This window comes from Rhinoderma darwinii, chromosome 4 (assembly GCF_050947455.1).
Source record: "Rhinoderma darwinii isolate aRhiDar2 chromosome 4, aRhiDar2.hap1, whole genome shotgun sequence".
NCBI lineage: Eukaryota > Metazoa > Chordata > Amphibia > Anura > Rhinodermatidae > Rhinoderma > Rhinoderma darwinii.
Window position 1 is genome coordinate 315,971,620 of NC_134690.1, and position 134,589 is coordinate 316,106,208.

The window sequence follows — 134,589 nt, forward strand, 5'->3', positions numbered from 1 at the left end:
ATACTGTTACTGAATAATACATTTATACTGTTACTGAATAATACCCCCATACTGTTACTGAATAATACCTCCATACTGTTACTGAATAATACCCCCATACTGTTACTGAATAATACATTTATACTGTTACTGAATAATACATTTATACTGTTACTGAATAATACATTTATACTGTTACTGAATAATACCCTCATACTGTTACTGAATAATACCCGCATACTGTTACTGAATAATACCCTCATACTGTTACTGAATAATACCCCCATACTGTTACTGAATAATACCTCCATACTGTTACTGAATAATACCTCCATACTGTTACTGAATAATACCTCCATACTGTTACTGAATAATACCTCCATACTGTTACTGAATAATACCCCATACTGTTACTGAATAATACTCCCATACAGTTACTAATACCCCCATACTGTTACTGAATAATACATTTATACTGTTACTGAATAATACCTCCATACTGTTACTGAATAATACCCCCATACTGTTACTGAATAATACCTCCATACTGTTACTGAATAATACATTTATACTGTTACTGAATAATACACTCATACTGTTACTGAATAATACCCGCATACTGTTACTGAATAATACCCCCATACTGTTACTGAATAATACCTCCATACTGTTACTGAATAATACCCCCATACTGTTACTGAATAATACCTCCATACTGTTACTGAATAATACCCCCATACTGTTACTGAATAATACCCCCATACTGTTACTGAATAATACCTCCATACTGTTACTGAATAATACCCCCATACTGTTACTGAATAATACCCCCATACTGTTACTGAATAATACCCCCATACTGTTACTGAATAATACCTCCATACTGTTACTGAATAATACATTTATACTGTTAATGAATAATACCCCCATACTGTTACTGAATAATACCTCCATACTGTTACTGAATAATACCCCCATACTGTTACTGAATAATACCTCCATACTGTTACTGAATAATACATTTATACTGTTACTGAATAATACCCCCATACTGTTACTGAATAATACCTCCATACTGTTACTGAATAATACCCCCATACTGTTACTGAATAATAAATTTATACTGTTACTGAATAATACATTTATACTGTTACTGAATAATACATTTATACTGTTACTGAATAATACCCTCATACTGTTACTGAATAATACCCGCATACTGTTACTGAATAATACCTCCATACTGTTACTGAATCATACCTCCATACTGTTACTGAATAATACCTCCATACTGTTACTGAATAATACCTCCATACTGTTACTGAATAATACCTCCATACTGTTACTGAATAATACCTCCATACTGTTACTGAATAATACCCCCATACTGTTACTGAATAATACCTCCATACTGTTACTGAATAATACCCCCATACTGTTACTGAATAATACCTCCATACTGTTACTGAATAATACCCCCATACTGTTACTGAATAATACCTCCATACTGTTACTGAATAATACCCCCATACTGTTACTGAATAATACCTCCATACGGTTACTGAATAAAACTGCCAAACCATGATCACATATTACTACAACATTGTGTCAGAAAAAACCCACCATACTGTTAGTGAATAAATCACACTATATATAGACCAATATTACCACCATATAGTGACCTTATAGAGGTAGATGCCAGTTATACACAAGATATCTGCAAACCATATAAGTGATTACAGTATAGTTTATATCGAGTGACTATTGTGGCAAATTTACGTTTTTTACATTTTTATACTGCTTTTTTTTGGTAGGTTCCGCTGGAGCGTTTGGACTACGTCGTAGATACATTGGACTACTCCGATGATCTACTTTAAAAAAAAAAAACAATGGTGAAAGAGGGTTGCATGGGGGAGTTTAGATTACAATAAAAGTTTTTCTTGTGTTTTTTTTTAATACTTTATTATGGCCTTAGTAATGGCTGCTGTCTGATTGAAAGCGTTCAATTACTAAGAAGGGGCTTAGTGATAGCCAGTAAAAAGGCTATCACTAACCCCTATAATTACCCCGGTTCTCACTGCCGCGAGGGGAGTACGATCCAGTACCCGACCATCTGAAGCGACGGTAAGGCAGCAGGGCGGTCACAGGCTGGTTTTACCAGGCTGGGAAGGGATAAAAAACGTGGCCCTTCCCACCCTGGGGATGCTAGGCTGCAGCTGCTTTATTGTATCTGGCTGGTTGTGAAAAATAGCGGGAACCCCACGTCTTTTTAAAAAAAGAAATAGAAAAAAAATTACGTGAGATCCCCTCCATTTTTCATAACCAGCCAGATACAATAAAGCAGCAGCAGCCTAGCATTACCAGGGTGGGAAGGGCCATGATTTTAGGCCATTCCGAGCCTGATATTACCTGCCTGCGGCCACCCCAGTACCCGCCCTTCTCTTCAGACAGTCGGGTGCTGGATCGTACCCAGCTCTTCCCAGTACTCCTGGTGGCGGTGGGTACCGGGGTAATAATATGGGTTAGTGATAGCCTTATTACTGGCTAACACTAAGCCCCTTCTTAGTAATGGATGCTCTCAGACAGCTGCCATTACTAAGGCGGTAATGAAGTATTAAAAAACAGAGACATAAAGACATTTATTTTATTGAAATGACAACTCTTCCACACAATCCACTTTAACCATTTTATTTAAAAAAAAAAAAAAAGAAATAAAGCTTAAATCAGCGAAGTAGTCCAATGAATCTACGACGTAGTCCAAATGGTCCAGCGGAACCTGCAAAACAAAAATTAGCAGTATGAAAAATAAAAATAAAGCTGGCTGCCCCCACAGACGTACAAACATATGAATAAATAGCTACCTTCGGAAACATATTAAAATAATTAGAAAAATTAGGCCAATAAAAAAATAAAAAATTATAACACCTTTCTTTTAAAGAGAACCTTTCACCTCCCCATACATGTACAGCTGAGTGCAGCATGTAATGGTGGGCCGCACAAACTCTGGGGCACTTTACATTTTTTTCGTTATTTAGATATCAGTGCTGTAATATTTGGCGCCCGATATTTAAATAACCCCCTGAACTGTCAATGGGGAGGTAAATGGCAAGGGGGCGTGTAACATCGCTGTGACACTGTCCAATCAGCTACGGTCAGCGTTACAGCAAGAGCTGGAGAGAGAGCGCGTGCGCGCAGCTCCGCCACCACTAAGGAACACAAGAGGAGAAGAAGAGTGTGAATTCTTCTTCTTCTGTTTCATGGCATCGGAGCTGTGCGTGCACGCACGCTCTCACTCTTTAGCTCTCGGCAGACAAGGACGACAAGACTGATCTCTCACCTGAGATCACAGTCTTGTACTTGCCTGCCGAGAGCTGAAGAGTGAGAGCGTGCGTGTGCACATGATCTCCTCTCTCCAGCTCTTGCTGTTGACATTGTCCGCAGCGGATTGGGTAGTGTCACAGCGATGTTACACGTCCCCTTGCCAATTACCGCCCCATTGGCAGTTCATGGGGTTATTTAAATATCGGGCGCCAAATATTACAGCACCGATATCTAAGTATGGAAAGAGGGTAGAATTTTTTTTTTAAAGTGCCCCAGAGTTTGTGCAGCCCTCCCCATTACATGCTGCACTCAAATGCAAATCTGTGGGCAGGTGAAAGATTCTCTTTAAAGTGTAACAACTTTTTAAAAAAATGTTGACATGTCAGAAGTTTTGATCAGTGGGGGCCGAGCACTGAGACACCTCCACTAGTCGCTAAAACGAAGCAGCAGAAGTGCTCGGGTGAGCGGTGTGCCGCTTCAATTCTGTTTGGCTTTCCTTGGAGCAGTGTACAGGCTCAATAGAAAGTCTAGGAGTCCGTACACCGCTCACTCGGCTGAAAGTCGATCATAAATGAAGCGGCACAGCGCTCACCCGAGCACTTCTGCTGCTTCGTTTTAGCGATCGGTGGGGGCCTCAGTGCTCGATCCCCCACCGATGAAAACTTCGGACATGTCACTATGATATATAAAGATCTATTACTGCGATTGGTGCAAGTTTTAATTACTTTTTATTGAAAATGATTTGCACTTTTTGAGATACAGCTGCTTTGTATCCTGTATACAGAGCAGCTGTATATAGCGCTGAGACCTGAATCCATTAGGTCGCCTATTACCGATCACATCTAAGTTATGAACTTAGATGTGATCGGTAACAGCTCGATCCTGCAGGACTCGCTGACACTGAATCAGTCAGTCCCACTGACCTGACAGATACAGGATACAGCGCTATATACATTATATAATATATTTATTTTAATTAGCGGGGGCAGGTTTATGGGGAAGGATTAGGGCCTGTTCACATCAGCGTTGGCTTTCCGTTCCGGGGTTCCGTGGGAGGTTTCCGTCGGGTGAACCCCCTGCAACGGAAAGTCAAACTGAAACCACAGCTTCCGTTTCAGTCACCATTGAAATCAATGGTTTCCGTTCATCACCATTCCGGCAGGTTTCAGTTTTTGTGACGGAATCAAGAGCACAGTCGACTGCGCTAATGGTGACTGAAACGGAAGCTGTGGTTTCAGTTTGACTTTCCGTTGCGGGGTTACCTCCGACGGAACCCCAGAACGGAAAGCCAACGCTGATGTGAACAGGCCCTAAGGCTTCTTTCACACTAGCATTAATATACATTTACCTCTCTTCCGTCAGAGGAAGAGAGGATCAACACGTTAAACGGAAAGCAACGGCTCCATTAGAATTACCATTGCTTTCAATGGTAATTCTTTTGTATCAGTTGCTTTCCGTTTGTCTCCGTTCGCTAAGTTTCCGTTTTTTTTAAAGGAAACAAAAGTGAAGTCTGCAGAACTTTTATTTCCGTTCAAAAGAACGGAAACCTAGTGAACGGAGACAAACGGAAAGCAACTGATACAAAAGAATTACCATTGAAAGCAATGGTAATTCTAATGGAGCCGTTGCTTTCCGTTTAACGTATTGATCCTCTCTTCCTCTGACGGAAGAGAGGTAAACGTATATTAATGCTAGTGTGAACAAAGCCCAATACAAGTAAGATATTAATAAATAAATAAATAAAAAAAAAAAAACCCAACTGGGATTTGAACCAGCAAACTCCAAGTGTAAGGCAGACAAGCTAACCACTACACCAGGGGTCTCAAGCACGCGGCCCCTGGGGCTGTCATCTGCGGCCCGCGGGACACAGAGCCGCTAGTATCGGCTCTGCTCCGCGACTCTGGAATTCCCTGACATCGCTGTCCACATATGAACATTGATGTCTGGGGCTTCCCCAGAGCCTGAGTCCCGGGCAGAGCGCTGGTGTCGGCTCTGCTCCGAGACTCTGTGGAATTCCCTGACATCGCTGCCTATATATGGACAGTGTGTCAGGGTCTTGCGCAGAGCGGAGCAGAGCACTGGTGTCGGCTCTGCTCCTGGACTCTGTGGAATTCCCTGACATCGCTGTCCACATATGAACAGCGATGTCTGGGGCTTCCCCAGAGCCGGAGTCCCGAGCAGAGCGCTGGTGTCGGCTCTGCTCCGGGACTCTGTGGAATTCCCTGACATCGCTGTCCACATATGAACAGCGATGTCTGGGGCTTCCCCAGAGCCGGAGTCCCGGGCAGAGCGCTGGTGTCGGCTCTGCTCCGGGACTCTGTGGAATTCCCTGACATCGCTGCCCATATATGGACAGTGTGTCAGGGTCTTGCCCAGAGCGGAGCAGAGCGCTGGTGTCGGCTCTGCTCCTGGACTCTGTGGAATTCCCTGACATCGCTGTCCACATATGAGCAGCCGATGTCTGGGGCTTCCCCAGAGCCAGAGTCCCGAGCAGAGCGCTGGTGTCGGCTCTGCTCTGGGACTCCGTGGAATTCCCTGACATCGCTGTCCACATATGAACAGCGATGTCTGGGGCTTCCCCAGAGCCGGAGTCCCGGGCAGAGCGCTAGTACATGCTCTGCTCCGGGACTCTGTGGAATTCCCTGACATCGCTGCCCATATATGGACAGTGTGTCAGGGTCTTCCCCAGAGCGGAGTCCCGGGCAGAGCGCTATTATCGGCTCTGCTCCGGGACTCTGGGGAAGCCTCTGAGATCGCTGTCCATACATCGACAATGATGTCAGGGGCTTCCCCAGAGCAGGAGTCCCAGTGATGTCAGGAGCACAGCTGGAGTCCCAGGAAGAGCCTACTAGCGCTCTGCCTGGGACTCCAGCTCTGGGGTTGCCCCTGACATCTCTGTCCATATATGGACAGTGATGTCAGGAGCAGAGCTGGAATCCAAGGCAGAGTGCTCCGGAACTCCAGCTCTGGGCAAGCCCCTGACATCACTGGGGCAGCCTCTACAGAGGACACTGGGGCAGCCTCTACAGAGGGCAATGGGGCAGCCTCTACAGTGGGCACTGGGGCAGCCTCTACAGAGGGCACTGGGGCAGCCTCTACAGAGGGCACTGGGGCAGCCTCTACAGAGGGCACTGGGGCAGCCTCTACAGAGGGCACTTTGGCAGCCTCTACAGAGGGCACTGTGGCAGCCTCTACAGAGGGCACTGTGGCAGCCTCTACAGAGGGCACTGTGGCAGCCTCTACAGAGGGCACTGTGGCAGCCTCTACAGAGGGCACTTTGGCAGCCTCTACAGAGGGCACTGTGGCAGCCTCTACAGAGGGCACTGTGGCAGCCTCTACAGAGGGCACTGTGGCAGCCTCTACAGAGGGCACTTTGGCCTTATCTACAGAGGGCACTTTGGCCTTATCTACAGAGGGCACTGTGGCCTTATCTACAGAGGGCACTGTGGCCTTATCTACTGAGGGCACTGTGGCCTTATCTACAGAGGGCACTGTGGCCTTATCTACAGAGGGCACTGTGGCCTTATCTACAGAGGGCACTGTGGCCTTATCTACAGAGGGCACTGCGGGCTTATATACAGAGGGCACTGTGGCCTTATCTAGGGGTGTGTTGCATTATCCACAGAGGGCACTGCGGCAGCATCCACAGAGGGCACTGCGGCAGCATCCACAGAGGGCACTGCAGCACTATCTAAAAAGGGGCTGCCCAATCTTGACATCTGTGCTAACTGAGCCGCCGGACTGCATTTAGCGACACTTAAACTGGAAAGCTGGATTGTTGAAATAAGCACGTGGAAAAATATCTCAAATTTTAAACCTAGCGCTATTATTATAGTAATGTAGTATTAGTATTATAGTAATATAGTGTTATAGTCGTTCAAATAACTAATTGATTAACAATAATTTTGTATTGCATCAAATTTGAAAGTAATGCGGCCCGTCAACTTCCCATTTTTTCTATATGCGGCCCACTTACCCGGCCGAGTTTGAGACCCCTGCACTACACTATAGAAAGCTTCAGTCAATGCCTGTGAAACTGTAGTACTTGAGGGTTTATTGAATGACAGGCACTATTAGTCTCTCCTATCTGCTACGTGTGGGTGGTGACTGGTCAGAGACTCACAGTCAGACTGGCTGCCGCAGCTGCTGCATGCAGTGTGCACTGTGAGACTCACCAGTCAGCCCTATTTGTAGCTTTCCCACAGGAAAGCTACAAAGCCAGGAGTATACTGCAGGGGGGGGGTCGTTTTACTGACAGCAGAGGGCTCTATAGGGGGGAATCATCCCCCCACCATAGAGCCCTGACTAGTTACTATACTGGAATGTTAGGGGGGTCTGAGCATCTGACTGCTCTAAAGTGGGGGCAGAATCCCCCCTATAGAGCTCTCTGCAGTAAGTCAGACGCTCAGACCCTCCCCCACCCACACTAATCGTTCCATTATAGTGATGTGAGGGCTCTATGGGGTGGATTATTCCAGCCCCATAGAGCCCTCTGCTGTCGTTAAAATGCCCCCCTGCAGTATACTCACGTCCCGGTCCCATCAAGGCAGGCACTTACCTCGTGGTGCTGGTGCTGCTCGTCGCTCCTCCTGCAGACTTGCTCCTCTCTGGCTGTATGTACTGTGTACAGCGTCAGAGAGGAGGAGGAGTATTAGAGACGTTCGGCGCGTCTGCATGGCCCCTCCCCCCAGTCCAGTCCCGGGCTGAAAATGCCGCCCCCCCCCGTTTGGGTAGGTGGTGCCGCCTGAGGCCGTCGGCTCACCTGGCCTCATGGCAGGTTCGGCACTGTGTATTGGTGGTAGTAGAGGTAGCCAACGGACAGCAAGGGTGGTAGTAGTAGTAGCAGCACATTAAAAGACACTGGACAGTCACAGGACAAAGCCCTGTGGTGGGGCAGGCCTCAGGCCTGCTTGTAGCAGACGGCAGTGGAGGTGTATTGGTGGTAGTAGAGGTAGCCAACGGACAGCAAGGGTGGTGGTAGTAGTAGTAGTAGCAGCACATTGAAAGAGACTGGACAGTCACAGGACAAAGCCATGTGGTGGGGCAGGCCTCAGGCCTGCTTGTAGCAGACGGCAGTGGAGGTGTATTGGTGGTAGTAGAGGTAGCCAACGGACAGCAAGGGTGGTGGTAGTAGTAGTAGTAGTAGTAGCAGCAGCACATTAAAAGAGACTGGACAGTCACAGGACAAAGCCCTGTGGTGGGGCAGGCCTCAGGCCTGCTTGTAGCAGACGGCAGTGGAAGTGTATTGGTGGTAGTAGAGGTAGCCAACGGACAGCAAGGGTGGTAGTAGTAGTAGCAGCACATTAAAAGACACTGGACAGTCACAGGACAAAGCCCTGTGGTGGGGCAGGCCTCAGGCCTGCTTGTAGCAGACGGCAGTGGAGGTGTATTGCTGGTAGTAGAGGTAGCCAACGGACAGCAAGGGTGGTGGTGGTAGTAGTAGTAGCAGCACATTAAAAGACACTGGACAGTCACAGGACAAAGCTCTGTGGTGGGGCAGGCCTCAGGCCTGCTTGTAGCAGACGGCAGTGGAGGTGTATTGGTGGTAGTAGAGGTAGCCAACGGACAGCAAGGGTGGTAGTAGTAGTAGTAGTAGCAGCACATTGAAAGAGACTGGACAGTCACAGGACAAAGCCATGTGGTGGGGCAGGCCTCAGGCCTGCTTGTAGCAGACGGCAGTGGAGGTGTATTGGTGGTAGTAGAGGTAGCGAACGGACAGCAAGGGTGGTGGTAGTAGTAGTAGTAGTAGTAGCAGCAGCACATTAAAAGAGACTGGACAGTCACAGGACAAAGCCCTGTGGTGGGGCAGGCCTCAGGCCTGCTTGTAGCAGACGGCAGTGGAAGTGTATTGGTGGTAGTAGAGGTAGCCAACGGACAGCAAGGGTGGTAGTAGTAGTAGCAGCACATTAAAAGACACTGGACAGTCACAGGACAAAGCCCTGTGGTGGGGCAGGCCTCAGGCCTGCTTGTAGCAGACGGCAGTGGAGGTGTATTGCTGGTAGTAGAGGTAGCCAACGGACAGCAAGGGTGGTGGTAGTAGTAGTAGCAGCACATTGAAAGAGACTGGACAGTCACAGGACAAAGCCATGTGGTGGGGCAGGCCTCAGGCCTGCTTGTAGCAGACGGCAGTGGAGGTGTATTGGTGGTAGTAGAGGTAGCCAACGGACAGCAAGGGTGGTGGTAATAGTAGTAGTAGTAGCAGCAGCACATTAAAAGAGACTGGACAGTCACAGGACAAAGCCCTGTGGTGGGGCAGGCCTCAGGCCTGCTTGTAGCAGACGGCAGTGGAGGTGTATTGGTGGTAGTAGAGGTAGCCAACGGACAGCAAGGGTGGTGGTAGTAGTAGTAGTAGAAATAGCAGCAGCAGCACATTAAAAGAGACTGGACAGTCACAGGACAAAGCCCTGTGGTGGGGCAGGCCTCAGGCCTGCTTGTAGCAGACGGCAGTGGAAGTGTATTGGTGGTAGTAGAGGTAGCCAACGGACAGCAAGGGTGGTAGTAGTAGTAGCAGCACATTAAAAGACACTGGACAGTCACAGGACAAAGCCCTGTGGTGGGGCAGGCCTCAGGCCTGCTTGTAGCAGACGGCAGTGGAGGTGTATTGCTGGTAGTAGAGGTAGCCAACGGACAGCAAGGGTGGTGGTAGTAGTAGTAGCAGCACATTAAAAGACACTGGACAGTCACAGGACAAAGCCCTGTGGTGGGGCAGGCATCAGGCCTGCTTGTAGCAGACGGCAGTAGAGGTGTATTGGTGGTAGTAGAGGTAGCCAACCAGGGGCGTAGCTAGAGGCTCATGGGCCCCGATGCAAAAATAAAAAATTCTTACTGGCCCCCCCCCCCCCGCAAACTTCTCATGGCCGACGGTCCGCTTTCAGCTGCATCGCCGGGTCTCCTAAGTGACCCAACAATGCAGCACTAGCAGCCGGGGCGTCACTAAGGCTGGGTTCACACACACTATTTACGGACGTAATTCGGGCGTTTTAGCATTGAATTACGTCCGAAAATGCGGCTCAAAAGCGTCGGCAAACATCTGCCCATTCATTTGAATGGGTCTTACGATGTTCTGTGCCGACGGTCATTTTTTTTTACGCGCCGCTGTCAAAAGGCGGCGCGTAAAAAAGTGCCTGTCACTTCTTCAGACGTAAATGGAGCCGTTTTCCATTGACTCCATGGAAAACCAGCTTCAATTACTTCCGTAATGGACGCAGCAAAAGACGCCTGCACATGCCATTACGGCTGAAATTACGGTGCTGTTTTCTTCTGAAAACAGCACAGTAATTTTAGCCGTAACGGACGCTGCCGTGTGAACATACCCTCAGGGCTTAAAATGTCAGGGGAAATAGCCCCAATACATAGGTGTCCGCCCAAAAAAAAGTGTGTATATGAAACAGCATAGCATATCTATAGCACTACGACCCTATAAACTATGGATAGGATTAGATACAGTGGCTCAGAAGGCAGTATCACACATGATAGGATTAGATACAGTGGCCCAGCAGACCGTATCACACATGATAGGATTAGATACAGTGGCTCAGAAGGCAGTATCACACATGATAGGATTAGATACACAGCTCAGCACAGTATCACACATGATAGGATTAGATACAGTGGCCCAGCAGACAGTATCACACATGATAGGATTAGATACAGTGGCTCAGCAGACAGTATCACACATGATAGGATTAGATACAGTGGCTCAGCAGACAGTACCACACATGATAGGATTAGATACAGTGGCTCAGCAGACAGTATCACACATGATAGGATTAGATACAGTGGCTCAGCACAGTATCACACATGATAGGATTAGATACAGTGGCTCAGCAGACAGTATCACACATGATCGGATTAGATATAGGGCCCAGCAGACAGTATCATACATGATTGGATTAGATACACAGCTCAGCAGACCGTATCAAACATGATTGGATTGGACCCAGGATAGGTAAGAATAATAATTTTGCTTCTTTATGTGTTACTGATTATTTTTGTGTGTTTGTGTTTTTTTTACAGGTTCGGTTGTTGGACTTCGGATACGAGGACTTCAATGACGGCGTTTTTTTATTCTCAATAAAATGGTTAATGAGGGTTGTGTTTTTTTATTTCAATAAAATATTTTTTCTATGTGCTTGTATCTTTTTAAACTTTATTATCACCGCCTTAATAATGGCCGCTGGCTGATTGACAACCTCCATTACTAAGGCGGGGCTTAATGTTAGCCGGTGCAGAGGCTACACTAACCCCCATTATTACCCCGGTACCCACCGCCACCAGGGGTACTGGGAAGAGCCGGGTACAAACCAGTACCCGACTATCTGTAGTGACGGGCAGGCACCGGGGTGGCCGCAGGCTGGTAGTATTAGGCTGGGGAAGGCCAAAAACAGTGGCCCTTCCCACCCTTGTAATGCTGCCTGCCGCTGCTGTGTTGTATCTGGCTGGTTATGAAAATTGGGGGGGACCCCACATCGTTCTTTCCAATTATTTTTTATTTATTTATTTTTTAAATGACGTGGGGTCCCCCCCATTTTCATAACCAGCCAGATCCAATAAAGCAGCAGCAGCCTAGCATTACCAGGGTGGGAAGGGCCACTGTTTTTGGCCTTTCCCCTCCTGATAATACCAGCCTGCGGCCACCCCGGTGGCCGACCATCACTACAGATGGTCAGGTACTGGATCGTACCCGGCTCTTCCCAGCACCCCTGGTGGCGGTGGGTACCGGGGTAATAAAGGGGGTTAGTGTTGGCCTCTGCAGCAGCTAACACTAAGTCCCGCCTTAGTAATGGATGCTGTCAATCAGCCGGCGGCCATTACTAAGGCGGTAGTAATATAGTTTAAAAAAAAACACAAAGACATAGAAAAAATATTTTATTGAAATAAAAAAAAAAACCCACACAGCCCTCATTAACCATTTTATTAATAAAAAAAAAGCTGTCATCGAAGTAGTCCTGGAATCCGCAGTAGTCCAACGACCGAACCTGCAAGAAAACACACAAAAAATGATTAGTAACACATGTGTTAGGGTATGTGCACACACACTAATTACGTCCGTAAGTGACGGACCGAACACAGTGCAGGGAGCCGGGCTCCTAGCGTCGTACTTATGTACGATGCTAGGAGTCCCTGCCTCTCCGTGGAACTACTGTCCCGTACTGAAAACATGTTTACAGTATGGGACAGTTGTCCTGCAGCGAGGCAGGGACTCCTAGCATCGTACATAACTATAATGCTAGGAGCCCGGCTCCCTGCACTGTGTTCGGTCCGGGACTTGCGGCCGAAATACGTTCGTCAATTACGGACGTAATTAGTGTGTGTGCACATACCCTAAGGCTTAGATACAGGGCCCATGTGTGATACTGTCTGTGGGACCCTGTATCTAAGCCTACCACAAGGTAGGCTTAGATACAGGGTCCAGCAGACAGTAATCTTATACAGTATAAGATTACTGTGTGCTGGGGCCCTGTATCTAAACCTACAGTGTGGTAGGCTTAGATACAGGGCCCAGCAGACAGGATCACGCATGGGCCATGTATCTAAGCCTACCATGTGATTGGCTTAGATACAGGGCCCAGCAGACAGGATCACACAATCTGTGATCCTGTCTCATGGGCCCCCTAAGCCTGATACATCGTAGGCTTCGGGGTTGTGCAGTCCCTAAACATTGATGGCCTATCCTCAGGATAGGCCATCAATAGCTGATGTGTCGCCCGGGACCCGCAAATCAGCTGTTTTGAAGGGGCCGCAGCACTCGTACGAGAGCTGCTTCCCCTTCATTTCACTACTCGCCCACACTGTGAATCGCCGACACCGATTCACAGTGTGACTGGAATGAAGTGACAGGAATGAAGGGGAGCAGCTCTCGTACGAGTGCTGCGGCCCCTTCAAAACAGCTGATTGGCGGGTCCCGGGAGTCAGACCCCGCCAGTCAGGGCTAAGCTTACCTTCCTCTTCGGCCGCAGCGGGAGTTCTGTCGTCTCGATGCTGTGCGCGGCGGCATAGCGTGGTGACGTCATGCGCTGCGCACAGCGCTTGACGTCAGGACCTCCGCTGCCATCCGGAACCAGGAAGGTAAGTAAAGTCTGTTACTATAGTAACAGGGGCCCGCGGCCCGAGTTACTATAGTAACTTTTTATTGATGTGGTGCGGGGGGCCGTGGGCCCCCCTGGCTTCGGGGCCCGGTCGCAATTGCGACCGCTGCGACCCCTATAGCTACGCCAGTGTAGCCAACGGACAGCAAGGGTGGTGGTAGTAGTAGTAGTAGTAGCAGCACATTAAAAGACACTGGACAGTCACAGGACAAAGCCCTGTGGTGGGGCAGGCCTCAGGCCTGCTTGCAGCAGACGGCAGTGGAGGTGTATTGGTGGTAGTAGAGGTAGCCAACGGACAGCAAGGGTGGTAATAGTAGTAGTAGTAGTAGTAGTAGCAGCACATTAAAAGAGACTGGACAGTCACAGGACAAAGCCCTGTGGTGGGGCAGGCCTCAGGCCTGCTTGTAGCAGACGGCAGTGCAGGTGTATTGGTGGTAGTAGAGGTAGCCAACGGACAGCAAGGGTGGTGGTAGTAGTAGTAGCAGCACATTAAAAGACACTGGACAGTCACAGGACAAAGCACAGTGGTGGGGCAGGCCTGCTTGTAGCAGACGGCACTGGGGGTGGATTGGTGGTAGAAGTAATAGCAGCACCAACAGCGGCACATTAAAAAAAGAGTGGACAGGACAGAATCCCGTAGTAGCAGGCGGCAGTAGCAGGCGGCAGCGGCAGCAGCAGCAATGTCAGATCTAATCAGTGGCATCAGGCACAGGGGTTTTAAAATCCTCACCGATCCACGCTTGATTCATTTTCAGAAACGTGAGATTTTTCAAGCTGTTGGCGGACAATCTTGTTCGCTTAGGGGTGACGAAGCCCCCTGCCGCGCTGAATACCCTCTCTGATGCTACACTGGAGGGTGGACAAGACAGTACACCCATGGCACACTGGGCCAGTTCTTGCCAATGATCCAATCTGCTGACCCAGAAGTCCATGGGGTATGGGATCAGGATTTCTGACGGAGAAAGGGCACAGTCCAGGTACGAGTAAACCTGGTTGTTTAGGTGCTGGACCTGGTGATGGTGAACATCCCTTTGGTGACTACGATGTGTGTCAGGTCGAGGTATTGGATGTAAAAATGTTGTCATCATATTTTCCAAACTGAATTGGCTGCTGCTGCTGCTGCCGCCTATTGCAGAGGTAGCTCTGCCAGAGGCGGTGGAACGATGAGACAGTGAGACATGCTTGCAGCAGGTGTTTGCCGTTTGAAAGCTGTGAAAAGCTGGCTGCATAGCTTCTCTCGATAATAAGTCAATTTTGCCTCCCTCTCGGAAGGTGCAAAAAACTCCCCCATTCTGGCTTTATACCGAGGGTCTAAAAGTGTGGCTATCCAGTACTCATCTCTTTGCTTCATGCTAACAATACGACAGTCAGCGCACAAGTAACAAAGCATACAGCTCGCCAACCTGGCCAGCGTTTCAGAGGGCCCGGTTGGTTCCATCTCCGCCCCATACTGCCATGGTTGTCCATCATCAACGTCGTCATCAGACTCGTCATCACCATCACTGTCATGTTGTGCGGCTGCCTCGTCCCCTATCCCTTCCTGTGATTAGATCTCCAAATACAGCTCCTCTACAGGTCCTGTTTCCTCATCCTCATCCTCCTCCTCCTCCTCCTCCTCAACATCCATAGCCAGATGTTATCCTTCCTCCATCCTTTGCTGAATCATCGCTGTGAGTGTTTGCTCCATAATGAATATCAGCGGCACAACATCATTCATTCCGCTAGCGTCACGGCTCACAAATCGTGTGGCCTCTTCAAAGGGCCTCAAAATGCGACATGCGTCTCTAACCAGCTGCCAGTGCCTGAGCTCGAAATTACACTGGCACCAAACGCTGCCCGTCTGCTGCATCAGGAAATCATTCACGGCTTTCCGCAGTTCGTACAGACGGTCCAACATGTGCAGGGTGGAATTCCAGCGTGTTGGAACGTCGCAAATCAGGCTGTGTTGTGGGAGATTGTTTTGAGGCTGCAATTCCAGGAGGGCGTGTTTAAATGCATACGAACGTCTAAAGCGAACGCAAACCCTCCTGGACATGGCCAGTACACCCTTCAAACCAACATATGACTTTAAGAAGCGTGTTATGACCAGATTGATCACATGTGCCATGCAAGGAGCGTGTGTCAGGTGACCTAGACGCAGTGCAGCCACAACGTTCCTTCCATTATCAGAAACAACATTGCCCAGTGTGAATTTCAGAGGAGACAGCCGGCGTGCGATTTCCTCCTTGATGCACAGCAGCAGCTCCTGCCCTGTGTGGCTTTTCTCGCCCAGGCTCAGCAGGTGTAAGAGAGCGTTGTGGCGCTTCACCTTGCACCTATGAAAAGAGGAGGGAGGAGGAGTGGAAGATACGCTGTGTCCTGTCGGGGATGGGATGACCTCCATTGAGAAGGGCAAGGAGGAGGAGAAGGAGTAGGAGGAGGAGGATGGTAGGCGCCTGGTGTCCGGAGTTGAACCAGAAAGATACAAGCGTGGAGGTGATAATGCCTGGCATTGCTGCGGTGGTGCATCGGACTGCAAAATATTGACCCAGTGGGCCGTGAAAGACATGTACTGTCCCTGCCCATAGTTGCTGCTCCACGTGTCGACGGTGGCATGTACCCTGCTGCACACGGATAATTGCAAGGACTGGCCCACCTTTTCCTCCACGTGCTTGTGCAAGGCAGGGACAGCTGTTTTGGAGAAGTAATGGCGGCTAGGTATTCGCCACCTAGGCTGAGCGCACGCCATCAATTGCTTGAAGCCGGCGGAGTCGACCAGGTGGTACGGCAGCGACTGCACCACCAACAACTTAGCCAGGTGTGAATTAAGCCGCACGACAAGTGGATGACTGGGTATATATTGTTGCTTATTGGACAACGATTCCGTAATGGATAACTGACGGGACGTAGGAGGAGCACTAGATGACAGTGATGATGATGAAGACAACGACATGGTGGATAAGGCCTGGCTACTACTTAGATGACAGGGACTCGGAGCAGCAGCAGCAGCGGCAGAGGGGTCTTCATTAGATGTACATGATGGTGGGGCATGTCGATTGTCCCACATGGCCTTGTGATGCCGCTCCATTTGTTTACGTAGAGCGGTAGTTCATACATTGCTGCCCTGCCCACGCCTTACTTTCTGCTTGCAGATACGGCACTGTGCCGTCCTCCGGGAAGGTACAGAAAAATTGCCACACGGCAGAGTACCGTAAAGAGGTAGTACCACGTCGTCCACCACCACCACCACCACCACTCGAGCTTGCCCCTTGTCTGGCAGGCTTTTTTCGGGAGCCTACACCAGTAGCATCAGTGTCGCCATCACCGGCTCCTAAGCTGACCCTACCGCTGCAAGGTTTTGCAGATTGACTTCTGCCCATACCTCGGCTTGGCTGTTTATCACTGCCAGTGCCGCCACTACTACCCTCCTCCTCTGACGCCGTCATCACCTCGTCACCTGGTTCCCACGTCTTGTCTAAAACAACATCATCATAGCCCTCCTCATCATCCCTGACACTTCTGTCACTGTGTTGTGAATGTGATGGGACAACATGGCGGGCTCCATGCCTCCCTTCATTACTGCGTCTGCCACCACGGCTACCACCAACACCCCCACTACCACAGCTATGCGTCTCGGACACCGCTTCCACCTCCACCACCGCCGCAACACACTCCGTTGGCTGACTCGCGGAAAACAAATCATCATCACTATGTTGTTCAGTATCTTCCTTCGCACCCGAGGAGATGTCTCTTAGGACTTTCAGGAAAGATGGCTTCCCACTGGGAAGGGGGAGTGAAGACATAGATGATGGACAGGAAACGCTAGAAATACCCATATTACTACTGTCACTGTGCCAAGGAACTGTAGAGGATCTGGAATCCAATGAAACCTGGCTTGAAGCCAGATCGTCAGAGTCTTCCTCCTGAGATGACCGCGAGCCAGCCAACCAGTCCACAATGGCCGTATTGTCTAAAGTATCCCGCCCACCGGAGGAGATGGACAAGTCTGGCTTGCTGATACTGCTACTACTACCAGCAGGCACATGGCTGCTGCTACTAGTGGAACTAGGCACATGTCTTGTGCCACAAATGCTTGTACTGGGTCTGGCGCCAACAGATCCAACATTTGGACTGGAAGAGGACATGGCATGGGTGTTTTTTCCTCTACCCCGTCTTTTCACAACCTTTTTTTTACCAGACATTTTACTGCTGTGCTGGAGTGCAGCAAGTTGAATCAAAACCCCGGGGATGAGCCCCTTCTAAAAGCGTATTCACACACTGGCTTGGCAAATGGCAATGAGAATTTCTATCAGCCACTGTGCACTGACTCAGGGAATGCTGGCCCTGGGCGAACTTGTAGTACTACAAAGGCTGCCTCAGCTGCCTGTATTGCAAGTTGGATGCAACGGGGATGAGCCCCTTCTAAAAGCGTATTCACACACTGGCTTGGCAAATGGCAATGAATGAGAATTTCTATCAGCCACACCGCGGTGCACTCAGGGAATGCTGGGCATTGTAGTACTACAAATGGCTGCCTGTATTGCAAGTTGGATTGTTATGTTAACCCATGCAACTGGGATGAGCCCCTTCTAAAAGCTTATTCACACACTGGCTTGGCAAATGGCAATGAATGAGAATTTCTATCAGCCACGCCGCGGTACACTCAGGGAATGCTGGGCGTTGTAGTACTACAAAGGCTGCCTGTATTGCAAGTTGGATTGTTATGTTAACCCATGCAACGGGGATGAGCCCCTTCTAAATGCTTATTCACACACTGGCTTGGCAAATGGCAATGAATGAGAATTTCTATCAGCCACGCCGCGGTGCACTCAGGGAATGCTGGGCATTGTAGTACTACAAAAGGCTGCCTGTATTGCAAGTTGGATTGTTATGTTAACCCATGCAACTGGGATGAGCCCCTTCTAAAAGCTTATTCACACACTGGCTTGGCAAATGGCAATGAATGAGAATTTCTATCAGCCACGCCGCGGTGCATTCAGGGAATGCTGGGCGTTGTAGTACTACAAAGGCTGCCTGTATTGCAAGTTGGATTGTTATGTTAACCCATGCAACGGGGATGAGCCCCTTCTAAAAGCTTATTCACACACTGGCTTGGCAAAGGGCAATGAATGAGAATTTCTATCAGCCACGCCGCGGTGCACTCAGGGAATGCTGGGCGTTGTAGTACTACAAAGGCTGCCTGTATTGCAAGTTGGATTGTTATGTTAACGGGGATGAGCCCCTTCTAAAAGCTTATTCACAAACTGGCTTGGCAAATGGCAATGAATGAGAATTTCTATCAGCCACGCCGCGGTGCACTCAGGGAATGCTGGGTGTTGTAGTACTACAAAGGCTGCCTGTATTGCAAGTTGGATTGTTATGTTAACCCATGCAACGGGGATGAGCCACTTCTAAAAGCTTATTCACACACTGGCTTGGCAAAGGGTAATGAATGAGAATTTCTATCAGCCACGCCGCGGTGCACTCAGGGAATGCTGGGCGTTGTAGTACTACAAAGGCTGCCTCTATTGCAAGTTGGTTTGTTATGTCAACGGGGATGAGCCCCTTCTAAAAGCTTATTCACACACTGGCTTGGCAAATGGCAATGAATGAGAATTTCTATCAGCCGCGGTGCACTCAGGGAATGCTGGGCGTTGTAGAACTACAAAGGCTGCCTGTATTGCAAGTTGGATTGTTATGTTAACCCATGCAACGGGGATGAGCCCCTTCTAAAAGCTTATTCACACACTGGCTTGGCAAATGGCAATGAATGATAATTTCTATCAGCCACACCGCGGTGCACTCAGGGAATGCTGGGCGTTGTAGTACTACAAAGGCTGCCTGTATTGCAAGTTGGATTGTTATGTAAACCCATGCAACGGGGATGAGCCCCTTCTAAAAGCTTATTCACACACTGGCTTGGCAAATGGCAATGAATGAGAATTTCTATCAGCCACGCCGCGGTACACTCAGGGAATGCTGGGCGTTGTAGTACTACAAAGGCTGCCTGTATTGCAAGTTGGATTGTTATGTTAACCCATGCAACGGGGATGAGCCCCTTCTAAAAGCTTATTCACACACTGGCTTGGCAAAGGGCAATGAATGAGAATTTCTATCAGCCACGCCGCGGTGCACTCAGGGAATGCTGGGCATTGTAGTACTACAAAGGCTGCCTGTATTGCAAGTTGGATTGTTATGTTAACGGGGATGAGCCCCTTCTAAAAGCTTATTCACACACTGGCTTGGCAAATGGCAATGAATGAGGATTTCTATCAGCCACGCCACGGTGCACTCAGGGAATGCTGGGCATTGTAGTACTACAAAGGCTGCCTGTATTGCAAGTTGGATTGTTATGTTAACCCATGCAACGGGGATGAGCCCCTTCTAAAAGCTTATTCACACACTGGCTTGGCAAAGGGCAATGAATGAGAATTTCTATCAGCCACGCCGCGGTGCACTCAGGGAATGCTGGGCATTGTAGTACTACAAAAGGCTGCCTGTATTGCAAGTTGGATTGTTATGTTAACCCATGCAACGGGGATGAGCCCCTTCTAAAAGCTTATTCACACACTGGCTTGGCAAAGGGCAATGAATGAGAATTTCTATCAGCCACGCCGCGGTGCACTCAGGGAATGCTGGGCATTGTAGTACTACAAAGGCTGCCTGTATTGCAAGTTGGATTGTTATGTTACCGGGGATGAGCCCATTCTTAAAGCTTATTCACACACTGGCTTGGCAAATGGCAATGAATGAGAATTTCTATCAGCCGCGGTGCACTCAGGGAATGCTGGGCGTTGTAGTACTACAAAGGCTGCCTGTATTGCAAGTTGGATTGTTATGTTAACACATGCAACGGGGATGAGCCCCTTCTCAAAGCTTATTCACACACTGGCTTGGCAAATGGCAATGAATGAGAATTTCTATCAGCCACGCCGCGGTGCAATCAGGGAATGCTGGGCGTTGTAGTACTACAAAGGCTGCCTGTATTGCAAGTTGGATTGTTATGTTAACCCATGCAACTGGGATGAGCCCCTTCTAAAAGCTTATTCACACACTGGCTTGGCAAAGGGCAATGAATGAGAATTTCTATCAGCCACGCCGCGGTGCACTCAGGGAATGCTGGGCATTGTAGTACTACAAAGGCTGCCTGTATTGCAAGTTGGATTGTTATGTTAACGGGGATGAGCCCCTTCTAAAAGCTTATTCACACACTGGCTTGGCAAATTGCAATGAATGAGAATTTCTATCAGCCACGGTGCATTTAGGGAATGCTGGGCGTTGTAGTACTACAAAGGCTGCCTGTATTGCAAGTTGGATTGTTATGTTAACGGGGATGAGCCCCTTCTAAAAGCTTATTCACACACTGGCTTGGCAAATGGCAATGAATGAGAATTTCTATCAGCCACTGTGCACTCAAGTACTACAAAGTACTACAAAGGCTGCCTGTATTGCAAGTTGGATTGTTACGTTAACCCATGCAACGGGGATGAGCCCCTTATAAAAGCTTATTCACACACTGGCTTGGCAAATGGAGAATTTGTATTACAATTTGGATGTTGATTGTTGAGAGTAGAGTAGACTCCCGCTGTAGTGCATGAGCCCCTTCGATTGCTGGATTCCTGGCTTTTAGATTCCTAAAGCTTTCCCTAACTGCACAAGATGCTATCCCTACAGCTCCTGTCTGTAAAATGGCCGCTGAGCTCCGTGCATAGACTTTTATTGCAGGCTTGAGCCCGCCCCTATGCTGCCTCCCGATTGGCTGGGAGAGCCGTTTGCAAGTCATTATGGGGTAGCCTGATGTCAGGTGATATTGTAAAATCCTCCATTTTACATCTAACATGTGGCAGGAGCCAAAATGTAGCCAGGTTCGGTCAAAACGAGTTTGGCCGAACCCGGTGAAGTTCGGATTCGCTGCGAACTGAACTTTTCCCGATGTTCGGACCGAAACCGGGTTCGGTTGTCCCGGTTCGCTCAACTCTAGTCCTGTTCAACCACTCCTGATTCACAAGAAGCTCTTCCAATGAAATAATATATTTTCATGTGTGGCTTCTAAGGTTAATAACAGTAAATTGCTCATAATTAAGAAATTTCTTAGCATCTCATTTTTGTAAGGCACTATCTGGGTAATTCCTTATAATATCAAAGATTTGTCATGGCTTAACCCCTTTACCGCCACAGTCATTTTTTTTCTGTCGACATAGAAGAGTTGTAGTTTTTAATGGCACCATTTAATGTATAATATAATGTACTGGGACACTTTAAAAAATTACTTTGTGAAGTGGAATGGGAAAAAAACAGCAATTCCTCCAATGTTCAAACCTCCTACACTGTGTGCCGCCATTTCTTGAGCGAATGGACAGTGTAGTAGGCTTACATACAGTGGTAATCACACAGTAAAACACGAATATACACAAACATAACTTACCTGCACCTGCCGCCGCTCCCTCCGCTCCGTCCGCTCCTAGTCCTTGCTTCTGAACACATGTCCGGAAGCCGCGACCGGAAGTAGTCATCTTACTGTCCAGCCGTGGCTTCCGGTCCACAAGAAAATGGCGCCGGTTGTCGCTCGGCCGAAGACCTTCCTTTTGGACTGTGTGGGAGCGGCGCTTGCGCCGTTCCCACACAGACGGCGTACACCACAGTGAATGGAACGGCTCCCGTTCGCATTCTCTATAAGGATGTATGTGCCATATTCCATCTCTGTATGTGTCGTTAATCGACACATACAGAGATAAAAAAAAAAATGGCAGCCCCCATAGTGAAGTAAAAGTTAGAAAAAAGAAAAAAGTAAAACACAAACACACAAATAAATAAAATTTACTTTAATAACACACTAAAAGCAAATTGATATTAAAAAAAAAAAAATTCGCGAACACCTATCCTTTAAAGTTAAGAAATGACATGTTAACTTTATTCTGTGGGTCAATACGATTTTTTCATGCTTTTTTACTTTTACAAAATAAAAACAATTTGTTAAAAAAAATAAATTTGTTTTGTGTCACCATATTTTGGGAGTCAAAACTTCTAGATTTTTCCATAGATGGAGCTGTGTGAAGACTTGATTTTTGCAGGGACGAGCTGTAGTTTTTGTTGGTATTAATATAAGATATTTATGGCTTTTGATCACTTTATATTCCATTGTTTTAGGATGTAAGGTGGCGTTTTTTATATTTTGCTTTTTACGATATACACCCTGCGGGTTAAATAATGTTATGTTGTAATAGTTCTGACTTTCACGGATGCAGCGAAACTATATATATATATATACACTACCGTTCAAAAGTTTAGGGTCACTTAGAAATGTCCTTATTTTTTAAAGAAAGGCACAGTTTTTTTCCATGAAGATAACATTAAATTAATCAGAAATACATTGTTAATGTGCTAAATGACTATTCTAGTTGCAAACGTCTGGTTTTTAATGCAATATCTACATAGGTGTATAGAGGCCCATTTCCAGCAACCATCACTCCAGTGTTCTAATTGTACATTGTGTTTGCTAATTGTGTTAGAAGGCTAATGGATGATTAGAAAACACTTGAAAACCCTTGTGCAATTATGTTAGCACCGCTGTAAACAGTTTTGCGGTTTAGAGGAGCTATAAAACTGACCTTCCTTTGAGCTAGTTGAGAATCTGGAGCATTACATTTGTGGGTTCGATTAAACTCTCAAAATGGCTAGAAAAAGAGAGCTTTCATGTGAAACTCGATAGTCTATCCTTGTTCTTAGAAATGAAGGCTATTCCATGCAAGAAATTGCCAAGAAACTGAAGATTTCCTACAACGGTGTGTACTACTCCCTTCAGAGGACAGCACACACAGGCTCTAACCAGAGTAGAAAGAGAAGTGGGAGGCCCCCTTGCACAACTGAGCAACAAGACAAGTACATTAGAGTCTCTAGTTTGAGAAATAGACGCCTCACAGGTCCTCAACTGGCAGCTTCATTAAATAGTACCGGCAAAACGCCAGTGTCAACGTCTACAGTGAAGAGGCGACTCCGGGATGCTGGCGTTTAGGGCAGAGTGGCAAAGAAAAAGCCATATCTGAAACTGGCTAATAAAAGGAAAAGATTCATATGGGCAAAAGCACACAGACATTGGACAGAGGAAGATTGGTAAAAAGTGTTATGGACAGACGTATCGAAGTTTGAGGTGTTTGGATCACACAGAAGAACATTTGTGAGATGCAGAACAACTGAAAAGATGCTGGAAGAGTGCCTGACGCCATCTGTCAAGCATGGTGGAGGTAATGTGATGGTCTGGGGTTGCTTTGGTGCTGGTAAAGTGGGAGATTTGTACAAGGTAAAAGGGATTTTGAATGAGGAAGGCTATCACTCCATTTTGCAACGCCATTCCATAACCTGTGTACAGCGCTTGATTGGAGCCAATTTCATCCTACAACAGGACAATGACCCAAAGCAGACCTCCAAATGATGCAAGAACTATTTAGGGAAGAAGCAGGCAGCTGGTATTCTATCTGTAATGGAGTGGCCAGCGCAGTCACCAGATCTCAACCCCATAGAGCTGTTGTGGGAGCAGCTTGACCGTATGGTACGCAAGAAGTGCCCATCAAGCCAATCCAACTTGTGGGAGGGGCTTCTGGAAGCATGGGGTGAAATTTCTCCCGATTACCTCAGCAAATTAACAGCTAGAATGCCAAAGGTCTGCAATGCTGTAATTGCTGAAAATGGAGCATTCTTTGACGAAAGCAAAGTTTGAAGGAGAAAATTATTATTTCAAATAAAAATCATTATTTCTAACCTTGTCAATGTCTTGACTATATTTTCTAGTCATTTTGCAACTCATTTGATAAATATAAGTGTGAGTTTTCATGGAAAGCACAAAATTGTCAGGGTGACACCAAACTTTTGACCGGTAATGTATATATATATATTTGTGTATATACAAGGCCGTCTCCAGGTTTATGTGAGCCCTTAGGCAATACAGACTTAGTGGGCCCCTTTGTGGGGGAACTCACGGCAGAGGTAAAATGCCAAAAATCGTCACTTTGTGCCCCCATATAGAAGTTAGGCACCCAGTTTGTACCCCCATAAATTTAGTGCCCTCTGTAGATAGTGGCACACAGCCCCCCCTCCTGGGTAGTGCCGCACAGCCCCCTCCTCCCAGTAATGCCCCCCATACCTGCCCCATACCATACAATGCCCCCCATAGCTGCCCCATACAGTATAATGCCCCCATAGCTGCACCATACAGTATAATGCCCCCCATAGCTGCACCATACAGTATAATGCCCCCCATAGCTGCACCATACAATATAATGGCCCCCATAGCTGCACCATACAGTATAATGCCCCCATAGCTGCACCATACAGTATAATGCCCCCCATAGCTGCACCATACAGTATAATGCCCCCCATAGCTGCACCATACAATATAATGGCCCCCATAGCTGCACCATACAGTATAATGCCCCCCATAGCTGCACCATACAGTATAATGCCCAACATAGCTGCACCATACAGTATGATGCCCCCCATAGCTGCCTCATACCATATAATGCCCCCATAGCTGCACCATACAGTATAATTCCCCCATAGCTGCACCATACAGTATAATGCCCCCCATAGCTGCACCATACTGTATAATGCCCCCCATAGCTGCACCATACAGTATAATGCCCCTATAGCTGCACCATACAGTATAATGCCCCCCATAGCTGCACCATACTGTATAATGCCCCCCATAGCTGCACCATACAGTATAATGCCCCATATAGCTGCACCATACAGTATAATGACCCCATAGCTGCACTATACCGTATAATGCCCCCATAGCTGCACCATACAGTATAATGCCCCCCATAGCTGCACCATACAGTATAATTCCCCCATAGCTGCACCATACAATATAATGCCCCCCATAGCTGCACCATACTGTATAATGCCCCCCATAGCTGCACCATACAGTATAATGCCCCTATAGCTGCACCATACAGTATAATGCCCCCCATAGCTGCACCATACTTTATAATGCCCCCCATAGCTGCACCATACAGTATAATGCCCCTATAGCTGCACCATACAGTATAATGCCCAACATAGCTGCACCATACAGTATAATGACCCCCATAGCTGCACTATACCGTATAATGCCCCCATAGCTGCACGATACAGTATAATGCCCCCCATAGCTGCACCATACAGTATAATTCCCCCATAGCTGCACCATACAATATAATGCCCCCCATAGCTGCACCATACTGTATAATGCCCCCCATAGCTGCACCATACAGTATAATGCCCCTATAGCTGCACCATACAGTATAATGCCCAACATAGCTGCACCATACAGTATAATGACCCCCATAGCTGCACTATACCGTATAATACCCCCATAGCTGCACCATACAGTATAATGCCCCCATAGCTGCACCATACAGTATAATGCCCCTCATAGCTGCACCATACAGTATAATGCATCCATACAGTATAATGCCCTCCACAGCTGTCCCATACAGTATAAAGCCCCCCATACAGTATAATGCCCTCTCAGTAGCTACAATAGGATCCCCTCCCATACCCAGTATAATGCCCCCATATGTACCTAATAGAAAAATAATAACATAATTACTTACCTACCCCCGTTCCCACGATGTGTGGAGGATCCTCCTCCTCCTGTGCACTGTGCTGTGAGTGACTCGTCGCACACAGGTGCGATGTATAATGCCCCATGACCTGCCTCCTCAAATGGATTAGATGTCATGGTTGCTATTGACTGTGGCATAAGTAGTTAAACACCCAAAATTGGAGTTATCTCCAAACCTGGCTGTTAGAGAAGGGTGTCTGCTGTAATGACCTCAGTTCATACTTCCCCTTCCGGCTTCGACCGTACATATATGGCGGATGTCGGGAAGGGATTAAAGCCTAAGGTCATTGATAAAACAATATGTGACTTAAGTAACATATAATATACCATGTACCTGGGAAAGTCCCGGGCTCACTACCCTTGGGCCACCGGGTGCTGACTCTGCAATTATGGCTCCTCCAGGAGTGAAATCCCCAGCCAGAGTCTTGCCGGGAAATCTGCTGCTAGACGTAGCCCTGTCTTATCTACGTAGTGGCTGCCACAGAGCCCGCGGCATGAGGGGGCTTGTGCCGCTCGCTGTCACAGCCCCCCCTATGCTCAGTGGCCCCGCTATCAGCCGCTATAGCTGCTACAGCGGTAGCGACCCCGCTCTGCCATTTACTACGCTACAGACTCCCAGGCAGTGCAAGTAGCTAATACCGCTGGGCCGGGACTCCGGCTCTGGGGAAGCCCCAGACATCACTGTCCATATATGGACAGTGATGTCAGGGACTTCCCCAGAGACACTCTGCCCGGGACTTCAGCTCTGCTCCAAACATCACCATCTATATATGGACAGTGAAGTCAGGAGCCGAGCAGGACTCCCAGGCAGAGTGCTAGTAATGCTCTGCCCAGGACTATAGCTCTGTGGTTGCCCCTGACAACACTGTCCATATAGGGACAGTGTAGCGAAATTATATATGGGATGCACACCTATGATATTAGCGTGGTGCAAATAGGGTTGGCACTCACAAAAAGGCAAGTAGATATATTGCAAGTTAAATTGATTGATTTTCACAAAGCTGTATATCATATTTTACTTCATATATAATCAGCGTTTTTATATAAATGCATGAATTAAGGCGACTTAATTGATGTTTCATCCAATCCACGGCCTTTATCACTGTCGCTGTGGAAAAGAAAGGATTACGTTTTAATACGGCATACATGTATTAGATCAGAAATAATCATTATAATGCTCGTATAAAGGTAGACGTCTATAATGTAGAAATCCATAGGAGTTATATTACATAATGTGTCATTGAGCCATAAAGAAGGAACATCCGATGTACATAGAGATAAAGAAAGAAGTCTTAGTGTTTGGAATATCAAACAGCTTATCCAATGATATAACTCGTAACATTGACAGTTTATAACAAGATTCAAATGTAAAATATGGACCACAGATGTACGATTGCAGGGGGCTACAGAACCCTCCAGATGGAAGACCATACCATAAAATACAGGCAAAATAGAAGATGTAGATAGAATAGAGATTACCTAGAGATGTAGTGAAAATTATTAAGTGGACGTCTGTCAGACTAGCCATTGTGAAATACATGTGAGCGGTCTGTGCTCTTATGTCAGCCCAGAACTGGATGTACGTGAGTTCCAAGAACCGGAAGTGACGTAACGGGCGCATGATAACGCAAGTATATATTAGCTGTTCTTATAAGGTCTTTGGGGAGTAATATGGGTAGTGGCCTCCGCTAGGATAGGATGTTATGCAAACCTTTCTAGGCAAGCATATACGAGAAGGTTCCGAAAACAGGAATTTACGTTTTAGGAATACAGGGTGTAGGGAGTACAAAGATGGAGACAAATCAACTTGTATGTCAAATAGCACTTGTGGATGATTGTCTTGGCAACAACCACTGTAAATAAACTCCAACAGCGTTTCCTGATGATATAAAAATTACTAAAGAAATACTTTATGTATACTTTATATGGAGAAAGAAGATAAGAATAAAAGGTAAAGAAAAACAGCTATTCTGTTCTATGAAAAACAGCTCCGGCACTTCTTTTTCGCGGCCCATCGGAACAGAACGCCATATTTCCCATTGCAATCAATGGGAAGATGTTTGGAGGCGTTCTGCTCCTGATTTTTCGGCTGTTTTTCAGCCGTTTACGGCCCGAAAAACGGTTGAAAATAGGCTGTGTGAACATTCCCTTAATAATGTTCGAACAACTGGAGCAGTGAAGACATGGGAAAGTACCATTACGTCTAGATTTAAAAAATATCTGTATTGGTAATTTACTGTAACTACCAATATCTGCTCTGATAAATCTGTCCTTGTTTTTACTTTAGACCAAGTGGGAGTTGTACAGGGGAGTGTATGATGCTGACTAATTAGCGTCATACACTTCTCTCCATTAATTTACTCAGCGCATAGTGACACTGCGTTGTTCACTATGTGCTATCTTATACTGACACATTAACTTTACTGAAGTGTTTAGACAGTGAATAGACATTCCTTCCAGCCAGGACGGGATGTCTATTCACAAACCCAACACTTCGGTAACGTTTCTGTGGTACTTACAGCAGAGCAAGCGTAATCTCGCGAGATCACGCTGTAAATGACAGGTTACAGCGAGATTACGCTTGCTCTGCTGTAAGTACCACAGAAACATTACCGAAGTGTCGGGATTGTGAATAGACATCCTGTCCTAGCTGGAAGGAATGTCTATTCACTGTCTAAACACTTCAGTAACGTTAATGTGTCAGTATAAGACAGCACATACAGATCTAGCAGGATCCCTATGCGCTGAGTAAATGAATGGAGAGAAGTGTATGATTGGTCAGCATCATACACTCCCCCGTACAACGCCCACTTGGTCTAAAGAAAAAACATGCCCAGTTTGGCATTAAGAAAGTCATTTGCATAAAGCTAAAATTGCTAATAACGTGGTAAAAATAGATTGTTTTTCTAACTAAAAAGCACTGCTGTCATCTACATTATAGTGCCGATCTTATGTAGGAGATAGGGCACTTATAATGGGGTGACAGAGCCTCTTTAAGTCTGTTGTCAGGTGTCTGCGACTATTCCAGAAACCCGTTTATATTGTGATTTAGGTAAAGATGTTTTGCTTTTTTTGGGATGATTACTATGACAGTGAAGAAGGCCATTCCTATCCGTTGGTTTAGTTTATAAATCTATGGACAAAAGACCCCTTTCATTCTTTTTGACAAGAGTATTTAAAAAGCAGATTTAGTGGAAGTCAGTATTAAATATAAACTGGAGTCCCACCCGTATGTGGTTAATTTCAGTGAGAAATTCAATCAGGGAGTTTTCTGTTCCCTTCCATATACAAAAAATGTCGTCTATATAGCGGAACCAACACAATACATGCTCCCTAAATTTGGAATTGGGATACACAAAATCGTCTTCAAATGTTGCCATGTAGTCATTAGTGTAGGGCGGGGCTACGTTTGAACCCATTGCTGTGACGCATATTTGTTTGTAATAGTCATCCCCAAATAGAAAAATATTCTTGTTAAGTATGAATTCTAACATTTCTAAACAAAGATTTTTGGAATTGATGGTCATGTCCAGTAATCTCTTGGTAGCTGCAATGCCATCATGATGTTGAATGGATGTGTAGAGACTATTAAAATCAAGTGTGGTAAGGATGCATTGTGGTTCTACACTTGCTAAATTTCGTATATTTTGAAAAAATGACCAATATCTAGAAGAAAAGGTGTTCTTTTTATGAGTGGTGTACAAATATTCCTTGGATCTCATTATTCTCCCTATCGATAATTTACAAACACGAATTCAAGAATCTGATACTAAAATCAGAGCACTCGAGCAACAACTCTCTGCTACCCTCAGTCGTGGTGACTGGGTGTCAAGATCTGTAGGTATGTGGACCCACTGGGCCGTACCGCCGTAGCAGGATAGCAGCTGGCCAAACGGTACAAAGTCAAAGTCTATAGTTCGGATAAAGGTACCTGTGGCAATGCAGACAGTAGTAATGGTTTAGGCCTGGATGGAACTCAGGCAGCAGGCAGACAACAGGTGCGGTGAAACACAGCGTGTGAAGTAGGCGACAAAACACAACTCCAACTTTGTACAGCACAGGAACATGGTAGCACAAGAAACAGGATACAGGTAGCAGGAACGGGAACACTGGGAACTGGAAAACACTCAAGGGACCATTTGCAAAGACTAACACGGGTAGGTACAAACAACGCTCAGGCAATGAAGGAAGGGACAGGGCCCTTCTTATAGTCCGGGGTGATCTGGGAGCAATCAGCTCAATCTCATACACATGTGTGTGCTCTGGCTCTTTAAGACTGGACTGAGCTCGCTCACGCATGCGCACCCTAGTGGTCACTGCGGGACAGGACGGCTGTATGTGCTGGCATCTCTGGAAAGAAAGGCGTCGGCCGGATGAGAGGAGTTCGTGGTCAGTGACCGCGGACGTTACAGTATCCCCCCTCTTACTTCCACTCTTCTTAGGACCAGAACGAGAGAGAAACTTCCTAATGAGGGTAGGAGCATTGAGATTCTCTTCTGGCTCCCAGGACCTCTCCTCTGGACCAAACCCCCTCCAATCTATTACATAAAAGGTTATTCCTCTTACTTTTTTGGTGTCCAGGATCTCCTTAACCTCAAATATCTCGGCAGAACCGCTGGGGGTAGCTGCAGGGCTAAGAGTGTTAGGCTGGGTTCACACGAGCATGTTCCGTCCGTAATGGACGGAACGTATTTCGGCCGCAAGTCCCGGATCGAACACACTGCAGGGAGCCGGGCTCCTAGCATTATAGTTATGTACGATGCTAAGAGTCCCTGCCTCGCTGCAGGACAACTGTCCCGTACTGTAATCATGTTTTCAGTACTGGACAGTAGTTCCACGGAGAGGCAGGGACTCCTACCGTGTTTCCCCGAAAGTAAGACAGTGTCTTACTTTCTTTTTATCCCCAAAAGCCCCACTATGTCTTACTTTCGGGGTATGTCTTATATTGGAAAAAAATTGTCGAATTATAATTTTTTTTTTTTTCACAAACTTTATTTAACTGTTTTACATTTTTTTTTTTAGTCCCACCAGGGGACTTCACTATGCGATGTGCCGATCGCATATATAATGCTTTGGTATACTTAGTATACCGAAGCATTATTGCCTGTCAGTGTAAAACTGACAGGCAGCCTATTAGGTCATGCCTCCGGCATCGCCTAACAGGCAGATGCTGAAGGCAGACCTGGGGGTCTTTGTTAGACCCCCGGCTGTCATGGAAACCCGACGGCGACCCGCGATTTGTTTGTGGGGGCGCCGATCGGGTGACAGAGGGAGCTCCCCCCTCTGTCAAACACATTAAATGCCGCTGTCACTATTGACAGCGGCATTTAATGGGTTAAACTGCCGGAATCGGCGCGCGCTTCGATTCCGGCAGTTGCAGCAGGAGCCAGGCTGTGTATAACAGCCGTGCTCCTGCCGCTGATCGCGTGGGTACAGTCTCAGTACCCGCGCCATCACAGGACGGCGCGGTGACGTATGGAGAGGGGGGCGGCGCGGAAGTGGGCAGGAGGCGGCAATACCCCCGTGTTTCCCCGAAAGTAAGACATATGTCTTACTTTCGGGGTACGGCTTATATTAGCCGACCCCCCTGAAACCCCCGATACGTCTTACAATCGGGGGTGTCTTACTATCGGGGAAACACGGTAGCATCGTACATAACTATGATGCTAGGAGCCCGGCTCCCTGCAGTGTGTTCGGTCCGGGACTTGCGGCCGAAATACGTTCCGTCCATTACAGACGGAACATGCTCGTGTGAATCCAGCCTTAGAGTAGCGGTTGAGGACCACAGGTTTCAGAAGAGACACATGAAAGGAATTTAGGGATCAGGAGGGTAGCGGACAGCCAAAGCTTATAAGAGACATGGTTGATCCACTGCAGGATCTCAAAAGGTCAGAGGAAACTGGGAGCGAATTTGCATGACGGCACCCTCAGCCGTATATTTCTTGAGGACAGCCAGACCTTGGTACACGGACGAAACTGAGGCGGCTCTCTTCACTTTGTGTCTGCCTTCCGCTTCATGCGGTCGACCACCAGCAGAATAGAGGATCGGGTTTTCTGCCAGATTTGCAAGAAGTCCCTGAAAGCAGAGTCAGCTGTGGGCACCTGGGACGTAACTGACACCGGGAGAGGAATTCGAGAGTGTTGTCCATAAACTATGGCGAATGGTGTGGTCTTTGTGGACTCGCTAGTATGGTTGTTATATGAGAATGCTGCTTGGAGATAAAGTGTCGTAAATAGTTCTCCATGATCTGATTGATCCTCTCAACTTGGCTATTGGACTGGGAGTGGTAAGCTGAGGAAAAGTCCAACTTTACATCGAGGAGTTTACAGAGGGCCCTCCAGAACTTTGAGGTGAACTGAACCCCCTGATCAGACACGATATGCAGAGGTAAGCCATGCAGACGGAAGATGTATTGGATGAATAGGTTGGTCAGTCGAGAAGCAGAAGGTAGGCCGATCAGCGGAACAAAATGATCCATCTTAGAGAATCGGTCCACCACCACCCAGACCGTACTGCATCCAGCAGAGGGAGGCAGATCCGTGACGAAGTCCATTGCAATATGCTGCCAGGGAGCACTGGGGGCAGGCAGTGGCTGGAGCAGGCCAGCTGGTTTGGAGTGAGCAACTTTGTTTGCTGCGCACACCGTGCAGGAGGAGACAAAGTTAATGATGTCTTTGGGCAACGTGGGCTACCAGAACTAACGGGCAATAGGGTTTTATGGTCACTCGCGTGACCTGCCAGTTTGGTGCTGTGTCCATAATGGAGGATTCTTCTTCTTCTGGGTCAATGATATTTTGTGGAAACTCCATGGTGTCCTCTATCTCGAATGACCTGGACAAGGCATCGGCCCTCACATTCTTGTCGGCAGGGCGGTACTGGAGCTCAAACCGGAACCGGGCAAAGAACAGTGACTACCTGGCCAGATGGGGGTTCAGCCGTTTGGCTGTCTGGAGATAGGTGAGTTTCTTGGGGTCAGTGAATATCAGGATGGGATGAGCTGCGCCCTCTAGTAGGTGTCTCCACTCCTCCAGGGCCAGTTTGATGGCCAGTAACTCCCAATCCCCAATCGAGTAGTTGCATTCTGCAGAATAGAAGAGCTTGGAGTAATAGCCACATACCACTGTCTTGCCTTTGGGACCTCTCTGGAACAGAAGTGTGCCAGCACCAACAGTGGAGGCGTCCACCTCCAAGAAAACTGTAGAGATACATCAGGATGATGGAGGGTTAAGGCTGACGTGAAGGCACTCTTCAAGCTATTAAATGCGGCCTCTGCCTCTGGGGTCCACACCTTGACGTTCATGCCTTTTTTGGTGAGGGTAGAGATGGGAGCTGTCAGTGAGCAGAAGTTTGGGATGAACTGCCGGTAAAAGTTGTCGAATCCCAAGAAACGCTGTATGGCCCTTAAGCCTTAATCCTCCAGGACGGCCTTTAACTTCTCAGGATCCATCTTGAGACCTTGATTTGAGATAATGTAGCCCAGGAAGGGTAGAGACTTTCTCTCGAACACGCACTTCCTCAGCTTGGCATATAAGCGATTCTCCCTTAATCGCAGTAGAACTTGACGGACATGCCTCCAATGAGTCATCAGATCTGGGGAGAAAATCAAAATATCATAGAGATAAACTACATCTCAGGTGTTGAATGCCATCTTCCACTTGTTCCCTTTGATGGATTCGGATTAAATTATAAGTCCCATGCAAGTCTCATTTTGAAAAAATCCTGACTCCTCGTATACAGTCAAACAGTTCAGATATAAGTGGCAATGGGTATTTGTTCTTGACCGTGATCTGGTTGAGACCACGGTAGTCAATGCAGGGTTGAAGAGATCCGGCAAGGGAGGAAGACTTTCGTATGAAACCCCTCTCCAAATTCTCCTTGATATAGGCCGACATGGATAGAGACTCTGCTAAGGAGAGAGGATATACCCGTCCACGGGGGAGAGAGGCATTTGGAAGCAGTTCAATAGGGCAGTCATAAGTCCGATGTGGAGGCATCGTCTTAGCCTCCCTCTTGCTGAAGACATCTGCAAACTGAGCAAAATGGGCGGGGCTGTCCCGCCACTGATAGAGGCAGAGGAGGCTGGACAGGATGGATCTGCAACAGACAGCGACCAGGGCACTTGGAGCCCCATTGGAGAACTTCTCCGGAATTCCAGTCCAGGACTGGGACATACAGTCAAAGCCAAGGCAGGCCCAGAAGAACAGGATTGATGGTTTTGGGCAAAACAAGAAATGAAATTAGTTCGGAATGAAGGGCTCCAACTTAGAGCTTCAGCGGCTTGGTCTTAGACACGATCGGATCAGGCAGATGCAGTCCATTCACTGAGGCAACAGCCAAAGATGCCTCCAGGAAAACAGTGGGCAACTGGAGATGATCCACTAGCTCCTTTTGGAAGAAGATTGCAGCGGACCCGGAGTCCAGACAGGCAGGAACCCCATGCGTCCTCTCGCCAGATACTAAGGTCACAGGAATAGTCAATATGATACCGTACCACCTAGGGTTGTCTCTCCAAGCAATCCTAGGAACTAGGGTTTCTCTGGCCTCTGGGGAGAGTAACGCACAATATGGCCTCCGAGGCCGCAATACAGACAGAGTCCCGAAGTGCGTCTGCGTTGTCTCTCCTGGATAGAGAGTTTGAGATGGTCCATCTTCAGAGACTCCTTAGGTGGAACCGCTTATGAGGACAGCAGAGGTTGCTGAAATGTGGGAGACAGACTTTGACTAGGGAGTGCTCCCTCACGACGAGCCTCGATCCGGGTGGCCAGAAGAATGAGACCGTCCAGGGTAGATGGCAGATCTCATGTGGCAAGCTCGTCCTTAATCTCGGGGGACAGTTCCTGCCAAAATGTTGCCACCATGGCCTCGTTGTTCCATAACAACTCTCCCACTAGGGTGCGGAAGTGAATGGCGTACTCGCTCACGGAAGTGTCTCCCAGGCGAAGGTTCAGCAAGGAGGCGGCTGCCGACGAGACTCGTTCAGGTTCCTCAAATACCATACGAAATGACCGTAGGAACCCATGGAAATCACGGGTCTCTGGTCCTTGTTGTTCCCAGATAGGGCTCGCCCATGCTAAGGGACCTGCCAGTGAGGAGAGAGATGATGAAAGCGACCCTTTCGCCGTCAGTAGAAAATGCACTTGCATACAGACTGAAGTGGATCTGACACTGGTTCAAAAATCCCCTGCAGTTCCTTGCATCTCCATCATAGTTATGAGGTAGTGGCAGAGAAGACCATGAGTCAGCTCTGACAGGAGGTGTAGTCGGAGGATCCGTATTGCGAGGAGGTGTAGTAGGAGGAACGGCAGCTTGTATATTCAGCCGATGTTAAAAAATGTTCAATGCCTGGAGGGGTTGGTCCTGTAGAGACCGGAGATCTAGCATATCCGCCAGCATCACCTGTGACGTCGTCATGGTCTTGGATTGACCAGAGGAGTCCATGGCCTGAGCGTGCTGTCACGTTCTGTGGGTAAGTGGACCCACTGGGTCGTACCGCCATAGCAAGATAGCAGCTGTCCAAACAGGGTACAAAGACAATGTCTATAATTCGGATAAAGGTACCTGTGTAGTAAGTGTCACGTTGGGTTTGTGGACCCACTGAGCCGTACCACCTTGGCGGTATGGTAGCTGCCCAGGTCATAGTCTATAGTTCATATAGGGTACCTGTGGAAGCTCGGACAGTAGCAAAGCAGGCTTGGCTGGGACTAGGCAGCGGGTAGACGTCAGGCGTGGAACAGCAGGACAGGCATAGGTACAGAACAGCACGACTACAGCTCAGCACGGCACTAGAACAGGATAGCACGGGATACAGGATACGGGAACAATGTAATTGGAAAACACTAGGAGACCATTTGCTAGACAAACTAGGATATGACAAACAATGCTCAGGCATGGGGATGGGACTGGGACCTTCTGATAGCCCAGGGTGCTCTGGGAGCAATCAGCTCAATCTCCCACATGCGTGCACTTTGGCTTCTTAAGCCTGGACTGAGCTCGCGAGCGCACCCTGGTGGTCACTATGGAACAGGACGGCCGTATGTGCAGACATCTCTGGAGAGAAGGGCGTCGACTGAATGGAAGGAGTTTGTGGTCAGCGACCACGGACGTTACAGTAGGCGACACAACACGACTCCAACTCTGTACAGCACAGGAACACAGTAGCATGGGATACAGAATACAGGTAGCAGGAACGGGAACACTTGGAACTGGAAAACACTCAAGGGACCATTTGCAAAGACTAACATAGGTAGGAACAAACAACGCTCAGGCAATGAGTCCAGGGTGATCTGGAAGCAATCAGCTCAATCTCTCTGGCTCTTAAAGACTGGACTGAGTTTGGGCACGAACCCTAGTGGTCACTGTGGGACAGGACGGCCGCATGTGCTGGCATCTCTGTGGAGAGAGTTTGTGGTTAGCGACCGCGGACGTTACACTGGGAGAATCTCAAGAATCGTACAGACAATTCGATTAAGGAATTTTCAAAGACCATTGAACTAAGAAAACATGACAAGTTCCAAAGAGACGCTAACGATTACGCTACCAACAGAGTATACCAATGGAATAACTCTTTCAACTCTGGAAACATGGAACGTCAACAAAGACAACAAGCTGGTGGAAATTATTCCAGTTCAGGTAGCGATACATCTACAGGTAGATATTCACTGCAACGTTTTTTAGCCAATCGCAGAGGAAGAAAGAACCACCATGCGGGCGGGGAGTAGATGGTCGAGGACGCGAGACGAATGTACAGACAAAATCCCAGGTAAGGACAACAACCTGGTGGTCAAACTCTCCTCCCACACTCTCACACCAACAGAACTTTCCGTATTACAACGAGGACTATCTTTCCGCCCCACTGCCCCCTGTAATACCTTCAACCTTCAACTGAAACTCAATTATTTCTACAGGACATTATGTTTAAAAACACATGTTGGGTTATCCCCATCCCCCCATTCCCCAACAACCTGATGATAATCTTTCACACCTTGCCATTACTACCTTAGACTTATGCAACAAAAGCCATTTTGCCCCCCCCCCCCCCCCCCCCCGAAAACACACCACGCAACAGAGACGGCCATAGAGCTCATACAAAGAGATATCAATACTATCTTACACAAGTATAGTTTGGGATACTATCCCCATCAAAAGAACTTATCGATCGAGGAAACTAATGCACTATCCACCCTAGATAACAACAATGAGATTATAATTAAACCAGCCATTAAGGGTGGGGCAATTGTTGTACTTCACCACAGAAACTATGTGATGGAAGTAGGACGCCAACTAGCAGATACCAATACTTACAAAAAAAAGTCTCACATGAGCGACCACAGATATACGAAGAAAAATCATTCTCATATTAGACTACCATCTTGAAAACCATACCATAGATCAGAAGATCTAAAAATTCTTACAAAACCCTTTCCCAATCACTCCTGTTTTTTACGTTCTTCCCAAAATCCACAAATCCATTATCAATCCACCAGGCTGGCCCATAGTAGCCTCTACCGACTCCATTCTATCACCATTTTCTATTTTTCGTGAAATAAATTTGACACCTCTCATAAAAAGAACACCTTCGTTCCTTCTAGATACTGGTCATTTTCTTCATAATATACAAAATTTATTGAGTGTAGAACCACAATGCATCCTTACCACACTTGATTTTAATAGTCTCTACACATCCATTCAACATCATGATGGCATAGTAGCTACCAAGAGATTACTGGACTCCACTGACATGACCATCAATTCTAAAAATCTTTGTTTGGAAATTTTAGAACTCATACTTAACGAGAATTTTTTTTCTATTGGGGTTCGATGGGGTTCTATTCGATGGGGATGACTATTACAAACAAAAATGCGGCACAGCAATGGGCTCAAATGTAGCCCCGCCCTACGCTAATCCCTACATGACGGCATTTGAAGACAATTACATGTATCCCAATTCCAAATTTAGGGAGCATGCATTGTGTTGGTTCCGCTATATAGACAACAATTTTTGTATATGGAAGGGAACAGAAAACGCCCTGATTGAATTTCTCACTGATATTAACAACATATGGGTGGGACTCCAGTTTAAACTCTAAGCTGTGTTCACACAGAGTTTTTTTGCAGGAGGAAAATTCCTGCAAAAACTGCTCCAGACGTTTTTTGCACAGTGGTTTGACAAAAACTCGTCAAAACACTTGTTGAGGCGTTTTTTTCCCATTTCTGACTGATTGAAATGGGGTTTTGGAGGTGGAAACCGTCTCAAGATGGGTCATGTCGCTTATTTTTACCGCGACGTGATTTTTCCTCTCGCGGTATAAAAACTCGTCTGCCTCCCATTGAAATCAATGGGAGGCATTTTCGGGCGGTTTTTGCCGAGTTTTTCAGAGCGGTTTCCACGTCAAAAAACTCGCCAAAAAAATCAGTGTTAACAGCGCTTAATACTAACTTCCACTACATCTTTTTTAGACACTTGTCAAAAAGAATGAAAGGGGTCTTTTGTACATAGATTTAAATACTAAACCAACGGATAGGAAAGGGGTTCTTCACTTTAATAACAATCTTCCCAAAAAAACAAAAACATCTTTACCTAAATCACAATATAAACGGGTTTCTAGAATAGTCACAGTGTCACACGTGAAACCAGACTTAAGGAGATGACTGATTAATTCCAACAAAGAGGCTATCCCATAATAGATCTTAGACAAGAACTTACCAAAATGCTACAGGAGGAGTCAACACCTCACACTGCGCTAAGGGGTGACAGGTTCCAACATCCACATACTAACAAAACCTTTCTAATTAAGGGCTTCTACACTTGCGAAACCAACTTTGTAATATATCTATTTAAATGTCAATGTGGCTTGGTTTACATTAGAGAAATGACGCAATGTATAAGATATCGCATAGCCAGCCACAATGCTACGATCCGGTGTAACAAAACCTGGTTACCCATTCCAGACCACTTTCATACGGCTAACCATAACCTGTCCCAGTTAAAATTTCAAGTTATAGAGTCCATCCCGAGACCACGTAGGGGCGGCAACCATATCCGTCGATTTAAAGAACGCAAATCCTACTGGATTCACACATTACAGACTCTGACCCCAAAGGGATTGAACAGAGAGTTTGATTTAATGACATGATTGTCTAAAATCAGATTAATATTAACCATTGTATCACAACTGTAATGTTACATGGCATCATTTAATTTTTCAATACCATCTGCGATTGCTAAGTGATTGTATACTAATTGTATACTAATTTATGCTGTTTCTTCCCTTTCTAGACACGCTAGCATGTTTCTCATCACTGGACCAGGTAATAATACCATGGTGTGCTCTTTGGTTCTTCTTTTTCCTTTTCCCCTTTTCTTTCTTTTTTCCTTACCTTTTATTCTTATCTTCTTTCTCCATATAAAGTATACATAAAGTATTTCTTTAGTAATTTTCATATCATCAGGAAACACTGTTGGAGATTATTTATAGTGGTTGTTGCCAAGACAACCATGCACAAGCGCTATTGGACATACAACAGAAGTTGGTACTCCCTACACCCTGTATTCCTAATACGTCACTTTCGGTTTTCGGAATCTTCACATATACGCATGTCTAGAAAGGTTTGCATAACAACCTATCCTAGCGGAGGCCACTACCCATATACTCTATTTCTCCCCACAGATCTTATTAGAACAGCTAATATATACTTATGTTGTCATGCGCCTGTTACGTCACTTCCGGTTCTTTGAATTGACGTACAACCGGTTCTAGGCTGACATGTGCACAGACCGCTCACATGTATTTCACATTGGCTAATCTGGCAGATGTCCACTTAATAATTTCCACTACATCTCCAGGTAATCTCTATTCTATCTACATCTTCTATTTTGCCTGTATTTTATGGTATGGTCTTCCATCTGGAGGGTTCTGTAGCCCCCCTGCAATTGTACATCTGTGGTCCATATTTTATTTGAATCCTGTTATAAACTGTCAATGTTACGAGTAATATCATTGGATAAGCTGTTTGATATTCCTTCTTTATGGCTCTATGACAGATTATGTAATATAACTCCTATGGATTTCTACATTATAGACGTCTACCTTTATACGAGCATTATAATGATTATTTCTGATCTAATACATGTATGCCGTTTTAAAACGTATTCCTATCTTTTCCACAGTGACAGTGATAAAGGCCATGGATTGGCCGAAATATCAATTAAGCCGCCTTAATTCATGCATTTATATAAAAACGCTGATTATATATGCAGCAATATATGATATACAGCTTTGTGAAAATAGATCAATCTAATATGCAATATATCTACTTGCCTTTTTGTGAGTGCTGAAGTATATCAAGACCATATACGGACAGTGACATCAGAGGATTCTACTAAAGCGGAATCCCCAGCTATAGTTTAGGCAATGCTCTGGCTGGGGATCCACTCCTAGAGGAAAGGCGTTACCTACAGGAAGGGGGGCTGTGTGGCACCACCAGGTTTGGGGGTGTGGGGCACTACCAGTGAAGAGGGCTGTGTGGCACTACCAGGAAGGGGGGCTGTTTGGCACTACTAGGAAAGGGGGCTGTGTGGCACTACCTGGGAGGGGGGCTGTGTGGCACTACCTGGGAGGGGGGACTGTGTGTGACTTCCTGGGAGCAGGGGGCTGTGTGGCACTACCTGGGAGGGGGGCTGTGTGGCACTACCTAGAGAGGGCACTAAATTTATGGGGGTACAAACTGTGTGCCTAACTTCTATATGGGGGCATAAACAGGGCCTAACATCTATATGGAGGCACAAAGTGACGGTTTCTGCCATTTTACTGCCGCCGTGAGTTCCCCCGCAAAGGGCCCTACTAAGTCTGTGTCACCCAAGGGCCCACATAAAGCTGGAACCGGCCCTGCATGTACAGTAACATCATTGCAGTAATTTTTCTGGTTTATGCCTCTTCTGATTCAAGTGATGTCCTTAAATCTGCATCTGTCAATCAAATGACAATCTAGTCTGACTCCCAATTCTTGGCTAAGTTGGGAGAGCACAACTAAAAGTTATGATATTTATTATTCTCCACTGATATAATGCAATGTTATATGAATGGAAGGGGATTGTCTGTGGTACAGACTGTTTAGACTCAGAGAGAAGTGATGATGTATACTTGAGGCTGTTCTATTGACAATCCACAGTATAAGATGAGGAAGTGCCTAAAGCCTGTAAGAGTATGGATCAGGGGCATGGCAAGGATCTAAAAATATCAGAAACATATGCAAACCCCCTGTTGTTGATAATCTTTTATGTTAATAAAGTTTACAACTAGGAGCTTGGCAGGCGCATAGGATAACTGACAGTTAGTCTCACCACAGTTGAGTCACTAGAGGCAATACTGAATGTATGTAAAATACTTAAATAAATAATTATACCAAGAAACCTTGTAACATCATTACTAAGGGCACAACAACACATGCAACCAGGAGTAGAAGACGGACATAGCCTGAATCATGACAGACCCAGGAAAAGATACTATGAATACAGCAGGTTCATCACAGCTAATGCATACAGCCATCTCACTAATGACTACTACAGACAGTATACACCCAACACCGCTAGTTAAAGGGGTTGTCCACTACCAGGCAACTGATGATCTATCCACCGGATAGGTCGTCAGTATATGATCGGTGGGGGTCCGACACCCGGACCCCGCACCGATCAGCTTATCCGGCTGCCTCAGAGCACTGTACATCCATGCCAGAAGCAGATGGCTCCAGCGTAGGAATAGTGGCCAAGCTGCCGTACTAGAAAAGCACCCATGCTGTCAGGCCATGCCAAGCCTCCTTGGCTCTGAGCCATGTCCAGATGCCACAGGAACTACAAGGAAATGTGAGCTTTTTTCCAACTGTTCACTTTTTTGTGGTGTTGTGTGGTGGTCAGTGTTGCTGTAGTGCTGTGTCTGTGGGGGGACGTGGCCCAGAACCAAGGGGGCTTAGACTGGCAGCGTGGGTGCTGTTGGTCTCCTGGGCTGCTGCCTCTGTAAGTTTTGTGTTGCAGTGGCACTGATAGCCATTTGATACTGCACTTTAAAGAGGTCGCTGTGAAGTGGCAAGTGGGCTCTTACAGTTTGATCAAAATGTAAGCGAAGAACCTCATGTTCATACATTTTTTAATTTTGACGAACCGCAATAGATGAAGTATTGCATAGTGGATGTGCGGTCCATGTTTTCTTCTCTCCCATTGTGATTGCGGAAAGTATAATAATTTTGCCAGTGTTATAATAATAAGAAATGTAATGCAGTTATAGATTACAGCAGTGAGGAGAGTTAGGAGGAGATCTACGGGAGTACTGTCAGCAATACAAATACACGTGTAAAAAGCTGGAATATTAACCATGACACTAATGCAGGGGCGTAGCTAGGGGGGGGTCAGGCGGGGCATGTGCCCCGGGCGCAGCTTAGAGGGGCGCGCCAGCGCCACCTCCTCCTGCACTATAATTGTACCTGTGTCGCAAGGACACAGGTACAATTAGAAGCAATGAATGACTGGGCACGTTCCGCGCCCGGCCTTTCAGCGCCTTTCCACGAATGAAGCAACTGGTACCTTTTGTACCAGTGAAGCTTCCGTCGATGAAAGGCGCTGACTGACTGACTGGGAAAGTCATCCTGCCCAGCCAATCAGCGCCTTTCACAGATGCTGCGTTCAACCCCCTGGAGACCTGCGCAGAAGAGACCAGGTCTCCATGGCTGCCGGACGGCGTGGGAGCGGGAATAAGGTGAGTTTGAATATTTTTTTTTATTTGTTATTTTTTTATTGTAATAAAAGTGTGTGGCTGTATCTACAAGGGGGACTTTATCTACGGGGGGACTTTATCTATGGGGGGGACTTTATCTATGGGGGGGACTTTGTCTACACGCGAGGGGCTTTATCTACGGGGGGGTGTCTATCTACAGGGGGGCTATATACTGGGGTGGGCTATCTATGGAGCACCATATACAGGGGTGGGCTATAGCTATAGTATATAGCCCCCTGTAGATAGAGCCCACCCCTGTATATAGCCCCCCTGTAGATATAGCCCACCCCTGTAGATATAGCCCACCCCTGTAGATATAGCCCACCCCTGTAGATATAGTCCCCCTGTAGATATAGTCCCCCTGTATATAGCCCCCCCTGTATATAGCCCCCCTGTATATAGCCCCGCCTGTATAAAGCCCCCCCTGTATATAGCCCCCCCTGTATATAGCCCACCCCTGTATATAGCCCAGCCCTGTAGATATAGCCCCCCGTAGATATAGCCCACCCCTGTAGATATAGCCCACCTGTAGATATAGCCCACCCCTGTAGATATAGCCCCCTGTAGATATAGTCCCCCTGTAGATATGGTCCCCCTGTAGATATGGTCCCCCAGTAGATATGGTCCCTCAATAGATATAGTCCCCCAATAGATATAGTCCCCCTGAAGATATAGTCCCCCTGAAGATATAGTCCCCCTGAAGATATAGTGCCCCTGTAGATATAGTCCCCCTGTAGATATAGCCCATCCCTGTATATAGTCCCCCTGTAGATATAGCCCAACCCTGTATATAGTATCCTACAAATAGCTCCCCCTATAGTGCACCACAGAAAGCCCACCCCTGTATATAGCCCCCTTGTACATATAGCCCACCCCTGTATATAGTGCTCCACAGATAGCCCACCTCTGTATATAGTATATACAGGGGTGGGCCATCTGTGGAGCACTATATACAGGGGTGGACTATCTAGTGGAGCACTATATACAGGGGTGGACTATATGTACAAGTGGGCTATATAATGGGGTGGGCTATCTGTGAAACACTATATACAGGGGTGGACTATATGTGGAGCACTATAAACAGGGGTGGGCTATATCTACAGGGGGGCTATATACAGGGGTGGGCTATCTGTAGAGCACTATATACAGGGGGCTATATACAGGGTTGGGCTATACGTGGAGCACTATATACAGGGCTGGGCTATATCTACAGGGGGCTATATACAGGGGTTGGCTATCTGTAGAGCACTATAGGGGGAGTTATTTGTGGGATCCTATATACAGGGGTGGGCTATATGGGGGCACTATCTACAGGGGGCTCTATGGGGGACACTATCTACAGGGGGCTCTATGGCAGGCACTATCTACAGGGGGCACGGTGTGTGTGGGACACAGTGTATGGTGCTATTATAATTAGAGGTGCAGTGTATGGTGCTATTATATTTAGGGGCGTAGTGTGTGGTATAATGAGAACTTTATATTTATAGGTGCAGAAATGTTGGTAAAGTGAGAAGCTGAAGACATGTGAGCGGCAAACTGCAGAAATGGGCTGTGACCGGGAGAATTCATCATAGAGGTCTGGATCGGATGGAGAAAAATAACTAGAATCTGAGACGTCACCGGTGAGTCACTTAATGTAAATGTTTATTCTGCCTCTAATCAGTAATGTAGTCACTGCGTGATCTGCAGTGAGATGAGTGGTGGTGTGATTATGATATGATTTATTTTTTGTGAAACAGCATCTCCCAGCATATCCTTACCATTGTTCGGGCCATGCTGGGAGCTGTAGTTTTACGCCGTACACACCTATACGGCAGGGGTTGCACTAAATTGAGCTGTATTTGTGCTGGTGCTGTATATATGTACTGAGCTTGGTTCTGGTGCTGTGTATAGAACCATATTGCTTGTAAAATGTACAAATGTTTTTATGCTCGCGTTACATAAAAAGAAATGACACGTCGATTGGTAGAGAAAACAAACACGGCGAGGGGGAAGGAGATGTCGGGAAAGAGGTTGGGGGGGGGCGCCAAACTGAATCTTTGCCCCGGGTGCTGCAGAACCTAGCTACGCCTCTGCACTAATGGGACCCTTGTTACATATAAAGCAGATATTGGAGCAGAAACAAATGTTATCACAGAGAATTTATGTAGAAATCTGAGGGTTAAAACAAAACTTAAAAATAAAACATCTGTGCTAAAGTCATACAATGAGTCTGAAATCCCATCTGTGGTGAAATGTAAGGGGAAGTCGAGCCAACATGAATTAGCAGTGGTGTAAGGAAATTGTATTCCTCTCTTAGGTGCCTAGACATGTGAAAAGTTCCTGATAAATAAATTATTTATAGTAGAGGATTCACAATTATCTAATATTGTTGTGCTATTGAATGAATTTAAAGAAGTATTCACTGGACTGGGAAAGTTACCAATCACTTATGATATGTCTTTGCAAGAAGATGCAAAACCAGTTATACAAGCTAAAAGGCATGTACAGCGTCAGAAAGAATTTGATGTCATTAAACCCATCTGTGAACCCTCAGCTTGGCTACATTCCTTAGTTATTGTTTAGAAGAAGGATGGTTCTCTTAGATTGTGCCTGGATCCCAAGGAATTAAATGAAAATATAAGGAGAGAACATTTTCATATTCCTAGGTGAAATGGCAAATGCAAAAATGTTTACAATCCTACATGCGTCAAATGTATTTTGACAAATTCCTATCACGAAGAAAAGCAAAAAGCTATGTGCCTTTAATACCCCATTTGGAAGACACCAGTTTAAGCATCTTCCTTTTGGATTATGTTCTGATCCTGAGGTTTTTCATAAAACAATGCAACAACTTTTAGTCTAAATAGATGATATCTTGATTTGGGGTGCCACAGAAACAGAACATGACAAAAGATTAAAACAAGTCTTACAGATTAAAAATAGAAAATGGCCTAAAAGTGAATAAAAATAAGTGTCAGTTTAAGGGCCTGTTCACATCAGCGTTACCCTTCCGTTGAGGGGTGCCGTCTGAGGTTTCCGTCGGGTTAACACCTCAACGGAAAGGCAAACTGAAACCTTAGCTTCCGTTTCCCTCACAATTGTTTCCTCAATGGTGAAGGAAACGTTACTAAAGGTATCCGTTTGTAACCGTTGTGACAGGGTTCCGTTGTTTTGACGGAATCAATAGCGCAGTCGAGATTTATGGGTATGTTAAATTATTTGAGTAAGTACATTCCAAATGTAGCAGATAAGGGCCTGTTCACATCAGCATTGGCTTTCCGTTCCGGGGTTCCGTCGGAGGTTTCCGTCGGGTGAACCACGCAACGAAAAGTGAAACTGAAAACACAGCTTCCGTTTCAGTCACCATTGATAGCAATGGTAACGGAAACATTGCTAATGGTTTCCGTTTGTCACCATTCCGGCAGGTTTCCGTTTTAACACTGGAATCAATAGCGGAGTCGACTGCGCTATTGATTCCATTGGAAAACCGGAAACCTGCCGGAATGGTGACGAACGGAAACCATTAGCGATGTTTCCATCACCATTGCTATCAATGGTGACTGAAACGGAAGCTGTGGTTTCAGCTTCACTTTCAGTTGCGGGGTTCACCCAACGGAAACCTCAGACGGAACTCCGGAACGGAAAGCGAATAATGATGTGAACAGGCCCTAAGATTGTACATGAGGAACCTGTTACTAAAAAATGTTGAATGGGAATGGAAAGAGAACCAAGAACATGAGTTCAACTTGCTGAAAGACGTTCTCTAGAATACAACACTTCATTACTTCGACATACATCGACCTTTAAAAATATAGGTGCAGTTCTATTATAACAGCATGGCAGAGAATAGAAGCCAGTAGCCAGGGGTGTAACTAGGAAAAACTGGGCCTCATAGCAAACTTTTGACTGGACTCCCCCTCCCCTGAGTGCCACATACAGTTCCCCCTTGCAGATAGTGCCCCCTGTAAATAGTGCCATACAGACCCCCTGTAGATTGTGCTACACAGCGCCCCATTATAGATAGTGCCCCCTGTAGATAGTGCCATACAGACTCCCTGTAGATTGTGCTATACAGCCCTCAGTAGATAGTGTCACATCCACTTGTAGATAGCACACCCACCACCCCCTTGTAGCTAGTGCCATACAGACCCCCACCTTGTAGATAACGCCATACAGCGCCCCTTGTAGCTAGTGCCATACAGACCCCCACCTTGTAGATAACGCCATACAGCGCCCCTTGTAGATAGTGCCATACAGCCCCCTGTAGATAGGGTCATACATCCGCCTCCTGTAGATAGCGCCATGCAGCCCCCTCCTGTAGATAGCACCATACAGCCCTCCTCTTGTAGATAGCACCACACAGCCCCCTCCTGTAGATAGCGCCATACAGCCCCCCTCCTGTAGATAGTGCCATACAGCCCCCCTACTGTAGATAGCTCCATACAGCCCCTGCACCTGTAGATAGCGCCATTGAGCCCCCTCCTGTAGATAGCACCATACAGCCCTCCATACTGTAGATAGCGCCATACAGCCCCCTCCTGTAGATAGCGCCATACAGTCCGAACCCCCCCAAAAACGGCCTGTAGTCTAGTTAAAGGGGTTTTCCCACAAAACACGGTCCAAGGTTGTATTCTCAGGAATACTGCCTGTGCCATGCGCATCACAGGAAAGACAGCGGGAGCTCAGGGAGTTAAATGCATGGCTTAAGTCTTGGTGTAGAGGAGAAGGCTTTGGGCTCCTAGAGCACTGGGCTGACTTTTCATTGGGGTACAAACTGTATTCTGCAGATGATTTGCACCTAAATGGAAGGGCGTCCGCTGTGCTGGGGGAGAGATTTCTAGCTGGGGTGGCGGAGTATTTAAACTAGGGCTGAGGAGGGAGGTCAATGTAGAAAATAAAGGGGTAGTCAGGTTAGGGAGGGGTTCAGACTATATTGGTGGGGGGAGAAACAGACTGTGGGGAGAGGACTAGACAACAGGATAAGGAGATCTTTTTGTTACAAAACAGCAGTGAAAATAAAAATTTCCAAATAATGTAAAATAATCACATTTCTGATAATAAAAGCGAAAAACTGAAAGACAAGTTAAAGTGTATGTTCACAAATGGCAGAAGTCTAGCAAGCAAAATGGGGGAGCTGGAGGCCTTGATACTGGAAGAAAATATAGATATAGTTGGTGTTGCTGAAACATGGCTAGGCTCTTCGCACGACTAGCCTGTAAATCTATAGGGTTTTACACTTTTTCGGAAAGACAGGACAAATAGGAAAGGCGGTGGTGTATGTCTGTATGTGAGAAGTGATATGAAGGCGAGTGTGAAGAGAGAATAGTGGGTGAAGATTGTGAGCAGGTTGAAACCTTGTGGGTGGAACTAGAAATGAGGTAAACACTGAAAAAATTACTTTTGGTGTAATCTATAGACCCCCAATATAACTGAGGAGATGGAAGTTCAGTTATATAAACAGATGGAGCAGGCTGCACAGGCGGGTACTGTAGTAATAATGGGAGATTTTAATTACCGGGATATTAATTGGTGTCATGTTTCGGCTTCAACTGCAAAGGGGAGACATTTCCTCAACCTGTTGCAGGAAATTTTTATGGGCCAGTTTGTGGAAGACTCGACTAGAGGTGAAGCTCTGTTGGATCTGGTCATTTCTAATAATGCAGAGCTTGTTGGGAATGTCAATGTTCATGAAAACCTCGGTAACAGTGATCACCATATAGTTACATTTTACATATACTGTAAAAAGCAAAAAGGCTTAATTTTAAGAAAGCAAATTTCCCCAGGATGAGGGCTGCAATTCAAGATATAGACTGGGAAGAACTAATGTTAAATAATGGGACAAATGATAAATGGGAGATTTTCAAATCTACTTTGGTTAATTATAGTGCAAAATGTATTCCTATAGGTAACAAGTATAAACGACTAAAATGAAACCCCACATGGCTTACACCTTCTGTAAAAAGTGCAATACATAACAAAAAAAGGGCATTTAAAAAATACAAATCTGAGGGTACATCTGTAGCTATTTTAAATTTTAAAGAGCGTAATAAAATCTGTAAAAGTGTAATAAAATTATCAAAAATACAAAATGAAATGCAGGTGGCCAAGGATAGTAAAACAAATCCCCAAAAATTCTTTAAGTATATAATTGCAAAAAAGACAAGGTCTGAACATGTAGGACTCCTAGATAGTGGTAATCGGGAGTTGGTCACAGGGGATCAAGAGAAGGCAGAGTTACTAAATGGGTTCTTTAGCTCTGTATATACAACAGAAGAAAGAGCAGCTGATGTTTCTGGTGCGAGTGCTGTTAATATATCATTGATATACTGAATTAGATGAATGTAGATATGATCCAAGCTAAATAAAATAAAATAAATGTACACAAGGCCCCAGGACCAGATGGGTTACACCCTAGTATACTTAAAGAGCTTAGTTCTGTTATTTCTGTCCCCCTTTTCATAATATTCAGAGATTCTCTAGTGACTGGTATAGTACCAAGGGACTGGCACAGGGCAAATGTGGTGCCTATTTTCAAAAAGGGCTCTAGGTCTTCCCCGGGTAATTATAGACCAGTAAGCTTAACATCCATCGTGGGGAAAATGTTTGAGGGGCTATTGAGGGACTATATACAGGATTATGTGACAAAAATAGTATTATAAGTGACAGCCAGCACGGTTTTACTAAGGACAGAAGTTGTCAAACTAACCTGATCTGTTTTTATGAAGAGGTGAGCAGAAGCCTAGACAGAGGGGCCGCTGTGGATATAGTGTTTTTGGACTTTGCAAAGGCATTTGACACTGTCCCTCATAGACGTCTAATGGGTAAATTAAGGACTATAGGTTTAGAAAATATAGTTTGTAATTGCATTGAGAATTGGCTCAAGGGCCGTATCCAGAGTTGTGGTCAATGATTCCTACTCTGAATGGTCCCCGGTTATATGTGGTGTACCCCAGGGTTCAGTGCTGGGACCACTATTATTCAACTTATTTATTAGGGTATGTTCACAGGGCAACGCCAATTACGTCTGAAATTACGGAGCTGTTTTCAGGCGAAAACAGCTCCTGAATTTCAGACGTTTTGACAAATGCATGCGTTTTTCGCTGCGTCTTTTATGGACGTAATTGGAGCTGGTTTTCATTGGAGTCAATGAAAAATGGCTCCAATTACGTCCCAAGAAGTGACATGCACTTCTTTGAGGCGGGCGTCTTTGCACAGAACACCGTAAGACAAATTGAATTCAATGGGCAGATGTTTGCAGACGGTTTGGAGCCGTTTTGTCGACCATAATTTGAGGCGTAAAACGCCTGAATTACGTCCGTAAATAGGGCGTGGGAACACAAGCTATGTAGTATAGTTCGGTCTATGGAAGATGTTCATGAATTGCAAGCGAATTTAAACAAACTAAGTGTTTGGGCATCCTGTTGGCAAATTAAGTTTAATGTAGATAAAGGTAAAGTTATGCATCTGGGTACCAACAACCTGCAGGCATCATATGTCCTAGGGGGAGCTACACTGGGGGAGTCACTTGTTGAGAAGGATCTTGGTGTACTTGTAAATCATAAACTAAATAACAGCATGCAGTGTCAATCAGCTGCTTCAAAGGCCAGCAGGATATTGTCGTGTATTAAAAGAGGCATGGACTCGCGGGACATGGATGTAATATTGCCACTTTACAAAGCATTAGTAAGGCCTCATCTAGAATATGCAGTTCAGTTCTGGGCTCCAGTTCATAGAAAGGATGCCCTGGAGTTGGGAAAAAATACAAAGAAGAGCAATGAAGCTAATAAGGGGCATGGAGAATCTAAGTTGAGGAAAGATTAAAAGAATTAAACCTATTTAGCCTTGAAAAAAGACGACTAAGGGGGGACATGATTAATTTATATAAATATATTAATGGCACATACAAAAAATATGGTGAAATCCTGTTCCATGTAAAACCCCCTCAAAAAACAAGGGGGCACTCCCTCCGTCTGGAGAAAAAAAGGTTCTACTTACAGAGGCAACAAGCCTTCTTTACTGTGAGAACTGTGAATCTATGGAATAGTCTACCGCAGGAGCTGGTCACAGCAGGGACAGTAGATGGCTTTAAAAAAGGCTTAGATAATTTCCTAGAACAAAATTTTTTAGCTCCTATGTGTAGAAATGTTTACCTTCCCTTTTCCCGTCCCTTGGTTGAATTTTATGGACATGAGTCTTTTTTTCAGCCGTACTAACTATGTAACTATGTAACACATATATCCCTTATCCACAGGAGCACCCCCAGGGATAAGGGGAACGGGAAACCGAAAGTCCCCCGAAGTGCTATATGAGAAGCATGGGACTTCCGGGGTCTGTGTCCGGCTTGTGTTGGTCCGGGAACCCCATAGAAATGAATGTAGCACCGGCCACGCATTCGCAAAAGCCCCCTGTAGATGATGCCACACATCCCCCCTGTAGATGATGCCACACAACTCCTGTAGGTGATGCCACATACAGCCCCGCTTTAGATAGCACCATAAAGCCCCCCTCCTGTGGATAGCGCCATACAGCCTCCCGCCTGTATATAGCGCCATACAGCCCCCACTCCTGTAGATAGCACCATACAGCCCCCTCCTGTAGATAGCGCCATACAGCCCCAATTCCCCCCCCCCCAAAAAAAATGGCCTTTAGTCTAGTTAAAGGGTTTGTCCCACAAACGACATGTATACCCTATCCACAGGAGGACCCCCACTGATAAGGAGAATGGGGAACCGAAAGTCCCCTGAAGTGGTCCATAAGAAGCATGGGATTTCTGGGGTCTGTCTCCTGCTTGTGTGTCCGGGATCTTCATAGAAATGGATGGAGTGCTGGATACGCATGTGCACAAGCCCCCTGTAGATAATGCCACACAGACCACCTGTAGATGATGTCACACCCCATGTAGATGATGCCACACACCCTTTAGATGATGTCACACAAACCCCCTGTAGATGATGCCACACACAGTCCCGCTGTAGATAGTGCCACACACATCCTTGTAGATAGTGCCACATACTCCCCCTCTATATAGTGCCACATACTCCGCCTTTATATAGTGGCACATACTCCCCCTGTATATAGTGCCACATACTCCCCCCCCCCCTCCCTGTCCCTGTAGATAGAGCCATTGTGGCTCACTCTATGAGCAGGAATATCCAGCCAGGCATCGGCAATACTCTGGCCGGTGATTCCAGTGCTCCAGGAGTAGCCCCTGTCTTCATTGTCCATATATGGACAGTAACATCTTCAGTTGCTCCCTCTATGTGCGGAATCCACGTCCAGGCATCGGCAATGCTCTGGCCGGTGATTCTGCTACAGGTGGTGCCCCTGACGTCACTGCCTTTATATGGACAGTGAAGTCATGGTCTACTCCAGGAGCACTGGAATCCCCGGCCAAATCGTTGCTGACGTCCTGGCCCGGAATTCCGCTCAGAGAGCCCTGACTTCACTGTCCATATAAGGGGAGTGACGTCAGTGGCACCTCCTGCAGCGGAATCCCTGGCAAGGGCGACAGCAACGCTTTGGCCAAGGATTTTACTTCAGGAGGAGTGAATGGCAGAGCAGGGAGCAGATAGTTTTCTGTTCTGCCATAGTATTCAATTGTATCTGCATCCTGAGGACATCTTGGGATTCAAAAAATCAAAAGAAGGGCCAATAAATCCCTGTTTTGGCCATCTATGAATAACGATATTGAGCAAATTGTAGCAACTTGCACAACGTGTCAAACTTAAGCTCCTGCACTACCTAAGGAGCCCTTAAATGGGGGGGGATTGCTGTGTGACACTATCTACAAGGGGAGGGCTGTATGGCACTATGTACAAGGGGGGCTGTGTGGCACTTTCTACAACGGGGGCTGGGTAGCACTATCTACAAGGGGGGCTGGGTGGCAATATCTACAAAGGGGAGGCTATGTGGCACTATCTACAAGGGAGAGGGCTGTGTGGCACTATCTACAAGGCAGGGCTGTGTGGCACTGCAACGTCCACGGTCGCAGACCGCAGACTCCGATCATCCTGCAGACGTTTTCCTCCCCAGTGATGCCAGCACATGCTGCCGTCCTGTCCTGCAGTGACCACTAGGGTGCGCGCTCGAGCTCATTCCCGGCCTTAATGGGCCAGAACACGCACATGTTTTAGATTTGACTAATTGCTCCCAGATTACCCTGGACGATAAAAAGGGCCCTGCCCTTCTGATCCTTGCCTGAGTGTGGTTAGTATTCCCATGTCAGTCTTGCAAATAGTCCCTTAGTGTTATCCTGTTCCTGTTGTTACCCATGCCCTGTTACCTGTATCCTGTATCCCGTGCTGTGTCCTTGTTCCTCAGCCTGTTAGTGTTGGAGTATTGTCCTATTGCACCTACTGTCGTCTGACACGTCCAGTGTCATCTGCCATGTCCATTGTTATCCGCCACGTCTGGCACAACCTACTGCACCTGCTGTCATCCGCCACGTCTCGCGTAACCTGCTGCATTCACCTGCATCTGTGCTAAAGCCTCGGCCACTGTCTGGACTATTCAGGTACCCTAGCGCGGACCTTTGTATTGTTTGGGTGCTCTGTTGCCTGGCCAGCTGCCTCCCTGCTATGGCGGTGCGGACTAGTGGGTTCACATACCCACAGACCGTGACAGGCACTATCTACAAATGGGAGTGTGTGTGGCACTATCTACAAGGGGGCTGTGTGGCACTATCTACAAGGGGAGGGCTGCATCAGTGATTTTTAGAGCGTCCATTCTTTCACAAATGTTTGTAAAGGCAGACTGCATGGCTAGGTGCTTGATTTTATACACATGTGGCAATAAGACTGAATAAAACACCTGAACATAATGATTAAGATGTGTGTCCCAATACTTTTGTCCATATAGTGTATGCATATATATCATCCTTCCAAAATGGGATAGATTTTGTATCGTAAAAAACTAAGATACACCTGTCATCCTGCATATTCAGATACTCAGGTATAAAGACAGGAGAAAAAACGGTCTAACTGGCAAGCAAAACCTTTGACAGGTGAGAACTTAATTGTTTAGGGTGTGGCGGTGCTGCTTTACCATTCCTCCAAGGTGAGGTAGTGAGTGAATAAGTAGCTTTTAGCTTGTAGTTTCAGTTCAGTATTGCAGAGGCTGCCACTACTACAGTATTACACAGCCGAATTGTCACCAGACTTTACACAATGGCATCAAGCAATGCAGAACCTGTGTATGGTGATACTTCTCCACTACCATCAGGACCTAGAATCTTCACTACTTTTCCAGATTTCCTCATGATACTTGAATTTGTAAGTATTAACAATTGGAAAAGGTTATTTATGTATAATATGGGTTTAAGTTGGAAACATTCAGGTAAGGAAACAATTTTTTCATGTTTACTCTATGTTCCACTCCAATCTCTATTTTGCTGCTACACGTGTAAATATTTTCAGGTTTGCACACATATCTGATTAACATACTATAATTATTGGATATCACTTAGGATTTTGATAGTTCCTACAATTCAACAACACAAAATAAACATCATTGACTGTTTATGGTTGTACTGTATAGGGTTTCATTGAATGTCTATCATTATGATATAATAAGAGATGTAAATGTATAAATGGTTATGGGGTGTAAGTGTTAGACAAAGGTAATTTGTTTTATTTTATTTAATATGATACATTAAAGGGGTTTTTTGCTTTAGGCAACCACTATTCATATGCCCTATTAATGTATATGGATTTAATAGAGGGGAGTCCCCTTCTCAGGACCCTCTATAAACCAGTGGAGGCTCTTTCTCATGATGAGTTGAATTTTCTGTGCATTACACAGACAGCCTATTAATTTCAATGGGCACCATGTAACGGTTCAAATGAGGATTCGTCAGGACGCTTTCCTCATGGCTTTTACAACCATCATGGGTTTGTCTAAATTGAACAGCCCCTTTTATCACCCAAAGCGGCATGTTTTTCCTTTCAGTAAATGTATGAAGCTTATAAAAGGCTTTTGAAGTTGAGAATCTTATAGGTACTGTAACTTCTACAACTCGTTTATGTTTTTTATAATTTCTCTTTCCCAACAATGCCGTTTGAGCACAGGGTGACCACAAAAACCGACCTTCAGCTTCATTATGATGTGGAGGTCACCAAACTAGGAAAAAGTGTACTCCTACAATGACTTCCAATTCTGTTCCCAGGAAATGAGGGCAACTGTTCACTTATATCTTTGCTATAATTTGTAAATATCTAAAATTACTATTCAAGTGTATGTTACAACTGCTACCCATGTATGTTAAAAATACCATGCCTTAGATGCCAGATGTACTAGTTTCTTTTAAAACCCCATATAGAAAGGTAATTGGCCAACTTCTCTCTTACTGATTTTACTATTAAACTAAACTTCCCATCATTTCTTGATTTTCATTTTGTTAAAAAAAATAGTAATTTTATAGACTACAGTAAAGTGAAATCTCTGGTCAATCTGGAAAAGTCTGTCTAGTAAAGTAACATTTTGTCAATAAAACGAGATGCTTTTTGCCATTCTATAGGCATATATTCAGTCATGTATATTTTTTTACAATGAGAGCAATGGAGAAAGGACTGTCTGTTAAGAAGTCCTGACATAGGTGTGGGGGGGGGGAGAGTTATCCGGGTGACTGGATCAGGGGCGGACATATCGTTGATGTAACCTGTGCAGCTGCACAGGGGCCCAGTAGGTAGATGGGCCCACTGCCACCTTAGAATCAGCTTCATACTGTCTATTAGATTGCATGTTAGGGACCAAGCTAATGAAAATGACTCGCAATTATTGGTGGAATGTTAAACGTAAGGGCGGGTTGTGTTTTGATGAGCTATTGGCGAGTAAGGGGCCTGCCTGTATAAATTTTTTCTAAAACAACAAACAAAAAATAAAAACAAAAATATTTGCCCTTGTATGTGGCAGGCAAATTTTATGACAAAGCACAATTTGCCTATTAGGCAACTAACCCTATTTTCCACACTACTAACAGAAGGTATTGAATTGTTCCATTCACATAATTCTTAATAATGAAAATAACCTTTATTAAAGGCACGGAGCCTATATTCTGAAAACAACCCATGAGCCCAGAAACGTTATCACTCACATAGATGTAATGGTCAGTCTCTGCTAACAGTTTTAGAATTAATATACTGTCTATACCAGAGTGATGAATGAATTCTGAGTTGATGGTATGTTAAAAACTTTCAAAAAAGCCCCCACCCGACATGTTTTGCCATGATGGCGTCCTCAGGGGTACAATGGGGCAACGGCCTACATTTTTGGCATGGGGGCCCTCTGCTGTCTATGTCCGCCCCTGGACTGGATGATAGAGAATTTACTTCCATGGGTGCTAATATGTTTAATAATGGCAAAATAATGTCATCAGTCTTCTTGGCTGTATTAATAAACAATGACAATCGGGGCAAATTTCCCATTAGGCAAAAAGGTATATTTCTATGAGTGACCCTCCATTCATTACTAATATGCTGTAAGCACTGATGGAAAAATACCTCATGGCACTGTGTCTGGCCATGTGCTGTCATACAACTATTGACTTTATGCAGTGCCTTTTCAATGAAATTTTTTTCAGATTAACATTGTGTATATTTGTTTAATAGTGTTGATTTAGGCGGGGCTTTATTAATGGGAGGGGTCGATGGAATGCTAGGCATTTTGTGGCTATTGGCATTTGAGAAGTAAATACAATACCGATCACCATACAAAATTGCTTTAGCATAAGGGTATGTTCGCACACAAACTGAAAAATGTCTGAAATTACGGAGCTATTTTCAAGGGTAAACAGCTCCTGATTTTCAGACGTTTTTTTAAGCCACTCGAGATTTTCGCTGCGTTTTTTACATACGTTTTTGGAGCTGTTTTTCATAGAGTCAATGAAAAACGGCTCCAAAAACGGCCCAAGAAGTGACCTGCACTTCTTTTTCGCGGCCGATTTTTTTACACCGCCGTTTTTCAAAACGGGCGCGTAAAAAAAACAGCCCAACAGAACCCCGTTTTTCCCATTTAAATCAATGGGCAGATGTTTGTAGGCGTTCTAATTTAGATTTTCCGGCCGTTTTTCAGGGGTTTATGGCCCGAAAAACAGCCGAAAATAGGCCATGTGAACATGCCGTAAAAGTAAATAAGTAGTACTAACTAGAAGCACAACATGCTCAACGAAAAAAGAAATCTGTTTGACAACATTCTAGTCATTGGATAAAATTTAGTTCATGTCCAGATATTTTTATCACACGAGGCCGGCGCTGAGAGGGAGAGCACTGAAGGCAGCTGCTGTCCACTCACCTCACCTCAGATCAGATCTTCAAAGCAGCCTTGTAAACCTGCAAAAACGCCAAACACTAGCCCTAACTTCAGGGAGTAGCTAGTTTTTGGTGCCTTTACAGCTACCGAATCTCACTCCACATCTCATACCCACCCCACACTATGCTAGGATTGCTATTGTTTCTATTCACATGACAAAGTCCGGGTGACGGCCATTAAAACTATCCGTCTCAGTCCGTTTTTGACGACCGTTTTGCATCTGTTTTGTATCCATTCTGTGTCTGTGTTTCGTTTTTGACGGCCGATTGTGACCCATTTTGCATCAGTTTTTCACTGTCCGTTTTTAAAACTGATGAATTTCATGTGTAGATAATGCCACAATGCCCTCTATAGATAATGCCTCAGTGCCCTTTCTACATAGTGCTACAATGCTCTCTGTATATAGTGCAACACACCCCATGTAGATAATGCCAGTGCCCTCTGTATATAGTGCAACACACCCCCTGTAGATAATGCCACAGTGCCCTCTGTAGATAATGCCACAGTGTCCTCTTTTGATAGCACCACACAGCCCCCTGTAGATAAAGCCACCCACACCCCCTGCGGATAGCGCTACCCATGCCCCCCCTGTAGTTCAACCCACCGACCCTCCTGGAGGAGCCTCTGATGTCAATGTCCATATATGGACAAGGACGTTAGGGGCTCCCTCTAGGAGCGGAATCCATGGCCAGAGCGTCGGCAACATTCTGGCCGGGGATTCTCTCCAGGAGTAGCCTCTGACATCACTGTCCATATATGGACAGTGACGTCAGGGGTTACCTCTAGGAGCCGAATCGTCAACAAGGGATTCCGCTCCTAGAGGGAGCTACAGTGCCGCTATCTACAGGGGGGGTAGCGCTATATACAGGGGGTATCGCTATCTACAGGGGGCATCGGTGGCACAAAATTTCACTCCTCCCTGGCTAGAGCGTCAGCAATGCTCTAGCCAAGGATTCCCACACTGGGTGAGGCTGTATCCACCTTCCGGTGTTCAACCGACTACAGTGAGTTAAGATAGTATACGGCGTACGCCGTCACAACTTATGTCCCATGTACCAGAACAGATCCCAAAAAGCTATGGGACACGTTCTAGCATCAGTTTCCCACTGTAAACAAAGAGAAGCTTGTAAATAACTCATGAAAGAATAAAGTAACGTTAAAACCAAGCACACCATTGTTTTTATTGTGAAATTCTCGATAAGTTTGATGTGTCACATGACCCTCTTCCCATTGAAAAAACTAAAGTTGGTTACAAAATGGCCGACTTCAAAATGGCCACCATGGTCAACACCCAGCTTGAAAAGTTTCCCCCCTCCCATATACTAATGTGCCACAAACAGGAAGTTAATATCACCAACCATTCCCATTTTATTTAGGTGTATCCATATAAATGGCTCACCCTGTATGTATATATATATATATATATATATACAACACCAGAACCAACGTCAGTACATAAATACAACATCAGAACAAAGCTCAGTACAAATAAATTTCAGTACAGAGATAATTTGCAAGGTCAGGTTAGCAGCTTCCAGTATGACCTGAATGATAGTAATCATATACTGGGAGTTGCTTATACCCCCAAAAAATAGTACCCTCCACCATCTGTAAAGATCATACAGTAATAATTAGGCTTCGTTCTCACCTGCGTCGTGGTTCCGTTCATGGGTTCCGTCAGACCTTTCCATCAGGGGAACCCACGAACGCAAATCAAACGGAAACCATAGCTTTCCGTTACCATTTCAATGGTAACGCTTCCGTTGCTAATGGTTTCTGTTTGTCTCCGTTTCACAAGGTTTCCGTTTTATTGGCGGTATCAATAGAGTAGTCGACTGTATCCACCTGTAATCTATTACATCTAAGTTAGTAATGTATTACAGGTGGATCTAGCATGTCAGAGGCACACAGGACCCACTGACACTGAACCCATCAGTCCCACAGACCTGAGAAGTTCAGGATTTAGCGTAAGATACAGCTGCTCTGTATACGGGATACAGAGCAGCTCTATCTCAAAAAGTAAAAAGTTATTTTAATAAAAACTAATTATAAAGTTGCATAAAGCACACTGACTGACATTTAAAAAAAATCCCTTTCAAAGGTGTACATAACCTTTACTGCAAACAATCAGATCGTAACAACCATTGTCCAGTAAAACACGCAGCACATGCAGTTTTACCAAAAGTTGGTGCAGTTTTTAAATGATTGTTAACCCCTTAATGACCAGCCTATTTTGGACCTTAATGACCAGGCCATTTTTTTAAGTTTTTCCATCGTCGCATTCCAAGAGCTATAACGTTCTTATTTTTGCGTCGACATAGCTGTATAAGGTCTTGTTGCGGGACAAGTTGTACTTTTCAATAGCACCATTTTGGGGGACATATTATTTATTGATTAACTTTTATTAACTTTTATTTGGGGGGAAATAGAAAAAAACCTGAAATTTCGCAACTGTTTTTCGCGTCTTAAATCTACGCCGTTTACCGTGTGATATAACACAATAACTTTATTCAGCGGGTTGTTACGATTGCAACGATACCAAATTTGTATAGTTTTTGTATGTTTTACTACTTTTACACAGTAAAAACGCTTTTTTTTCAAAATTATTTGTTTTTGTGTCTCCATATTTGAAGAGCCGTAACGTTTTTATTTTTTCGCCGATGCAGTTGTATGAGGGCTTTTTTTTTGCGGGAAGACTTGTAGTTTTTATTGGTACCATTTTGGAGTAGATGCGACTTTTTGATCACTTTTTATCACATTTTTTTAAAGTCAGGATTCACAGAAAACAGAAATGTTTCCATAGTTTTTTATTACATTTTTGATGGCGTTCACCGTGCGGGTTAAATAATGTAAAAGATTTATAGTCGGGGTCGTTACGGACGCGGCGATACCAAATATGTGTAACTTTTTAACTTTATTTAGTTTTTTTAATAGTAAAGCATTTTGTGAGGGGAAAAGCTGGGTTTTTAATTTTTTTTCACATTTTTTTTTAATTAACTTTATTAAACTTTTTTTTCACTTTTTTACTAGTCCCATTAGGGGAGTATAATATGCTATTCTGCGATCGCATTTATAATACACTGCAATACTTTTGTATTGCAGTGTATTACTGCCTGTCCGTTTAACACGGACAGGCATCTGCTAGGTCATGCCTGCGGCATGATCTAGCAGGCATTCACTCCAGGCAGACCTGGGGGCCTTTATTAGACCCCCGGCTGCCATTGGAGACACAGACACTCGGCGATCGTATCGCCGGGTGTCGGTGGGGGAGAGAGGGAGGGAGCACCGTATCTGAGGGGTTAAACGGCCCGGAAAAAGAAACAGAATTCTAGGTAACTATAAGATTACAATTTTTCTTGAGTTGCGTTTTTTGCAGCGGAATAGCTGCATTTCCGCCGCAAAAAAACACAACATCTGCTATTTGTTGTGAGTTTTACTTCCCTATTGAATTAAATGGGGAAAACCCGAAACAAATAAGAAGCATTTACGCAAATACAATTAACATGCTGCGGATTAAAATAAGGGACCGCAGGTCAATTACTGAGCCTTTTTCCCGCTCATCGTGTGGGTGAGATTTGTTCAAATCTCAACCACTCTGTTGCTACTGCATTTGGGCTTGTCCACACAAAACGGAATTGCTGCGTATTTAAATACGCAGCAAAATAGAGTAGCAGCAAAGTGGGTGATACTTATCAAATCCCATCCACACACTGCGTAAAATTTCTGACCAAAAATTGACCTGCAGTACGTATTTTTGGTAATGCAGCATGACAATTCCTGCTGCGGAAAGTGGACTGAATTGCTGCGTTTTTCAGAGATGTCACCATCTCCCAGCATTGTGAAAAACGCAGCAAAATCCGCACCATTTTATGCAGCAAAAAACGCAAGAAATTGTGTTGTAATTCCATTGCATTTTTCTAAATTTAAATGTATCTGCTTGTAAAACAGATAGTAATACCACACAAAATAGTCACTAGTTACCATTTCCCATATGTGTACTTTATATTTGCATAAAAGGATGTTTTTGAACATAATTTTATTTTCTAGGACGTTACAAGGCTTCGAACTTTAGCAGCAATTTCTCACATTTTCAAGAAAATTTTAAAAGGCTATTTTACCAGTTTAGTTCTGAAGGGGTTTTGAGGGTCTTATATATTAGAATCCACCAATAAATCACTCCATTTAAAAAACTGCACCCCTCAAAGTATTCAAAACAGCATTCAGAAAGTTTCGTAACCCTTTAGGAGTTTGACAGGAAATAAAGCAATGTAGAGGTGAAATTTACAAATTTCTTTTTTTTTTTTTGCCGAAATTCATTTGTAATAAAAAAAATTCTGTAACACAGAAGGTTTTAGCAGAGAAACGCAACTCAATATTTATTGCCCAGGTCCTGCAGTTTTTAGGAATATCCCACATGTGGCCCTAGTGCCTTAACGGCCTCAGAAGCAAAAGAGCACCTACAGGATTTTAGGGCCTGCTTATTTTTAGGTTATATTTTAGGCACCATGTTGGGTTTGAAGAGGTCTTGTGGTGCCAAAACAGTGGAAACTCCCCAAAAGTGACCCCATTTTGGAAACTAGACCACTCAAGGAATTTACCTGGGGATATAGTTAGCACTTTGACCCCACAGGTATTTTGCTATATTTATTGGAGTTAGTCTGTAAAAATGAAAATCTACTTTTTTTCTGAAAAAACATAGACACTTGTAATATTTACAAGGAATAAAGAAGAAAATGCACCCCAACATTTGTAAAGCATCTTCTCCCGATTACGGAAATACCCCATATGTGGTAATAAACTGATGTTTGGACACACAGCAGGGCTCAGAAAGGAGGGAGTGCCATTTGGATTTTAGAGCGCAGATTTTGCTGGATTGGTTTTTAGTGCCAAGTCGCGATTTCAACACCCTGGAGGGACCAAAATAGGGGAAGCCCCCCAAATGTGACCCCATTTGGGAAACTACACCCCTCAAGGAATTTTTCTAGGGGTATAGTAAGCATTTATACCACACAGGCTTTTTTGCAGAATTTAGTAGATTTAGGCCGTGAAAATGAATATAAACATTTTTGTCCACTAAAATGTTGAATTTTTTCATTTTCACAAGGAATAAAGGAGAAAAAGTCTCCCTAAATTTGTAACGCAATCTCTCCCGAGTATGACAATACTCCACATGTGGTAATAATTTATTTTTTTTAATAGAAATTAATTAACCTTTGCAGGACTGATCCTTTTTTGCTTTTCCATTTTAGTTTTTCACTCCATGCCTTCCAAACGCCATAATTTTTTTTATTTGTCCATGAATTGAGCGTTGTGAGGGCTTATTTTTGGCAGGACGAGCTGTAGTTTTTATTGGTACCATTTTTTGGTACATACAACTTTTTGATCACTTTTTATTACATTTTATTTAGAGTTTTGGTGACCAAAAACAGTGATTTTGGTGTTTTAAATTCTTTATTCTTACGACGGCGTTCATAATGCGCTAAAAATGATATTTGTACTTTATTCTGCGGATTGGTACGATTACGGCGATACCATATGTTTACAGTTTTAAAATCACTTCTTTATAAAATAATTTATTTTCTGTGTCACCATATTCTGAGAGCCGTAACTTTTTTATTTTTCATTCAAAAAAGCTGTGTAAGGGCTTGTTTTCTGTGGAACGGGTTGTCGTTTTTATTGATACTGTTTTGTGGTATATGCGACTTTTTCATCACTTTTTATTCTATATTTTGGGAGGGGAGGTGACCAAAAAATAGTGATTCTGGCATTGTTTTTAGTTTGTTTTTTTGCGGCGTGCACCGTGCGGTAAAAATAATATTACAGTTTTATAGATTGGGTCAGTACGAAAGCGGTGATACCAAATATGTGTACTTTTTTTTAACGTTTTCATTTTTTTACTATAATAAGAGACTTATTATAGGAAAAAAAAATCTTTTATTTTTACACTTTTGTAAAACATTTTTATTAACTTTTTTTTACTTTTTTCTTCACTTTTTACACTCTTTTTTTACCTGCAGCTCTGATCGCTGCTAGAATAGATTACACTACCTAGGTAACAACCCGGCTCCCGATGCACACTGTCACAGACACTGTCACCGACAGTGTGCATCGTGAATGGCAGTGACGTCCTGTAACTCTGACAGGAAGTCTATCTGGAGGCTGGTCCTGATAGGCTTCCGTACATGGCAGACACGGAGGCCATTACTTGGCCTCCGGTCGCCATGATAGCCATCTGCAAACCTCACGATTTCATTGTGAGGTCTGGTGATGTGCTAGAAACCTCTAAAATGCGCGATTGCAATCGATCACCGCAATTAAGTGGTTGATTGCCGAAATCAGCGGAAATAAGCCGCTGATCGACATACAGTGGAGTGTCAGCTGTTGGAGACAGCTGGTCTCCCGGTTCCTGGTGCATACTATCGCCGACAGTGTTCACCGGGAGCCCACGAACGGAAAGCCAAACGTAAACCATAGATTCCGTTTGCTTTACTATTAATTTCAATGGTAATACTTCCGTTGCAAGTGGTTTCTGTTTGTATCTGTTCTGTTAGTAGAAGCATTAGACGTAATGTATGTTCTCTAGCTGAGAGATCTAACTCTCCTGCTCAGGGGCAGATTAAGGGTACCATGGGCCCTGGGCACTTTTTCAAGTCTGGGCCCCCCCCCCCCAAACTATGAAGACAGAACTTTGAAGACGCTATACCGTATATATTTGAAGATTTTCTATTTAGGCGGACACAGATCTGGCACGGTTTTGAATTAGCGGTAAAAGCAGAATGAGCCATACAGAAGAGAAAAAGCAGAATACTTTGAGACACTAAAGTGGTCAAGAGCTTTATAACTTTTTTATTTTTACGTCAATGGAGTGGTGTGTGCAGGATTGTTTTTTAGCAGGAGGAGCTGTAGTTTTTATTGGCACCATTTAAAGTACCATATAATGGGTGAATTGGAAAAAACTGAGATTCCTCCATGGTTTTTGGGGTTTAGATTTTACTGTATATATTTACCTTCTCTTAAAGTAAAAGTAGATTTAACATCTACTTTTACCTTAAGAGAAGGTAAATATATACAGCCCCAGAACCAAGCTCAGTATATAAATACAGCACCAGAACAAAGCTCAGTACATATATACAGTACATATATACAGCACCAGAACGAAGCTCAGTACAAAAATATAGTGCAAGAACCAAGCTCAGTACATATATACAGCACCAGAACAAAGCTCAGTATATAAATACAGCACCATAACCGAGCTCAGTACATATATACAGCACCAGAACAAATACAGTTCAGTACAGAGATCATTTGCAAATTCAGTTTAAGCCCTGCTGTATAAATTTGTACGACATAAAACTCCCAGTATAGCCTGAACAATGGTTAGGATATGCTACCATCCGTCATTTCGCTGCAGATCATACAGTGACTACAGTACTGATCAGTCACAGGGAGAATAAACATTTACATTGAGTGACTCACAGGTGACGTCTCAGATTCTTTTTCGTTCTTTTTCTCTTTTCTTCTCCATCCGGTTCAGATCTCTATGATGACTTCTCCCCGGCACGGCCCATTTCTGAAGTTTGCAGCTCAGATGTCTTCGGCTCCTCACTTTTCCAACATTTCTGCACCTATAAACAAAGACAAAATTCTCATGAAGCCACACTCTATGCTTCTTAATAAATAGTATCATACACTGTGCCCCTGAATATAATAGTACTATACAATGTGCTCCTGAATATAATAGTATCATACACTGTGCTCCTGAATATAATAGTATTATACACTGTGCCTTGAATATAATAGTACTATGCACTGTGCCCCTGAATATGATAGTACTATACACTGTTCCCTGAATATAATAGTACTATACACTGTGCTCCTGAATATAATAGTACTATACACTGTTCCCTGAATATAATAGTACTATACACTGTGCTCCTGAATATAATAGTACTATACACTGTGCCCATGAATATAAAAGTATTATACACTGTGCCCATGAATATAATAGTACTATACACTGTGCCCCTGAATATAATACTACCGTACACTGTGCCCCTGAATATAATACTACCATACACTGCGCCCCTGAATATAATAGTACTATACACTGCGCCCTGAAAATAATAATATTATACACTGTGCCCATGAATTAAATTGTGTCAAACACTGTAAAGTAAAACACCACTGTAATGGCAGGGGGTAGGGAGACGGACAAGTGAGCCCTAATCTACCCGCCACTCTGTCCCTGCCTACTTGCAACGACCCGCCCTAGGCGACGGGGTACAACTGGGCGGCGGTCCCTGCGCTCAGTAAGTGCACGACAAACACGACAAACATACAAAGGAACACAAGCAAGGAAAAGGGGCCGTTGCCCACGGCAACACCGTGAGCAACCAGAGTGGTGAACGAGCCGAGTCAAGCCAGGAGTGTGCGAGGTACAAAACGAAAAGCAGAAGAGTAGTCGGTAAGCCAGGGTCTGTATGGAGCAGGATCAAAAATAGCAGGAGCTCTAGCTGGGCCAGGAAACCACAAGGAAAGAATCACAAGCACCGAGGGACAGGAAGGGCAGGCTTAAATAGACCGAGGGCGGGAGCTAGCGGAGTCTGGCCAGGTTACGATAGGCTCTCCCACTCCTAAGCCTGCCAGCCTGAATGGTGGAAGCAGGAGTCAGTCTCAGGGATGTATTCTCAGGTGCTGACTGATTAGTTCTGGGAGTTAACCCCAAAGCTGTGCCTGGCAGATCCTTTACAACCACACACTAAAAATGCCCCCTGTAGATCGCACCAGTCATAATGCCCCCTGTAGATAGTGCCAGTTACAATTCCCTCTGTAGATAATGCCCCCTGTAGATAGTGCCATTTACAATGCCCTATGTAGATAATGTCCCCTGTAGATAGCGCCAGTTACAATGCCCTGTAGCTATTGCCCCCAACGCTGTCCAGAAAAAAAACCAAAACATTCTCACCTGTCCCCGTTCTCGCGCCTTCCTCCAGCGACGCAGGAGTGGTCAGAGACCAGACGGCGTCATCCAGCGTAATGGTGCAGCCAGCATGATGACATCATCGTGCCGACTGTGTCATTAGTAAAGCGCTGAATGGGAGGAAGGGAACGGATAGTTCCCTGTCTCGCCAGCGCTAAAGTAAGCAATTGTATCTACGTCCTAAAGACGCGGATACAATTCGGTAAGAGGTCCCGCTTCACTCCCGTTCTCTGAACTGGCTGTAATTTTAACATTTATAATCCGCCCCTGCTCTTGCTACCCTGCGATCGTGTTTCCAGTGAGGACTGCTACTATGTCTAAAACACATAGGAGAGCCTGGAGGAGGGAGAGCAGGGACACCATATAATGAGAGCTAACTTTCATGCCCCCGAGCCAAACGGCCCCAGGTGGTTGCCCAGATTGCCGCCATTATAATCCACCCCTGCCCATTATAAATCAATTAGATTCCTCAGGATTTGATGGGATCTGCTTGAAAATGAATCCTTAATACATAGATGTCAATGCTTTATCTTGTACAGAAGTCATGATGCTAACGTGTGGTGAATCTGTGTGTGGAAATCGGAAGTTTTTTTCCGTGCGGAATCTACGTCAATAAATGACATGCATCTTTTTTCTATGATGTTCGCACTAAGATGCGAATTTGCCATTGAAATAAATGTGTTGTTGATTGTTGTCTGATTTCATGTGAATTCTGGTGCGAAATCTGAGCAGAAATCCATGTGAAATCCGACATGTATGAATTAAGTGATTGACTGATCACAGGTACATTTTTTAAAGACAAGTAGAGAGGAGTGCAGAACCATGGAGGAGATATGGGCGTTGTTATTTTATGGGCATATTTGTATGCACACCATCCCAGTTGGATCACTTGTGGCTGACTTCTTACAGCGCATGAAAGTGGGGAATATCTGCAATGTAGTACCACTGTGTAGGCACAATGAGGTCCTGGATTAGGGACATTCTGCTGTGGGAACTACTGTTTGGAATAATTCAGAGGCATTTCCACCACTAGCTCTAGTTTTTAGGATTATTGGTCGGATTTTGCACTCACTGATTGAGGAATATTGTCCTGTACTTTTTTTTTGGATAAAAGGGTAAATCCACCGAAAATACTGTTTTAACTTTTTTTTATGATAAATCTCTGGGTTATTAAAGCAGCTATTTTGAATCTCAGAGGTACATAAGATTAAAAAAAAATAAAAATTACCACAGCAACAGCCAATTCACATCCAGTGGTGACAACCACATTTGTTTCTTGATATTATGATATTATGAGAGGATATAACAAACTTGTTTCTATTTTGATCTAACGCAATAATAATAAAAACTTGTTCAACATTCTCAGCAATACAATATAATGTATGTGTATTTAGTGTAGATATTTCCATCCAAAAATTTACAGCTATTGCTTGTTTCTTAACAGGTTCCCGACCGCTGGCCGTATTTATACGGCCAGCGGTCAGGGTCTCTAAAGTCCGCCGTATAGACTATTTACGGCGGCACTTCAGAGACTGTGCACGCGCGATCGCGTGCACACAGCTCTGTGCCCTGGCTGTTGCTAACAGCCATGGGCACTGGGCAGAATGTCAGGGGTCAATCTTTTGGCCCCTGAACATGTGATCGCTGTGACAACCAATCACAGCGATCACATGCATTTCTGCATAGAAAACAGTGTGCACGCGATCGCGTGCACACAGCCCTGTGCCCACGCTGTTACCAACAGCTCTGGGCACTGGGCAGAGTATCAGGGACCAATCTGATGGTCCCTGAACATGTGGTCGCTGTGAAAACCTATCACAGCGACCACATTTGTTTTATTTTGACTTTTCTGGCAGTAAATCTCCTGCCTCTTTTCTTCTCCTCAAACATTGTTTCAGTTTGAGGAGAAGAGACTCGGGAGAATTGCTGCCAGAAGATTACAGTTACAGTTACACAAAAAATACAGTTACACTCTAAAACATTCTCTGTATAGATAGATGGATAGATAGATTGTATAGATAGATAGAAATCTATCTTTTTTTCTATATATCTACCTTTCTATCTTTTATTCTATTAGAATAGGCAGGTAGGGAGTATATAATTATATATATATCCACATATATATAATATATATAGCAATAGCGGTTTATTTTTTTGTTAGCGGTAGTGTAGATATATATAGCAGTTAGTTTGTGTGTTTTATACAAAAAAAAACAAAACAATTTGTTTAGTTGGTGTTAGTGTTAGTTACGTTATGGCGAGGAAGTTGTTTAGCGCCGAGGAGGCATACGCCATGCTGTGGTCTGAGTCGGAGACCGCATCAGAGATGGCGTCCGAGATGGAACCTGTTTTAGGTAATGACGATGACAGCGTCACTTCAGGTTCATCTTCAGGGGACGTTGTCCCTGATGCAGTTGAAACTGCAGAACTTGAAAGCGCAGGGCCAAGTAGCGCTGTAGCACGGGACAGCCTGGTCCCTTCAGTCCAGGCTCTTGTATGGGCACCTGCCCCATCTTTTGGGCCTAGAATCCACGGATTCCCTGAATAATTTATTTCTGCAACTCTACACCCCTGAGCAGAATGTAAGTGTGGACGAATCCCTCCTCAACTTTCATGGCAGACTTAGCTTTCGCCAATATCTACCTTCAAAAAGGGCAAGATATGGCGTTAAGCTCTACAAATTGTGTGAAAGCGGGTCAGGATATACCAGCGCCTTCAGAATTTATGAAGGGCGGGACCGCACAATAAATGTTCCTGGATGCCCCCCTGATCTTTCCACCAGCAGTAAGATCGTGTGGGAGATAATGCAGCCTCTGCTTCACAAGGGGTACCACCTGTACTGTGATAATTTTTATTCGAGTGTGCCCCTGTTTAGGCATTTGCATGCTGCAAGGACTGGGGCATGTGGTACCATGCGCAAAAACAGAATTGGTTTTCCACAGCAATTAGTGGGGAAGCGCATGGTAAAGGGGGACTCCTGTGCTTATGCATCTGAAGAATTGCTGGCGGTCAAGTTCAGGGATCGCAAAGATGTGTATGTGCTAAGCACGATTCATACCGCAGGAACAGTGGCAGTGAGGGAAAAAGGGGCAACATCGGACAAGCACAAACCAGTGAGCGTGTCCGAATATAACAAGTACATGGGGGGGGGGGGATTTAAGCGACCAGGATTTACAGCCCTATTTAGTAAAACGCAAAACTAAAACCTGGTACAAAAAAGTGGCCATTTATTTGTTACAGGTGGCCATCCACAACTCATTTGTGCTCTACAAAAAAAACAGAGGCAGAGACACATACCTGGATTTCCAGGAAAAAATAATTGAAGGCCTCATTTTTGATGTTCAGGACACCCGAGAATGCCCCCAGTCTGAGGATGTCACGCGACTGACTGAAAGACACTTCATCAGTCGGATTCCCCCAACACCAACTAGCAACCAGCAACCCTCAGAAAAAGTGCCGCGTCTGCAGAAAAGACGGGCACCGCAAAGATTCCCGATATTTCAGTCCCTCATGTCCCTCACAACCAGGCCTGTGCATTGAGCCATGTTTTAAAAAATACCACACTGTTCTGAATTAATAGATTTTAGTTAATTCGTTGAAAATATATTTGCCCTACATTACGTTTTTATTTTTCCCCTGATTTTACTCCAAGGGTGAGGGAGGGAATGGGTGGGTGGGGGGTGGATGTCATGTTTGCATATTCTCTAAAGTTCATCTGCTGGAGAGCTCCATTTGCATAAACCTGCAATTTCTTATTTTAGAAAACCCAAAAAAATAAATTCCCATTATACCCCTAGATGAATATTTTGGGATTTCTCCTTCAAGAGCAGATATTTTGGAAGTGTTATAGAAACTCTGTTGAGTTTTGTAAAACCAGCTTTGAAAAAAAGCGATTTGTGAAATAAGCTTCTTCTATCGTCCGCCCTCCTACTTCTCTATGTGATAAATAAGACACACATATTTGGTATCCCCATGCTCAGGAGAAGTGGAAGAATGTGAAAGGAGATGAATTTTGGCCGTGGTCTATGCCGTGTGTGAAAAATGCTGGTATAAACTGACGCATTTGCTAAAAAATTGCTAATTTTATTTTGATCCATCTTATTCAAGAAACTTTCAGAAGAAAACTGGACTGTCTAAAAATATGATAAACCCCTTGAAGAAAACCTTGTGGGGTCTACTTGTGTGAATGAAGTAATTTATGGGGTGATTCTAATCTTTCAGCAGCATTAGGCCCCCCAGAAAACAGTATGCGGCTATAAAATCAAGTGCATAATTCCTGGACCGAAAAGGCCAAAAAGCCTCCTTTTATGCCAAGCCCTGGCACATGCCCGTGAATAAAGCACACATATTTGGTATCCCCATGCACAGGAGAAGTGGAAGAATGTGAAATGCGATGAATTTTGTCCGTGGTCCATTTTGTGTGTGAAAAAGCTAGCATAAACTGACGCATTTGTTAAAAAAAAAGGTAATTTTATTTTGTTCCATCTTATTCAAGAAACTTTCAGAAGAAAACTGGACTGTCTAAAAATATGATAAACCCCTTGAAGGAAACCTTGTGGGGTCTACTTGTGTGAATGAAGTCATTTATGGGGTGATTCTAATGTTTCAGCAGCATTACGCCCCCCAGAAAACAGTATGCGGCTATAAAATCAAATGCAAAATTCCTGGACCGAAAAGCCTCCTTTTATGCCAAGCCCTGGCACATGCCCGCACAGTGAATAAGGCACACATATTTGGTATCCCCATGCACGGGAGAAGTGGAAGAATGTGAAAGGAGATGAATTTTGTCCGTGGTCTATACCGTGTGTGAAAAATACTAGCCTAAACTGACGCATTTGCTAAAAAATAGCTGTTTTTTTTTTGTTCCATCTTATTCAAGAAACTTTCAGAAGAAAACTGGACTTGCTAAAAATATGATAAACCCCTTGAAGGAAACCTTGTGGGGTCTACTTGTGCGAATGAAGTCATTTATGGGGTGATTCTAATGTTTCAGCAGCAATAGGACCCCCAGAAAACAGTATGCGGCTATAAAATCAAATGCAAAATTCCTGGACCGAAAAGGCCGAAAAGCCTCCTTTTATGCCAAGCCCTGGCACATGCCCGCACAGTGAATAAGGCACACATATTTGGTATCCCCATGCACGGGAGAAGTGGAAGAATGTAAAAGGAGATTAATTTTGTTCGTGGTCCATACCGTGTGTGAAAAATGCTAGCATAAACTGGCGCAATTGCTAAATTCTTGAATTTTTTTCCAATTTTGCCCACTTTAGAAAAAAAAATAAAAATGATATATACTGACAAATGCCACTAAAACAAAGCCCTATCTGTCCTTTAAAAAGAGTGTAAAATTCAAAGATGAACTTTATTCACCTGCTGAGTTATAGTCATCTAAAGAAGCGCATAGCAAAATTGTGAAATTTGCTCTGGTCATTTAGCTGTAAAACAGCCTAGTCCTTAACCGGTTAAACATATGGAGAAAAAATATTTTATTACATTAAATAACAAATAATGAAAATCAACCTAATCAGCTGGATTTATTGTCACTTCCTTTTGTAATTCGTAGATTGCAAATATAAAATAAAACGCGATATGTTAATGTACAAAGAATACCTTGTGCAACACCTAGTCACAAGATATTTTCAAAGGTAACTTTCCTTTTACTAGCACTTCTGCTATAATAACAGGATCATTGTAAGGGAACCTTAATGACAAAGTCACCAGGCTCAGGGGTGTAGCTGGGAGGGGCGGTGGCAGGGCATGTGCCCCGCTTGAAAGAAAGCCAGCTACAACTCTCACCAGGACTTCCCTATATAGACAGGCAGCCAGGGTCTTCATATTACCTTGTTGTTGAAGGGGTAATCTCATCTCAGACATTTATGGCATATCCACTAGATATGCCATAAATGTCTGATAGGTGCGGGTCCCAGACCTGGAACATGCACCTAAATGTTAAGTCGCGTAACAACAAATAGTATACACATATTTAGTATCCCCATAATAAGACCCACACAATAACCCACTGATTTTTTTTATAGTGATCAGTGAATGGGATAACAAGAAAAATGGTTTATTTACTTTCAAAATGGCTCCATTTCCCTCATAGTATAAAGAATAAAATATAAAGAAACATACTTATCACTCAATTTGAGTCACTTTTCCTAAGTGACTTGAAATCTTTATTTTGTGGTGGCAGATCTTATATAGTTAAAAAGTAACTTAAATCGGAATTCAGTTTCAGGTTAAATGTTAATGTTTGACTAGGGTCGCTTTCACATGGCAGTATTTGGTTTAGTATTTTGCTTTAGTATTTGAAAGCCAAAACTAGGAGTGGATCCAAAACACAGGAGAGGAGCAAATCTTTTCATTAAGGCTACATTCACACGAGCGTGTCCGGTTTGCGTGAGCAAAAAACGGACCGTATTTCCTGCATTTCATGTACATGTGACATCTGTGTGCGTTCTGTGTGGCATCGGTGTGCTTTGCGTGTAGCATCCGTTTTTCACGTCTGTGCTTATCCCCTGCAAGCACTTCCTTTTATTTATTTATTTATTTACTTATTTATGTTTTAAAATTCTCTGCATTTCTTTAGCAACTGATGCGTGAAACACGGAGAGCACGCGGATGTCGTGCGTGTGCTGTCCGTGTTTTTCATGCACCTAAAATCTGCTGACACGTTCGCTTTAAAAACCAGAAACAGTCCTCTTACGTTATTTCCTCTCACTGTGACTATCATGTTCTTATCAATTAGAAATTTGCAGGGTTTGTCACCTCCTGAAAAATGTATGTTAAAGATCATTTAAAATGTTTCTCTCATTACTAATAGTAAGACAGTAAGGACTGGTTTACCTTATTGACATTTATAAACTAATGGTGCATTGGATTGTACTGCTTTGCAGAAGAGAACTGTTTGATATTTAAAGGCTATAGCTCAGCATGACCCCCATAGATACTCAGATTGGAGGGACCTCGGCACTTGTTCAGCTCTGTAGATCCTTCACAGACTTTCACATTCACAACGAGGGGAGCAGCTAGGGGGGGGCAGGTGGGGCATGTTTGCCCGGGCGCAACTAGGAGAGAAGGTAGAGGGGGCGCCGGGCTGAAATATTACTATCCATATATGGATAGTGACGTCAGGGGCTCCTCCTCCAGGAGAGGAACCGTCCTGTATTCAGCGGGACAGTCCCAGATTCCGGACGGTGTCCCGCTTTCCTGGTCGGCCGGGGGTATGTCCTGCGGTCAACTGTATCTGCAGATACAGTTGAACCTAATGCTGAAGCAAGGAACAGTCAGCTCCTTGCTTCAGCATTAGTTCAGAGCGGGGGAGCAGAAGGAGCTCCTCCACTCGCCGAGGGCTCCCCGGGCACAGCGGCACTACCTACAGGACACAGGGGCACTATGTAGGGGCACTACCTACAGGGGACACTTGCGCTATATACATGGGCACTATTTATGTGGGCACTGTGGTACTATCTACATGGGCACTGGCACTAGGGGCAGCTAAGGAGGCATTATACTCTATGTGGGCATCTAAGGTAGCATTATACTTTATGGGGCAGCTAAGGGGACATTATACTGTATGGGGGCAGCTATGGGGGCATTGTACTGTATGAGGTAACCTATAGGGGCATTATACTATATGGGGCAGCTATGGGGGCATTATACTGTATGGGGCAGCTATGGGGGTATAATGCTGTATGGGGCAGCTATAGGGGCATTATGCTTTATGGGAGCAGCTATTGGGCATTATGATGTATGGGGGAATTTGTTTGGGCATTATACTGTATGGGGCAACTGTGTGGGCATTATACTGTGTGGGGCAGCTATTGGGGCATTATCCTGTATAGTGGCATTATACTGTATGGGGACAGCTATGGGGAGACATTATACTGTATGGGGATGCTGTGTGGGCATTATAATGTATGGGGGCATATGTGTGGGCATTATGCTGTATGGGAGCAGTTATAGGGGCATTATGCTGTATGGGAGCAGCTATTGGGCAGTATGATGTATTGGGAATTTAGGAATGCTACTGTATGGGGGCATCTGTGTGGGCATTATACTGTATGGGGCAGCTATGGGGGCATTATACTGTATGGGGGCATTATGCTGTATTTTGAGCAGCTATTGGGCATTATGATGTTTGGGAAAATTTGTTTGGACATTATACTGCATGGGAGAATCTGTGGGCTTTATACTGTATGGGGGCATCTGTGTGGTCTTTATACTATGGGTGCATCTATGGGGGCATTATACTGTATGGTGGCAGTTATGGAGGCATTATACTGTGTAGTGGCAGCTAGAGCACATTATTCTGTGTGGGGGCAGATATTTGGCATTATACTGTGTGGGAGGCACTATGGGAGCATGATAATGTGTGGGTTGAACCGAGGGTTTATAGGCGGGGATTGGATGGGATTAGAGGCATGGCTTAAAAGAAAAAACATGAATACACATGCCGCATTGGTTGTCCCTGTTTGTGAAACTTGGAAGTTGGGAGGTATGCAGGAATCCCCAGCCAGAGTGTTGCCGACGCTCTTCCCCGGGATTCCACTCCTGGAGAAGCCCCTGACATCACTATTCTTATATGAACAGTTTTGTCAGGGGCTCCTCTATGGAGCCCCAATGGCACTATGTAAAGGGGGGATGGGGTGTTGCACTATTTACAAGATGTCACCATATAGTCTTATTAGCCTCAGTTATACAATCTGATTTAGTGAGGCATTGAACTCTTTCATTTATTTTCTTTTAATTTATTGTTACGTTAACTCCCTTATATGTCACTTGTAAAATGCACACATGGTTTTATGCTCGAGTTACATAAAAAAAGAAGGTGAAAAAAAAATTACATCTCTTGATTAGTACAAACATGGCAAGGGGGAAGGAGATGTCGGGAAAGAAGTTGGGGGGGGGGCACGCCAAACCACTGCCGTAGCTATAGGGGTCGCAGCGGTCGCAATTGCGACCGGGCCCCGAAGCCAGGGGGCCCACGGCCCCCCGCACCACATCAATAAAAAGTTACTATAGTAACTCGGGCCGCGGGCCCCTGTTACTATAGTAACATACTTTACTTACCTTCCTGGTTCCGGATCGCAGCGGAGGTCCTGACGTCAAGCGCTGTGCGCAGCGCATGACGTCACCACGCTATGCGCCGCGCACAGCATCAAGATGACAGAACTCCCGCCGCGGCCGAAGAGGAAGGTAAGATAGCCCTGACTGGCGGGGTCCGACTCCCGGGACCCGCCAATCAGCTGTTTTGAAGGGGCTGCAGCACTCGTACGAGAGCTGCTCCCCTTCATTCCGGTCACACTGTGAATCCGTGTCGGCGATTCACAGTGTGAGCGAGTAGTGAAATGAAGGGGAAGCAGCTCTCGTACGAGTGCTGCGGCCCCTTCAAAACAGCCGATTTGCGGGTCCCGGGAGACACATCAGCTATTGATGGCCTATCCTGAGGATAGGCCATCAATGTTTAGGGACTGCACAACCCCTAAGCCTACGATGTAGCAGGCTTAGGGGGCCCATGAGACAGGATCACAGATTGTGTGATCCTGTCTGCTGGGCCCTGTATCTAAGCCATTCACATGGTAGGCTTAGATACATGGCCCATGCGTGATCCTGTCTGCTGGGCCCTGTATCTAAGCCAATCACATGGTAGGCTTAGATACATGGCCCATGTGTGATCCTGTCTGCTGGGCCCTGTATCTAAGCCAATCACATGGTAGGCTTAGATACATGGCCCATGTGTGATCCTGTCTGCTGGGCCCTGTATCTAAGCCAATCACATGATAGGCTTAGATACATGGCCCATGCGTGATCCTGTCTGCTGGGCCCTGTATCTAAGCCAATCACATGGTAGGCTTAGATACATGGCCCATGTGTGATCCTGTCTGCTGGGCCCTGTATCTAAGCCTACCACACTGTAGGTTTAGATACAGGGCCCCAGCACACAGTAATCTTATACTGTATAACATTACTGTCTGCTGGACCCTGTATTTAAGCCTACGTTGTGGTAGGCTTAGATACAGGGCCCAGCAGACAGGATCACACATGGGCCATGTATCTAAGCCTACCATGTGATTGGCTTATATACAGGGCCCATCAGACAGGATCACACATGGGCCATGTATCTAAGCCTACCATGTGATTTGCTTAGATACAGGGCCCAGCAGACAGGATCACGCATGGGCCATGTATCTAAGCCTATCATGTGATTGGCTTAGATACAGGGTCCACAGACAGTATCACACATGGGCCCTGTATCTAAGCCTAACACATGTTACTAATCGTTTTTTGTGTGTTTTCTTACAGGTTCGGTCGTTGGACTACGGAGGATTCCAGGACTACTTTAGACTACAGCTTTTTTTTTTATTATCAATAAAATGGTTAATGAGGGTTGTGTGTTTTTTTTTTTATTTCAATAAAATATTTTTTCTATGTCTTTGTGTTTTTTTTTAAACTATATTACTACCGCCTTAGTAATGGCTGCCGGCTGATTGACAGCATCCATTGCTAAGGCGGGGCTTAGTGTTAGCCGGTGCAGAGGCTAACACTAACCCCCATTATTACCCCGGTACCCACCAACACCAGGGGTGCTGGGAAGAGCCAGGTACCATCCAGTACCTGACCATCTGTAGTGATGGTCGGCCACTGGGGCGGCCGCAGGCTGGTAGTATCAGGAGGGGAAAGGCCAAAAACAGTGGCCCTTCCCACCCTGGTGATGCTAGGCTGCTGCTGCTTTATTGTATCTGGCTGGTTATGAAAAATGGGGGGGACCCCACGTCATTTAAAAAAAAATAAAAAATAATTGGAAAGAACGATGTGAGGTCCCCCCATTTTTCATAACCAGCCAGATACAATAAAGCAGCAGCAGCCTAGCATCACCAGGGTAGGAAGGGCCACTGTTTTTGGCCTTTCCCCTCCTGATAATACCAGCCTGCCACCACCCCAGTGGCCGACCATCACTACAGATGGTCGGGTACTGGTTCGTACCCGGCTCTTCCCAGTACTCCTGGTGACGGTGGGTACCGGGGTAATAATGGGGGTTAGTGTAGCCTCTGCACCGGCTAACATTAAGCCCCGCCTTAGTAATGGAGGTTGTCAATCAGCCAGCGGCCATTACTAAGGCGGTGATAATAAAGTTTAAAAAGATACAAGCACATAGAAAAAATGTTTTATTGAAATAAAAAAACACAACCCTCATTAACCATTTTATTGAGAATAAAAGTCCTCGTATCCGAAGTCCAACAACCGAACCTGTAAAAAAACACAAACACACAAAAATAATCAGTAACACATAAAGAAGCAAAATTATTATTCTTACCTATCCTGGGTCCAGCGCTGGAGACGCAATGTCAGCGAGCTGGGCCCTGTATCTAATCCAATCATGTGTAATACGGTCTGCTGAGCTGTGTATCTAATCCAATCATGTGTGATACTGTCTGCTGAGCTGTGTATCTAATCCAATCATGTGTGATACTGTCTGCTGGGCCACTGTATCTAATTGTATCTTGTGTGATACTGTCTGCTGGGCCCTATATCTAATCCGATCACGTGTGATACTGTCTGCTGAGCCACTGTATCTAATCCTATCATGTGTGATACTGCCTTCTGAGCCACTGTATCTAATCCTATCATGTGTGGTACTGTCTGCTGAGCCACTGTATCTAATCCTATCATGTGTGGTACTGTCTGCTGAGCCACTGTATCTAATCCTATCATGTGTGATACTGTCTGCTGAGCCGCTGTATCTAATCCTATCATGTGTGATACTGTCTGCTGAGTCATTGTATCTAATCCTATCATGTGTGGTACTGTCTGCTGAGCCACTGTATCTAATCCTATCATGTGTGATACTGTCTGCTGGGCCACTGTATCTAATCCTATCATGTGTGATACTGTCTGCTGAGCCACTGTATCTAATCCTATCATGTGTGATACTGTCTGCTGAGCCACTGTATCTAATCCTATCATGTGTGATACTGTCTGCTCAGCCACTGTATCTAATCCTATCATGTGTGATACTGTCTGCTGATCCGCTGTATCTAATCCTATCATGTGTGATACTGTCTGCTGGGCCACTGTATCTAATCCTATCATGTGTGATACTGTCTGCTCAGCCACTGTATCTAATCCTATCATGTGTGATTCTGTCTGCTCAGCCACTGTATCTAAGCCTATCATGTGTGATACTGTCTGCTGAGCCACTGTATCTAAGCCTATCATGTGTGATACTGTCTGCTCAGCCACTGTATCTAATCCTATCATGTGTGATACTGTCTGCTGATCCGCTGTATCTAATCCTATCATGTGTGATACTGTCTGTTGGGCCACTGTATCTAATCCTATCATGTGTGATACTGTCTGCTCAGCCACTGTATCTAATCCTATCATGTGTGATACTGTCTGCTCAGCCACTGTATCTAAGCCTATCATGTGTGATACTGTCTGCTGAGCCACTGTATCTAAGCCTATCATGTGTGATACTGTCTGCTCAGCCACTGTATCTAAGCCTATCATGTGTGATACTGTCTGCTGAGCCACTGTATCTAATCCTATCCATAGTTTATAGGGTCGTAGTGCTATAGATATGCTATGCTGTCTCATATACACACTTTTTTTTGGGCGGACACATATGTATTGGGGCTATTTCCCTGACATTTTAAGCCCTGAGGGTATGTTCACACGGCAGCGTCTGTTACGGCTGAAATTACGGTGCTGTTTACAGGAGAAAACAGCACCGTAATTTCAGCCGTAATGGCATGTGCAGGCGTCTTTCGCTGCGTCCATTACGGACGTAATTGGAGCTGTTTTTCTATGGAGTCCATGGAAAACGGCTCCATTTACGTCTGAAGAAGTGACAGGCACTTCTTTGACGCGGGCATCTTTTTTACGCGCCGCCTTTTGACAGCGGGGCGTAAAAAAAAATGACCGTCGGCACAGAACATCGTAAGACCCATTCAAATGAATGGGCAGATGTTTGCCAACGCTTTTGAGCCGCATTTTCGGACGTAATTCAATGCTAAAACGCCCGAATTCCGTCCGTAAATAGGGTGTGTGAACCCAGCCTTAGTGATACCCCGGCTGCTAGTGCTGCATTGTTGGGTCACTTAGGAGACCCAGCGATGCAGCTGAAAGCTGCGGACCGTCGGCCATGAGAAGTTTGCGGGGGGGGGGGGCCCAGTAAGAATATTTGGCATCGGGGCCCATGAGCCTTTAGCTACGCCCCTGCGCCAAACTAAATCTTTGCCCCAGGTGCTGGAGAACCTAGCTACGCCTCTTGTCATGATTATAGGTATGGATTATGGATGGTTGCCTCAAACAAGTCAATGTAAGGTATTTGCTGCATCCATACAGGTGTATCATGTGAATGCAAGATATCATGTACTGCTTCTGCTATAGGAATTAGCTACAACCTCTTTAATTATTTTATTTATGAGGTTTCTAAATAAGCAGAAACCAAATCCTTAGTTGATTCTATTTTAATCACAACAACTCTATGCACATGTCTTTACTTTTATACATAATGTATAGTTTTAACTCACTGAAATGTTTATTTAATTTCCTTACAGGTTTTTGGGGGCCTAGTATGGATTTTGGTAGCTTCTACTAAATTGCCTGATACTTCGCTTTTGCAAGGATGGGTCATGTTTGTTTCAGTCACTTTATTTATATGTACAACAATTCTTCTGCTCTTCTACTTTGTGGGAGCTCATGGAGGAAGATCAACATGGACAACTCTGGTAAGATAAGTACCACTAAATGAATTATGATGTCATTATAACCAGTGTATGTACTCCTGGGGTATCTGCATCTACATTGTTGGTTACTTTTCATAACGTCTTTGAAAATGTGAAAATTAATTGTTGTATGATCCATGGGGTGACTGCACATTCAAGGATAGATAAGAATGTGCCAGCAACAATGATTACTACTATCATTATTAACTCCTTAATGACCAGCCTATTTTAGACCTTAATGACCAAGCCATTTTTTACGTTTTTCCATCGTCGCATTCCAAGAGCTATAACCTTTATATTTTTGCGTCGACATAGCTGTATAAGGTCTTGTTTTTTGCGGGACAAGTTGTACTTTTTAATAGCACCATTTTGGGGGACATATTATTTATTGATTAACTTTTATTAACTTTTTTTTGGGGGGGAATAGAAAAAAACCTGAAATTTCACCACTCTTTTTCGCGTCTTAAATCAACGGCGTTTACCGTGTGATATAAATAACACAATAACTTTATTCAGCGGGTTGTTACGATTGCAACGATACCAAATTTGTATAGTTTTTGTATGTTGTACTACTTTTACACAGTAAAAACGCTTTTTTTTCAAAATTATTTGTTTTTGTGTCTCCATATTTGAAGAGCCGTAACATTTTTATTTTTTCGCCAATGCGGTTGTATGGGGCTTTTTTTTTGCGGGAAGACTTGTAGTTTTTATTGATACCATTTTTGAGTAGATGCGACTTTTTGATCACTTTTTATCACAATTTTTTTAAGTCAGGATTCACAGAAAACAGCAATTTTTCCATAGTTTTTTATTAATTTTTTTACGGCGTTCACCGTGCGGGTTAAATAATGTAATACATTTATAGTCGGGGTCGTTACGGACGTGGCGATACCAAATATGTGTAACTTTTTTACTTTATTTTGTTTTTTTAATAGTAAAGCATTTTGTAAGGGGAAAAGCTGGGTTTTTCATTTCTTTTTAAATTAACTTTATTAAACTTTTTTTTTATGTTTTTACTAGTCCCGTTAGGGGACTTTAATATGCGATTCTCCGATCGCTATTGTAATACACTGCAATACTCGTATCGTATCGCCGGGTGTCGGTGGGAGAGAGAGGGAGCTCCCTCGCTCTCTCCAAAACCACTCAGATGCGGTGCACGCTATTGCGCACCGCATCTGAAGGGTTAAACGGGTGAGATCGATACGAATATCGATCTCACCCGGCAGAGCAGGGACGCCCCCAGCCCTCAGCTGCCTCTAGCAGCTGAGAGGAGGGATATTTGACGCTCCCTGCTCTGTTTACTTTATCCTGATGCAGTGCCGTAAAAAGGCATATGCATCAGAATAAAGCCCGTTAGTGGCCGCCGTTAAAAGGCGTATTGGCGGTCACTAACGGGTTAATCTGAATGGGTTTATGATCATCAACAATTATTGTTTTGTAGGAACACTTAGGGCGGGTTCACACATGGCGGAATTGCACTTAAATTCCGCTGCGGACACTCCGCAGCGTTAATCCGCAGCGGAGCCGTTTCTACATTGACTTTCACTTTAATTTAGCAGTGTTCGTTTACACGATGCGTACAATTCCGCTGCGGAGCATAGGCTGCGGAGCGGAATTTGGTGTCCGCAGCATGCTCTGTCTGTTGCGGAGCAGTGGCGGACTCATGGCGGAATTTCTCCATTGACTTCAATGGAGATTCAAAGTTCCGCAATGAAGTCCGCAGCTGTCATGCACATGTCATGTGTGCTGCGGATGCGTCTTGCTTTTTTTACTTGACATTTCTTCATTCTGGCTGGACCTATGTATTTCTAGGTCTACAGCCAGACTGAGGAAGTCAATGGGGCTCCCGTAATGACGGGAGCGTTGCTAGGAGACGTCAGTAAATAGTCACTGTCCAGGGTGCTGAAAGAGTTAAGCGATCGGCAGTAACTGTTTCTGCACCCGGGACAGTGACTACCGATCCCAATATACATGTATCTGTAAAAAAAAATGAAGTTCGTACTTACCGAGAACTCCCTGTTTCTGTCTCCAGTCCGGCCTCCCAGGATGACGTTTCAGTGTAAGTGACGGCTGCAGCCAATCACAGGCCAAGCACAGGCTGCAGCGGTCACATGGACTGGCGCGTCATCCAGGGAGGTCGGGCTGGATGCCGAAGGAGGGACGCGTCATAAAGACAACGGGCGGTAAGTATGAATTTCTTTTACTTTCACTAGGGAAAGTGCTGTCCCTTCTCTCTATCCTGCACTGATAGGGAGAAGGGAAGCACTTTTCCCGCAGTCCGCAGCAGCTAGTCCGCATCAATTTTCTGCACATTTTGTGCAGATCCGCAGCCGTAATCCGCAACCCGGATTAGGTGCGGCATTGATGCGGACAGTTGCGGAGGAATTCCGCCATGTGTGGTCATGCCCTTAGGCTTCATGCACATGTTGCATATTCTGCTGTTGAAAATATGCAGTAAAACTGCAGGAAACAAAGAAATTTGCAGGAAAAAATTCGCACCTGCAGGTGCGTTTTTCGGTGCGGCATTTATGTTTTGGTGCGTATATAGCTGCGTTTTCATGCTGCGGGTTTAGCTGCATATTTCTTTAGAACTGCAAGGATAGATTTCGCAAGTAGAATCGTGAGATAAATTGACTGTGGTTTAGAAAATATGCACCACGGGTCAATTTACATCCCGAAAAATACTGCAGCGTGGACATGATATTAACTGGAATCTCATAGACTTTGCCGGTACTATATTATGCTGCGATTTTGCCGCACGTGAATACGCTCGGCAAAACTGTACGTAATATGCAACGAGTGCATTCGGCCTTAAGGTTTCCATAATTTTCATTAGTGGAAAATGCTATGACCTTAAAGGCTATGTAAACCTTTGAAATGCATTTTTGTTTTTTTAATAAAAAAGGTCAGTGTGATTGGTGCAACTTTATAAATATTTTTTATTAAAAATTGTTTTTACTTTTTGAGATACATCTCCTCTATAATCTCTATACAGAGCAGCTGTATCTAGCTCTAAATTCTGCTCCCGTCGGGTTCGCGGGACTGATTGGTGACGTGAAATGTTCATAACTTAGATGTGATAGATTACAGGTGGATCTTGTGTGTCAAAGTCACGCAGAGCCGCTGTCACTGAGGCTGTCAGGTCAGGTCATAGCACATGATACAGCTGCTATGTATAGAGAATACAGAGCAGCTGTATGTCAAAAAGTAAAAATTATTTTTAATAAAAACTATTTATAATGTTGCAGCAATTACACTGATTGAAGGGCATTTTTTTTAAAATAGAAATGTCAAAGTTTTACATAGCCTTTAAAGAGGCTCTGTCACCACATTATAAGTGCCCTATCTCCTACATAAGGAGATCGGCGCTATAACGATCTGTTTTTACCACTTTATTAGCGATTTGGTTTATGCTAATGAGTTTCTTAATGCCCAAGTGGGCGTGTTTTTACTTTCGACCAAGTGGGTTGTACAGAGGAGTGTATAACGCTGACCAATCAGCGTCATGCACTCCTCTCCATTCATTTACACAGCAGCATCACGTTCTTACTAGAACGCGATGTGCAGCCACATACACAGACATTAACGTTAATCAAGTGTCCTGAATGATAATGAATATACATGACCTCCAGCCAGGACGTCATGTGTATTCAGAATCCTGACACTTCTGAATCTTTTCTGTGAGATTTCCAGCAAGGGAAACAAAATCTTGCTTACCTCGTAATCTCGCAAGATTACGCGTGGCTTGCTGGAATCTCACAGAAAAGATTCAGAAGTGTCAGGATTCTGAATACACAAGACGTGCAGGCTGGAGGTTATGTATATTCATTATCAGGACACTTGATTAACCTTAATGTCTGTGTATGTGGCTGCACATCGTGTTCTAGTAAGAACGCGATGCTGCTGTGTAAATGAATGGAGAGGAGTGTATGACGCTGACTGGTCACTGATTGATCAGTGTCATACACTCCTCTATACAACGCCCACTTGGTCGAAAGTAAAAACACGCCCAGTTGGGCATTAAGCAACTCATTAGCATAAAGCTAAAAATCGCTAATAAAGTGGTTAATAATAGATCGTTTTTCTAAATAAAAAGCATTACTGTCACCTACATTATAGCGCCAATCTCCTTATGTAGGAGATAGGGCACTTATAATGTGGTGACAGAGTCTCTTTAACGTTTACTATCATCTGAGAAAAAGTGGTTATGAGGCAATGTAAATACACAAAATTTCCCATCATGCAAATAACTTTGCATTGACTTCTGCCTTGATTTGTGGTCTAGCCTGGGCTCTCATTGTTGCCAAATGACAGATATGCACCCCAAGAATCGTTAATGACTGCACCCAACAACGACTGAGGGGATTGTCACATGGGGATTGGTTGCCATAGTGAGCTGAGAGGAGGGAGAGAGGAAAATAGATTCAGACAGCAACAGATTTTACACCAGGCGACCAAGATATTAGCCCCATGAGATCTAATATGGTTGACAGGAAGTAGCTTCCTTTGTCAGAAATGTAAAATTTGTAGCACAAAAAGCTGAGTTTACAAGTGAAAGAATAGACATTCAAGAGCACATAGGAACTTTTCATTTTTAGCTGTAGGTTTGCTTCACGTATATCATTCTTTAGGCAGATTTAGATATTTCATCATCTGACACCACATTGGCCTAAGTATAGATCAGCTTTTCTTCATCTTACATTTTAAAATCAGGGCGTGTTTTTTAATGTGAAACACTAGTAGAAGACACATGTGAAAATAAAGGGTGAGAAAAGGAGTTTCTTATGTAAAACACTGAAAAACTGCAGATTATGTTAGTTTGGCTCTGAATGTTTCACTAACCAGTTTAGTTCTGAACAATTGGCACTTATAAAGAAGACACTAATACTTTGCAGGTGGCAACATAGGTGGGGGTAAAGGATAGATAGGGAAGGGAGATAGTAGGGGTTACCTGGGGGTTAGAATTGTATTAGTTTTTGTAATGATTTTACAAGATATATTGTATATTCCCTTATTTTCTTTTTCTGGGGGACTTGTCTACCCCTCCTGATCTCTATCATTATTTGTATTTTATAACCTAATAAAAATGAGTATTTAAAAAAAAAGACACAAGTACATAGAATAAGTAAATAAAAATGTTGCCTGACAGGTTTGTTCAGCCGTTCCTTTCAGCTGGATACATACAATAGACAGTATCTGCAGCAAATGTTGAATGACATCAGTACATAGCATTCATGTGTATAAAATGCATCTACAGGAAGAAACTATTAAAGCCATACCCCACTCAAAACCCGAATAATGTGTAAAAACTATTCCCTACATAACATTTATAGGGCTTTTAAAAGCTGAGATCTGAGGAGTTTTTTTGGTGGGGTCCTCAAACAAAGCTGGTGATCTCTGCAATATTGTTCCCTGACTTACCCTAAAATAGTGTAAAAAGGAGTCAAAATGCATTTTTGTAGACTCTACAGAGCTATTGTTTCATGTCACTGGTGTCCACCAGCAGTCAAGTTTTTTGTTTTTTTTGTCTCTCATTGGGATAGATTTGTCAATGTACTTGTGCCAATGGCTTTTCCTTTATTTCTACTTCTCACACTGTGGATCGCCGACAAACTTGTAGCGACAGTTCACATTATTACAGCTTTCTTCCATCCACTTCAATGGGAGAAGACTGTGAGGGTATGTTCACACGGGCTATTTTAAGCTGTATTTTGTGCCTAAAAACGACTGAAAAATCGGAAGCAGAACGCCTACAAATATCTGCCCATTGATTTCAATGGGAAATAAGGCGTTCTGTTCCGACGTGTTTTTTTACGCCTCGTTTTCTAAAAACGGCATGTAAAAAGACGCTCGTGAAAAAGAAGTGCACGTCACTTCTTGGGACTTTTTTGGAGAAGTTTTTCATTGACTCTATAGAAAAACATCTCCAAAAACGGCCGTAAAAAAATAGCGAAAAACGCGAGTTGCTCAAAAACATCTGAAAATCAGGAGCTATTTTCCCTTGAAAACAGCTCCATATTTTCAGACGTGTTTGTGTGTGCACATACCCTAATACTGTGAACCGCCGCTACAAGGGTATCGAAAATTTACAGTACGAGCAGTGGAAAAAAGGGGAAGAAGCGGTCTTACGAGCGCTGCAGCATCTTCAAAACAGCTGATTGGAGGGGGTGCCGGGAGTCAAACCCAGAGCGATCACATATGGATCGCCTATCCTGAGTATAGGCCATAAATTTTATGGGACTGGAAAACCCCTTTAAGTGCTCATACTTTGTAATATATCTCTAAACGTCTACTCTTTGAGACCAAATTGTCGGTATGAGTACGAACTTTTATTCCTGTCAGCTATGTCACCTAATATTCATATGTCCTATGAAATAGCAATGCTGAAGAACCTTTTCTTAGAATGCTGCATTGTGCTATACCTCTGTTATATCTCCTGGATATGTATGAATAAGTTAATAACTGGGCATTACCATTAGTCTTTTCAATAGGGTGTTTCCTTACAGTCTGATACGGTCAGCAATGATTGTACAATATAACAGGGGCAGGGGGAACAGTAACACCTAGTTGTCAATTTATTCATACATTTTCAGTAGGAATAACAGAGGAACGGCACAATTTATTTAACAGTTATTTTACGGGGAATACAAGTATTTACTGAAACGGACATGTCAGATACACATATATGAAATACCTCCAACAAGTTATCCTGGCGGTGTTGATTGGCACTATATCAGTTGCATGGCAGAAACAGCTTAAAGAACTCTCAAACTCCCTTTAAAGAGGCTCTGTCATCAGATTTTGCAACCCCTATCTGCTATTGCAGCAGATCGGCGCTGCAATGTAGATCAGGCTGGATTCACACGAGCGTTGCGTTTTTGCGCGCGCAAACAACGCTGCGTTTTGCGCGCGCAAAAACCATTTGACAGCTGCGTGTGTCATCCGTGTCTGATGCGCGGCTGCGTGATTTTCGCGCAGCCGGCATCATAGAGATGAGGCTTGTCGACGCCCGTCACTGTCCAAGGTGCTGAAAGAGCTAAATCTTTCAGCACCCTCGACAGTGAATGTCGAACACAACAGCGAAAAACCTGTAAAAAAAAAGATAAAGTTCCTACTTACCGAGAACTTCCCGGCCTTGGTGACGCGCCTCTCTTGACATCGGGCCCCACCTCCCTGGATGACGCGGCAGTCCAAGTGACCGCTGCAGCCTGTGATTGGCTGCAGCCTGTGCTTGGCCTGTGATTGGCTGGAGCTGTCACTTGAACTGAAGTGTCATCTCGGGAGGTCGGACTGCAGGAAGGAGACAGGAGTAATCGGTAAGTTAGAACTTCGTTTTTTTTTACAGGTTCATGTATTTTTGGATCGCAAGTCACTGTCCATGTTGCTGAAACAGTTTAACTCTTTCAGCACCATGCACAGTGAATGTCTCCCGACGTCGGGGACCGGAATTTTTTTTGCCGGGTTCGGCCAAAACGAGTTTGGCCGAACCCGGTGAAGTTAGCTTCGGTTGTCGGGGTTCGCTAATCGCAAAGACACTCCGTTTGGATGTTCGGAAACAGAAAAGCACGTGGTGCTTTTCTGTTTACATTCATCCTTTTGACAGCTGTTGCGCAAACACGCAGTTCGCACGGAAGTGCTTCCGTGCGACATGCGTGGTTTTCACGCACCCATTGACTTCAATGGGTGCGTGATGCGTTGAAAACGCTGAATCAACTGACATGTCGTGAGTTTTTGGCAACGGAGCAACGCTGCGCAAAAACCGCTGCCAAGTCTGCACGGCCCCATTGACAAATATAGCTACGGGCAACGCACGTGAAAATCACGCGCGTTGCACGCGCGTATTTTACGTTCGTCTGAATAAAGCCTCACAGTAACGTTTTTATTTTTTAAAAACGAGCATTTTTGGCCAAGTTATGACCATTTTCGTATTTATGCAAATGAGGCTTGCAAAAGTACAACTGGGCGTGTTGAAAAGTAAAAGTACAACTGGGCGTGTATTATGTGCGTACATCGGGGCGTGTTTACTACTTTTACTAGCTGGGCGTTGTGTATAGAAGTATCATCCACTTCTCTTCACAACGCCCAGCTTCTGGCAGTGCAGACACAGCCGTGTTCTCCAGAGATCACGCTGTGTCGTCACTCACAGGTCCTGCATCGTGTCAGACGAGCGAGGACACATCGGCACCAGAGGCTACAGATGATTCTGCAGCAGCATCGGCGTTTGCAGGTAAATCGATGTAGCTACTTACCTGCAAATGCTGATGCTGCTGCAGAATCAACTGTAGCCTCTGGTGCCGACACGATGCAGGAACTGTGAGTGACGTCACAGATCTGCACTGCCAGAAGCTGGGCGTTCTGAAGAGAAGTGGATGATACTTCTCATCAGAACGCCCAGCTAGTAAAAGTAGTAAACACGCCCCGATGTACGCACATAATACACGCCCAGTTGTACTTTTACTTTTCAACACACCCAGTTGTACTTTTGCAAGCCTCATTTGCATAAATACGAAAATGGTCATAACTTGGCCAAAAATGCTCGTTTTTTAAAAATAAAAACGTTACTGTAATCTACATTGCAGCGCCGATCTGCTGCAATAGCAGATAGGGGTTGCAAAATCTGGTGACAGAGCCTCTTTAAGGGGGCTGTAGATTGGGTTCTCTAAGTGTCCACTAGTTCAACACATCATTATTGCCTGAAGAAAGATAGGGCAATGGTGTAAATGTAAAGAAAATGTGTTTGCCCTCTGCTCGTTCCCACACCACAGATGAAATAAAACAAAAAAAACTAAAAGCCCCACTCCAACTCTGGGAACGTAGTCGTCTTAATCCCAGAAAGAAGTCCTGGCTGTGCTACACGCTACCAGACAAGAATCATTCCAACCAAATTTGCAAAACAAGATGTTTCTATGCGGCTTTCAAAGTGTTCCTTGGCAGAGCTTTTTTGCAATTCAAAGTTTTGATGGTATGCAGAAGTGACCACACTGGATCTACACAAGAAGGTGCAGATTCTGTATAGTTATCCCTGCCTGTCTCAATTAGCATTCATTTTGAAGTATAAAGAATTTGCAAATTAATATTAGCAATGGAATTTTCCTTTAATAATCAAAGCTACATGACCCTTTATAAAAGGAATTGTAAACTAATAATATCCAATATGAGTTTTCATTGTACAATCTGTCATTCTTTTCCTTACAGGATGCCTTTTATCACTATGCTGCGTCTCTATTGTACCTCAGTGCATCAGTGTTACAGGCCTTCACAACAGTGTTTGTAGAAAATTCCCCTTTAAAGATTTATCAAGAAAACGTTGCTGCAGTGGTAACTATGACTTTTTTGTATTGTTAAAGGGAATGGATTACTTATATTTTGTTTCCTAATAAATACCAAAGAGTGAAACATAATATTTTTTTCTAATCTGTTTTTTATTTTTTGATTGTAGATTTATTTAATTCTATTTTCTGTACATTAATAGTGGAGCAGCCATCTTGCCTGAGCTGCTTTTAACATAATTTAGGCCTTATTCAGATGAACGGCTGTCACACGGACGTATGTATTTCAATGGGGCCATTCACACGGTCGTTCTTTCAACAGACTGTGTGAAGGGTCCGTTGAACAATAGAACATGTCCACTTTTGTTTCGTTTTCACGGATCCCTCCATAGACACAAATCTATGGTGATCGATGAAAACGGGACCCGCACGGGGGCACCTCGGACATGAAAAGCTGAAATTTTTCAAGCCCGAGTTTCCCCACATTCATCTGAATAAGGCCTTATGGATATGCTTTACAGAAGCCTCCTGGACCATAGAAAACTTGGTACAGGAGATGTTCATTGATTTCTATAGGAGAGCTTTCTAGGCATGCTCTGTGACCTGTGCAGAGGTCGTAATGCAGGGAGGGGGAGGAGGGGAGCTTTGTCCATCACCTATTTTCAATAGTAGATCCCATGTTATCTATACAGAGGTGTTACCTTTCATTGTAATCCTGCCTATGATCATAATGAGATGACTGCTGAGAAGTGACCTCTGAGAAGTGATTATTTTTTAATATAGATAATGACATAAAAAATGTAAAAAAAAAATCACCTAAAAAAATGAGTTTAATATAAAAACTTGATCTAAACAATAGGTCATTTTCCGATGACACATTTCCTTAAAATAGAGGTCTTGCATATACAGTTAACAACAGGGTCGGATCATGGGTATCATCTCTGTAGATAATGTCCCCTTTAGCTATTGCCCCCAAAGCTGCCCAGAAAAAAACAAAACATTCTCACCTGTCCCCGTTCCAACGCCTTCCTCCAGCGACGCAGGAGTGGTCAGAGACCAGACGGCGTCATCCAGCGTAACAGTGCAATCTTGGTGATGACATCATCGTGCCGACTGTGTTATTAGTAAAGCGCCGAATGGGAGGAAGGGAACGGATAGTTCCCTGTTTCGCCAGCGCTAAATTAAGCAATAGTATCTACATCCTAAGGACACAAATACAATTGGGTGAGAGGTCCCGCTTCACTTCGGTTCTCTGAACTGGCTGTAATTTTAACATTTATAATCCGCCCCTGCTCTTGCTACCCTGCGATCGTGTTTCCCGTGGGGACTGCTGCAATGTCTAAAACACATAGGAGATGAGGTCCTGGATTAGGGACATTCTGCTGTGTGCAGTGGCGTAGCTATAGGGGTCGCAGCGGTCGCAGTTGCGACCGGGCCCCTAAGCCTGGGGGGCCCACGGGCCCCCGTTGCCATACAGCATGTTTTTTAACTAAATCTTCTGTGCCGTGAAGCCGGCACTTCCTGGTTACGGTCACATGGTACACTTAGTGTACCATGTGACCGTGTTGTCACGTGACACGGCTTCCAGACAGAGCAGAAGAGTCGGTGCGGAGGACTCCAGGTAAGCTGCAGTGTGATGTAATGTATTGTGTTGTAACGTTATGTATTGTAATGTAATGTGTTGTGATGCCTTGTAATGTATTGTGTTGTTTACGATGGAGAGGGGGGGGGGGCGTTAAATCACAGCCCCGCCTCCTCCACCGCAAACTGCACAATACAGTATAGTACACATGAGTGTATGAGAGCGGGGCTGCGGCTGTGTAATACAGTCACTGTCCCGCTCCTGAGTCCTGACATGTGCGCGCCGTCAGGATGATGTGATGCGGCCGGCGCTGCACTAATGAGCGTCGGCACTGAAGACAGAACATGGTGGGCACGCTACAAAACACCCCTATGTTCTGTCTTCAGTGCCTGAACCGCAGCTCATTAGTGCAGCGCCAGCCGCATCTCCTCATGCTGACCGTGCGCGCACTTATATCAGGAGCGGGGCAATGGCTGTATTACACAGCCGCAGCCCTGCTCTATAACGGCGGAGATCAGAGAAACCGCTCATCTCCGCCGCTATTCTCCTGAATGATGCGATCAAAGCTGACTGCAGCATTCAGGGGAAAATGAGAAGGGGGATGCCCCTGGATCGCGTCACAAGGAATTCCTGTGACGCGATTAAGGGACATACCATATATGGGCAGACAGCCCAGGGTCTATTGAAGGACCCCAGGGCTGTCCTACCATATTTCCTGTTGTTAGGGCATACTGAGGTATGTCCTAACAACTGCCTGTGTACTATACATACACAGGCTAATGTACTGGTATATAGCTATAGGCCAGTACATTGAAGTTTAAAAATAAAGTCAAAACAAAGTAATGTTAAATAAAAAAAATACACATACACCTTTTTTATAATAAACATTAAAATAAGTCTCAATACATAAAACATACACATAATCGGTATTGGCACGGCCGTAATAACCTGCACAACTATTTTTTTGCATCATTTATGATGTGTACTCTGTAAAAAAATAAAATAAAAATTGCTTTCTATCACTTAGGCTCCATTCACACGACCGTGCCCGCAATCACGGCCCGCGATTGCGGGCACGGCCGGCCGCCGACTGCCACCCGCATTTTCGGGCCGTGCTCCCATACAAAGTATGGGAGAACGGCCCGCAAAATGCAAAAGGACGGACATGTTCCATCATTTTCAGAACATTTCTACGGCTCGGACACTCATCCGTAGTGCTATGGAAATGTGTCCGCGCTCAATGAAAGTGAATGGAGGTTATTTACGGTCGTGTGCATGGGGCCTAATTGTGGGGCCCGAGGTGTGATGATGAATTTAACCTCCATGTGCCTCACATTAATAGTAATTAACCCCATCATGTACCTTACATATTAACTCATTATGACTGAGAAACATGATGGGGTTAATTACTATTAATGTGAGGCACATTCAAAATTCATCATCACACCTCGTGCCTCACATCAGAAAATGGAAGAACTTTTTTTTTATTTTTATTACTGTTGGCAAAGTAAACGAAGTATCGGTATCGAAGTCCAAATTTTGGTATCGTGACATCCCTACACTGTGGGTCGCGTCCCCCTGGGGGTTCGTGAGTCACTCGCCGAGGTCCCGGTTCCAATCAATGCTGGAGCAAGGAGCTGACATCTCCTTGATCCAGCATTCCCTGTGCCGTGAGCGGCTCGACGCAGGCAGGCGGGATGTAGCGACATCATCGAGCCTGCCTGCGCTGAGTCACCGATAGTACACACCGGAGGAGGCGAAGGAACGGGGATAGGTAAGTAATTATACACATATAGGGGCATTATACTGTATGGGGGGGCTGATATGGGGAGCATTATACGGTATGAGGCTATTTTGAGGGGCAGTATACGTTATGGGGCATTATACTGTGTGGGGGCAGCTATGGGAGCATTAACTGTGTGGGGGCATTATACTATGGGGGCTGTTGGGCAAGGCGTCTGGGCATAGGAGCGCGCAGGGGTCTGATGATGATGGTGGTGCTGGGGAGGGGTAGGGGGGCCCAAGCTGAATTCTTGCACCCGGGCCCATGAGCCTTTAGCTACGCCCCTGGCTGTGTGAACTACTGTTTGGAACAATTCAGGGGCATTTCCACCACTAGCTCTAGTTTTTAGGATTAATGGCGGATTTGGCATTGAGGAATATTGTCCTGTATGGTTTTTTTTTGATAAAAGGGTAAATCTACCGAAAATACTGTTTTAACTTTTTTTTATGTTAAATCTCTGGGTTATTAAAGCAGGATTTCAAAAGCACTGGAGTGCTGCCTATTCTTTGAAATCCTAAATTACTTGGACTATTGGTCATGGTCTGGAGGCTTGCACATACAAATCTTTCAAAAGGCAATTTTCTTTACTTGCTGGTGCTGCTCTTTTCTGTATTTTCTGGGTTATTAAAGCAGCTATTTTGAATCTCAGGGGTACATAAGATTCAAACATTTTTTACCACAGCAACAGCCAATTCACATCCAGTGGTGACAACCACATTTGTTTCTTGATATTATGAGAGGATGTAACAACCTTGTTTCTATTTTGATTTAACGGAATAATAATAAAAACTTGTTCAACATTCTCAGCAATACCAATATAATGTATGTGTATTTAGTGTATATATTTCCATTCAAAAATTTACAGCTATTGCTTGTTTCTTAAACATATGGAGAAAAAATATTTTATTACATTAAATAACAAATAATGATAATCAACCTAATCAGCTGGATTTATTGTCACTTCCTACATCCTGAACCTGTTTTTGTGCCTTAGAACAATTATGTAGATTACAAATATACGATAAAACGCGATATGTTAATGTACAAAGAATACCTTGTGCAACACCTAGTCACAAGATATTTTCAAAGGTAACTTTCCTTTTACTAGCACTTCTGCAATAATAACAGAATCATTGTAAGGGAACCTTAATGACAAAGTCACCAGGCTCAGGGGTGTAGCTGGGAGGGGCGGTGACAGGGCATGTGCCCTGCTTGAAAGAAAACTAGCTACAACTCTCCCCAGGACTTCCCTATATAGACTGGCAGCCAGGGTCTTCATTTTACCTTGTTGTTGAAGGGGTAATCTCAGGGGCGGATTAAGGGCACCATGGGCCCGGGCACTTTTTCAATTCTGGGCCCCCCCTTCCGCGAACTCCGAAGACAGAACCTTGACAACGCTGTACCGTATATATTTGCAGATTTCTGTTTAGGCAAATACAGATCTGGCATGGTTTTAAATTAGCTGTAAAAGCAGAATGAGCCATATAGAAGAGAAAAAGAAGAATACTAAAGTGGTCAGGAGCTTTATAACTTTTTTATTTTTACGTCAATGGAGTGGTGTGTGAAGGATTATTTTTTTGCGGAGGAGTTGTAGTTTTTATTCGCACCATGTAAAGTACCATATAATGGGTGAATTGGAAAAAACTGAGATTCCTCCATGGTTTTTTGGGGTTTCGTTTTTACTGTATATATTTACCTCTTAAGGTAAAAGGAGATTTAACATATACTTTTACCTTAAGAGAAGGCAAAAATATATACAGACCCAAAATCAAGCTCAGTACAAATATACAGACCCAGAACCAAGCTTAGTACAAATATACAGGCCCATAACCAAGCTCAGTACATATATGCAACACCAGAACAAAGCTAAGTACATATATACAACACCAGAACCAAGCTCCGTACATATATACAACACCAGAACCAAGCTCAGTACAAATATACAGCCCCACAACTAAGCTCAGCACATATATATATAACTCTAGAACCAAACTCAGTATATATATACATATATATACAGCACCAGAACAAATACAGTTCAGTACAGAGATAATTTGCAAATTGAGTTTAATCCCTGCTGTATAAATTTGTATGACATAAAATGACAGCTCCCAGTATAGCCTGAACAATGGTTAGGATATGCTGGGAGTTGCTGTTTAACAAAAAAGAATGCTACCATCCGTCATCTCGCTGTAGATCATACAGTGACTACAGTACTGATCACAAAACGAAAAGATTCCACAGCACTGGACTGCAGGTGGGTGCACGCCTCAAATAGACCTGGTCCACGGTCCTGGATATCAAGCAGACAAAAAATGGACAGAGGCAGCACTTCCAAAAAGAGCAAGAGCTATTTATTCACCCATGCGACGTTTCAGTCCAACTGGACTTTTTTCAAGCATGACTGAAACGTCGCATGGGTGAATACAGTACTGATCAGTCACAGGGAGAATAAACATTTACATTGAGTGACTCACAGGTGACGTCTCAGATTCTTTTTCGTTCTTTTTCTCTTTTCTTCTCCATCCGGTCCAGGCCTCTATGATGACTTCTCCCGGGCACGGCCCATTTCTGCAGTTCACAGCTCAGATGTCTTCAGCTCCTCACTTTTCCAATATTTCCGCACCTGTAAACGAAGATAAAATTCTCATGATGCTATACTCTATGCTTCTAAATATAATAGTATCATAAAATGAAAATAATTGTACTATACACTGTGCCCTGAATATAATAGTACTGTACACTGTGCTTCTGAATGTAATAGCACTATACGCTGTACTCCTGAATATAATAGTACTATACACTGTGCTCCTGAATATAATAGTATTATACACTGTGCCCCTGAATATAATAGTACTATACACTGTGCTCCTGAATATAATAGTACTATACACTGTGCTCCTGAATATAATAGTACTATACACTGCGCCCCTGAATATAATAGTACTATACACTGTACTCCTGAATATAATAGTATTCTACACTGCGCTCCTGAATATAATAGTATTATACACTGCGCTCCTGAATATAATTGTATTATACACTGCGCTCCTGAATATAATAGTATTATACACTGCGCTCCTGAATGTAATAGTACCATACACTGTGCCCCTGAATATAATAGTACTTTACACTGTGCCCTAAACATAATAGTACTATACACTGTGGCCCTGAATATAATAGTACTATACACTGCACTCCTGAAAATAATAGTATTATACACTGCGGCCCTGAATATAATAGTACTATACACTGTGCTCCTGAATATAATAGTACAATACACTGCGCTCCTGAATATAATAGTACTATAGACTGCACTCCTGAATATAATAGTATCATACACTGTGCCCAGGAATTAACACTGTAAAGTAAAAAAACACACACTAACAATGCCCCCTGTACATAGCACCAGTCACAATGCCCCCTGTAGATAGTGCCAGTTACAATGCCCTCTGTAGATAATTTCCTCTGTAGATAGGGCCAGTTACAATGCCCTCTGTAGATAATGCCCCTTGTAGATGGGGCCAGTCACAATGTCCCCTGTAGATAGTGCCAGTTACAATGCCCTCTGTAGATAATGTCCCCTATAGATAGTGCCAGTTACAATGCCCTCTGTAGATAATGTCACCTGTAGATAGTGCCAGTTACAATGCCCCTTGTAGATAGCGCCAGTCACAATGCCCCCTGTAGATAATGTCCCTTGTAGATAGCGCCAGTTACAGTGCCCACTGTAGATAATGTCCCCTGTAGATAGCGCCAGTTACAATGCCCACTGTAGATAATGTCCCCTGTAGATAGGCCAGTAACAATGCCCACTGTAGATAACGCCCCCCGCATCTTCCTCCAGCGCCGCAGGAGTGGTCAGAGACGAGACGGCGTCATCCATCATAACGGCGCAGTCGGCATGATTACATCATCGCGCCGACTGTGTAATTAGTAAAGCACCGAATGGGAGGGAGGGAACGGATAGTTCCCTTTCTCGCCAGCGCTCATGTAAGCAATTGTATCCGCATCCTAAGGATGCGGATACAATTGGGTGAGATGTACCGCTTCACTCCGGTTCTCTGAACCGGAGGTAATTTTAACAGCCAGTACGGGAGAACTGGGGCGAACTGGGCCCCTTCCAGACTCGGGGCCCGGGCACTTGCCAAGATTGCCCTTATTATAATCTGCCCCTGGGACGGGGGTTCAGTGGCACTAAGTACAAGGGGGGGTTGTGTGGCACTAAGTAGAAGGGGGGAGAGGGGTTGTGTGGTACTAAGTACAAGGGGGGAGAGGGGTTGTGTTGTACTAAGTACAAGGGGGGTTGTGGGGCACTAAGTACAAGGGGGAGGGAGGTTGTGTGGCACTAAGTACAAGGGGGGAGGGGGGTTGTGTGGCAATATCTACAAGGGGGGCTGTGTGTGGCGCTATCTACAGGCGGCTGTGTGGTGTTATATACAATAGAGGGGCTGTATGTGGCGCTATCTACAAGAGGGCTGTGTGTGGCACTATCTACAAGGGGTCTGCGTGTGGCACGATCATCAAGGGGCAGTGTGTGGCACTATCTACAAGGTAGCTGTGTGTGCCGCTATCTACAAGGGGGCTGTGTGTGGCACTATCTACAAGGGGCTGTGTGTGGCCTCAAATGACACCTCATTGATTGGTAGAGAAAGCAAACATGTAGAGGGGGAAAGAGATGTCGGGAAAGAAGTTTGTGGCGCTATCTACAGGGGGCTGTGTGGGGCGCTATCTACACGGGGGCTGTGTGTGGAGCTATCTACAGGGGATGTGTGTGGAGATATCTACAGGGGGCTGTGTGGCGTTATACAAGAGAGGGTCTGTGTGTGGCGCTATCTACAAGAGGCTGTGTGTGGTGCTATCTACAAGGGGGCTGTGTGTGGCACTATCTACATGGGGGCTGTGTGTGGTGCTATCTACAAGGGGCTGTGTGTGGCACTATCTACAAGGGGGCTGTGTGTGGCACTATCTACATGGGGGCTGTGTGTGGCACTATCTACAAGGGGCTGTGTGTGGCGCTATCTACAAGGGGGCTGTATGTGGCCTCTTTTAATATATAGCTTGTAAAATGTAGAAATGGGTTTATGCTCATGTTACATAAAAAAATGGTGAAAAAAAAATACACCTCATTGATTGGTAGAGAAAGCAAACATGTTGAGGGGGAAGAATGTTGGGAAGATGTTGGGAAAGAAGTTGGGGGGGGGGGCGCCTATCTGAATATTTGCCCCGGGTGCTGGGGAACCCAGCTACGCCTCTGCCATAGGCATTAATAAGGAGTTGGTCCCCCCTTTCCAGCTAAAATAGCTTTCACCCTTCCGGAAAGTCTTTCTACAAGATTTTGGAGTGTGTCTGTGAGAATTTTTGCCCATTCATCCAGAAGAACATTTGTGAAGCCAGACACTGATGTTGGAGGAGAGGGCCTGGCTCACAATCTACATTCTAGTTCATCCCAAAAGTGTTCTATGGGGTTGAGGTCATGGCTCTGTGCGAGCCAGTCAAATTCTTCCTCACCAAACTCACCCAACCATGACTTTATGGACCTGCACTGGGGCACAGTCATTCTGGAAGAAAAAATGGCCTTCCTTAAACTATTCCCACAAAATTGGGAGCACACAATTGTCCAAAATGTCTTGATATGCTGAAGCATTAAGAGTTTCCTTCACTGAAAGTAAGGTTAACCCCTTCCCGCTCCTTGACGTACTATTACGTCATGGCAGCTCTATCGTTCGCGCTCCATGCCGTAATAGTACGTCTTGCAGTTAGAACAGCGGTGCGCGCGCCCGGCGCGTTCATGCGCTGTGATAGCTGCTGTTTCTGACAGCAGGCTATCACGGCATAATGGGCCGGGACCATTTACTATGGTCCCGCCTCGCCGATCGCCGCTATTGGCTAGTCAGTGAGTAACTAGCCAATAGCAGCGATCGGTCTCATTCAGCACAGCAGTGCTCGAGCCCGGCGTTCCTGAGCTGTGAAAGCTGCTGTTTCTGACAGCATGCTATCACAGCATAATGTGCCGGGACCATTTACTATGGTCCCGCCTCGCCGATCGCCGCTATTGGCTAGTCAGTGAGTAACTAGCCAATATCGGCGATTGGTCTCATTGAGCACAGCGGTGCGCGCGCTCGGCGCGTTCATGAGCTGTGATAGCTGCTGTTTCTGACAGCAGGCTATCACAGCATAATGGGCCGGGACCATTTACTATGGTCCCGCCTCGCCGATCGCCGCTATTGGCTAGTCAGTGAGTAACTAGCCAATAGCAGCGATCATTCTCGTCACTTCCTCTCTCTGACCTCACATCCTGCTGCAACCGCCCTGAACGCCCTGTTGGAGTTAGCGAGGCGTTGAGATCGGTTGTGAGCAGAGAGAAAAGAAGTGAAAAAAAGTGAAAAAAAGTTTCTAAAACAACGTTTTTTTTGCTTCCCACCACCCCATCCACTACCCACTCCTGTTCCCTTCCTCTTTGAGTTCTACCCACGTTTTTTGGTCAGTGATCTCCTATCACTGACCACTTTTCAGTCTTCAGGACCACATTTCTTGGTCCCTGGGGATTTTTTTTTTTCATTTTTTTCTATATAAAACATAAAACAAAAAAAAAAATATAAAAAGAAAAAAAAGAAACAAAAAAAAATAGTTAGTTTAGCCAATTTTGAAAATTTAACTGGTTAGTTTAGTATTAGGGTTAGTTAGTGTCAGGGAACCGTCAAAAAGCGTAGTTAGGTATAGTGTCAGGGAATTTAGCGTCAGGAATCGGTCACCGTAGATAGGCTTAGCGTTAGGGATCCATCACCGTAGTTAGGTTTAGCGTCAGGGAAGCTCGGAATAATTAGATAGGTTTAGTGTCAGGCACCCGTCACCGTAGTTAGGTTTAGTGTCAGGGAAGCTTGAAATAATCTAGATAGGTTTAGTGTCAGGGAATCGTCGCCGTAGTTAGGTTTAGCGTTAGGGAAGTCCACATAAAATTTAGTTAGGTTTAGTGTTAGGAACCCTCGCCCTAGTTAGCTTTAGTGTCAGGGAAGTCCACTTGCTCTCTAAAAACAAAACACACATTTGTGCTAGTTGTGCTATCCTATTGCTCCCAGTTAGGGATTTATTTTTTTGCAGTATATAAATTTTGTCTTAGCACAACAAGCATGTCTCAACGGACATTTACTGCTGAAGAGGCGTATGCATTTCTGGCCTCCGACACAGACTCGTCGGATGGCGATACACTATTTTATTTGTCTACCTCCTCATCCAGCGATGAAGAGGAGGGACCCCCTAGGAGACGCCCCAGGACCACCACCATAGTAGAAATCCCTGAGAGAAGTGACCCCACAACAAGTGATACCCCTGAGCGAAGTGACCCCATTTGGACGCCCACACCAGACCATTATGAACCCCAAATCCCTGAGTACACGGGCAGCCCAGGGATCAAATTTAACACGGCAGGGTTCAGTGAGATGGACTTTTTCAAGTTCTTCTTCACTGATAACTTTATAGAGCTAATGGTCACCCAGACTAATTTATATGCCCAACAGTATATCACCAAGAACCCCAACTCATTTTATGCCCAATCCCAGAGGTGGACTCCTGTAGACGCAGCAGAGTTGGGCAAGTTCTGGGGACTGCTCTTGAACATGGGGCTTCTAAAAAAGCCATCCATTAGGACCTACTGGAGCACGGACATCCTATACCACACCCCGATGTACCGTATGGCCATGTCCAGGATGCGTTATGAGGCAATACTTCGCTTCCTACATTATGCCGATAATGAGCAGTGCCCACCCCGAGATGACCCCAGTTTTGACCGTTTATATAAACTGAGACCCTTATTAGACCATATCAGTGCCCGGTTTGCCCAAGCATACACCCCCGAGAAGTGTATTTCCATTGATGAGTCCCTGGTACATTTTAAAGGGAGGCTTCAATTCCGCCAGTACCTGCCAAGTAAGAGGGCAAGGTATGGCGTGAAGTTGTATAAGCTGTGCGAGAGTGCATCAGGGTATACATATAAATTCAGGATATATGAAGGGAAGGACAGCAGTATTCAGCCCCCAGAATGCCCCCCCTTACTGGGAATTAACGCAAAAATTGTGTGGGATTTGGTGCACCCACTGCTGGACCAGGGTTACCACCTCTACCTGGATAATTTTTATACCAGCGTCCCACTCTTCAAGTGCCTCGCTTCCAGAAGGACTGCGGCATGCGGCACTGCTAGAAAAAATCTTAGAGGCCTCCCTAAAACACTGCTTGGGCAAACACTCAGAAGGGGTGAGAGCAGGGCACATTCTAGCAGCAACATATTGTGTGTCAAGTACAAGGACAAGAGAGATGTCCTTGTATTGACAACAATACACGGCCACACCAGTACCCATGTACCTGTACGAGGTACCAGTACAGAGACCCCCAAACCAGATTGCATCCTGGACTACAATAGGTACATGGGAGGGGTGGACTTGTCAGATCAAGTCCTGAAGCCCTACAGCGCTATGCGGAAATCGAGGGTGTGGTATAAGAAGCTGGCCGTGCACATCATACAGATGGCATTGTACAATGCGTACGTGCTACGTCGATGTGCAGGCCAGAGGGGAACTTTCCTGGAATTTCAAGAGGTGGTTATAAAGAACCTAATTTTTGGCGACCAGGAAGGAGGGGCACCCAGTACTTCTGGAAGCGAGGCCACACGCATCGTACCAGGGCAACACTTTCCAGGAGAAGTTCCCCAAACTGGCAAGAAGGGAAAAAGTCAAAAGAGGTGCAAAGTGTGCTATAAGAGGGGGATAAAGAAGGACACAACATACCAATGCGACACGTGTCCCGAAAAACCAGGGCTCTGTATGAAAGATTGTTTTAAAATGTATTGATTTTTAATTTACCCTGATGCACTCCGCACAGCTTATCCCCCTCATCTTTCCCTTTTGAGCCCTGCCATGTGCCCAAGCAGCAAATAACAGCCACATGTAGGGTATTGCCGTACCCGGGAGAACCCACATTACAATTTATGGGGTGTATGTCTCCGGTGGCACATGCTGGGCACAATATATCGGACACTGAAATGGCATATATGTATAGGAAATTGCAAATCTCACTTTGCACCATCTACTGCGCATTACCTTTTACACAATAACTGTGGGGTCAAAATGCTCACTACACCTCTAGATGAATGTCTTAAGGGGTGTAGTTTTTAAAATGGGTTCACTTCTCGGGGGTTTCAACTGTACTGGTACCTCAGGGGTTCTGCCTACATGACTTAGCACCAGAAAAGCTCCAGTAGGCTAAATGGTGGTCCTTCCCTTCTGAGCCCTGTCGTGTGCCCAGGCAGTTAATAACAGCCACATGTAGGGTATTGCCGTACCCGGGAGAACCCACATTACAATTTATGGGGTGTATGTCTCCAGTGGCACATGCTGGGCACAATATATCGGACACTGAAATGGCATATATGTATAGGAAATTGCAAATCTCACTTTGCACCATCTGCTGCGCATTACCTTTTACACAATAACTGTGGGGTCAAAATGCTCACTACACCACTAGATGAATGTCTTAAGGGGTGTCGTTTTTAAAATGGGGTCACTTCTCGGGGGTTTCAACTGTACTGGTACCTCAGGGGCAGGGGCGTAGCTAGAGGCTCATGGGCCCCGATGCAAAAATTCTTACTGGGCCCCCCCCCCCCCGCAAACTTCTCATGGCCGACGGTCCGCTTTCAGCTGCATCGCTGGGTCTCCTAAGTGACCCAACAATGCAGCACTAGCAGCCGGGGCGTCACTAAGGCTGGGTTCACACACACTATTTACGGACGTAATTCGGGCGTTTTAGCATTGAATTACGTCCGAAAATGCGGCTCAAAAGCGTCGGCAAACATCTGCCCATTCATTTGAATGGGTCTTACGATGTTCTGTGCCGACGGTCATTTTTTTTTACGCGCCGCTGTCAAAAGGCGGCGCGTAAAAAAGTGCCTGTCACTTCTTCAGACGTAAATGGAGCCGTTTTCCATTGACTCCATGGAAAACCAGCTTCAATTACTTCCGTAATGGACGCAGCAAAAGACGCCTGCACATGCCATTACGGCTGAAATTACGGTGCTGTTTTCTCCTGAAAACAGCACAGTAATTTCAGCCGTAACGGACGCTGCCGTGTGAACATACCCTCAGGGCTTAAAATGTCAGGGGAAATAGCCCCAATACATAGGTGTCCGCCCAAAAAAAAGTGTGTATATGAGACAGCATAGCATATCTATAGCACTACGACCCTATAAACTATGGATAGGATTAGATACAGTGGCTCAGAAGGCAGTATCACACATGATAGGATTAGATACAGTGGCCCAGCAGACCGTATCACACATGATAGGATTAGATACAGTGGCTCAGAAGGCAGTATCACACATGATAGGATTAGATACACAGCTCAGCACAGTATCACACATGATAGGATTAGATACAGTGGCCCAGCAGATAGTATCACACATGATAGGATTAGATACAGTGGCTCAGCAGACAGTATCACACATGATAGGATTAGATACAGTGGCTCAGCAGACAGTACCACACATGATAGGATTAGATACAGTGGCTCAGCAGACAGTATCACACATGATAGGATTAGATACAGTGGCTCAGCACAGTATCACACATGATAGGATTAGATACAGTGGCTCAGCAGACAGTATCACACATGATCGGATTAGATATAGGGCCCAGCAGACAGTATCATACATGATTGGATTAGATACACAGCTCAGCAGACCGTATCAAACATGATTGGATTGGACCCAGGATAGGTAAGAATAATAATTTTGCTTCTTTATGTGTTACTGATTATTTTTGTGTGTTTGTGTTTTTTTTACAGGTTCGGTTGTTGGACTTCGGATACGAGGACTTCAATGACGGCGTTTTTTTATTCTCAATAAAATGGTTAATGAGGGTTGTGTTTTTTTATTTCAATAAAATATTTTTTCTATGTGCTTGTATCTTTTTAAACTTTATTATCACCGCCTTAATAATGGCCGCTGGCTGATTGACAACCTCCATTACTAAGGCGGGGCTTAATGTTAGCCGGTGCAGAGGCTACACTAACCCCCATTATTACCCCGGTACCCACCGCCACCAGGGGTACTGGGAAGAGCCGGGTACAAACCAGTACCCGACTATCTGTAGTGACGGGCAGGCACCGGGGTGGCCGCAGGCTGGTAGTATTAGGCTGGGGAAGGCCAAAAACAGTGGCCCTTCCCACCCTTGTAATGCTGCCTGCCGCTGCTGTGTTGTATCTGGCTGGTTATGAAAATTGGGGGGGACCCCACATCGTTCTTTCCAATTATTTTTTATTTATTTATTTTTTAAATGACGTGGGGTCCCCCCCATTTTCATAACCAGCCAGATCCAATAAAGCAGCAGCAGCCTAGCATTACCAGGGTGGGAAGGGCCACTGTTTTTGGCCTTTCCCCTCCTGATAATACCAGCCTGCGGCCACCCCAGTGGCCGACCATCACTACAGATGGTCAGGTACTGGATCGTACCCGGCTCTTCCCAGCACCCCTGGTGGCGGTGGGTACCGGGGTAATAAAGGGGGTTAGTGTTGGCCTCTGCAGCAGCTAACACTAAGTCCCGCCTTAGTAATGGATGCTGTCAATCAGCCGGCGGCCATTACTAAGGCGGTAGTAATATAGTTTAAAAAAAAACACAAAGACATAGAAAAAATATTTTATTGAAATAAAAAAAAAAACCCACACAGCCCTCATTAACCATTTTATTAATAAAAAAAAAGCTGTCATCGAAGTAGTCCTGGAATCCGCAGTAGTCCAACGACCGAACCTGCAAGAAAACACACAAAAAATGATTAGTAACACATGTGTTAGGGTATGTGCACACACACTAATTACGTCCGTAAGTGACGGACCGAACACAGTGCAGGGAGCCGGGCTCCTAGCGTCGTACTTATGTACGATGCTAGGAGTCCCTGCCTCTCCGTGGAACTACTGTCCCGTACTGAAAACATGTTTACAGTATGGGACAGTTGTCCTGCAGCGAGGCAGGGACTCCTAGCATCGTACATAACTATAATGCTAGGAGCCCGGCTCCCTGCACTGTGTTCGGTCCGGGACTTGCGGCCGAAATACGTTCGTCAATTACGGACGTAATTAGTGTGTGTGCACATACCCTAAGGCTTAGATACAGGGCCCATGTGTGATACTGTCTGTGGGACCCTGTATCTAAGCCTACCACAAGGTAGGCTTAGATACAGGGTCCAGCAGACAGTAATCTTATACAGTATAAGATTACTGTGTGCTGGGGCCCTGTATCTAAACCTACAGTGTGGTAGGCTTAGATACAGGGCCCAGCAGACAGGATCACGCATGGGCCATGTATCTAAGCCTACCATGTGATTGGCTTAGATACAGGGCCCAGCAGACAGGATCACACAATCTGTGATCCTGTCTCATGGGCCCCCTAAGCCTGATACATCGTAGGCTTCGGGGTTGTGCAGTCCCTAAACATTGATGGCCTATCCTCAGGATAGGCCATCAATAGCTGATGTGTCGCCCGGGACCCGCAAATCAGCTGTTTTGAAGGGGCCGCAGCACTCGTACGAGAGCTGCTTCCCCTTCATTTCACTACTCGCCCACACTGTGAATCGCCGACACCGATTCACAGTGTGACTGGAATGAAGTGACAGGAATGAAGGGGAGCAGCTCTCGTACGAGTGCTGCGGCCCCTTCAAAACAGCTGATTGGCGGGTCCCGGGAGTCAGACCCCGCCAGTCAGGGCTAAGCTTACCTTCCTCTTCGGCCGCAGCGGGAGTTCTGTCGTCTCGATGCTGTGCGCGGCGGCATAGCGTGGTGACGTCATGCGCTGCGCACAGCGCTTGACGTCAGGACCTCCGCTGCCATCCGGAACCAGGAAGGTAAGTAAAGTCTGTTACTATAGTAACAGGGGCCCGCGGCCCGAGTTACTATAGTAACTTTTTATTGATGTGGTGCGGGGGGCCGTGGGCCCCCCTGGCTTCGGGGCCCGGTCGCAATTGCGACCGCTGCGACCCCTATAGCTACGCCAGTGCTCAGGGGCTTCTGCATACATGACTTAGCACAAGAAAAGCTCCAGTAGGCCAAATGGTGGTCCTTTCCTTCTGAGTCCTGCCATGGGCCCAAACATCAGTTTATCACCACAAATGGGGTATTGCCGCACTCAGGACAAATTGGGCAACAAAATGGGGTGTTTTATTCCTTGTGAAAATAAGAAATTTTGAACAAAAATTACATCTTAATGGAAAAAATATCATTTTTTTAATTTCACAGCACAATTCAAATAGGTGCTGTGAAAAAACGGTGTGGTCAAAATGATAACAACAACCATAAATGAATTCCTTGAGGGGTCTAGTTTCCAAAACGGGGTCACTTCTGGTGGGTTTCCATTGCTTTCATACCTCTGGGGCTCTGCAAATGCGACATGGAACCCGAAAACCAATCCAGCAAAATCTGGACTCCAACAAACACATAGCGCTCCTTTCCTTCTGAGTCCTCCCATGGGCCCAAACGGCAGTTTATCACCACAAATGGGGTATTGCCGCACTAAGGACAAATTGGGAAACAAAATGGGGTGTTTTATTCCTTGTGAAAATAAGAAATTTTGAACAAAAATTACATCTTAATGGAAAAAATATCATTTTTTTAATTTCACAGCCCAATTCAAATAGGTGCTGTGAAAAAACGGTGTAGTCAAAATGATAACAACAACCATAAATGAATTCCTTGAGGGGTCTAGTTTCCAAAATGGGGTCACTTCTGGTGGGTTTCCATTGCTTTCATACCTCTGGGGCTCTGCAAATGCGACATGGAACCCGAAAACCAATCCAGCAAAATCTGGACTCCAACAAACACATAGCGCTCCTTTCCTCCTGAGTCCTCCCATGGGCCCAAACGGCAGTTTATCACCACAAATGGGGTATTGCCGCACTAAGGACAAATTGGGCAACAAAATGGGGTGTTTTATTCCTTGTGAAAATAAGAAATTTTGAACAAAAATTACATCTTAATGGAAAAAATATCATTTTTTTAATTTCACAGCCCAATTCAAATAGGTGCTGTGAAAAAACGGTGTGGTCAAAATGATAACAACAACCATAAATGAATTCCTTGAGGGGTCTAGTTTCCAAAATGGGGTCACTTCTGGTGGGTTTCCATTGCTTTCATACCTCTGGGGCTCTGCAAATGCGACATGGAACCCGAAAACCAATCCAGCAAAATCTGGACTCCAACAAACACATAGCGCTCCTTTCCTTCTGAGTCCTCCCATGGGCCCAAACGGCAGTTTATCACCACAAATGGGGTATTGCCGCACTAAGGACAAATTGGGCAACAAAATGGGGTGTTTTATTCCTTGTGAAAATAAGAAATTTTGAACAAAAATTACATCTTAATGGAAAAAATATCATTTTTTTAATTTCACAGCCCAATTCAAATAGGTGCTGTGAAAAAACGGTGTGGTCAAAATGATAACAACAACCATAAATGAATTCCTTGAGGGGTCTAGTTTCAAAAATGGGGTCACTTCTGGTGGGTTTCCATTGCTTTCATACCTCAACACCTCTTCAAACCTGGCATGCTGCCTAAAATATATTCTAATAAAAAAAGAGGCCTCAAAATGCACTAGGTGCTTCTTTGCTTCTGGGGCTTGTGTTTTAGTCCACGAGCGCACTAGAGCCACATGTGGGACATTTCTAAAAACTGCAGAATCTGGACAATACATATTTAGTAGTATTTCTCTGGTAAAACCTTCTGTGTTACAGAAAAAAATGGAATAATATTGAAATTCAGCAAGAAAAATTAAATTTGCAAATTTCACCTCCACATTGCTTTAATTCCTGTGAAATGCCTGAAGGGTTAAAAAACTTTCTAAATGCTGTTTTGAATACTTTGAGGGGTCTAGTTTTTAAAATGGGGTGTTTTATGGGGGTTTCTAATACATAGGCCCCTCAAAGCCACTTCAGAACTCAAGAGGTACCTTAAAAAAAAGGCTTTTGAAATTTTCTTAAAAATATGAGAAATTGCTGTTTATGTTCTAAGCCTTGCAACGTCCAAGAAAAATAAAAGAATGTTCAAAAAACGATGCCAATCTAAAGTAGACATATGGGAAATGTGAACTAGTAACTATTTTGGGTGGTATAACCGTCTGTTTTACAAGCAGATGCATTTAAATTCTGAAAAATGCAATTTTTTCAAAATTTTCTCTAAATTTTGCAATTTTTCACCAATAAACACTGAATATATCGACCAAATTTTACCACGAACATGAAGCCCAAAGTGTCACGAGAAAACAATCTCAGAATCGCTTGGATAGGTTTAAGCATTCCGATGTTATTACCACATAAAGTGAAATATGTCAGATTTGAAAAATGGGCTCTGAGCCTTAAGGCCAAAACTAGGCTGCGTCCTTAAGGGGTTAACAACTAAAAAAACAACCCCATAGCATTACTCCTCCTCCACCAAACTTTACAGTTGGCACAATGCAGTCAGCAGGTAAAGTTCTCCTGGTATTCACGCAACCCAGACTTATCTATTAGACTACCAGATAGATGTGCATGATTCTTCACTCCACAGAACACATTTCCACTGCTCCAGAGTCTAGTGGCAGAGTTCTTTACACCACTCCAACTGACGCTTTTCATTGTGCTTAGTGATGTAAGGCATGAATGTCGTTGCTCCGCCACAGGAACCCATGCTATTAAGCTCACGGTTTTTGTACGGATGTTAATACCAGAGGGGGTTTGGAACTCTGCAGTTACTGGGTCAGCAAAGTGTTTGAGACTTTTATGCACCATGCGCCTAAGCACTCTGCGACCACGCTCTGTAACTTTACGTGGTCTGCCACTTCATGGCTGAGTTGTTGTGGTTCCTAAACGCTTCCACTTGCAATAATACCACTCATAGCTTATCGCGGAATATCTAGGAGGAAAGAAATTTCCCGAAATAACTTGTTGCATTACAACTTAAATGTGATCGATAACAGCTTGATCCTGCGTGTCAGAGACAAGAAGTACGCGCTTTCACTGAACCCGTCAGTTCCGCTTCCTTGACAGATTCAGGTCTCAGCGCAAGATACAGCTGCTCTGTATACAGACTACAAAGCAGTTGTATCTCAAAAAGTAGAAATTATTTTTAACAAAAAGTAATTAGAAAGTTGCACCAAAAACACAGATAAATATCTCTTTAAAAAATTTTTTAACAAAAATTCAAACGTGTACAGCTTTTAAGCTAACTGGAAGATGGGAGTCCTTGGTAGTGTAGAGAGTTTCCACTTTTATCCTCCCTCTAATCAAGATCTGGATACCAACATGAAAAAGATTTTTACCTGCTTTCATGTAAATTGAGCAGGAATTTATGAGCTTGTGTCTAAGGAGACTACTAGATTTTCCCGTTCCCTCCAGATATACACCCATTGTTATTAAAAATAATCCATTATGTATTTGTTTCAAATGTAAGGCCTTGTTCACAAAGTCCACTTTATAATGCCGTTTTTAATGTATTATATTAGCCAGAATCAAGAGAAGATTTTCAAGGGATTACCTAACTAAATAAATTGACATCATATCGCTAAGTGAGGGTCTAACCGCAGTGCCCCCTGTCGTTTGCTAGAACATAGTGGCAGCAGCACTAGGAAATCGCTGTGCCCCTTCGGTTGCTGTTGGTTTTGCTCTGCTTTATTCGGGGATTGCATGGTTGGCCATTAACTAGAATGGACCAACCCCGAGGGCGGGCTAGACTTTAGATTTGGTTTAGGCCGGATTCACACGAGCGTGTGCGTTTTGCGCGCAAAAAACGCTGCGTTTTGCGCACGCAAAAGGTCCGCAAAAGCTCCGTGTGTTATCAGCATATGATGCGTGGCTGCGTGATTTTCGCACAGCCGTCATCATTATGATACTCTGTTTTTATGCATGTAAACAGAAAAGCATGTGGTGATTTTCTGTTTTCATTCATAGTTTTGACTACTGCAGCGCGCATCACGTGTGGCACACGGATGTCCATGTGCCGTGCGGAGGTTTTCACGCACCCATTGACTTCAATGGGTGCGTGATGCGCGAAAAACTGGCAAATATAGGACATGTCATGAGTTTTACGCAGCGGACATGCGCTGCGTGAAAATCACGGACTGTCTGAACGGCCCCATTGACTAACATAGGTCCGTGCGATGCACGTGAAATATCACGCGCGGACGTATTATACGTTCGTCTGAATAAGCCCTTAGATACAGATTTGAATATTAACCCCTTCCCGACCACCCCACGTAGATTAACGGGCTGCAGAGCTATTCGTTGTGCCTGCAGCCCGTTAATCTACATGTTCTCCTAACAGAGCACACAGGTGCTCCCCGCAGCCCGGGATCTCCCAGTACAGGCTGCTACTAGCAGCCTTAGTACTGGGGGAAAACATTGGGTCGGATCACAGCAGTGATCCGAACCGATTAACCGGTTAAATGCGGCAGTCAATAGCGACCGCCGCATTTAAGTTGTTATAGCAACATCGGCACCCCGCTACGCGATTGCGGGGGCCGATTGTTGCGGGGGGGGGGGGCGATTGCTATGGCAACCAGAAGCCTAACAAAAAGGCTTCCGGTCTGTCATCTATGGAAGGCAATTAGGTCCTGCCAAAGGGCAGGACCTAATATGCCTCCTGTCAGTGTGAAACTGACAGGTATAATACCCTGCCAGGGGCGTAACTAGGAAAGACTGGGCCCCATAGCAAACTTTTGACTGGGGCCTCCCCTCCCCTGGGTATCACACAACCCACCCCCCCTTGTAGATAGTGACTTTTTTACAGCCCCCCCCTGTAGATAACGCCATACAGCCCCCCTTCTGTAGATAGCGCCATACATCCCCCTGTAGAGTACGCCATACAGCCTCCCTGTAGATAACGCCATACAGCCCCCTTGTAGATAACGCCATACAGCCCCCCTGCAGAGAACGCCATACAGCCCCCGCCTGTAGAGAACGCCATACAGCCCCCCCTGTAGGGAACGCCATACAGCCCCCCCCTGTAGAGAACGCCATACAGCTCCCCCCTGTAGGGAACGCCATACAGCCACCCCCCCTGTAGGGAACGCCATACAGCGTCCCCCCTCCCAACAAAAATGCGACCTACAGTGTGTCCTACAAAAGACATGTATCCCCTCTCCACAGGATCTCCACAGGATAAGGGATACATGTGTGATCGCTGGCAGCGATAGGGAGAACGGGGGACTGAAAGTCCCCTGAAGTTCTCCATAACTAACCTGTGACTTCCGGTGTCTGCGCAGCTCAATAAAAATAAAAGGAGCGCTGGTCACGCATGCGCACAAGAACGACCGGCGCTCCATTCATTTCTACGGAGCTGCTGACACAGACCCCGGAAGTCCGAGGTTTGTGATGGAGAACTTCAGGGGACTTTCAGTCCCCCATTCTCCCTATCAATGCCAGCGATCACACATGTATCCCCTATCCTGTGGAGAGGGGATACATGTCTTTTGCTCTATTTTGCGCCTTCAGGACCAGACACCGCTTAGCCCTTTTTAGCACGTGTTAGTTAAATGGCTATAACTTTTTTATTTGTTGGGCTAACTACGTGATTTTTGCGAAGTTTTTTCCGTAGACAATGCAGGTTTCATTTTTTATCGTTTTTATACACACCTTTTTTGCTATTTTAGAATTTTTATTCATAAAGTTTGAAAATAATAGTAAAAAAATAAGCTTTATTACGTTTGAGCTATTTGTTGTTGGTAATAACATAGTTTTACCCTAAAATAGACCTTTTATTCGTGATCGCCATTGTCTACCGTAAATTTTTATATATTACATGTCTATATTAGGGTAATTAGGCCAGCGCTAGCGTTACAACAATGTTTGGCGGGGGGGGGGAACGTTTTTTTTTGGGGTTGGGTATTTTATGTGTATTTATTATTTAATTTTTTTTTGCACTTTACATTATTATTTTTTTATTACTATGGTCTGTCCCTCAAAGGTCAAAGAAGACCTTTGGGGAACTTTATATATATTTATTTATTTCTTTTACACCATGTTTTTCCACTGTAACTGGAGCTGCACAGCAGCCCCAGTTACAGGGGAAATCAGCCCTCTCATAGTGACTATTGTCACTAATAGGGCTGTGCTGGGTCTAGTAAGACCCAGCAGCAGTCTGCCACTAACGGCACCCGGCGATCATGTGACCAGTCACATGATCACCGGGAGGAATAGAGACAGCGCCGCTGCTGCTGTCTCTATTCCTGTACACAGCGCGCATTGAGCGCTGTGTACAAGTGATCAGAGGAGACAGAAGCAGCTAAAGCTGCTTCTATCCTCCCCTCAGGGTCCCCGGCAGTCACTGACAGCCGGAGACCCGACATTCAGCTGCCCGATCGCGCGGGCAGCAAGTTAAAACCCGAGCCGTAGAAAGTCTATGGCTCGGGTTTTAAGGACCCTGACCGCTGGCCGTAAAAATACAGCCAGCGGTTGGGTACCAGTTAATGGCAGAGCGGGGAGATACCTCCCTGCTCTGCCTTAGTGTTCAGTGGCGTCCCGCTGTAGCAGCCATAGCGGCAGCTAGCGGAGCCTCCGGCCATGGTGGGGGCCTGTGGCGGCGGGCGACACGGGCCCCCTCATGCCGCGGGCCCCGTAGCAGCCACTACTGCTGCTACGGCGGTAGTTACGCCACTGTACCCTGCAATACATAAGTATTGCAGGGTATTATAGCAACAATCCAACAATTGGATCTTCAAGTCCCTAGTGGGACTAAAAAAAAAAAAGTTACAAAAAAATGTCCAAAAGTAAAATGTCAAAATAATAAAATTTACAAATCGCCCTTTTTCCCTTATAAAGTCCTTTATTATTAGAAAAAAATAAATAAACTATGCATAATTGGTATCGCCGCGTCCGTAATGACCTGAACTATAAGAATATAATGTAATTTATCCCGCACGGTGACCGCCATAAAAAATAAAAAAACTATACCGGAATCCCTATTTTTAGTCACTTCAGCTCCAAAATAATTGCATAAATAGGGATCAAAAAGTCGCATGTACCCAAAAATTGTACCAATAAAAACTGCAGTTTGTTCTGCAAAAAACAAGCCCTCACACAGCTTTCCTGATAGAAAACTAAAAAAAGTTGTGGCTCTTAGAATATGGCGACACAAAAACAAAATAATTTTTTTAAAACCGTGATTTTATCGTGCAAACACTGTAAAACATAAATAACCTATATAGATATGGTATCGCTGTAATCGCATCAACCCACATAATAAATTAAATATGTAATTTAAAAAAAAGAATAAAAAACTAAAGAAGTTTTGATAGCCTAATTACACTAAATTCAGCAAAAAACCTATGGGATCAAAATGCTCACTATACCCCTAGATAAATTATTTTTAGGGCTGTAGTTTCCCAAATGTGGTCACTTCTGGGGGGTGTCCACTGTTTTGGTCCCTCAGGGGCTTTGCAAATGCGACATGACACCCGAAAACCAATTGAGTAAACTTGAGCTCCAAAAGCCAAATAGCGCTCCTTCCCTTCTAAGCCTTGCCGTGTGTCCAAACAGCCGTTTATTACCACGTATTGCCATAATCAGGAGAAATTGCTTCACAAATCCTGGGGCGCTTGTTCTTCTTTATTCCTTTATTGCAAAAAAAATAGATTTTAATTTTTACACACTAATTCCACTAAATTCAGCAAAAAACCTGTGGGGTTAAAATGCTCACTACACCCCTTGATGAATTCCTTGAGGGGTGTAGTTTGCCAAATGGTTTCTTTTTCCACTGTTTTTGGAACCACAAGACCTCTTCAAACCTGACATGGTGCCTAAAATATTTTCTAATAAAAAGGAGGCCCCAAAATCCTCTAGTTGCACCTTTGCTTCTGAGGCCGGTGCTTCAGTTCATTATGACACTAGGGCCACATGTGGGATATTTCTGCAGAACCTGGGCAATAAATATTGAGTTGTGTTTCTCTGGTAAAACCTTTTGTGTTACAGAAAAAAATGGATTAAAATGGATTTTCTGACAAAAAAAAGAAATTTGTAAATTTCCCCTCTACTTTGCTTTAATTCCTGTGAAACACCTAAAGGGTTAAGAAACTTTCTAAATGCTGTATTGAATACTTTGAGGGGTGCAGTTTTTAAAATTGGGTGACTTAGGGCTTATTCAGAGGAACGTGATATACGTCCGTGCAACGCGCGTGATTTTCACGCGCCTCGCACGGACCTATGTTAGTCAATGGGGCCGTTCAGACAGTCCGTGATTTTCACGCAGCGCGTGTCCGCTGCGTAAAACTCACGACATGTCCTATATTTGTGTGTTTTTCGCGCATCACGCACCCATTGAAGTCAATGGGTGCGTGAAAATCACGCGCAGCACACGGAAGCACTTCCGTGTGACGCGCGTGATTCGCGCAACAGCAGTAAAAACTATGAATGAAAACTGAAAAGCACCACGTGCTTTTCTGTTTACAAACATACAAAGAGAGTGTCATACGCATCATATGCTGCTGACACACGGAGCTGCTATGTACCTTTTGCGCGCGCAAAACGCACCCGCTCGTGTGAATCTGGCCTTATGGGGGGTTTCTAATATATAAGGCCCTCAAAGCCATTTCAGAACTAAACTGGTACCTATTAAAATAGGTTTTGGAAATTTTCTTGAAAATGTGAGAAATTGCTGCTAAAGTCCTAAGCCTTGTAACGTCCTAGAAAAATAAAAGGATGTTCAAAAAATGATGCCAACATAAAGTAAACATATGGGAAATGTTAATTAGTAACTATTGTGTGTGGTATTACTATCTGTCTTACAAGCAGATACATTTAAATTTAGAAAAATGCTAATATTTGCACATTTTCTCTAAAGTTTGGTGATTTTCACAAACAAATACTGAATTTATTGATCAAATTTTTCCACTAACATACAGTACAATATGTCACGAGAAAACAATCTTAGAATCGCTTGGATAGGTAAAAGCATTCCCAAGTTATTACCACATAAAGTGACACGTCAGATTTGAAAAAATTGGCTGTGTCCACAAGGTCAAAACAGGCTCAGTCCTGAAGGGGTTAAATTGTTTACTGTCCAGTTGCCAAGCTACAAACCTTACACACTGTACCTGTATATGTAATTTATTTTTTATTAAAGAGTTTTTATCTCTTTTGCAGGTGTTCGCATATCTTGCCACTCTGGTTTATGTGATCCATGCCGTGGTCTCACTAATTAGATGGAAGAGATCGCCTTAAATCAAAACTCATTGGAACAGGCCAATAGTACTAAGAAAAAACGATATGCATTGTTTTGAAATGTTATTTTAAACACAGACTATAGCGGATTAAGGCCCTGTAACGCAGTGTTTTTTTATTTCAATGGAGGCGGAGGCATTTTTTTTCCAGCGAGCGGAAGAAAACGCTTGCGGAAAAAAGAAGCGTCATTTCTTCAGGTGTTTCCGTCTGTGACCTCACATTGACATCAATGGGAGGCAGAGAAAGCGTTTTTTTGCTGCGTTTTTTATCCGCAGTGTTCAATGGCCGCGGCTGAAATACGCAACACAAAACGCGGCAAAGAGAGTGCAGGCAGGTCAAAATCTGCCTCAAAATTCTTTCAATTCAATTCAATTTTGAGGCAGATTTTTCTGCCCGCAAAAAACTCTGTGTTAACTAGGCCTAACAGTCTGCAACATTTTCTAAAATCATGTATAATGTATTTATATGTACCATAAACAAGTTATGTTACAACTACTTTTTTTTCTAAACATACTGTGTGTCATGAAACATTATCAGATATTATGAAGAGATAAATGATACATAATGTTATACACAACGTAATGTAACCAATACAGTTTACCTTAGGCCCCATGCATACGACCGTCATTACTGGTACGTCCGGCCGCAGACAGTCACCCGTCTGACATTATAAAGTATGGGAGCACGGTCCGTAAAATAAAAATATAGGATATGTCCCATTTTTTACGGAAGCTTTCTACGGCCTGGACACCTTCCCGTAAATATACAGGAGGGTGTCCGTCAGCCGTAGAAATTAATGGGTCCATAATTATAGTCCATAATTACGGATGACATCTACGATAGTGTGCATGGGGCCCTAGGCCTCATGCCCACTTCAGTTTTTTCCTTCAGGGTGCTATCTGTTTTTTTTACTGATAGCACACTGACCCATTCATTTCAATGGGCCCATGCACACTTCCGTTATTTTGACTGATCCTTTGTTCCGTTCCGTCAAAAGTAGAGCATGTCCTACTTTGGTCAGTGATTCCGTGATCGTGGGGCCCATAGATGTCAATGGGTCTGTCAAAAAAACAGACGGCACACGGAGGGCTTGCGTGTGCCGTCCGTTTTTGACGGATCCGTTGCCCTAGCAATGGCAGGGTGTGCCAAAGTTCACAGACTGGGACATGTGGACAAGTTCAAATAAAGTTCAATACCTTCCGTTTTCTTAATGGAAACACAGAAGCAAAACGGAAGCGCAACGTCCGTTTAAAACGGAAACACGGAACGGACACTGAGTACACACGGAAACCACACGGATACAAAAACGGACACATGGATCTGTGAAAAACGGACACATGGATCTGTGAAAAACAGCTGTGAAAATGGTGATGGAAGTGTGCATGAGGCCTAAGTATAATGCAAGACAATCCAGCTATCTAGGCTCACACACACACACAAACACACACACACACACACACACACACACACACACACACACACACACACACACACTATACATAAAACATTTTTTCCATACTTTACTGTTTTACTTGTAGCTTTCTGTACTTTTTCAAGAAACACGTTCCAAGGAGGAAAAAAAAAGCTGAAAATATAAAGCTTTCCAAATTCATTATTTATCCTCAGTTCTCAGGAATCTGATCCTCCATTGTAGAGGATAATTATTTGTTAATCATTAATTGAAGTTACTATATTTTATTTGAATCTATCCACGGTAATAGCTTTAAAAACAATACCCTGATTAGATTTAGAGAGGGGTACATTTTTGGCACCTAGTCTCGCCATAGATCTGAATAATAAGGGTATGTGCACACGCTAACTGTATTTATGTCTGAAATTACGGAGCTATTTTCAGGAGAAAACAGCTACGTCATTTCAGACGTAATTGCTCGTACTCGCATTTTGCGAGGCGTCTTTGACGGCCGTAATTGTGAGCTGTTCTTCATTGAATTCAATGAAAAACGGCTCAAATTACGTCCAAAGAAGTGTCCTGCACTTCTTTGACGAGGCAGTCATTTTACACGTCGTTTGACAGCTGTCAAACGACGACGCGTAAATTACAGGTCGTCTGCACAGTACGTCGGCAAACCCATTCAAATGAATGGGCAGATGTTTGCCGACGTATTGGAGCCCTATTTTCAGGCATAAATCGAGGCATAATATGCCTCGTTTACGCCTAAAAATAGGTCGTGTGAACCCAGCCTTACAGTTAATGCTTAGGCTGGGTTCACACGACCTATTTTCAGACGTAAACGAGGCATATTATGCCTCGTTTTATGTCTGAAAATAGGGCTACAATACGTCAGCAAACATCTGCCCATTCATTTGAATGGGTTTGCCGACGTACTGTGCAGACAACCTGTAATTTACGCGTCGTCGTTTGACAGCTGTCAAACGACGACGCTTAAAAATACAGCCTCGTCAAAAGAAGTGCATGACACTTCTATCAGACGTAATTTGAGCCGTTCTTCATTGAACTCAATGAAGCACAGCTCAAAATTTACGGCTGTCAGAGAAGCTTCGCAAAATGCGAGGAGGAGCATTTACGTCGGATCGAGGCAGCTGTTTTCTCCTGAAAACAGTGTCTTTTCAGACGTAAAAGCCTGCTACCGTGTGCACATACCCTTAGTTTTTGTAAGGCTATGTTCACACGCTAAAGTAAAAACGGCTGTAAAATACGGTGCTGTTTTCAAGGGAAAACAGCCCCTGATTTTCAGCCATTTTTAAACCATGAAACGTTTTTTTATGCGTTTTTTGGAGCCGATTTTGGAGCTGTTTTTCTATTGACACAATGAAAAACGGCTCCAAAAATGGCTCAAGAAGTGACATGCACTTCTTTTTACGGGGCGTTTTTTTTTTTATGCCCCGTATTTTCAAACGGCCGCGTAAAAAAACGCCTCGTCTGAGCGAAACTCTGTTTTTGCCATTGAAATCAATAGGCAGATGTTTGGAGGCGTTCAGCTTCCGTTTTCTCAGCCATTTTTCGGGGCATTTACGGCCCTAAAAACGGCTGGAAATAAGCCGTGTGAACATACCCTAAGGCCGGATTCACACGAGCGGGTGCGTTTTGCGCGCGCAAAAGGTACATAACAGCTCCGTGTGTCAGCAGCATATGATGCGTGGCTGCGTGATTTTCGCGCAGCCGCCATCATTATGACACTCCATTTGGATGTTTGTAAACAGAAAAGCACGTGGTCCATTTCTGTTTTCATTCATAGTTTGACAGTTGTTGCGCGAATCACACTCGTCCCACGGAAGTGCTTCCGTGTGGTGCCCGTGATTTTCACCCACCGATTGGCTTCAATGGGTGCGTGGTGCGCGAAATACGCACAAAGAATGGACATGTCGTGACTTTTTCGCAGCGGACTCACGCTGCGTAAAAATCACGCAACAGTCTGCACGGCCCCATAGACTAATACAGGTCCGTGCGACGCGCGTGAAAATCACACGTGTTGCACGGACGTATATCCCGTTCATCTGAATAAGCCCTAAGTCTTGCTATTTTGCTTGGCCAATAAAACTCAGTTTTTGTTTTGCAATATCAGTGCTAAAATTTGAGGGCCTAGAGTCTAGAATTGCACTAAATTTCTGGACTGTTCAGCTGAACTACTACTGCTACTAATGCTATTACTGCTGCTACTACTACTATACATGACTTTAGACTGAACATCTAGATAGGTGGAGCAGTTCTGTGCTTTGGCCCTTTTGATCTAGCAACCGTGGATGTTCCAGCAGCCAAATACATTTAATTATTATTGCATAAAAAATTATTAGGGAAAAAACTTTTAATCAAGTGTCTATCATTATATAAGCTGACTTTATTACATAGCATTTGCTTGACCTATGTAGTCTTAAAATCTCCTGTTTTTCAGTAATTTACACTACTGTTTTTTCTTTATATAACATATTCCATATTTTAAATAAATGCTTTTTAACGAAACAGTTCCATTCGTCCTTACATAAAATGCAGTGGTTTTTTTAAAATGTTATTTCTGTTTCTCATAATGAAACAGCGGTACAGATACAAAAATATAAAAGCAAGAATGTTGCATACATTAAGTAATACAATAGTATCAAGTTGACAACGTCAGTTAGTAACAAAAAAAAAACCATAAGGATACATTTCTTCATATACCGATATGCATATATAGTCATAAAACAAAAACATTAAATATAAAATAAAATCTGGTGGGTACCATTTAGAGGAGAGATCCAGTGGAGGAATGGGGGACTGAAGAGAGACGTCAGCAGCCTCCAAGCCCAATCGAATTTGACAATGAAGTCCAAATTCATTAGCTAGTATGAGTGTTGGCTATCCAAGAATTCCATATCTTCAGAAATTTATCAGGGCATCCACAAGCTTCATATGTGAGTTTAAAATGTGACAAAGTAGAGTTTACCAACATGATCCATGCTGACAATGTAGGGGGTGTTGGGGTGTTTCCAATGCAGCGTCATGAGAGATCTAACAGCCACAGTAGGTATAATATCTTCCACTAGTAGTAAAAGACAGATTCTGGGATCAAGTATATCAGGGAGTCCGACTTTAAGCTCAATAAATTCCATTACTTCAATCTAAAAATTAGTAATAACTGGACACTCCCAGAACATATGTAAGAATCAGATCCTTGGCAACGTGGACAGACAGAAGTAGGGATACGTCCCATCCTGAACAATTGGAAGGGGTGTAGTATATTTGGTGGAAACATTTTAATTGAATAAGTCGGTCTCTTGTAAATATTAAAGGACCTGTCAGAGCAGAAGGCATTTCCTTATGATCATCTGTAGATACAGAGGAAACAGCTTAAGACTATCGGTCCAGGGCTCTATTAAGTTTATTGGAAGAGACACTCAATAACTGTCCATATAGTATGGACATAGGTTTAGCTAACGTCTCCTGCGTCACCCAATCCCCCACTGGGGATGTACACAATCTGACATATCCTGCAAATTGTGACCAAAGGGCATGTCTAAGCTGGAAATAACAGAAGCTGAGACGAGTTGTGATCTGGTGTGTGGACCGAAGTAGTGCAAAAGTAGGCTCTTTATCCTCCACTACCGCATTTTCTAAACTCACTAGGGTCAGGAATTCGTCATAACTGTGGTAGAAGCGGATTGTACCAATGTGGTGTCCTAGGCGACCAAGATACCACATCTGAGTTAAAGAGCAACAGTGTCCTCTGCCAGACCTTCAGAGTAGTCTCCATTGGAATTGTAAGCGTGTGTCATGGGGGGTGGGCTGTCTATAAATGGAGTTAACCAAGGCTTTATAGGAGCCAAGAAGGGAAGCTTCCAGATCTGTACAGGGATTAAAGTGTCTGTGTGTAAACCACCACCATACATATACCAGTTAGCTAGCAAGGGAGAAGAGATACAGATTCGGAATGGCCAGTGCACCCTGCTTAGTGGGCAGTTGCAGTGTACAAACAGCAATTCTAGGGGTACCTCCCAACCAGATAAAAGATCTAAGATCTTTGTCAATATTGATGTTCAGTGATAATGGTAACCATACTGGAGAGTTATAAAAAACATAAACATATTAATTCTGCCTTTAACTGTGAGAGGGCGGTGTTTCCATCTATCAAAATCTATCTTAAGACGCTGTATCAGAGGAGCAATATTGTCAAGTATAAAACTACGGATATCTAAGCTAATCACTCTACCTAGGTAAGTAATTTTATCCGCCCATTGTAGTGGGGAAGGAAGTACAATATACCTAGCCACACTTGCCATTACCAAGGATTTTTGACCAGTTCACACGTAACCCAGAAAAGGACGTAAATAAGTCAAATAGAGATAACAATGCCCCCAACAATGGACAAGGATCATTGAAGAATATAAGCATTTTGTCCATGTAAAGAGATACACGTTTCTCCCTTCCCCCAATCCTCAAGCCTTTTAAGTCAGGAGAGCCTCTTATAGCCATTGCAAGTGGTTCAATGGCAAACCAAAAAAGGGAAAGAGACAGCAGGCAACCCTGTCTTTTCCATCGGGCCAGCGTAAATGAGGGGGAGAATGCATTGTTTATTGCAGTAATTTTTGTAAAATAGCCAGCTGGCGTGGTTACAATCCTATTGGCATTATAAAACTAGACACTATTGTCCAGGTGGACAGAAGAAAATAGTCAGTAATACTGTACCATTAGTACATAATGAAGCTAATAAACAATTACAGACAGGAAAGCAGAGATACATTAGCTAGCCATAATGGCTTTATGGTTTTTGGTTTTTTTTTTCTTCTTTTTTCTCTCTCTCTAACACATTAAAATCTTTTTACATTTGTGGGTGACGAGGCCCCCCCCCCCCCCCCGTAAAATGTAAAATAACTCAGACTCCAAACTAGAGCCCTGAATTAATTCAGACTCTGGACAAGACCCCTGAACTATTTTCAGACCATAGACCAGACCCCTAAATTAATTCAGACCACTAAATCCGACCCCAGATCAGACAAAAACAGTTCAGACACCATATCAGACCTCAAAATGAATATCAGACCCAAGATTCAAACCCTATATCAACCCTTTAATGACCAGCCTACTTTGGGCCTTAATGACAGAGCAATTTTTCCATTAAAATTTTGTGTGAGGGCTTGTTTTTTGCGATTCAAGTTTTATTTTGTACTGACATTATTTGTACATATAATTTATTTATTACCTTTTATTAACAATTTTTGGGCGTAATGGAAAAATACCTGAAATTATTAACATACTTTTTGGGGTCTTAAATTTACACCCTTTACATTATGGTATAAAAAAACGATTACAACGATACCCTATTTATATAGTTGTTTTTTGTTTTTTTTTGCCTTACTACTTTTGCACAATAAAAACACTTTTTAAAGAAAAAAAAGTATGTTTTTGTGTCGCCATATTCTAAGAGTCATAACTTTTTTATTTTTCCGCCGATGTAGCTGTATGAGGGCTAAGGCTGGATTCACACGACCATGTTACATCTGTAATGGACGGAACGTATTTCGGCCGGAAGTCCCGGACCGAACACAGTGCAGGGAGCCGGGCTCCTAGCATCATAGTTATGTACGATGATAGGAGTCCCTGCCTGGCTGCCGGACAACTGTCCCGTACTGTAATCATGTTTTCAGTACGGGACAGTTGTCCGGCAGCAAGGCAGGGACTTCTAGCGTCGTACATAACTATGATGCTAGGAGCCCGGCTCCCTGCAGTGTGTTCGGTCCGGGTCTGTCGGAAGAAATACGTTCCGTCCATTACGGACATAACATGGTCGTGTGAATCCAGCCTTATTTTTTGCAGGGCCACTTGTAGCTGTCTTTGCTACCATTTTCTGGGGAACATACGACTGTTTTTCTAAGCTGAATGGTACTTCTACTTTATTAGTACTACTAGACCCAGTGGTCTCAGTTTGCTTTAGCAAACAAGCTAACTATACACCAGCAATCAACAGTTTTCTTAGAAAATTTTTTTTTTTTAATAAATGGCACAGTTTCGCCGAGATTAAGAAAATCGCAAGAAAAAAAATGACATATAAATACACTTTAATGTGGTGAAAAAGCCAGAAAACATCTCCTTTCTAGTCCATAAGGGTACTACAATAGAATTGCCAATGTACTTTTTCATACATTACTGCTTTTAAGAAACTTACATGTACGTTAATGGGTATTGCCCTCTTGAATTTTATATATAATATTGGAGCAAATAATTGTCTTTCACACTAGGTGTACACCACCAATTCATTGATATGTAAATAACAGGGAAGGGATTGGGAAAAGTAGTGTGATATCATAAGATTATAAAAATAACAAATATTTTATTAATAGATAATCGATTAAAAATTACCAATGTAAATGATGGTTATATAGAGCCAATGTCCCCTTACTTGGCACTAAAGACAGATTCTGTCTAGATTAATGCACTGTAATAAACTAATTTTGATTATCTAGCCTACATCAGGCGAATAACAGATGTGGTAAATATATTGGTTTAGCCTAACCTTGTAAGCAGGACTAGTCTGCTAACCCCCAATCTGTCTAGAAGTGTAATGTCCATGGCTGCGGGCTGTCAGCTCCAACCTCCCCCTGACAGCCGCAGCCTCGAGTTTGCAAGCGCTGTCCCCAGCCTCCTTCTCAGGAGACGCCAGCGCTCGCGTCCACTCACCTCAGCCGGATCCGGTAGGGTGCGCTCGCACGCTCGTGCCCGCTCTTAAAGGGGCAGCGCTCGCACCGGACCTCGTTGATGAACCTTGACCCGTGAGTACCCTGGACTATAAGAGGAGTCCAGCCCCCTAGTTCTATGCCTGAGCATTGTTGCGTTCCCTAGTTTGTTTATGTGATGGCCTCCTAGTGTGTTTCCTGTTCCAGTCCCTGTTCCAGTCCCTGTCCCTGTACCTAAACCTGTTTCCAGTTCCTATTCCTAGCAATCAATACAGTCCTGGTCTAGCACTGAGCTGTGCCAAAGTCGTGCTGCACTGCATCCACGTCTGACCTGCTTCACCTCGCCTGATGTCCGCCTGCTACCTAGTCCCAGCCGAGCCTGCCCTGCTGCTGTCTGAGCTGCCACAGGTACCTATAGAACTATAGACTCTCACCTGCTCCCTGTTGGCCAGCTGCCTTACCGCCAGGCCATAGACCCCGCTGGTCGATTCAAGACTATGACGACGTCACAGGAGATGCGAGCGGATATGCTGGACCTCCGGTCTCGACAGGACCAACTACTCCAGGCGTTGAAAATTCTTGCACATCGGCAGGAGGCACAAGCTGCCGTTCCTCCTACTACACCTCCTGGCAATGTGGATCCTCAGTCTACACCTCTTGGCAGTATTGACCCATGTATTTATTTGCCACCTCCTGACCGCTATGATGGAGAAGCAAGTACCTGTCGTGGTTTTCTTAATCAATGCCAGCTCCATAGCTGTATGCTAGGACTTTTTCGTCTGATGGTGCCAGGGTCGCTTTCATCCTTTCTCTCCTCACCGGCAAGGCTCTTGCATGAGCGAACCCTATCTGGGAGAGACAAGGACCAGAGACCCGTGACTTCCCTGCCTTCCTCCGGACTTTTCGCATGGTGTTTGAGGAGCCTGGACGGGCCTTATCTGCAGCGGCCTCTTTGATTAACCTGCGCCAAGGAGACGCCTCCGTGAGTGAGTACGCCATCCACTTCCGCACCTTGGCGGGAGAGCTGTTGTGGAACAATGAGGCTCTGGTGGCCGCATTCTGGCATGGACTATCTTCCAGTGTTAAAGACGAACTTGCTGCCCGGGATCTGCCATCTACCCTGGATGACCTCATCCTTCTATCTGCCCGGATTGATATAGTGATCCGTAAACGCCTCCAAGAGGTTCAACGGGAGGAAGCCCTTCCTAGTCTGGTCCCTACTTTGCAGCAACCCTTGCTGTCTTCAGATGTCGATCCTCCTAAGAGGTCGGTAATAACGGACCAGTATAAGTTATCTACCCAAGAGAGACAACGCAGACGCACATCTGGACTTTATCTTTATTGCGGCCTCGATGACCATCTTTTGCACCTGTGCCCCCAAAGATCCCAAAACCTATGGTTGCTTGGAGTAACAACCTTGGGTAAAGATGGACTTCCGTCTAAATTGTCCATACCTGTGACCATAGTGTCCAGCGAGAAAACGCATCAGGTCCCTGCATATCTGGACTCTGGAACCGCTGATAATTTCATCCGCAGAGATCTGGTGGACCTTCTGCAATTACCCACCACCCCTCTGGAGAGCCCGTTGACAGTTGCCTCAGTGAATGGACTACCCCTTCCAGACCCAGTTATAGCTGTGACTAAGCCGCTGAGGCTCCAAGTGGGAGCCGCTGAGGCTCCAAGAGGTTCCTGTGTTGCTGGGCCTGCCTTGGCTCCGACTGCATGCCCCAGTTCTGGACTGGAATACTGGAGAGGTTCTCCAATGGGGCCATGAGTGTCAAGGTCGTTGCCTGGTGCGGATTCGTTCGGCTCAGCCTTCGCTGCCTCGGTCATTGGCAGGATTGCCGGGTCATTATGCTGCCTTTTCAGAAGTCTTCAGCAAGAGGGAAGCGGAGACATTGCCCCCACATTGGGCGTATGACTGCCCTATTGAACTGATTCCTGTGCATCCCTTCCCCGTGGTAGGGTATATCCTCTCTCCTTGCCAGAGACTCTGTTCATGTCCTCCTATGTGAAAGAGAACTTAGAAAGGGGCTTCATACGGAAGTCTTCCTCCCCGGCAGGAGCCGGGTTCTTCTTCATCAAAAAGAAAGATGGCTCTCTTCGTCTCAACCAGATCACGGTGAAGAATAAATATCCGTTGCCACTGATCTCCGAACTGTTTGATCGTAAACGTGGTGCAAATTTTTTTTCGAAACTAGACCTGCGTGGGGCCTACAACCTAGTCCGGATTCGCAGGGGGATGAATGGAAGACTGCATTTAACACCCGTGATGGACACTATGAGTATCTAGTATTGCCCTTCGGCCTGTGTAATGCTCCCGCGGTCTTCCAGGAGTTTGTGAATTACATTTTCCGTGACCTCCTCTATGTTTGTGTTGTAGTCTACCTTGATGACATCTTGATTTTCTCCACAGATCCTATGAGGCACCAGAGACATGTCTGTTAGGTTCTGCTATGGTTAAAGGAGAATCATCTGTACGCCAAGTTGGAGAAGTGCGTATTTGACAAGGATGCTCTACCTTTCCTGGGCTACATAGTCTCGAATCGTGGTCTCGAGATGGACCCTGAAAAGGTAAAGTCTGTCCTGGAGTGGCCACGCCCTCAAGGCTTGAGGGCCATACCGCGCTTTTTGGGATTTGCTAATTTTTACAGGCAGTTTATTCTAAACTTCTCCTCACTGACTTCTCCTATCTCTAACCCTACTAAGAAGGGTATGAACGCCAAGGTGTGGACTCCCGAGGCAGAGTCCACATTTAATAGCCTGAAGAGTGCCTTCACGTCAGCCTCTATCCTCCATCATCCGGATGTCTCTCTGCAGTTCTCGTTGGAGGGGGATGCATCCTCTGTCGGTGCTGGTGCACGCCTGTTCCAGAGAGGTCCCAAGGGCAAGTCAAGGGTATGTGGATACTTTTCCAAGCTCTTCTCTTCCGCAGAAGGTAACTACTCGATTGGGGATCGGGAGTTACTGGCCATCAAATTGGCTCTGGAGGAGTGGAGACATCTACTAGAAGGCGCAGCTCATCCGATCTTGATTTTTACGGACCACAAGAATCTGACCTACCTCCAGACGGCTCAACGGCTGAACCCTCGTCAGGCCAGGTGGTCATTGTTCTTTGTTCTTTGCAAGGTTTCAGTTTGAGCTTCATTATTGCCCGGCTGACAAGAATGTGAGGGCCGATGCCTTGTCCAGGTCTTTCGAGACAGAAGACACCATAGAGAGTCCACAGAACGTTATTGATCCATCTTGCATTGTCTCGGTCAATCCCCTGCAAATTGGGAACATTCCTCCATTGAGGATTTTTGTGCGCCTGGCTGATCGTGGAAGAATCCTCCGCTGGGGACACTCCTCTAGACTGGCAGGTCACGCGGGGTTGCGTAAGACCCGGGATTTTATTGCTCGGCATTTCTGGCGGCCCACACTGCCCAAGGATATTGTGGACTTCGTTTCTTCCTGTGCTGTATGTGCAGCCAACAAGGCCACCCACTCCAGACCTGCTGGTCTGCTCCAGCCATTGCCTGTGCCCAATGCTCCCTGGCAGCGTATAGCGATGGACTTTATCACGGACATGCCTCTCTCTGCTGGATGCAGTGATGTCTGGGTGGTGGTGGATCGATTTTCAAAGATGGCCACTTCGATCCTCTGACCGGTCTTCCTTCTGCTCCTCAGTTGGCCAAGCTATTTATCCAACACATCTTCCGCCTGCACGGCCTGCCGCAGCATATTGTGTCTGATCGGGGGGTTCAGTTTACCTCGAGGTTCTGGAGAGCCCTCTGCGGACTTCTTGGCGTGAAGTTGGACTTTTCCTCTGCCTACCATCCTCAGTCTAATGGTCAGGTTGAGAGGATCAACCAGATTTTGGATAACTACCTATGCCACTTCATCTCCAAGCAGCATGATGACTGGGTGCAGCTGCTCCCATGGGCGGAGTTCTCCTACAATAATCACACCAGCGAGTCTACTAGGAATACACCGTTCTGCATTGTCTACGGCCAGCACCCACGAATTCCTCTCCCGATGCCTGATACTTCCGAGGTACCTGCAGCTGACACTAAGTTTAGAGACTTTTTGCAGATCTGGCAGCAGACTCGATCCTCCATCCTAATGGCAGTGGACCGCATGAAACGGAAGGCTGACACAAGGAGAAGAGAGCCTCCTCGTTTTCTTCCTGGCACTAAGGTATGGCTGTCATCCAGGAATATCTGACTGAGGGTGCCGTTATGTAAATTTGCCCCCAGGTTCCTCGGATCATTCGAGGTCCTGCAGCAGATCAACCCTGTCGCCTACAAGCTTTGGCTGCCTCCGACCCTCAGGATTCCCAACTCCTTCCATGTCTCCCTCCTGAAACCAGTGATCCTGAACCCCTTCGGCCCTTCGGACATCTTTGAGGTGAAGGAGATCTTTGACACCAAGAGAGTGAGAGGAAAGACTTTTTATTTGGTGGATTGTAGGGGGTATGGCCCTGAAGAGAGGTCTTGGGAGCCAGAGAGAACCTCAATGCCCTTACTCTTCTGAAGAAGTTTCTCTCTCGCTCTGGTCCCAAGAAGAGGGGGCATAAGAGGGGGGATACTGTAATGTCTGTGACTGCAGGCTATCAGCTCCAACCTCCCCCTGACAGCCGCAGACACGAGTCGGCAAGCGCTGGCCCCAGCCTCCTCCGCAGGAGATGCCTGCGCTCGTGTCCACTCACATCAGCCAGATCCTGTGGATGAACTTTGACCCGTGAGTACCCTGAACTATAAGAGGGGTCCAGCCCCCTAGTTCTATGCCTGAGCATTGTTGTGTTCCCTAGTTTGTTTATGTGATGGCCTCCTAGTGTGACCTGCTTCACCTCGCCTGACGTCCGCCTGCTACCTAGTCCCAGCCGAGCCTGCCCTGCTGCTGTCTGAGCTGCCACAGGTACCTATAGAACTATAGACTCTTACCTGCTCCCTGTTGGCCAGCTGCCTTACCGCCAAGGCGGTACGGCCCAGTGGGTCCACAGACCCTTCGTGACAAGGAGTAACCCGTGCTAAATATGTGCTGCCTAGAATAACAGTTTGATGAAAAACCCTTTGAGGGCTGAAGAAATGTCCTTGGTCGCAATTGTAATAACTACTATAAATGTGAAGCTATTGTAGTGGACACAAATGTTATTGGGTTTATACTATGGATTCCTTTAGGTGCTGTAAATAAAGCACAACCATGGGGGAACCCGTTAATTCAAGAAGGCAGCATGAACTCGAAAAAACCCGCATGCTAGTTTATGCGTGAGGACAGACACGGCACGGTAAGGGTATGTTCACATGGCCTATTATCGGCCGTTTCTCGGGCCGTAAACGCCCGAAAAACCGCAAAATTTCAGAAGCAGAAACATTGATTTCAATGGAAAACAGCGTTCTGTTCCGACGGAGCGTTTTTCGTGGCGTTTTTTTACCGTAAAGAAACAGCCGCGAAAAAGAAGTGCAGGAAACTTCTTGGGACGTTTTTGTAGCCATTTTCCATATACTCTATTGAAAAAAGCTCCAAAAACGGCCGTAAAAAATGCAGCGAAAATCGCGAGTTGCACAAAAAACTTCTGAAAATCAGGAGCTGTTTTCTCTTGAAAACAGCTCTGTATTGTGAGACGTTTTTGACTCTGCATGTGAACATATCCTTAGATTGCGATGCCGTGTGAGATCAGGTCTGCAGAGAAAGACACTGAAGATTACTTCATCGGGCTGTAGTGGAAAGCCCAGCGATGGAGGAACCCGTTATAGTGTCTCAATGCTACATTCAAAAGGATTTATATAGAGGCAGGCACAGCATAGCTTAATTCTGATGCCGCACGATGTCAGATTCTGCAGGCAGGGAGAGTGAGAGGTGAACCGCGATCAGCTGTTGAGGTGCTTCGACACATCTCACACAGCCCAGCGCATTCCCTCCGTCTACCCTGGATTTGTAAGTGGTGTGCAGTCACAACGATCTCTAGTCCCTAACTGTGGCAGATATTCTGCCTTTTAGATAAGGTGATAGGCTGATGTTACGAGAGGTGCGATCAGCTGTTGAGGTGCATTAGCACGTCTCACACAGCCCAGCGTGGTCCCTCCGTCTGCCCTAAATTTGCAAGTGGTGTGCAGTCATAGCGATCTCTAGTCCCTAACTGTGGCAGATATTCTGCCTTTGAGACAAGGTGATAGGCTATTGTACTATATACAGAGTAGTGTTAGTTCATTTTACATTGTTTATAAAACACCCGATGCGCGTTTCGCCGGTACTTCCGGCTTCTTCCAGGGGTGATGGCCGTCGGACAAACAAACAGAAATAGATAAGAAAGTCTGATTGACAGGAATCAGCTAATCAGAACAATTGAAGATAATAAAATAAGGGGCACAGCGATGGGAGCAGCTGTGGCCCCCCAACATTTGCCAATATATACCTTGGCTGGTGGGAGGAGGAGATTGTCTTCTGTGATTATATGAAGATCTTGACAAACAATGTCTGCCTTTGGAGGCGCTACATAGATGACATTTTTGTCATCTGCGGTGGCGCGATCCCAGATTTAGAGAATTTCATTATGACACTGAATAATAATGAATTTAATCTCAAATTGACTCTTGTATATAGCTATCAGTCTATTCCATTTTTGGACGTTCTTATTTACACTGACATGGAGGGGAATCTTCATACGGACCTCTTTATAAAAACCACCTCGACCAACAGCCTATTGGCTGCTGAAAGTGCACACTCTAAAAATACCATCCGAGCAATTCCAAAGGGAGAATTCTTAAGATTAAGACGAAACTGCTCAACTTTCTCTACTTTAATCAACGGGCAGCAGAACTCAAAACTAGATTATAGGCAAGAAACTACTCTAACCGCAACATCAAAGAGGGCTTTAATGTGGCCCTAAGAACCAACCGTGAAGATTTACTTATTCCCAAGAAGACACAACCCAAGAAAGACAATATAACATCAGAACCCCCTACTCAACCGAGATTTATTACTAACTATCATGCAGACTGGGATATTATGATGCAGATCATGAATAAACATTGGCATGTCCTTAAAGAGGCTCTGTCACCACATTATTAGTGCCCTATCTTCTACATAATGTTATCGGCACTGTAATGTACAGTAGATAACAACAGTGGTTTTTATTTTGAAAAACGATCATTTTTTAGCAAGTTCTGAGCAATTTTAGATATATGCTAATTCGTTTCTTAATGACCAACTGGGCGTGTTTTTACTTTTTACCAACTGGGCGTTGTACGACGACGAGTGTATGATGCTGACCAATCAGCTTCATTGTTCCAGCCCAGCATGATCCACAACTGTCACATAGGGTTCGTGGAACCAATGGGCCGTACCGCCTTGGCGGTATGGCAGCTGGCCAACAGGGCGCAGGTCAGAGTCTATAGTTTATATGGGTTACCTGTGGCAGCTCGGACAGTAGCAAGGCAGGCTTGGCAGGAACTAGGCAGCAGGTAGACGTCAGGCGTGGAGAAGCAGGACAGGCGTGGTATACAGTACAGCACGGCTACAGCTAAGCACGGCACTAGATCAGGATACAAGTTACAGGATACAGGAACAGGGAACACTGGGACCAGGAAACACTAGGGGACTATTTGCAAGACAGACTTGGAATACAACAACAAAGCTCAGGCGTGGCAGGATGGGGCTGGGACCTTCTTATAGCCCAGGGTGCTCTGGAGCAATTAGCTCAATCACCAACATGCGTGCACTCTGGCTTCTGGCTACTGTGAAGCAGGATGGCCGTATGTGCAGACATCTCTTGAGAGAAGGGCCTCGACTGGATGGAAGGCGTACGTGGTCAGCGACCACGGACATTACAACTGCACACACAGTGTGATTGTGCAGTGAGAGAAGCTGGGCTGGAACAATGAGAAGTGTATGAAGCGGATTGGTCACTGATCAGCGTCATACGCTCCTCTCCACAGCCCAGTTGGTAAAAAGTAAAAAAACACCCAGTTCGTCATTAAGAAAGTAATTAGCATAAATGTAAAATAACTTGCTAAAAAATGTTATCAACATTACAGCGCCGATCAGATTATGTAGGAGATAGGCCATTTATAATCTGGTGACAGAGCCTCTTGAAATCTGAGCCTAATCTCAATTTGATCTTGGGGGAGAGAGCTCTCTCAGGGTACTGTAAGGGAAATAGTATATCAACACCCATCGTGACACAAGTGAAATTGCAACTGGATAAAGCCTCAGGCGAATTGATCACATGTCTCACAGAATCCTAGTTCATGGCATTTCAGAAGAAAATAGAAAAGAGGTTGATTCCGATACAAAATGAAATTAAAGATGGACTTTGATATTGATCGAATCTTGACTTGGAAGACCCAGCTGTGTCTACGTTCTACATCAGGTTAGAAGCGGAGGTGGGGAGAAGACCAAAGATATCACAGGCTGACTATTGGACCACTGATTCTGGGTCAGATTCTAGTCCTTCGGAGGACTATGGAAGGACACTCTATGACAGTGCTACTGGGGACAGACTTGTGTCAACATAGTCCACCCCTTTAGGCATTCCACACGCAGAGGGCATGGAAAAAAAAAACAGCAATCAACCTCCAGGTTGTGGGGTACGAAAAGGAAACAGGTCTCTTGGCGCAAGTAGGGATACCTGCACCTCCAAGTACCATAAGTGACATAGGGCTAAAGTATTCAAGAATAAATCAAATATTACAAGGTGATAACCCGGCCTTTATTGGACCTTTGGGTTTTACACTTGGGGACAATATAGAGGTGGAAGATAGACAGGCTCTTACAGACCTGTATGAACTCATCAGTGAGGTCCTTTGGAAAATGTCACTGACGAGTTCCAAGTTGAAACCTTCAGGGGTGGTATCAGATCGTCTGTGTTCCCTCCCTTGTCACCAGGCAGTTTAATATATAATTTCTCTAGAACAGTAACACAGGATATCAAGGCTTTTATACATCCTTGTGTTCAGAACAATCTTAGTGAGAGTGAAAAAACTGCCCTACCTTGTTTGAAGCAGAATGATCAACTTGTAGTCAAACCTGCTGACAAGGGAGGAAACATAGTGATCATGGATCGTAAATACTATTTTGAGGAATCTATGAGACAACTATTGAATGCAGAATCATATACGAAGTTGGGAGGGGATCCCACTGGTATGTACACCCTGAAATTATGTTTTCTTCTGAGAAAGAGTTTAGAGTTAAACATCTCGTCCAAGAGATTGGTTGAACGTTTGTTATCAGACAAATCAGCTAAACCATATTGGTATTTTCTATCTAAAGTGTACAAAAGGTATGTGAACCCTCCTGGTAGACCCATTGTGGTAGGAAGGTGATCGGTTACAGAGCCATTGTCGTGTTGCCTGGATTGATATTTGCATACCTCCCAACTTTTAAGTATCACAAAGAGGGTCAACGACGCAGCAATTTTTTTTTTCTTTTAAGCCACGCATCTAATCCCACCCAATCCCCCCCCCCCATACACAGTTGGTTCAGTCTACACAGTATCCTGTTCCCATAGTGCCTCCCACACAGTATAATGCCAAATAGCTGCCCCCACACAGTATAATGCCCTCTAGCTGCCACCACACAGTATAATGCCCACATAGCTGCTACTATACAGTATAATGCCCACACAGATTTTCCCATGCAGTATAATGCCCACACAGATTCCCCCATAAAGTATAATGCCCACACAGATGCCCCCATGCAGTATAATGCTCAAACAAATTCCCCCAAACAGCATAATGCCCGATAGCTGCCTCCATACAGTATAATGCCCACACAGATGCCCCCATGCAGTATAATGGCCAAACAAATTCCCCCAAAAAGCATAATGCCCGATAGCTGCCTCCATACAGTATAATGCCCCAATACAGTATAATGCCCACACAGATGCCCCATACAGTATAATGCCCCATAGCTGCCCCCATACAGCTTAAAGCCCCCAAAGCTGGCCCATATAGTATTACACCCCTATAGTTGCCCCAAATACAGTATAATGCCCCATAGCTGCCCCATACAGTAGAATGCCCCCACAGCTGCCCCATATAGTATAATGCCCCTATAGCTTCCCCCATACAGTGTAATGCCCCATTAGCTGCAACCATACAGTATAATGTCCCCTTAGGTGCTACCATACAGTATAATGCCCCCACAGCTGCCCAATATAGTATAATGCCCCCATAGCTGCCCCATACAGTATGATGCCCCTTCAGCAGCCCTCATACAGTATAATGCCCCCTTAACTGCTCCAGTACTAGTGCCCACATATAAAGTGTCAGTATCCTTGTAGATAGTGCCCACAGTGCCCATGTAGATAGCACCAGTGTCCCCTGTAGATAGTGCCCCTTTATAGTTCCACAGTGCCCATGTACAGTTAGGTCCAGAATTATTTGGAAAGTGACACAATGTTCATGATTTGGGCTCTGCATGCCACATTGGATTTGAAATGAAACAACTAAAATGCAATTGAAGGGTAAACTTTCGGGTTTAGGAAAACATTTAGGAATTGCAACCATTTTTCTACACAGCCTCCTCATTTCCGGGGCTCAAAAGTAATTGGACAAATTAACATTACCATAAATAAAAACATTTTTTAATACTTTGTAGAGAATCCTTTGCAGGCAATGACTGCCTGAATTCTGGAACACATGGACATCACCAAACGCTGGGGTTTCCTCCTTTGTGATACTTTGCCAGGCATTTACTGCTGCTGTCTTCAGTTGTTGCTTGCCTGTGGGTCTTCCTGCCTTAGGTTTTGTCTTAAGCAAGTGAAATGCATCTTCGATCGGGTTGAGATCTGGTGATTAACTTGGCCATTGCAGAATATTCCACTTCTTTGTCTTAAAAAAAAACTCCTCGGTTGCTTTCACAGTATTGTTTTGGGTCATTGTCCATCTGTACTATGAAGCAACGTCCAATCAACCTTGCTGCATTTGTTTGAATCTGAGCAGGAAGTACTGTATATCCCTGAACACTTCAGAATTCATCCGGCTGTTCTGTGTTCAGTCACATCATCAATAAACACTAGTGACCGAATGTCTTTGGCAGCCATGCATGCCGATGTCACCACACTGCCTCCACCATGTTTTACAGAGGATGTGGTGTTCTTCGGATCATGAGCCATTCCAAGCCTTCTCCATACTTTCTTCCTCCGATCAATCTGGTACAGGTTGATCTTAGTTTCATCTGTCCAAAGAATGCTGTTCCAGAACTGGGCTGGCTTCTTTAGATGTTGTTTGGCAAAGTCTAATCAGGCCTTTCTTTTTTTGAGGCTGATTAATGGTTTGCTCCTTGTGATGAACCCTCTGTATTTGCTATCATGAAGTCTTCTCTTTATGTGGTGCCTATTTTCAAAAAGGGCTCTAGGTCTTCCCCGGGTAATTATAGACCAGTAAGCTTAACATCCATCGTGGGGAAAATGTTTGAGGGGCTATTGAGGGACTATATACAGGATTATGTGACAATAAATAGCATTATAAGTGACAGCCAGCACGGTTTTACTAAGGACAGAAGTTGTCAAACTAACCTAATCTGTTTTTATGAAGAGGTGAGCAGAAATCTAGACAGAGGGGCCGCTGTGGATTTAGTGTTTTTGGACTTTGCAAAGGCATTTGACACTGTCCCCCATAGACGCCTAATGGGTAAATTAAGGACTATAGGTTTAGAAAATATAGTTTGTAATTGGATTGAGAATTGGCTCAAGGACCGTATCCAGAGGGTTGTGGTCAATGATTCCTTCTCTGAATGGTCCCCGGTTATAAGTGGTGTACCCCAGGGTTCAGTGCTGGGACCACTATTATTCAACTTATTTATTAATGATATAGAGGAAGGGATTAATAGCACTATTTCTATTTTTGCAGATGACACCAAGCTATGTAATATAGTTCAGACTATGGAAGATGTTCATG

General features: G+C 44.7%; 1 protein-coding gene across 1 annotated transcript; it reads left to right on the forward strand.

Annotated features, from left to right (window-relative positions):
- Positions 1–53,879: 53,879 nt before the first annotated feature.
- On the forward strand, positions 53,880–114,583 carry MAL (mal, T cell differentiation protein (MAL blood group)). The gene is made up of 4 exons (XM_075864415.1): positions 53,880–53,984; positions 79,564–79,734; positions 88,927–89,049; positions 114,506–114,583. The coding sequence occupies exons 1-4, from the start codon at positions 53,880–53,882 to the stop codon at positions 114,581–114,583; spliced, it is 477 nt and encodes a 158-aa protein (XP_075720530.1).
- The last annotated feature ends 20,006 nt before the right edge of the window (positions 114,584–134,589 follow it).

What these genes read in the sequence shown, in the direction of transcription:
- MAL (XM_075864415.1), top strand. Translation starts at nt 53,880, where the DNA reads ATGGCATCAAGCAATGCAGAACCTGTGTATGGTGATACTTCTCCACTA. An exon ending in TCCTCATGATACTTGAATTT is followed by an intron (nt 53,985 to 79,563) that starts GTAAGTATTAAC and finishes ATTTCCTTACAG; the next exon opens with GTTTTTGGGGGCCTAGTATG. An exon ending in GATCAACATGGACAACTCTG is followed by an intron (nt 79,735 to 88,926) that starts GTAAGATAAGTA and finishes TTTTCCTTACAG; the next exon opens with GATGCCTTTTATCACTATGC.